This window comes from Athene noctua, chromosome 4 (assembly GCF_965140245.1).
Source record: "Athene noctua chromosome 4, bAthNoc1.hap1.1, whole genome shotgun sequence".
Taxonomy (NCBI): Eukaryota; Metazoa; Chordata; class Aves; order Strigiformes; family Strigidae; genus Athene; species Athene noctua.
The window spans coordinates 26661584-26800269 of NC_134040.1; the positions used below are offsets into that span (position 1 = coordinate 26661584).

Consider the following 138686-nt stretch of genomic DNA (forward strand, 5'->3'; position numbering starts at 1 on the left):
AGCCAGCCAGTGCCGGTATCAGTCGCCCTGATACAGAAAACCAAATATACCAGAAAGTCATTTCGCAAAGTGGGGGATGGGGATGGGGATGAGACAGGCCCAGCATGGGAACAGGAGGAAGGGCCAGAGGTGATCATCTGATCTCTATCCCTGACTGAGTTGCGAGATATGCGGAGAGATTTTGGCCGCCTGGGATGTGAGCAGATTTGCACCTGGCTGCTTCGATGCTGGGACAATGGAGCTAGTGTTTTTGAAATGGAGGGGAGAGAGGCCAAGGATGCTGGCATTGACAGGGCAATAGGGAAACAGACTCAAACCCTCAGCCTTTGGAAGCGACTCCTGTTCAGTGTAAGGGAGAGGCACCCCTACAAGGATGATATCCTATGTCAGCTAAGCAAATGGACCAGCATTGAGAAAGGCATCCAGAACCTCAGGGAACTGCCTGTGTTTGAGATGATCTATGGTGATCTGAATAACGAGCAGTCACCCATGGACCCAGATCAGGCCCCTTGCACACACCTGATGTGGAGAAATTTCCTGAAGAGCGCACCAGAAGCACACTCAAAAGCATTGGCAATAGTGTCCTGGTGGACAGACACCCACACTCTAACAGTGGATGGAGTGGTTGGCAAGCTCCGGCAATATGAGGGAAATCTCCCTTCATTTCAACATTCCTGGGTCTCAGCTGTGGAGGAACTGTCTCAGAGGCTCCAGAAAATGGAAGAGGACATGTCCTACGTTCCACCTGCATGGGCTGATGTCTCAGCCATTAGAAGTAAATGTTTCCCCACCCAAGAGAAAGGCAGCAGAAGGTACACACCACGAGGCACCCTGTGGTTTTTCCTCCGTGACCATGGAGAAAACATGAGGAGGTGGGATGGACAGTCCACTGCTGCCCTAGCTGCACGAGTAGAGCAACTGAAAGGGAAGACCATCATGAAAGGGGAGTCCTCCAGGAAAAGCGCAGCTCCATTGTCCCGTCAGAAATTCCCCAGACAGAATAGAATGGCCAACGTTATGTCTGACCCTCTTGAGGGGACCAGTGAATCATTCTTACAAGAAGTGATGATGAGCAGGATTAGAGGGGCCCTGCCTCCAGCCAGGTGGAGGAAAGGGATAATCGGATTTACTGGACAGTGTGGATCTGATGGCCTGGCACGTCAGACCCACAAGAGTATAAGGCTTTGGTGGACACTGGCGCTCAGTGCACCCTGATGCCATCGAGCTACAGTGGGGTTGAATCTATTTGCATCTCCGGAGTGACAGGGGGATCCCAACAGCTGACCCTATTGGAAGCTGAAGTGAGCCTGACTGGGAGGGACTGGCATAAGCACCCCATTGTGACTGGCCCAGATGCCCCGTGCATCCTGGGCATAGACTACCTCAGGAGAGGGAACTTCAAAGACCCAAAAGGGTACCGGTGGGCTTTTGGTGTAGCTGCCCTGGAGGAGGTTGAACAGTTGTCCACCTTACCCGGCCTCTCAGAGGATCCCTCAGTGGTGGGGCGGCTTAAGGTTGAGGAGCAGCGAGTGCCGATTGCTACCAGGATGGTGCACCCGCGGCAGTACCGCACCAACCGAGATTCCCTGGTCCCCATCCATCAGCTGATCCCTCAACTAGAAAGCCAGAAGGTGATCAGCAAAACTCACTCACCCTTCAACAGCCCTATATGGCCAGTGAGAAAGCCTAATGGTGAATGGAGGCTAACTGTGGACTACCATGGCCTGAATGAAGTTACGCCAGCAATGAGTGCTGCAGTGCCGGACATGCTAGAGCTCCAGTATGAACTGGAGTCAAAGGCAGCCAAGTGTACGCCATGACTGACATTGCTAACGTGTTCTTCTCCATTCCGATAGCGCCAGAGTGCAGGCTGCAGTTTGCGTTCACTTGGAGAGGCATCCAGTACACCTGGAATCGATTGCCCCAGGGGTGGAACCACAGCTCCACCATTTGCCATGGACTGGTCCATACTGCACTGGAGAAAGGTGGGGCTCCAGAACACCTGCAGTACATTGATGACATCATTGTATGGGGGGACACAGCCAAGGAAGTCTTTGAAAAAGGGAAGAAGACAATTGAAATCCTCCTGAAGGCCGGCTTTGCCATTAAGCAAAAGAAAGTTAAGGGGCCTGCAAGGGAAATTCAGTTCCTAGGAATAAAATGGCAAGATGGGCGTCGCCACATCCCAATGGAGGTGATAAACAAGATAACAGCCATGGCCCCACCAACCTCTAAAGAGGAGACTCAGTCTTTCCTGGGCGCCGTGGGCTTCTGGAGGATGCACATCCCGAACTACAGCCTGATTGTGAGCCCTCTCTACCACGTAACCCGTAAGAAGAACAGTTTTGAATGGGGCCCTGAGCAACAACAATCCTTTGAACAAATTAAACGGGAGATTGCCCAAGCAGTAGCCCTCGGGCCAGTCCGGGAAGGGCAGGAGGCTAAGAACATGCTCTACACCGCAGCCGGGGAGAATGGCCCTACCTGGAGCCTCTGGCAGAGAGCACCTGGGGAAACCCGAGGCCGACCTCTAGGCTTTTGGAGCCGGGGATACAAAGGCTCTGAAGCTAATTACACACCAACTGAGAAGGAGATACTGGCAGCGTACGAAGGAGTTCGGGCTGCCTCAGAAGTGGTCGGCACTGAAACACAGCTCCTCCTGGCACCCCGACTGCCGGTGCTGGGGTGGATGTTCAAAGGAAAGGCCTCTTCCACACATCGTGCAACAGATGCCACGTGGAGTAAATGGGTTGTGTTGATAACACAATGGGCTCGAATAGGGAACCCCAGCCGCCCAGGGATATTAGAGGTGATTACGAACTGGCCAGAGAGCAAAGATTCTGGGATGTCACCAGAACAGGAGGTGACATGTGCTAAGGAGGCCCCACTATATAACGAGCTGCTGGATGAGGAGAAGGGATATGCCCTGTTCACTGATGGGTCTTGTCGTATTGTGGGAAAACATCGACGGTGGAAGGCTGCTGTGTGGAGTCCCACACGATGGGTCACTGAAGCTGCTGAGGAACAGGGTGAATCCAGCCAATTTGCAGAGGTGAAAGCCGTCCAGCTTGCTTTGCTATTGCTGAGCGGGAAAAGTGGCCGAGGCTCTACCTCTACACCGATTCATGAGTGGTGGCAAATACCCTGTGGAAATGGTTGCAGCAATGGAAACAGAGCAACTGGCAACGTAAGGTTAAAACTGTCTGGGCCGCTGAAGTGTGGCAGGATATTGCAGCCCATGTGGAAAACCTCGTTGTGAAGGTGCGCCATGTGGATGCCCATGTACCCAAGAGTCGGGGCACTGATGAACATCGACACAACCAGCAGGCAGACCAAGCTGCTAAGATTAGAGTGGCTCAGGTGGACTTGGACTGGCAGTGCAAAGGTGAACTGTTCATAGCCCGGTGGGCCCATGAGACCTCAGGCCACCAAGGTAGAGATGCAACATACAGGTGGGCTCGAGATCGAGGGGTGGACCTTACTATTGACACCATTGCAGAGATCATCCATGGATGTGAGACGTGCTGCAATCAAATATGCCAAGCGGGTGAAGCCCCAGCGAAATGGAGAGCGATGGCTGAAATATAGATATGGAGAGGCCTGGCAGATCGACTGCATCACACTGCCACAGACCCGCCAAAGGAAGCACCACGTGCTCACAATGGTGGAAGTAACCACTGGATGGCTGGAAACTTACCTGGGCCTTGAAACCCAAGTCCTGTGGCGACACGGCACCCCAGAGAGAATTGAGTCAGACAATGGGACCCACTTCTGAAACAACCTCATAAATGCCTGGGCAGAAGAACACGGCATCGAGTGGGTCTACCATATCCCCTACCACGCACCAGCCTCTGGGAAGATCGAGCGCTACAATGGACTGTTAAAAACCATATTGAAAGCACTGGGAGGTGGGACCTTCAAACACTGGTACGTGCATCTAGCAAAGGCCACCTGGCTAGTCAACACAAGAGGATCTGCTAGTCAAGCTGGCCCAGCTCAGTCAAAACCTCCACGTGCTGTAGATGGGGTTAAAGTCCCTGTGATGAACATGAGGAATATGTTGGGAAAAATGGTCTGGTTTAGTCCTGCGCCAGGCAAAGGTAAAGGCAAACTCATCCACGGGATTGCTTTTGCCCAAGGACCTGGGTGTACCTGGTGAGTGATGCTGGACAATGGAGAGGTCTGATGCATAGCACAGGGGGACTTGATTCTGGGTGAGAACATGCTGTGAATTATGCTGTGCCTTTGTTAATTGTTGTTTTGTTATTGTTAACTGCTAAATGGCAGCTGGACATGACGCAGATGGTTTAGAATAAAGGGGTGGATTATGTCCTGGTTCAATTAGGATAGGGTTAAGTTTCCCCAGCAGAGAGGGGGAAGGGATCTCCAGCCGGGTTATTCATACCGTGCTGACGTCAGGTCCGACGCAGCAGTGTGGGAAGATTTTGTTTGTGGCTTTGGTCGTGGGGAGCACGTGCGGCGGGCTGGCTGTGTTCACTGCGGTATTTCTCTGTATATCTTTTGTTTTGTTTACTGTTATTACTGTTTAGTGTTGTTATCGCTATTGTTGTTCAGATTGTTTATTACACTGTTGTATTAAATCTTTCCTTATTTCAACCCTGGGGTTTGTGCCCTTCTTGTGTCTGAGGGTGAGGGAGGGACAATGGCAACGTGGTCTCTGGTCCTGGCAGGGCCTAAACCACCACAAATAGCTTTGCTTTTAACCCTTCCAGATACTGAGTGCTTCTCAAGGATAGACAAAATACCGGTCAGCTTGTGAGAATCCTGGTGAGAAAGGTTGATTATGCTGCATTTTAGATCACATTAAATAATAGAAGGGTTGTAGGGGCAAAATACTTCTCTACTTCAGGTGATGGGAGGTGGTCAGCAGAGCTGCCTGTGTAAGTGGACCCAAATAAAATTTATATTCAGAAAAGCTCACAACTGTAACAGGTACATTAGGATATCCTGTCTCTGGAAAATGTGGCTAATATTCCACATTATCTCACGACCTGACATTATGAATACTTCCTAATGTATTTCCTATCTTCCATGTGTACAACTGGGTGGAAGAAAATGTGAATGAGTATTCTGGTTTCAGGTGGTAAGGGGATTTTTAGAGAGAAGGAAGGAGGAGGCAGTGGGTGGGTGAGAAAAAATGAGGCGGAGAGAAGCACGCTGCATCTAAATGAAGTGCTGTATTCTTCTTCAGAGCAGCCACAGTGAGGCTATTCTACTGGCAAGAAGAGCTGCTGTTACTCGTGCTGTTAAGACTTCAATTAATCTAAGGAGAGAAGTCTGACTCTGAAGAGTTAGTGTGCTGCTTGACCCCATCACAAGATAATATTCTGTAGCAAATGCTGCAAAGAATGTGAACGCAACAGCTTCTGGGGAGAAAAATTGGCAGGAAGACAAGTAGAAGCAGACTGTGAGACACTTCTTACAAACTGTGCTTAGAAACCAATCTGTTCTTCTTTATTGTTCTCTGAAGGGATGGATTATAAATGGTACAGAAGGCCTTGAGGCCTGTGATAATACAGTATCTGTAGCTTTTCCAGTTGGAGGCTTAAAAACTCTTAATGCTTTTTATGCAAAAAAAGGGTAAGAATCCATTCAAAAAAAATTCTGAAAATGTACATGTCAAAGCCTCAGCCTCAGGAGGAAATTGTTATTTTAGGCAGGAGAGAAAAGATTTGTTTAATTGAAAGAACAATATTTTAAATATTTTTAAACTTCTTTCCTGCTTTGCTTATAGCTTGGCTGAGATAAATAATGTTGGAAGTTTTTAATATGAAAGAGGTCCCTCCAATGTCATCTCTACTTCAGTCTGTCCTTAAAAGTACGTGCAATGTCAAACTTCCCTCACAGAGCAGTACACTGAATTCAGAATTTTTGATGATGTCTTGATAACAACATGTGCGTTTCTCTAGAAACATAAAAAGTTACATGTCACGAGTGTACAAGCTCAGTGCACCAATGAATGGTCCACTCTTGTCCCACTGAATGTAAGCATGAGCACTATGTTTTGCTCTGTTGATAGCCTATATGCATTCTTACAAAGTCAAATGTTTGAACAAAATATGTGGAAGCAGGGCTGGATACTGTGTCATGGGTCTTAACCACTCTCTGCATCAGCAGAATTGGCCTGTGCTCTAAATATGGTTTCGTACTGTACAGTTGTTGACAATGATATATATTTGCTTGCCCTGAAACCCTCTTGTGACTGGTCTAATGTATGGTAGGCAGTTGGGAGAACTGGATTCGGCCACTAAGGGTTTTGTTCCTTCTGATTATCTTTTTTCTTTGAAAGAATATCTTGTCTCTGGTTGTCTTATATCAAATGGAAGGCAAATAATCAGAGAAATTAGGTGAAGTGGATTAAAATGTGATGTGATTTTTGTGTGATTAAACGAAAACCGTCTTGAATAGCTAGGTAGTAGGCTGGCTAACAGGGCCATCTGCTGGCAGATGCACTCTAACGAGGTAACTGAATTTTTCTGGGAACAGTCTAGTTGTGAGGGAGGTTAATGGCTTGATTCTAACTTCCACATATCAGTCACTCTTCTTAAATTACCTTTGTAAGCTGCTTCATACTTTATATTAATTCCTGAATTCGTTGTAGAACTTACTGTAAGGAGAACTGGTTAACTATAAATTTAAGCTCCATTCAAATGTTGAGTGAGGTGTTTGATTTGGGGGTAGTGTAGCCATAGATTACACCACAATTTATATTCTGAGGAAGCATGGGTTTGTAGATGAATCTTAGATCAGTGAACAACGATTAATGTTAATACACGCTCTTCACACAAAACGTCTACATTAGGTACATTTTGATTAAAACTACAGATCAGATTTCTTGTTAACAAATGTAAAAAGCCAAATGGTCTGGCGTACTAAGATTATTAAATTTCTTGTATCTTTAATATTGAAAAGGCTTCTGGATGTATTTTAGTTTTATTTTTACAAGCACTGTGTAATCTAGCATTTCAAAGGTAACAGTCATGTTCTTATATATGTGTGCTCATGTTTGCCTGTCTGTATGTCCAATTTGTGTCAACTGTTGGATACATTTGATGACTGGAAATATGTTAGGTCATAACTGAGAGGTTATGATCTATCCCTTTGCAAGTTTATAATGAATAATGTATGGAATATATGTGTGTATAAGAATAAATTGAGTAAACAGCATGTAAGAATGCTTCTTGGTTTTGCCTTTTGAGAACCGGCAGTTTCCTTTCAAGATTATGTCATTACAATAAAGGTGCAGGGTTCTTTAATGTAACTGATCTTATGCAAATTACAGTACATCAGTCTGCACTATTTGGCAGATGTGTATTGCTGGTGTAACAGGTCACAAGATTGTCTCAAGCCTGTAGGAAAGCAAGCTTATTCTTGCTTCCAGTAGTGTTTATAGTGGCACACTTAACGTCATACCACTGGTCACTCCTGTAATTACAGTAAGAGAAGCGAAGCAGTAGCTACTTGCTGACATAATGGCAATGGACGGTGGACTAAAGGTATCCCCTGAGAATGCACCGATCTGACTGTATCCAGAAATCTTTCATCTTTCGTCTCTGAATTTTGTTGTCTCTAACAGCATATACCTTCTTCCCACAGAAAAAGTAGGTAATTACATAATGCCTGTGGGCTGCTCTGACCTTTTTGACTTCTAAACTGTCTTCCATTTTTTTCCCACATTGACAATTCAGCAAATGAACTGATGGAGATGGATTTCATTATAGGTGCTTTGACTGAAATTATTTATTGCTTACCTATTAAACCTGGCCATAAATGTCATTGATTTATAGACACCACAAAAGCACAAACATCAGCCAGTGAGTGCCAGGAGTGCTACTATATAGAAATTATTTGTATGGAGGGATCAGCTGCCTTCTAGACAAAAAACGACACTAGTGAATAATCTGTATTTTATATTTTGTGTGGATCAGAACTATTCTGGACCAATTCTTTTTGGCAGTTAATTCTATAATTTCACCTTTCTATTTTAGTGACTGTTTTCTGTTACTTGTTCTAAAAGGATGGCAAAATGGGCTGCACGATGTAAGGAAGGATGGATGGACTATGGAAAGGAGGAAGTAATCTCTTGTCTGTGAGAAATTTATAAGAAAATGCCTGCAGTACTAGGAAACTAACTGGGCAGCATGAGTAATATATAGAGAGATAATCAAGTTCTGACCATCAGGGTAGATGAGGCCAGGTGTGATAGTTACATGTTCATACTTCTCTCCTGTAAGCCTTATGGCTAAATGCAAGAGCTGTCCAGTAACTGTGATTTGTAAAATCCTGTCAAGTTCACCTGGGAAAAATTGTACTGTGTTGGGAAATGATGTTTTATCTGCAGAGTCCAGTTTTGCTCCTGGTTGACTGTGCTGAGTACTGGTCTCAGAGTTGCCTACACCAGTGGAAGTTCTTGTTTGCAGAGCAATATTGGGCTACTGCAGATGTTGCCTGTGTTGTCTGACTTTGGTGTAGCTGCATCTCTTCCATGTGGTACTACTTTGGTAGGTGAAAACATTGTTTTGTCAGCATGGGAGTAGGTGGACTGTGGGGTTTTTTGCTGTGACATCTTGGATGTTGACGTACAGTGTGACTATACCAATTAAATTACTGAGGCAGATCAATTTTTTGTGAGGGTCCACAGCTTCCACAGAACTGGTTCTGAGCAAGATATTGCTGAACATAGAGGCAGTAAAGCGTGGCCCAGCAAAAAAAAAAAAAAAAAAGTGAAAGGGTTCTTTGTGAATTGGTCAAAATCTTACATTTGTAGTAAAAATTGCAATGCAATCTAGTTTTCCTACTGATACCCCGTCCGTTTGTCTTCTCCCTCAGCATTAGCTTAAAAGCAGGCAGCTCTCAGGTTACGGAGGGAGGGAGGGTTCGTTAGAGCCCCAGGCGGTGGCAGGGACAAAGACCATCGATCTGCTCTAGGACTGACAGCTGCTGAGGACTGAGCTGCTTCTAGCAGCTCATCGGTGCCTCAGCATCCTTATGTTGCTGTGCAACTTGGGGTTTAGGGGGTTTTTGTTAGTTTTGGGTGGTGATAAACGTTTTTGTGTCCTTGAGTGAACAGTTTTAATGTGCAGAAATGAAGAGAAATAGCCTGTCCTCCAGTTCCATCTCTCTCTGGTTGCTGTTCACAGCAGTGATGCTTCAAGGTGAGAATACTGCTTGATAGCTAGATGTTGCATTGAGGTTTATTTTACTCAGGAGGTGGTGTCCTGATATGTATTACATGGTCCTTCATCTGTTTAGTTTTACTTTGTCTCACTGATGCATAGACAAAATGAATGATCATGTACAGCCAGAACTTAAATGCTTTTTGTGAAGCTTTGATTTTTTTTTTTTTAGGATTTCTTTTTATTCAGGAAGGTTTGGTTTGAACTCTTATTAGTCCAGGAAGTCACTGTGAGTCACCAGAGAGTGATGTACACTAAAGCACTTACTTCCTACCGAGTGCCAGCTGGCACTTGTGCAAGTCTTGTGAGTGTTAACTGTCCTTGCCTCTTGCTTGCAGAAGTGTGTGACTATAAAGGTAATACAGAGACTGCCTATGGAAACTGTGATGCACAAAACAGTGTGGAACAGCAAAAGTGTCATTTAAAACAAAGCTTTAGTGAATTATCCTTAGTGATTAAATCTAGACAGCAAGAAGCATCTTCAGATACGTGGTTTGGGGAGGTGTTAGTGCAAGGATGTGTTCATACATCATGCAGTTGCCAATTTGTGAAGAAATCAGCTCAGACATCTTCCAGGTGGTAGTTAAAGTAAATTCTGAAAGTAGCATGAGTCTATCAGTGCTGCATTTAGGGAGGTACCACAAGTCATTAGTCTGGGAGCGGGTTTGATTTCAGACTTTGCTTTTAATTTTAGCTTGGCAGATGTGTGACTGTAAGTCAATAATCTCTATGCCTATGAAAGACATCAGTAAAATATTTGATATTTACTTTCAAAAAAGGCAGGAATCTCTGGATGCAGATGTGGGTTTTTTTGAGTGGGTGTGAAAAGCTAGAGTTAAGCTATTCATCTAGTACAGGTGAATGCTGTCCTTATTTGGTATTCAGGTATGCTTCTGTTTATGCACTAAGTGATATTCTACAGTATATGATAAATACACTTATAGCAAATACCTTTTTTCTATGGCTTCAAGTAGTATCTTCTGATACTGCTCCGTGCTTAATCTGATGTACTGAACAAATCTGTTATCTAGCTGTAGAATCAGCCAAAGGAAAATACGCTCATATGCTGTTTAATGAACTGTTTAAAGACTACTCAAATGCTCTAAGACCAGTGGAAGACACAGATAAAGTACTGAATGTCACCCTTCAGATCACATTGTCCCAAATTAAAGACATGGTGAGTAAGAGTACAGTTCTCTTTTTCTAAAGATGTGCAGAAATGTGCTGGCTGTAAACCTTTTACATGGAGTAGGAAAAGCCACTTGCATTTTGTTGTGACAACTTCAGTAGTGCTTTCTCACTAGGGTCATGTTCTCCTTCATAGATTCTTATCTAATTGCAAACTAAGACTTCCATTATAAGACTGCAAACTTACAGCTGCTGAATTGTTAAGACTTTTTTTGTAGTTTAGGTGTTGGTATTGCACCCTTCAGGCAATTTTTTTCTGAGTTTTAAATAGAAAGAGCAAATGCTTTTTCTAACATGCGATTAATTTGTACATGAATGCCCTATTTTGGCCTTCAGTAATCTTTTCATGCATTTGGTTCAGCCAGATATATTTTTAAGGCAAAAGAAAATGTGTCTGGAAGGGGAATGGAAAATCACTTTCATGACTTCTGAATTACAACTTCAAGGCCTCACCAAGCTTTCAGAGAATTTGTTAGACTGAACCTGTTTAGCTGTGTGGTATTCTGAAGCTTGCAAAAGGAAATTCTTAAGATACTGGGAGCCTTAGACAACTATGATTAAAGCTAGGGGGAGGGTGGAGGGGGGTAAGAAGGTTTAGACAATAGAAAGTCCAAATAAATAAGCTCCCTGTCAGTGTATGGGCATATGTACCTGTCTGAGAAGTACTCTGTGGCCTGTGAGCATTCTGGCCTATTTTGGGCTCTGCTTTAAAGCTATACAACAAACGCTGTCTGCATCTAAGATGTGATTTTGTCACCTTCAGCTAGAAATATTTCTACATTTTTATGCAGGATGAAAGGAACCAAATTTTGTCAACTTACTTATGGATTCGACAAAGCTGGTATGATGCATACCTCAAATGGGACAAAGATAAATATGATGGGTTGGATTCTATCAGGATTCCAAGCAATTTGGTTTGGAGACCAGATATTGTCCTGTATAACAAGTGAGTGTGGCTGGAGAAAATTGGCTTGAATATTTGTCTGAGGGAGGGAGGCTGTTGAAGAAGGAATTGACCCACAGAATCTGAACTTTTGCCACTTTACCTTAATTAGCAAGGGGTATGTTTGTTGTCTTAACATTTGTTGTTGATAATCTAAATATTTTGCAATAAAGCCATATACATGATCTGCTAATTGATTATGCTACACAGCAAAGCTGTTCTGAACTTCTCTGCACTGGGAATTGAATACGCTGGCAGATTAAGTGCTTTCTGCTGAGGCTGATGAAGAGCTCTGGAAGATTGTGCACAAAAAAGTGGTACACAAAGGCTGCAGTCCTTGTCTGCTCTCCCAGGCCAGTAGTGACTGGCAGATTATTTTCCTGCTGTATCCTGTTTGAGGTCAAGTTTGAAGAAGCTGTGGCCAGCAAATACAACAGTACTGACTTCTGGCATTAATGGGCACTGGTACCTGTAAATAATAGTTAATAGCAAGTTCCTACCAAAATTCAGTATAAATATAAATATGATTTCAGAAGCATGCCTTTAATGGTGTGAAGCGAGGGTCTTCCCCCTTGTCACACCTTCCCTGGCCCACGCTCTAGGTTGTTTCCTGTCAATCCTGACTGTTACTTTTCTGTTTTTTAGGGCTGATGATGACTTTTCAGAACCAGTGAATACTAATGTTGTGTTGAGATATGATGGAAAAATCACTTGGGATGCACCTGCTATCACAAAGAGTTCATGTGTAGTGGATGTATCTTATTTTCCTTTTGACAGCCAGCAGTGCAATCTTACGTTTGGGTCGTGGACCTATAATGGTAATCAGGTAGACATCATCAATTCTCTTGATAGTGGTGACCTCTCTGACTTCATAGAAGATGTGGAATGGGAGATTCATGGTATGCCAGCAGTCAAGAACGTTATCACTTATGGCTGTTGCTCTGAGCCTTATCCAGATGTGACCTTCACACTGATTTTGAAAAGGAAGTCTTCTTTCTACATATTTAATCTGTTGCTTCCTTGCATTTTGATCTCTTTCCTGGCCCCACTGGGATTCTATCTCCCTGCAGACTCTGGAGAAAAAGTGTCTCTGGGTGTTACGGTTCTTCTTGCTCTGACTGTGTTCCAGCTGATGGTTGCAGAGATCATGCCTCCCTCTGAAAATGTACCTCTGATAGGTGAGTTTTACATGATTTGTCTTTAAACGTGGCTAATTTATAGCAGGGCTGTATGTCAGGGAAATGTTATATAATTTGTGCAGTCTGGCAAGATAAAGGTGATGCATTTTTAAAACAGTGAAATATTTAAAATATGCCTGGAATTTGTACAGGTATGCTGCAGCTTTTTAAGGTCTTTTGCGTTTGTTTTAAATTATAAATTAGCTGCTATTTTGTATTTACTAAATACAGTTAGACATTTAGAATTATTTTATCACATCTTGTAAAGGATTTTAGAACCAGCATATGAAGTGTAAGCACAAGTTGTAAGCACAAGTTGTAAGCACAAGTTGTAAGCACAAGTTGTAAGCACAAGTTGTAAGCACAAGTTGTAAGCACAAGTTGTAAGCACAAGGTCAGACTGTTTCAAAATATGTTTCTGTTAAGATCCAGATGGTTGGGTGGCCTGGTTGGGACACTCAGGGTTGTCTTAATAACTGACACTTGTTACATTGAATTGCAATGCCTGGCAATGCGTTATGCTGAACTTTAATTTACACCTGAGAGTTCAGAAGAGCTGATGCGCAGTGGAAGAGTGGTGTCCTGTCTGCCATCTGCCAGGACTGTCCAGCCCCTTGGGGCAGGAGCCTGCCTGGTTGCCCTGGTGGGAGTCTGGAGAACCAGGAACACAGTTGCCTCCACTCTGGCTTCCAGCTTCATTAAGATAATTCAGATCTCATTATTTTTATTCCTGTTATTGCTGAATATATAAAAAACTGCATGGCTTAACTGAGACAAAACACGAGTCAATGAATAGGACTCTTGAATGCATTTCCCACACCAGCAGCAACTATTCCTACCTAGAATATGTGCTTGCTGGACTTTCCCTTCCCTTCTCTCCTATTGCACTGTCTAAATTAAGGAACCAGGACCTAGCTTCAGCCTGCTTTCTCTATTTCTGTGCTCTCCCTCACCATCCTTTGCAACCCCTATGAAAACTGGGGTCACATCATGTTTGTCTGTGGCACATTGTGTGTCATTGATGCCAGCCTGCATGAATGCAAAGGCATCCATCTGCTGGTGTGGAATGTGTCAATAGCTCCAACAAAGCGTTACTATCACTTTTGCTAATACATCAGGAAGTGGGATTTCTAATGTGCCACGTGAAGCCATCAACATTGTGATTTTGAAGAAACCAGGAAAAGAGCAAGGCTCCCAATAAACCTTTTTTAAGCTGCTTTCTGAATGGGTATATCTTGAGAAATCAGATTTTGGCTTGCAAATATTTACCATCCTAATACAATAGTCACTTACTGATCTGATAAAGGCATGCCAGTAATGAGTATGGGATTTTACTTTAATGGCTTTAATCTTTGTTTTTAAATGATAAATTAAGTGTGATCTTAGTACAGAGAATCAGGATGATTAAAAATTGGTTTCACTTGCATTTATGTTTAGCACAATGTTGTCACATTGTTATTTCTGCATTGAAGTTTTTTATTAGGGTAGCATCTTTAATATGATTTTATTTTGTGTTCCAGGGAAGTATTACATAGCAACTATGACCATGATCACAGCTTCCACTGCGTTGACGATCATTATAATGAATCTCCATCACTGTGGCTCAGAAGCAAAGCCTGTTCCACAATGGGCCAGGGTGGTTATTTTGGACTACATGTCAAAAATCTTTTGTGTTTATGATGTGGGTGAAAATTGCACAAGTCCGAAAAGAGAGAAGGCAGAACGTAAGTTAGAGGGGGATGATGGGTGTCAGAAGAGGCACAAAGAGGTAAGGAGTCACCTTTCCGGTAGGAATGATGACTGTGATCTTAAGGAGAAGCTCAATGGTAATTTGAATAAAAGCTACGGAGTTCATGGTGAAAATGTTAGGGAGACTGTTAATTGCTGTTCCTGTTACAAAACGCTGATTAAGAACATTGAGTATATTGCTAATTGTGTCCGAGACCATAAAGCAAACCGGGCCAAAGGAATTGAGTGGAAAAAAGTCGCAAAAGTAATGGACAGGTTTTTCATGTGGATTTTTTTTATCATGGTGTTTTTTATGAGTGTGTTGATCATTGGGAAAGCAGCTTAACTGAAGATGAACACATTGATTTTGTAAATCTGAATATACTGGGTTAGCTTATTTCAGCAGAGCTCCAGGACAGGAGTGCTTTTGAGATCTTTGTCTTGTGTTCTGTAACAATAAACATACTGATTCTGTAGGCTGGGACAGTATGTTGAGGCACTGCTCAGCTGAGGGCTTTGTTAGTGACTGTGCTTGCCTTTTAGTATGGGAGTGCAGCACTGATGGACGCTGCTGGGTAAGCAGTCTGTGCTCCATCTTTATGGATGTTGGCCATGACTTTCGGCTGAGTGTAACGAAGCATTGCAGTGGTGGAGCAGACAGCCTAGCAGGGAGTATGGTATTCACAGGGCTGCATCTCTGCACCTTGTAAGTTGACCAGCCTTTTCTATTTCCTGGAAAAAAAAAAAAGTATTTGTGCCATGGTGGCAGTTCCTGGAAGTCATCCCTTCATGGCATTGCCTTATTTTTTCCTTTTTTAGCTTGTCTTCCTAACTTATCCTTTTGTTATGGCTATTTCTGATCGCTGTTCCTATCATTTCATAGGCTCTGCCTGTCTATCTGCTGTGCTTTTCACTTCTAATACCATTGAGCTTCTTGAATATGATGGTTACTTTGATCTTCCTCTTACTAATTTATTACTCCTGCTGTTGAATATTACCCAGTTGTCACCATGGCTTCAGTAAGTCAGGTTCCCAGGATTTCTTCCTCATCCAGAGGGTCTCTCATTTGTTCTCTTGAGCCGAATAATAGGTAGGGCTTCTCCTGCCCTTCCTAGATGTCTCATTTCCCTGGGCGTTTGTGCAAGATGGGCCTTTAAATGCTGCTTGAGACTGCTAAGATAGGAGGCTGTGACATTTGTCTTTGCTCATTTTATTGACCTTAACCAATGTTCACCCCATGTGTCCTTGCCCACACTTACATAGTCTTTAATACATGAATTTTAAACTGTTTTCTGCTTGCATTATGTAGCACAAAAGTATCTTAGAGGCTTATTAAAGTAGTGTCATAATCAACACTACTTCTTCAACACCTTAATACTTACATGTATGTGAATGTGTTTGTCACTGACAACACCAAAAACCCCTCTTCTGTGTGTTACTTTCTATTAACCCTCTCAGACTAATAGAGCTCTGGAAGATGTCATTTGTAAAGTGAGAAGCTAGCACCCCAGGCATGCCCATGGCTGATAAATTGTTTTTACAAAGCACCCTGAACTTTGAAACCATGATATTCTAGATGCAGTAGGAGAGGCAGAATGACACTGTAATGGATCCCAGTCAAAAGGTCATGTGATAAAGCTCATGTTCATAATTGTTGCAGTTAATAGGAGCATACCTGGGAAGCTGTAACTTAAGGAGGAGAAGTAAAAATGACAAAGTGATGTCGTTATGATGTCCAAATTTATTGGAAGAAAGGGAATTTTAATTATTATTATGATGTAAATGATACATTGAATTGCTAATGGCAGGTTTTCTTTTGTGTGTACAGTATTAATGCTGTAAGCTTATCTGGATTCTCATACATAATGCAAGCTTTAAAGTCCAGGTTCTAATGTAAAGCTAAACTGGGTGGCTAGCCAAGAATAAACTCAGTATGTGGAAAAAGTCTCAAGTGTGTTCCCTGTATATTATCAGTTCCCAGTCAACCGGAGTAACTTTGAATAGCTCCTTTAGAAAACAAGCTGTTCGCTTTCACTGTGCAGAAAAATGGTTGCAACCTATTTGCCATGGAGTTCAGGGTTTGGCACTTACACTGTCTGTTTGAGGAAACTGATTTGTTCTTTGTTGTGGAAGAAAATACTGTTCCAAAAGTCCGGGGAGCGAAGTGTTTAAAGATAAGGGTAAAATATTCAGAACATGAGTCTTCAGCATGGAAAACTGATAACCAAGGGTTTGTCTAAGGCTTGTAGGTGGCATAAAGAAAGAGTTACTGTTCACTGTCTCTTCCAATATAGGAACTGGTTGCATCAAATATACACAGTGTGACAGTGGAGAAGTCTGTACAATATGTGAGAAGGCTGAGGAACACATTGCAACAGGATTTGGGAGTGCTGAAAGATTATATGGATTTAGAGAATTGGGGATAATGTGAAAGAAAAATCTATTGGCATACTGCTACTCTTTGGTTGTGCCCATGGTGTTCTGTTCAGAACAAATTGCAGAATGTGGGTATACAGTTGTGGGCTTGCCATGTGTAAGGGAAAGTTTGCAGTCAGATGGATCATGGGTCTTTTTATCATGCTGGTGCTTCTCAGTATGCTGCACGCTTGGATGATGATGCTGAAATCATACTTTGCGCTTCCTTAGAATGTTTTATGTGAAGATGTGATAGTACTAAGGAATTCTTTTCCTTACAAGAATATGATTTGAAAATTATTCCTAGCTATTTGTATTTATTAACTATTAGATTTGCTTTTTTATTATTTTCTGTTATCCTTTTCTTTGGATCACCAGGCATTCTTCCTTTATTTACGTATGGTGAATCTTCATTTTGCTCTTGTAACAAACTTTTGGTTTTAGTTCATAAGAGCCAGATCCAGTAAAGAATGTGAGCAGCAGATGATGTGAGCAGGTAGACGTTGGTACCTGAATTGTTATTGTCAAGCCTTATGCTAGGGCCCTCAGATTCACCTTTAGGGCCCTCATTCACCTTTGGACTCAATCATTTTCCAGGGTAAAAACACAATCTGATGCTGTGTGGCCATGCTTCTGGTGACAAGATTTATGCTACTGCAGCCATATGGGAGCTAGCTGATTTAAAGCTAGCTCAGGAGTTTTTAACTAAACTGTAGGGGCTGTAGTTTAAATGTCCCTCCAAAGTCTTCCGTTTGTGTATCTCTGTATTTAGTGATTTCAATAAGAAAAAAAATGGCTCTAAATCAGCCAAGCATGTTAGCAGTCAGAACTGTATGTGACAACTCTAGTGCTGAGTGGAATGTTTAATTTGATTCCGTCTGTCCTGGTCTCTTCTTCTTTCCTTTGTGTGTCTCGTGCTTAGATCCAGTAATCTTCTGAGGAAGATTAAATGATGATTTAATGATTAATTTGATGAATGACTATAATCATAGTAGCAGAAAAATAACTATTTAAGTACTTGTCTGAGTAACTCTGCAGGCTTAACATGAAGGCAGCAGTGTGACTTTATATTTACGGAGGAGGACAATGATGCTGTAAAAACACTGAGATCTGTGTGCTACAGAGGCCTCTGAGGAATGAGCTGACAGACTTTTTTGTTGTACCATCTCTTAGCAGAGAGATCACCTGTCCCTTCTTGTATTGAGTCATTGCAGTGTTAAAATGAGAAGAAATATAAACTATCTCCTTCACTGTGCTTTCTTCCATAAGGATTACGGAACTGAAGATGAAGTGTGATGGGATCTTGGGGTGTTGAGGTCCCAATGGTGCAGAAGGATGGGAGATGACCTTAGCTACCCCAGGAAATTTGTTTCTGTTTGTGGAAATTGCAGCCTGAGGATTCAGGCTAAACCCAAAAGGGTCATCCTGGAGGGTAAAGACGTTTTGAAAGAGAGAAGTGGGTTTTTGCATGTTTCAGGAATTCAGATGTTACATTGTAAGCTATCTGCATGTTTCATCCTCTGGCTAACAAAGCTTTGTTCTCTGACCCTGCCAGAACTATGGGAAGTGTCTGAGAGTTGTTTCTCAAGAAGTATAGGAGTGTAGCAAGAACTCCTGATTGTGTGTTTCTGTCCCAGTTTGAGAAGTGTAAGACCTGTGATGTTAGGAGATGGGAAAAGGAGAGCATGGGATGAGAGGGCATTCCTTTCATTCTGTTTATAAAACTGGGAAGAATACATCTTTTCTTATAAACTTCTGTTACTCATTGAAGAAAAGAATACATAGACTCCTGTTTTCATTCTTAAAATCTTTTCATCAGTGACAGAATATGGGACCAAAGGTGGCCTCTGGAGTTTGTGTGCAACCACCACTTTTGTACTTTGAGGCAAGGTGAGTAACCTAGAGCTCAATTAAAGGAGCAGAGCAAGCTGAACATTTCTTTTCTCACTGATTCTGAAGTTCACTAGAAAAATCTTTCTTCTTTGTTAGAGACAAGTCCAGCTGTGTGGAAAAGACAAGAGGTAGCAGAGTAGTTTATCTCCTTTGTGTTGTGCAAATTAGAGTTTCATTGTCTCCAGATAGCTTTTAAGAACTCCTTTCTGCAAGGTGGCAGTGAACAATACTGGTTTTACACTGCTTGCAGTAAGGAATAACTAGAGATTGAAAGTATCCAGCACGGGTTTGTTCTTACATGTTTCTTTCTAAATACTTTTTGGGCATTTGATTCCTAGTCTGTAGTCCACAGACCACTGAAGGTCTGCAAGGCCAGGAATACATAGCAATTGTTCCCTTGGGGTGCAGGGACTGACCTTGCAGCAGGCTGGTGGTGAACTAAATCATGCCATCCTTGGTCATGCAGGGTCCTGTGTTGCTCTGGCTGGCCGTGACAGTGCCACATCTCCAGGTGTAGTTCTAGCCATTGTGTTTGCAAAGACAATTAGGGGTATCTGCAGCAGGACAAAATCCACATAAAACTGTTCAGGGAGTGATATCAGTTGTCGAGGAGCATACCAGGGTGGAGTATGTGGTCTGTGCTTAATTCCAGATGCAGTTTTTGCAGAGAACTCTTATGCCTTGGTCTGTTCTTGGGCACTCCTGCTTCAGAGTACATATCAATCTAGTGAACATCCAGAAGACATAGATCTAGGTTAAAAGAATGGCAGCTACAGTTTTAAAGAGGATTTTTTGTTATAGTTCCTGAAAATATTTATTTAAAAAGTGATTTAGTACTATCTTCTAAGTAACACACCTAGAATTACAGATTTTTTTGAGGAGTCAGTATTGTTGTTTGCTTCCTCTGCCATTCTGAGCATTTATCTTTACCAGGTTCTGTGTCTTACGACATTAACACAGCTACTCACAACAAACTTTTACCTCTGTTGCAAAAGAACTTGAAACAGATTTTTATATGCCATTATTTTTATTCATATCTCTCTTCACTGAAGAAATTTTATCTGTGGTGTTAGGAGTTGCTGGGGATTGCTCTCCAAAGTCTGTTCTGCATTATCCTTTGGTTTGAAGAAGGCATTGGTTTTGGTTACTCTGAATGCAGTGACAGAGCTGGCAAAGGAAGAGTGTTCGAGCACAGAATAACATGGTTTTAAAGATTGCTTAAACCTAACCCAGATTATTGTAGGCAGAGTGTCTCAGTGAATAAAATGGGTAAACTGGGATTCACTAGGTGTTTGCTTGTTATGTGTCACCACGAACAGATAACTGATTAATAGTGGTCTTAAATACTGTATAATAACACTATATTTTCTTTTTGTTTGCTTGTGAATTCTCCATTAACATGCTTAAGAACATGTTAGCAGGAAATTATTGAGCCAATATTACATGAACAAATAAAGAGTGATACTGTGATTAATGCATGCATCTAGTTCTGTTGTTAGTGTGCCATAGGTAAGTAATAGATCTGGCTCTTTTATTAATTCTGTATTTTCAGTTCTAGCTGAACACTACCAAGCTGCTCACTGTATTTCAGTGGCAGGAGTGCCTTTTGTTAGTGTTTTGCTGTAACAAAAATGGATTCTAACTAGAAAGTTAGATAAATGTTAGTGTCATCTGGAGTAGCCTCCAGAGGTTAGAAAAACGCTTCACAGATAAAGCATTTTGCTAGAATATGTAGTCCATGTTCAGTGGTGATGAAAGTGATGATGTGACTTCTAGGGCAAAAGCTGGTTAGAGGAAGGCAGCAGACACATCTGTGTTGCAAAATAATGCTACATGGCTTTTGCAAAAGGAGGGTAAGGAAAGCGAGGGGAAAAACTAGCTAAAAATGAGGTAAAAGATGTAAAATTACCAAGAGTCTTATTCATCAGCACCCGTGAGTGAGTTCACTAGAGCATGTTCTTGCTGTTGCATAGCTACTTCCATTTCACATCCTATTCGCTGGCCAGCCTGTGTCCAGGGGTGGAGTGCCAGCATGTCAAATGCAGCTCCCACCCTGGGGCTGTATCGCAGCAGCAGGTCTGTTCTGGGGTAGGGGCTCAGTCAGGACAGGGGTGCTAGCTTATCCCAAGTCATGATGATGTGTCCAGGCTTGCACCAGCTTGTGAGTGAAAGGCGGGACCCTGAGAACCCACTGCCTACTGGTAAACTAGTCCCACCTCATCCCTCTGCTCATTTCCCAAAGGTGTCTGGTGGCCCTTAGTATGAAGATTATCACATATATGGTTTGGAATGTTGGCTTCCTCTGGGTTACTTTATAATTGTAAATTCCTTCTGGCACCCACGTATATTCAAATAATTTTCTGCCAGCTCACCTGCTTTCTTGCAGGAAGTTGATAGATGTGCTTCTCACATAGTTTAGAGCTGTTTAAATGTATTGTTGTGTCCTGCATGTTATGCCCACTTTTGTTCAGCATGTTGATGCACAGGGTGACTGCCAATAAGATATCTGCGGTGAGTAAAACTTGTGTTGCTTTTATTCTAGTGTTTTTAGCACAGCTGGAAACAGAATGGTGATCATGACACAATCTCTTTCCTTACATCTAAAGGATGGGAATTTTTCATAACGACTTAACACTAACGTCACAAACCCAAGGGTACGCTGGCCCCCCACACGCTTGCACTGAACCAGTAGTGTAGTGCAAGCGAGCCCAGGGGTCTGGTGTTCAGATATGGGCAAAACTTAATCACCTTCAGGTGTGCTGCCTTAGTTCTGCTTTTGAATGCTGTGTTCACTACCCTGCAGAGGTTGTTTGAACTGTAAGAAAGAGCATTTCTCAATGCCATGGTTCAAAGTGGAGTGAGCTGGACAAGTGCTTATTTGGCATAGCACCACCGAGCATGAATTCTCAGCAGTGCTTCAAGCCAGCAAGTTTTGAGTCATTAGGAGTATTACACTGGGACCCTCGGTTCCTGACGCCTCATCTGCAAACCAGCCTGGAGGTCCTGCCCCAGGGGAGAGGAGTAGAGGTGAAGGGTGGTGGTGTGAATGAGTCCAGGACCCAGATGTCTCTGCTGTAAAAGTCAGCACCTTGCAAAAAGCTCCTCCTGTGGAGACGGTTACTCACCTAAATTCTGAGACCTCTAGGGGTCATACAAGTGCTATTCAGTTGCTGGGGTGCTTGAAGGCAGTGCTTGTAGGCAATTTTTTAATGATAAAAAAATCCCAAACAACCAGAAAACTGCTCTTAACCCTAAATGTTGTGTTTTCTCCAAGGTGCCACAAGTGATATAGACTTGCTGTCTTGTTAGCATGGTTGTTGCTGCTAATCTTTTACTGAGGTCTAGGTAAATGAAGAATTGTGTCCCATGGGTCAGTGGAAAGACTGCTCTTCTTCCCCCAGAAGCCATGCTTTAATTTACACTGTGATCCAGGGGCTAATAGTCCTATGAACAGAGCTGATTTGATGTAGTCTGTTAGTCCTCAAAGTACTGCAGATCGAAGACTTCATGAGCAGTGGAGACTGCTGCTACACCTGGTCAGGACAGTCTGGTATTTTCTGAGACCAAGAGAAAATGCCTGCCTTCCTATGGCAGGAGGAACTTGATCATTCAGCCAGGTCAGCAGGGATCTCTGAACTTATGGTTTCTGACCAAGTAGCCTGGAAAAGCAAAGGCTCTGTGCAAATGGATTTCTTCCATTGATCTTGCTCTTGTCTGAGTTGCTTCTGAGTTCTTCAGCCCTTTTCCTCCTCTAGTCCTTGTATTCTGTTATGCCCTAGATTATGACCATACTCATTATATGAAACAACTTTAGCATCATGGTACTGTTGCCTTTGCCCCACAAATGTGTCTCCTTGAGTTCAGTAGCCACAGATGTTGACTTATTGGATAGGCCAACATCCCTGACATGAAAGAGAACATTTGCTTTTACTATTACTTTACAACTAATCTTGTACTCTGCTCACTGCAAACACATATTAATGTGAAAGGGGATCCTCTTTATGCATGAAACTGTCTCCACAGCCAGCTAAACTGAAGAAGGCGGTTCTATAGATGGCTTTCACTGCAAAAGTTAGACACACTGGTAAATGCAATTTGTAACACTTTTGAAGAGGGCAGAAGAGACAGTGTTCTGGGTGGTTTATTGTTGTAATCCAAGCCTGCACTTGTTCCCAGAGATGATGGTTGTTCTCAAAATGCCAACTTAAACTTCTACTGTTGCATCAGATTGCAATCCTCTAGATGATTCCTGGACTGTGGAGACTGTGCAACTCTTATGAGGTAACAGATGTAATAGGGCTGTGCTGGAGGTTATTTGGTCCAGTTCAGGTGACCCACAGCACTTCAACTGCAGCCTGGTCCTTGCCGATGCTCTAACCTTCTTCTAGGACACTGTTTCTATTGCACCTGCTTCTGCTCCTTGGAGGTGGTCCTCTGGAGCCCAGCTAGGCAAGTGACTCTCAGAATCACAGAATTGTCTAGGTTGAAAAAGACCTTGAAGATCACCCAGTCCAACCATTAACCTAACACTGACAGTCCCAAACTACACCATATCCCTCAGTGCTATGTCGACTTTACTCTTAAACACCTCCAGGGATGGGGACTCCACCACCTCCCTGGGCAGCCCATTCCAACACCTAACAACGCATTCTGTCAAGAAATGCTTCCTAATATCTAGTCTAAACCTTCCCTGGTGCAGTTTGAGACCACTCCCTCTTGTCCTATTGCTTGTTACTTTGTTAAAGAGGCTCATCCCTGGATCTCTGCAGCCTCCTTTCAGGTAGCTGTAGAGGGCGATGAGGTCTCCCCTCAGCCTCCTCTTCTCCAGACTAAACACCCCCAGTTCCCTCAGCCGCTCCTCGTAAGACCTGTGCTCCAGAGCCTGCACCAGCTCCGTTGCCCTTCTCTGGACACGCTCGAGTCATTCAATGTCCTTTTTGTAGTGAGGGGCCCAAAACTGAACACAGGAATTGAGGTGCGGCCTCACCAGTGCCGAGTACAGGGGTCAGATCCCTTCCCTGTCCCTGCTGGCCGCGCTATTGCTGACACAAGACAGAATGCCATTGGCCTTCTTGGCCACCTGGGCACACTGCTGGCTCCTGTCCAGCCAGCTGTCAATCAACACCCCCAGGTCCCTCTCTGACTGGCAGCTCTCCAGCCACTCCTCCCCAAGCCTGTAGCGCTGCTGGGGGTTGTTGTGGCCCAAGGGCAGGCCCTGGCATTTGGCCTCATTGAAACTCCTCCAGTTGGCCTCAGCCCATGGCTGCAGCCTGTCCAGGTCTCTCTGCAGAGCCTCCCTGCCCTCGAGCAGATCAACACTCCCACCCAACTGGGTGTCATCTGCAAACTGACTGAAGGTGCACTCGATCCCCTCGTCTAGATCATCAATAAAGATGTTAAACAGGAGTGGCCCCAAAACCGAGCCCTGGGGGACACCACTCGTGACCGGCCGCCAGCTGGATTTAACTCCGTTCACCACAACTCTTTGGGCCCGGTCATCCAGACAGTTTTTTACCCAGCAAAGTGTGTGCCTATCCAAGCCACGAGCAGCCAGTTTCACCAGGAGAATGCTGTGGGAAACGGTGTCAAAGGCCTTGCTAAAGTCAAGGTAAACTACATTCACAGCTTTTCCCTCATCCAATGATCAGGTCTCCCTGTCGTAGAAGGAGATCAGGTTTGTCAGTCAGGACCTGCCTTTCATAAACCCATGCTGACTGGGCCTGAGCATCTGGTTGTCCTGCCTGTATTGTGTGGTGGTACTCAGGATGAGCTGCTCCATCAGCTTCCCGGGCACCAAGGTCAAGCTGACAGGCCTGTAATTTCCTGGATCCTTCCAACCCTTCCTATAGATGGGTGTCACGTTGACCATTTTCCAATCTGTCAGGACCTCCCTGGTCAGCCAGGACTGCTGGTAGATGCTGAAAGCAGCTTGGCGAGCACCCCAGCCAGCTCCTTCAGCACCCTCGGGTGTATCACATATGGTCCCACAGACTTGTGTGTATCTATGTGATGCAAACTCCTTCCCCTTCTCTCTCCATCCTGGAGAGACTCACACCTGAAGCTCTCCTTGTGTGTGGTGGAGAGGAGGAGGCAATGTTGCTGAAAAGACACCATGGCTTCAGACCCTGCCAGACTCTGTCATTGATCTGAGTGTATTTGCTTGTATGATGATATGGTCAGCATGGGGAGCAGGACTTCATCTTTATGCAGCAGCAAAACATATGTCATGTTCACTTCCACTGCGCTGCAGCTGTGGCTGTTAAATTGCTATTTTATAGCATGTATTTTCTTATAAAACCCACAAAACCCAGCTAGAGCAAGAAGATAATTATTAACCAGATTTGTATGAGTATTGGCTTAAATCCATTAAATACATCAAGCCCTGCCTGTAGTGAAGGAGCATGGAACACTTACTGATTTCAGAAATTCCTGTCTGTGCAGGACATCTGAAAGGTTACAAGTGGTGAACTCAAAAGAAAGAAGTCTTACAGAGATGCAGTGGGACCTAAAATTGCAGGTTTTACACATGGATGATGTGGCTTTTTCACAGACTGGAGATAAACAATGGACAGACTTGCAGTGGTTTGGCATCTAGTATCAATGAGATGCTTTAGATTATTAAAAATGAGACACTGAAATATCATTATAGCTCTGGGCCATGGCCCTTCTGCTGATAGTCTTGCTGGGATCGAGGCCTACTGTTGTGGCTTGCCTAGCAGCAAGCAAGCACCCTGTGTTTTTCTTGCAGGATGTGTGAATAAATTGCTCTCGATGGGGATGAATACAAGACAGAACACAGTGATTCAGGGTTTTTTTATTGCCTGGTATGTTTAGTGGGGAAGCTTAGCTAGGACACTGTGTATTATTAGTGATTTCTCTATTACTTCTACTTAATGACTGTATTTTATTTTTTTCAAAATTGAGCATTGCTTAAAAAGTTTAGAGATGGAACTTATATAATAGAAATAGAGCACAGTGCTAGAATAGCTGCTTTGGCTAAGCTCTGGATCCTGCCTAGGCTTCTGGCACCTGTGGGTGCTTCATGCCCTGGGAACAGGATGACTGCTTTGGAGGTGTCCCCAAGGTGTGTTGGGTTTACCTACAGCTCTGCACTTCTTATGTGTTGACCCTTCAGGTGCACCCAGGTTTTATTGCTGGATAAACACACACAGGCAATTTGTATTACAGAGATAAAGATTTCTCTTAAAATTAATTAAATCTGCAGGGAAAAGAAACAGACAATGACTTTAATCCAGGAAGGGCTGGGGGGAGGAGTAGTGGGGGTGTGTGCTCAACAACAGAATTCATTACTCTTTGCCTGGTACATGAGCATCCCCGCTTTTTATCACTCCTATGCATTATGCTGTCTCACTACAAGTAATATCTTTCCAGAGAGTGACTTTATAACAAGTAATTCACCTAATTGCATGCTATTGAGAGAAAAGGGTTTCACTCTGGTACTGAGCTAGAAGTTCCAAGGTTCACTGCAAAACTGGGTGAAAAAGTATCTTATCAGGGATCTATACAGTCACTTGTAGTTTGCTCTTGTTCCCTTAAATATCATCCAACAAGTCTAGATCCCACATGAAATAAGTGGGTTCAGTTTTATGACCTCAGCCTATAACAGCTATGTGATGTTTTGCAAACCTCCTCCTGTGGGAAGAGCAATGCTACTTCCTTTTCCTGCAGTCAGTGGCTGTAGCACAGCCTAATTTCTCTCTTGGATTTTCTGCTTCAACCCTGCTGAATGAGATGCCAGAGGTTTATTATATGCTTTCTATCTGGGTTAAATTTTTTGGCCTCTGAATCTACTAATTGCCGTTTGTAAATTTTTCTGGTGGTAAAGGTCACAAAGATAGCTTGGCCCCTGTAGCTTAACCTCTTGGTGCACCTCAGGTTATGAAAGGCAATGTTGAAGTCTGCTGATTAAATTAATTGCTCTTCTGAGGTTTCATCATAAAGAAAGACTATTTTGCCTTTGTAGTTCACTTTCAGCCAATTTTTGTATGACATCTCAGACTTGGGTTAGGAACCTCTAATTTTATTCACTAGAGTGCAATCAGATGGTAGAAACAGCTTTGCCAGATGTAAACCTAAACCTGAACTATGGTTGCACAGGTGCCTTCCCCTGCTTCATGAGACTGGAAACCATGCTTTTGTGTTTTCCTCTACACTTTCTACCTTTGCTAGGAACATCTCCAGACTGATGACATTGGAGCAAAGCCAGAGAATAAAACAATGGTGTGGTGCCTAGAGCTACACCAGCCAGCACTGAGTGTTCACTCTACCCCTGCAGAAAACTTGCTCATGGAAGTGGGTGTTTGTGAGGGTCAGGTTTGCTTTTCAAAGCCCCACCTGTGTACAAATAGGGGATCCAGAGCAGCAAACCAACCTGTTCTTGTTTGAGGGAACCAGAAGTGGCTGGCACCAGGGTATCCTCATAGGAAACTGAGGTCAGTGTGCTCCTTCCATCTGGCACTCCTGGTTTAGCCTTTGCTCCCTTGCACTGAAATACATGGGGCTGTCTCTGCTGCTCTTCCTGGAAGTCACAGTGGCAGAGTCCAGCAGGGCAGGTAGAGCTGAGTTAATTCCAAATCCTGTAGAATGCCCTTTTGTGTGAGCTGTTGGGAGCACGTGTATGGTGAGGATGTACAGAGGCAGCTGTTTGCCCCTGTCCTTTCTTCATGCTGTTTGATTAAGCTCATCTTTGCTAAGGTGGTCCTACTGTGTTTTATCACTGGGGACAGCAGAGGAACTGTAGCAGAGACCACTACCTGCAGAGGCAGTCGGCCCAGGAATGTGTGCAAACCTCAGCTATCTCCTCTTTATGCTCCCGGATACCTACAGACTGGCATTGCAGCCTTGCCTTTCTTGTCAGGAGCATCTCCAAGATAGCTGCAGCAAAGCCACCATGCTACCTGTAAAATGTAGCTTATGAGTTAAAACTAGGCCATGAAGTACTTTTATGGCTATGCAAGTCATGAGGCAAGATGCAATCCATTACATTAAATAGGAGAGTCCTGAAATACTTATGAGGGTTCGTAAAAAATGAGTAACAATGTGATTTTTTTCACAGAATCATAGAATGGTTTGAGTTGGAAGGGACCTTAAAGATCATCTAGTTCCAACCCCCCTGCCATGGGCAGGGACACCTTCCACCAGACCAGGTTGCTCAAAGCCCCGTCCAACCTGGTCTTGAACACTGCCAGGGAGGGGGCAGCCACAGCTTCTCTGGGCAACCTGTGCCAGTGTCTCACCACCCTCACAGTAATGAATTTCTTCCTTACACCTAACCTAAATCTATACCCTTTCAGTTTAAAGCTATTATCCCTTGTCCTATCACAACAAGCCCTTGTAAAAAGTCTCTCCCCATCTTTCCTGTAGGGCCCCTTTAGGTACTGGCAGGCTGCTATAAGGTCTCCCCAGAGACTTCTCCAGGCTGAACAACCCCAACTCTCTCAGCCTGTCTTCATAGGGGAGATGGTCCATCCCCCTGATCATCTTCATGTCCTCCTCTGAACTTACTCCAACAGGTCCATGTCCTTATGTTGGGGGCCTCAGAGCTGGACGTAATACTGCAGATGGGCTCTCATGAGAGCAGAGCAGAGGGGGAGAATCACCTCCCTTGACCTGCTGGTCACACTTCTCTTGATGCAGCCCAGGATACACTTGGCTTTCTGGGCTGCAGACGCACGTTGCTGGGTCTTGTTGAGCTTCTTGTCAACCAACACTCCCAAATCCTCCTCCTCAGCGCTACTCTCAATCCATTCTCCACCCATCCTGTGTTTGTGCTTGGGATTGCCCCAACCTATGTGCAGGACTTTGCACTCGGCCTTGTTGAACTTCATGAGGTTCACACAGGCCCACCTCTCAAGGCTGTCCAGGTTCCTCTGGATGACATCCCTTCCCTCCAGCGTGTTGTCTGCACCGCACAGTTGGGTGTTGTCAGCAAACTTGCTGAGGGTGCACTCAGTCCCACCCCTGAGGAACGCCACTCATCACTACTCTTCACTTGGACATTGAGCTGTTGACTGCAACTGCAACCATCCAGCCAATTCCTTATCTAATGAGTGGTCCATCTGTCATATCCATGTTTCTCCAGTTTAGAGACAAGGATGTCATGTGGGACAGTGTCACATGCTTTGCACAAGTCCAGATAGATGATGTCAGTTGCGCTTCCCTTATCCACCAGTGCTGTGGAGGCTGCTTTCCTCTCTGCAAGTCCAGGCCTGTGGGGTTATGCAGAGCCTATGGAGGAAGAATGTAGGCTGTAACATCTGTGTCCTGTTGTACTGGGGAAAAGCTGATTTTAGCTGTCAGCCTCTTTGCTGGATTATGTTTTAGCCCAGAATATGAATGCAATGATCAAATGTACCTTAAAGTAACTTTTCAGGCAGTGGTGGCTTTAGGAAAAAAAAAGAATCTCCAATCAAGATCTAATGGCAACATTCAAAATTATTCTTAAAAAAATGCATTTGCCTACCTTCACTTTCCAGAACATCCAGCCCTCATGTAGTCTTTTTTACTCATTTCATATAATTTTTCCCAAAGCCCAGCTCTTCACAGCTCCTCTGCTCCTTCATTTCCCAACTTGGAAATCATTTGCAGCATGTCCTTTGTGCTTGATCTCAGATAGATGAGATGCCCAGCTGAAAGCAGGCTTCATTTCACCTTGTGCACAGGACATACTGGGTACATGAGCCATACTTTGCCCCGTATGTCCATTACATATGCTCCATTTCTGCTGGCTGTCAGGCTATATTCCTAACCACTATAGTGCTCAGGCATGATCTGAATAGCCTGAATGCCTATGGCAACCCCTGACACAGAAGATGCCATCTACCTGCCAATGCAAATTGCTTTCTGCAATAGTGTGTATGCTGTAAGCTTTAATTGTTCCTGTGGGCAGAATGTGGCTGCTATTTCTCCATATGCTAATCTTGAATTGCCTTGTGAAAAATAGCTATTTCATCCATAACTCCTTCTTTAAAATCAATGGCAACAAATACCACCATTTCAGAAGTGTTCTAGATGAGATTTTTAAGGGCACATCGCTCTAAACTGAGGTTAGTGTCTCAAAAAATGTTTTTGTTCAAGCACCAGAATGAGGGCTAAATCTTCAGAACTGTGGAGCAGCCACTGCTGGACAGACCAGCATGTCAGAATGAAACACTGATCACCTAACCACTTTGTCTCTAAAGGTGAATGCTTCTTCCCACCTTCCCCACAATGAGACATTGTTCTTCTATGTTTTAGGCCCAGCTAAGTGATATATAGTTTAAATGGAAGCAAATGTGTGACAAAATAAGGGGAACATACAAATTACCTATGCAAAATAAAAGGGATGGCTGATTGAGCTGCCTTCAGTTTGATTTGAGAGAGTACTTGGCAGAGATGTCTGTTGACAGTTACTAAATAAACAGAAAATATGCTCACCTGCAGAAATCCCCTGAACTGGAAGAGGCTGGAGGAGTGTTTGGGCACAGTAGATTAACTTGTCCTGTTCTTTTTCTTCCCTGGCTATTGACTTCTGCCGTTGCTGGAGAATAAATCTTGAGCTAAATGCATCTTGCATCAGGCTCAGCACAGCTGCCCGTAAGTTCTGACTGTGCACCTGCTAAAGAGATGGAAAGATCTTCCCGGGGAATTAATGAATTCTCTGTTAGGCTGTAAATGGTGTGGAAGCAAATAGATACCATCACTCTGCTTCTTCTACACCATTCATCTTGCACTACTTTGAAACACCATCTTCTCTCTTGGCATTCCTTGTAGTAGCAAGTTAAGTAAATTCAAGCTACTTTGCAGTTTGGGCTGAGCAAGTATAGAAACAGAAGAGTTTAAAGTAAGCCGAGTTGTCTCTCTTCTGGCAAAAACCCCACATACTATGTTGGACCAGAACAGCCATCGCATGAGGCTCCTTATAGCAGGAGTGTCCAACCAAAAATCAAAATTTCACGTGAGCAGTCACTTTGACAACAGACTGCTAGCAAGCTGTCATCCAGCAAGCTGCTAGGGTAAGTCTTCCTACCAAGTGGGGAGACGTTGGCAGCTCGAACTCGCAAGGCCCATCCCAGGAACAGAGGTGAGGGGCCGGGGCTGCAGTATGGGGGCTGACACTGCAGCTGCCCAAGGCTGCACTGCTCGTTCAACACGTGTGTGTTTGTCCTGCTTGGGGATGCAGCTCAAGTGGGTGCCTCTGAACATCTTTTTGACAGAATTCTTATAATGGCTTGCCCAGCTTTATTATTTGCTAGTTCCTGTATCAGTTCATCCTTGACACTGATCCTTATATGTCTGTTTAAACATCTATTTCTAGATTTCATCAGTCTGAGCCTCACGTTTTTGAGAAAAAATGTGCTTTCTTATACCAGTCACTAGTTATCCGAAAGTTGCTTTCTTACTAGAAAATTGTGATCTGCTTTATTTACCCTTCAATAGAGATGTTTGCTCATTTGGACCTGGCTCTCATTTTTGATCAATAGATCCTATAACAGCCATCAAAAGCTTTTGTTCTGTCTGATCAAAGCAGAAAAGTAAAATGTAGAGGATCATCTCTGTTTTCCTTAGCCATCTTTTACTTTCTGAGGAGAGCCCTGTTCCTTGTCTGTTCTCTCTTCTCTATTCTCCCAAGCCTCGTCTGCTATTAAATCTTATCTTTTGGGTTGCCATTATCTTCTTGGTACAAGCAAAGCCCTAATTACACTGAATTTCTGTATTAAAACCACCAGGCAGCAGTGTCTTAGCCAGTCGGCCATTTCTGGAGTGAAACAGCTGCTTGCATAAAGCTGCCCTTTGTTTCCCTTGTTGACCTCTTGCAGGTTTTTCCACTCTACCTTCACTTTTTTTTTTTTCTTCACCCTTCTTGTTTCATTAAAAGTGTAGCTTTCATCTTTTGTTTTGGGAGGCGTGTGTTCCCATGTGCACTCATGTGCTGGCCCTTATGTACTGCTTTCACGTCAAACTCAACAGAAGTGGAAAACTTGCAGGGAACAAGACCTGAGACTTCCATGCCCCGTCTGGCCCCATGACATTGTCCTGCCCGTAATGTCAGGCTCCAAGGAAAAACATTCTGGGAGTGCATGTAGATACAATTTTGTCATATAAGAAATAAACTCTCACCCCTTCTATTCACTATGGGATTTAAACATTTTGGGGCTTATGGATTGATCCTATTAATAAACAGACAGGTAACAATTAATAAAAAAAAAAAAAAGGAAAGACTGTTCTGGTGACTGGAATCAACAATAGGAAAATACAGAGAGGCTTGAGGAAAGCTTGCCAAGCATAATTGGTTTTAAGTTTGTAATGAACTATCAGAAGGCTATTCTAAAATATCTTTCTGACAGACACATTCTCTTTTTTTCCCAGCATAACGTGTGGTGCCAGGACATTTTAGTAGTCTCTTCTTAAGGACTTGTCTTTAAATATCCAAAATCATTGAGTTATGAGTATTTCAGATTCTTATATGTGATTGCTTATCTTGTACATGTCATTTCAGAGTGTTCCTAAGTTTTGTCAAAGCCAAATTTTAAAATGCATCTTGGTAGAAATTTTCCATGGTTGTGGTAAGGTGAGAAGAAAATACTGCTGTGCAGGTGCAATCTGAGCTACACCAGTCAAATCAGACACGCAGAGGAGTGATGTTACAGGAAACTTGTTAACCTTTTGATTTTCATTATTTTTTTTGTCTGTTCCTTATTCAAAGGCAATGTAACTTCTGTGGATCGCAACAGCCAGGTCACCTCTCCCCATAGCTTTTGCAGTTTGCAGACATGAAAATCCAATTCTCCAGTGAATTGGAGTCAAACCTCTTAAAGGTGAGGGGTGATGGTGCCTGTGGGAGCGCTGCCATCAGTTGGTAGGATCCTGAGAGGATGGCAGGAGAAAGCTGGGGGAAGAAGCAGTGGGGGCAGCACTGGCATGTGGAAGAGCTATGGGTGCTTGATACTCCTTTTGCTGATGGTGCTTGCTGCCAGCCCTACAGCCCTTCCAAAGCCTTGAGGAGATGTGTAACAGCATTACGCAAGCAGCAGGAGAGAGGCAGGAGAGCAGATGAGGAGAGGCTAGTGGAGCAGACCCCGGGGGAAACACAGCTGGGCTGCTGGCAGGGAGCGTGAGGCTGCACTGAGCCCAGGAATTATCTTTGGAAAAAAACCTACTCACAAGAATAAATGGGAGCAGATCTGCCAGTTCATAAAAATGGCTCATAGCAGGAAATATTTGGGCTGAGCATCAGCAGCCTCACGGGAAGGGTCACAGTGCAGTTATAACAAGATGTTTTCTGTGCTGCAGGTGGGGCTTTTGTGTTGCTCAGCCATGCTCACCTGCCCAGGGCATTGCTAGTTGTGTGTTTTTCACGTGCTCCTGCCACTGTGCCCTCGCCGTTGCCCCGTGGATGGAGGCAAGCTGAGACGGGAGCAGATGCTGGGCTGCTCCTGGGGAGATCCCTTGGGCTGCACAGGCTCTCCCCTCTGCCTCCTACCTGTGCCAGTGCAGTGGTTCATGTGGGGACGTGGCAAACCGCATCAGAAAGCTGAGCCTGGTTAAACACAAGCCCTCACTCCTCCCCTTCCGCTCGTCCCAGCTGGCGGGGGCTGGCAGTAGCTGTTCTCCGAGGATGGTTGCGGGTGCTTGGGGTGCATGGCTTCCCTGCTCTTGCTCAGGGCTGGTCAAAGCTGAGCCAGATCTGGTCTGGAAACCTGGATGTCATGCTCCTATAGCACCTGAGATGAAAAACCCTGCTTAGCCCATGCAGATGCACAGCTAGCATGTCCCAGGAGATAGCATCAGTACCTTTACGAAGGTATGTTTCAACTTTAGCTGTTACCTTGCTTAGGCCAATGCTTCTGTGGATTGAGCAGACTGTAGCAAAAAGCTGTTTAAAAAGTCAGACTAATGTTGCCCTAGTGAAAATACTCTGATATGTGTGTTAGCACGTGGGAGCGCAGCCAAAGAGAAAAAACAAAAGCAAAAAGCCACAGTTCTCAGAAATCAGCAGGCATGACACCCTCAGCGCTCGAGAAGACAATCTTCAGTGACTGGCACCCTGACAACAGCTATTGCATCCGTCAGTTGTTTGCAGGGCAGTTCTCTGTGCTAACAAGAAAATTGCAGTGTGTACCCTTGTGGGCAGGACAGACCATGCCAGGGATAATTCATGGGCATGGGCTGCAGAGTTCCTTGCACATCTTCTGCTTCCATTAACATTTTCCCAGCCTGTGTCCTCATCTCAGCTGACAGTGTTGACTAACCATTGCCTCACCAAGGATGCTCCTCCACTCATAACCTAGCCTGAAGTGTCTCAGAGGTGTGGGCTGGCCTTGTCGCTGTGGGGGCTGCACGCTGCTCCCTGGGGATGCTCTGGCAGGAGGGAGGCACTGGGTTCATCCCAGCCCCTCCATGCCAGGAACATGATTCAGGTTGCTCATGAAATATTGGGGACATGTTCCCAGTCCAGGGTGGTGGCAGCCCTACGCTACTGGCTGGGCTGAACTGGCTTCCGGGCACTCAGCTTTCTTTTCAGAAGTTCACGGTATGGCAGAGGTGAAGCAAAAGTTGTAAACCTTGCTGCTTTCCAGAGTGATATGGTGTTAACCTAGCGACTTACACGTGGATAATTGCTGCTGCTTTAGCTCAAAAAGCAGTTGACTTTTGGGAAGTTGTTATTCATACCTGGTTACAAAAGCAAATGGTGGGCAATCCTCACATGCATCGAGATGACATGTCCCTAAATGCCACAGCCAAGGAGAAACAGTGAGGCTCACTGAGAGTTTTCAAAGCTAGGGAAGGATATTTGGTCACAAACAGCTGTCCTGTCCCAGCCTTCCCTACATTAAACCACTCTTGTTTTTTTTTTTTTTCTCTTGTGGGCAAATAATTTACTGTAATTTAATGATCACAACCACATAAAATTCACTTCCTTGTGGTAAAAAAAAAGGATTAAATGTCTCAGTTTATCTTTCCACATAGGTCACATGGCCAGAGCTCATTGTAAAATGTTGTAAAACTAGTTTGAGCTGTACCCAGTGCCAAGTGCTGTACATTTCCGTATTCTCCCTCCCCTCCTATCGCTCACAAAGACGCACAGAAGACAAGGAAGTTTGCTTTTTCAGGGAGTGGATTTTTTTTTAAAATAAATTTAAAGCAGCATTTATTATTCTTAGATTTAATCCTTTAAGACCTTCGTGCTGTCCTAGTCCCAACCCCAAAAAGAACAGCCTGAGAACTTGTACAAAAGCCAAAATTTGGATCAAAGTCTCTTAAAACAATCACTGTCTCAAAAATGCTGCAAGGATGGAGTCCAGATCTCAGCCACCCCAGTGAAATTAATAAATTCTAGGTGAGCTCAGAAGAAGACCCTTGTTGAGCACCTAGCCTCTTGTGCAAATAGCAATGCAGTTCCCTGTGGTTTTGGGGTATCTACGCACCCCTTGGGGTTAGGCTGGGGGCTCAGGCAAAGGTGAACTGGATGAACCTGGTGAAAACCCACCTGCCAGGGACAGTGAGGAGATTTCTGGCTGGATTGGTGTTGTGTGAGAGAAGAGTGAAACCATGGGAAAACCACATTGCGAATTAGAGCATAATTACTTTATTTAAAGTGCAGTTGGCAACATCTTTGTCAGAGTATGGATGCTGTCTGGTTTTAGGGAAAGCAAGTGACAGGTTCTGAATGAGCTTCCAGTAGTGCCTATGGGGAAGAAAGAACCTTTTCCCTAAGCTGCGATGCACTTAATATTACACCTTTGATGCCTACTGTAACGATGTCTGTAATCTTATTGTGTTGATGATGGTGGTCACCTTGCTGGTACAGGACTGCTCAGCATCAGAGCTATTTATAAAGCATCCCTCTTATTTTAATATTGAATACAAAACCATAGTTTGATTTTCAGTCAGTTTGCATATATGTATTTGACTATTCCCATCTCTTGGAGAGGAACAGCTTTTCTTTGCTATATGTCGTATTCAGTATACTCCCTGGCAAAAGGTAAATAAGCTGTTGCACCCAAACAGACTGACAGAATTATTTATTCTATTTATTTCTGTTTTGTAGGACCTTGAGAAAAAAATCCTCATGGGGATGGAGTGGGAGGTCTCAGCCAGGTCAGCTTTGCTTAGCGTCCTCACCGTCTGTGTGAGAGCAGGCAGAGGGCTGGGGGATCAGTTCTGGTTGTTTCCAGCCCACTCTCTTCCCCAGTGTGTACTCTGGGGAGGGCTGGATTGAAGATGAATACAGTATCTGTTAGCAGAAGCAAGACCAACCTCTCTGTACCTCTCCCTTCAGAGGTTCTAGGAGAGAGGGGTGTGTATCCAATGCACTCATGTCAGTGCCCTTTGTCCACTGCAAAAGAGGAAAGCAGATATTTTTTCTGCCTTTTGTGGGTGTTGCCTGACTTACCCAACCAGTGTTCTCAGTTTGACAAGCTAATAATGGGGAAAACCCCTGAACATGGCCAGGTGCATCAGTGAAGGGGACCTGCTCTGCACACCTCCATGGGAGGAACTTCAGTGGGGAGAGATGTGTGTCTAAATTAAGGACACAAAACAACTTCTTCCCTGCCACAGGCTGACACCTGTCCTCTCTGACCAGCTTTCCCATAGGCCAGGGCCTCAGGATTCCACCCCATCATCGTAGTTTCCCAGTTGGTCTGGATGACGTATGTCTCCACCAGTACATCATCAAACATCTCATAACTCAGGCTGCAAGTCCAAGTTAGGCATAATGCTCTTCCCCATCTTTCATTTTGACATGTATGCCAAGCCTACATGTACTTCACCGCGTGCTTCTTGGGGCTCATCTGCAACATGAGAGCCTTTGGGTGTGCTCTAGGGCCTGCTGCAGCACTGCAGGGCCAGGGGATGGCCAACAGCATTGCCAGAGGAGGTATGTCTGCATGGGGCATGCCATAGCCCTCTCAGGCTGTAGCACTCCATCATGTGGATACAGTCTTTGGTTTGGAAGAATTCATTGCAATGCTTTGGGTGGTGGCAAGAAGCTACCCAGATGGTGGTAGTGGAGGGTTAGTGGAGGGCAAGCCTGGACTGCTTACATGATCCTAAAGGGCAAGGCTATTGGGTGTTTTCTTGCTTGGGTATGACCTTGGTGACCTGATCATTGATGAGGTGCTGGTGCTCCTCAACATTTTGTCTGTCAGAGCCCTCCTGAGTGCTCTGCCAAACTCTTGGCAGCTGCACTGTTGTTGCTTGGAGGATTGTAGGACAAGTGCCTCCACAGTGCTGCTTAAATACCAGTGTCACACGTGCTGACTAGGATTGTGTCCCTCTGCATCCTGCACAAAGGCTGGTGAGCCATGGGATCTGTCTGCCTGGAGTGAAGCCAAGCCTTGAGGGAATCCTTAGCTTATCCACGTGGCCAGGAAGCCTTTCTGCAAGGGACAGAAGCTGAAAAGTCAAAGACTAGAGAAACTAAGGATGCCTGTTATATAGCTACATGCAATGCATACATTACAAGTAATCCCATGCTCTGTTGAGTGACTGCAAGACAGCCAGGTACATATCCTACAGATTTGTTACATGAGTGAGAACTGCTCATTGTAGTTATTGCTTCAAAGCTTTGGAACATAGAACTGCTCTAAGTGTAGGCTGGTTTGCCTCTGACCGATTTAAAGGCATCTCTCTCTGTTGGTTAGCTTGAGGTCACTCCTGTGGCTTGTGTAGGCTGTTTGCAGGGTTTTTTTCATGCTTCAGGAAGATCTTCTGGCTCACCTGTGGCTTCCCGCTTCCTACCAGTTCACAGATCACAGGTGGTAGCTGAGCTAATGCCAAACTTTAGTGACATTGCAAAAACGTGCCAGGACAGGCTCAAAGTGCAGCCTGGCTTGCAAAAATTACATGTGTGTATTTGGAAAGAGGTAAAAAAAAAAGATCAAACCCATATGTTGCTTCAAAGTAAAACTACAACTGTGGGCAACCAGACTGTGAAAAGTGACACAGTTTCCTTTAGCATGACAACCACTCTACAAACCCCCTGCATGTAGAAGTGCAGAACAGTCAGGGTGGGCACAAATCCACAACCAGTTTGTGATCTGGCCTCTTCAAATGCCCTGGGAAAAGGCGTCTATGGAGAGCCCTGGGTGGTTGAAGGAGAAGCCCTGGGTCCTGCTATGAGGCAAAGCATCGACCAGCATAGCCTGTTTAGATAGAGACATCTGTCACTGTCTTGGGAGGACATAGCCATTTGGTACACGTGGGACAAACCTGAGCACATCTGAGCATTTTTCCCCATTAAGTTTTCTGGTGAAGACTTAGTCCTTGACTGCTCACCTCCCACATGCAGGATCTGCAGTTTTGCCAAGTGAGGACTGTGAGGGAAAGCTTCTGTCTTAATTGATTAGGAAACAAATGAACTCTAGTACTGGTCTTCTGGATGGAGGAAAAAAAAATCTGGTCTAATTTATCAGCTTGAGAGGAAATACTTCCTATGGAAGTACTTCTACAGTACCAAATTTCTAAAAATTTGCTCTTTGGGATCTTGAACAATTATAATTGCATGGCACAGCTTGCCTTTGTGCCAGGAGGGAAGGCCCTGGTGCCACAAAACTGCCTTTTTTAATTCCCTAACTTGCAGCTTCTCTCTGCAACACCCCTCCGACCATTTTGTTGCCAGGCAGGACTTGGCCCTGAAACTCAGTCAAGTGTGATTCAGCATTTAATTGACACACTGGAGCATAAAACCTGACCTTGCTGGCTTTTAGATGTACAGTAGAGGTAGTTTCTCTTGTTATGAGGTAGGTCTGGGGTTTATTTATTTTACAGGTCAGCATGATGGGCCAGTTTTGTGGCTGATAGGCATACAGGGAGCAGAGAGCTCCGGGCCCAGTCAGCCAAGAAATGTTAGGGGTGTAACACCAGCCACAGAAAAGGAGATGGGGTACCGCATATACCTTTTCAGACATATCAAAAATGCATTTTGCATATACTTTGAGCTCTAGTGCTTATATAAATGAGATATTGCAGTATCAGAGTGGTGTTAATACACTTGCATTTCTTGTTAATCTCTTTATATAGTAGCTGTATTATAGTTGTGTTAATAGATGATGTTTCCTGAAGAAAGTCAAAGCTGGTTTTCAGCAATTTAGGTTGATACCAGCCAGGGAAGTGCAGGTCTGCTCTTCAAGATCAGAAAGGCAATGGGGTCGACTTGGCAGCATGTTAAGTTGTCACAGTGCCCAAGGCCTCAGCAGAGCTTCTGACATTCCCAAGGCGGTAAGGTCATCTTGAAAGAACAGTTGCATTTCTGTGGCATTGTTTATGTTAATATCCTGAAAATGACTTGCATATTTCAACTTTATGGTGGATTAATCATTAATTACGGTCTTACAAAACTGAAGTCAGAAACCAGCAGTCTAAGAAAATAAATTATCTAGTAAAGTGTCTGTTCATAAAAAGCTGCATAGATTCCTTTTAATCTTGGGTAGCTTGAATAAAGGGAAAGGGGAAAAAGCCAGAAACACATTTCAGTGGAGCACAGTTCTTCACCTCATTTGGAAAATGTTGCTTTTTGTGAAGGGCATGCCCCATGTCTGAACACCTGTAAAGGGCTGTGTTTTGCTGGTGGTTACTTGCTTCTTTCTCATGAGAGAAGGAACTTGGTGGACCTCTAGTGAGTGGAAAGGTCAGCAAAGAATTGAGGAGAAGACATTAGTCTTGTGTGACTTGATGATTTGTCTGACAGGTGAAGTCCTAATGTTAGGCTATATATATCTCCTTGAAGGCTGTTTTTAACATCATGTTGATGACCCATTCTCTGAGCAAGATAGATTGACCTGAAATGATTTCTGGGACACACAGACTCCCAAACCAAACCTGCAATGTTTATACAGGGAAAACAGGCAAAATTAGGTGACTCTGTGCAGAAAAAAAGATTAAGGAAACCTCTCATTATTAGTATCGTTCAGGAAACCCAAGGCATGTTGATATAAAGTGCCTTGTCCAAATTGCATTGTGAAAAATGATCGAGGGAGGAAGTTGCAGACACTTTTTGCTTTCTTATGAGGGATGTAGAAGCTCATGCAGTATTTATTCTTGTCTGCTTCTCTTTTGGATTATTCACTAGTACTAGTTCCTGCCTTGGTGGCCAACACCTCTCCCACCTCTCTGCTGTGCCTCAGTTTACCTCTGCTCCCTCACATTGCTCTTCTCCCTAGACTTGGTATTTGCAGCAAATTTTCCCCAGGTGGACTTACACCAGGGAAACAGCCAGGCATTCTGGAGGACTGCAAATACTGCCAAGAGGTATAGCTTAGCTCCTGTGCGTTTGAAGGGTGGAGCATGCTGAGATGAAAATGACATGCAGCCATGACATGCAACAGAGCTACTGGAATTTTGTGTGTTGGGTGGATGGAAAGCATGGAGGGATGCCAGCTTCAGCTTCACTGGATGTGGAAAGAGATTTAGGCTAATCAGAGGCTGCTGGAAGAAGGGGGAGATGTCCAGTAGGCTTGGTGGGAAGGTCCCTGTCCTCTGCAGGTGGTGGGATGGGGGAGCCAGTGGGACAGTGCATCTCCCCTCCCCGCAGGAGCCTGTGGGGATGTCAGCTGCGGCGCCCCACTCCCCTCCTGCCCCAAACACCCTCTCTCCAACTCGGAGGGGAGCACAGATTTGGCAGAGTGGTTAAACCTGGCAGTGGGTTGTGGCAATGAAATAATAGTCTCCATATTTAAAGAATGCTTTATTCACTACATCCTAGAAATGTACCGTAAATGGAGCAAGAACTAAATAAACTCAGAGGCTTCTGACAGTACAGAGAACAGAGATACAATAAAACACCTAAAATATCAGCTCTTTTGAGAATAAGGCACACTAGGTTTGTTTTGTTGTTTTTTTTTTAAATATTTTTTTCTTTGAATAGTTTGTTCTTAACCTAAAGATGTTCACATTTCAAGTTATCAGACTTACCTCAGTAGTAGTGTACATGAAATGGTTTAGAAGCAAGTGTAAAAGACAGGCTATGGGTGGGAGGCTCAGCTGCCTGCATCGCCGGGTGCTGCCTGCGTTCCTGGGTGCTGCCAGCTCCTGCCTGCTCCTGCTGTAGCGCAGGCAGCACCCACCAGTGGCCTGGGGTGCCTCGGAGTTTGCCCTCGTTGGCTCCTCTCTCTCCCTGCCACCTCTATGAGTGGCAGGACCCTCGTCCTGCTGGTGGGAAAGGATGAGTGGGAAGGGAGCCATCACCCTTCATCCCTCTCCTGTGGGTCAGCCGTGGCTTGGTGCTGGAAGGGGGCCAGCAGAGACCCAAACAACTAGACTGCGTTTTCCCAATCCCAGGGGTGTTTGTGCAGAGCCCACGGACCCACAGTGGCATTTAGTGTTGAGCCGTGTAAGGCCTTAGCCAGAGGGCCGGAGGAGAGAGCACCGGCCTCCATGTTGGGGCTTTGCCCAAATCACCTCCTCTCGCCCTACAAAGGGGCAGGGCCTCGGGGCTAAGGTCTGGGTGCGCTTCCAGAGTGCAGGCACAGACAATAAGTCTCCCAGGATGGTGCGCGGGGGAGCAGAGTCCGACCTAATGTTTAACCTCACAGTGCTTTCGCTAACAGGTCGACAGGGTTAAGGAGAGCTCAGCTTGGCTGAGCAAGAGCACCTGAAAAACAACCGCTCAATTTTGAGGCAAGGAAAAAAAAGTGTATTAAAAGGTCACTTAATTGAGCTGGGCGTGGTCTGGAAGCGGTTCAGTTGTCAAAATATACTCAATACAGAACCGCGTTGGTTGGTACTTATACCACAAAAAGTAAAGGAACATTGTTTACTCACTCCCTGCTTCACACCTCATGTCACTGGAGCTGTGTTTGCAGGGCTGATGCACTTCATATAATGGGCAAGATATTTCTTTACCATTTTACTATATTTTACATTCACTGCACTACTAAATAAAAGCCTTTAAACAGGCCACAAAACACTGCAATAATATATTTACTTCTTAATAAAACAAACTTTTTTATAACATTGCAATAAAACGTTTTTGTTTTGTGACAAACCACATACCATGTAAATCTGCAACATAAAATGACTTTAAAAATGTATATTAAAAGATATTTACAAGCTCTATGTCTTAAAATCATCAGGTCTAACCGCTCCCGCCCCTGATGTGCATGTACAACTCCAGTTGTGGAGAAGGGGAATTAAGTGTGGAAGGGAGGCCAGGAGGACGGCTAGACCTGTTTCACTAATTCCAGTATCACTACCACTCCTAGTACCTCAGACATTTCTTATGGAACATGATGGAGCGATGGGTAAGTAATGCTGCACATCCTCTCAGTGAGAGCGCACCTCCTCTTGCTGACAGCAGCATACATTCTCAGTCTCTACAACATATACTTCAAAGAATAAAATAAAGAGCACTGAAAAAGAGCCTAGGCTTTATACTGGATGAAGATCTAACTCAAGACACCTCGCATGAAATAAGAGCTACTTGTTTCTGCATGTGCTCCAACTACAAGTAGCTTCAATAAATAGAAAATCCAGTTGTTAAGGAAAACTCAGAGCCTTTCCTTTACTTAACATAAGCCTGCAAATCACACTGTGAAGAGGTTTGTGTGAGGAGGCTTTTTTTTTCTCTTTCTCCCAAAAAGGCAATATTAGTTACTTCTGATTTCAAATAAAAACGAGCAGATTGTGTTAATGCCAGCACAAAAATTCAGAGGTCTTGCACATTTTTGAAATTGCACTTTCCAGTATAATTTTTTAAATAAGATACTTGTTGTTTTTTTCTTTAAAAAAAAATCTAAGGTATGTATTCTTTAAATATTGAATATATTCTTCAAAATATATTGTTAAAACTTTCCCTAGCTGCTCAGGTGTGCTTTTTAATATATAGCTGATATATTATTAAAGGCACTACAAAATAGACATCTCTGGAGTGCAGAAGTTACTAAAAAATAACCTTCATACCACAAATATACTGAAAATATAACTGCTAAAAAAAAAAAAAAAAAAAGACCCTATGCAACCCTACTAGGATGCGTATGAATGCATGTCAGCGGTGGGCTGGATGCATTGAGGTCCTTTAGAAATGTATGAATACAGGCATGTTAAATTTTAAAAATAGCCTAAAAAAGTTAGTGAAAACTTCAAGCGTAGAAAATATCTCAAACATGGTTCTCTATGACATTCTTCACTTTCTGCATCAGTTTACCAAGCCCAAACGTTTACTCTTTCGCAGACGGCTTTTTCTTCATAAATAGTAAAGTGTTCCTTCAGTGTGTGTTTCTCTGCCCCCCTCCTCTGCCGACAGTCTCAGTACGTCTGGTAGACATCATGGATGGGGACCTGGATGGTCGCGGCTGGGAACGCTGGGGGGATGTAGCCGGCGTATCCCCCGTAGGCAGCGGCGGCTGCAGCGGCAGCAGCTGCGGCGTTCTTCTGTAGCGTGGCTATTGTTGCTGTCGCCGCAGCGGGTGCTGCGAACGGCACGTAACTTGTCCCGTAAATCCCTGCGGCGGGGATCCGCTGCACATTGGGGGCCATGGTATACACCGGCGTGATGGGGCGGCCCTGGAAGCAAAGCATTGGGTTCAGACCTCTATAAAGGTGCTTAAATTACTGTAACACTTCGTTTCCACTCCATGAATTGCAAATCCTCTAGAAGGGGAGGTGATAATGGGAGGGCAGGCAGCGTGTGCCCTGTTGATTGTGAGTTATGCTGTCATGGGGGACTATTCCCTCTGTCCCAGATTTGGGTACCCCATAGGGGGAGAGAAGCTGTCTGAAGTGCAGAGGTCTAAGACAAGTCAGATATACTGCAGGGCTGTTGGGCACCATAATATCCTCTATAGCACCTCCTGAATGGGAGCAGGGCAAGAGGCCAGGCTTCCCCTGGCCCCGGGTATGCAGAGCAGAACATAGGGGAAGCGGGATGTGCGGTAAGTGGGATGTGTGGGAAGCAGGGCTTACATGCTGAACATACCTGGAAGGGGGGGGGTGTTGAGACAGCTGGTATTACAGCTGCGGCTGCAGCTGCTGCGGCAGCTGCCGCGCTGGCTGGGTCCTGCTGCACAGCTATAGGGTTGATGATGTGCTCGACAGTGTGGATTTTGCCATCTTCCATCATCTTGGCTGGCGGTGCAGCCTGAAACATGGAGTACTGGGCACCAATGGCAGGGATGGCCACTAGGAGAGACCAGACACATCAGGTGCATTAGGAGAGGTCTCCAAGACCTCATCTTAAAGAGCCCTCCCTCCCAGCGGTGCTGGCTCTCCCACAGCAGTCCTGCACTGCTCTCATCAGGGCAGGGGACCTGGGGCACCATGGCTGATGCACAGTGCTGGGCTTAGTGCTGCCTGCTCTGCCCAGCATTTCCCCCCATGCTCCTGGCATGGGTGTTCCAGGGCCAGAGTCCTGCTGAGGACTGGGAACTGAGGCCTGGATTTACACAGTCCCTTCTGACCACCACTGTCCTCACCCCTGGCAAAGAGTGTGGCCTGAGCACAGGGATGGGTGAGAGTGCATATTATCCCAGTGGGGTCCTTGTTCCAGCTGTTGAGATCAAGGGACATGTAGCTGCCATAGGCAGAGCTGCTCTGGGAAGGAGTGTGGTTTGTACTGCAGAAGTTGCAGGCAGCAACTGGTCCAGTCTATATGCCATCCTTGGGCCAACTCTGCAAAATATCAGCTCATTGACTATTATGCATTTCCCAGGATGGTCTCAGCTAACTATGTTTTATCCCATCTCTCTGCTACAGGATCAGTCTATTTAATGACACACACACAAAAAAAGAAATTGCTCTTTAGAGAATACTTCTGCATGCCAAAATTGGAAAATGCAAAATAATTAGAGCTATGGTCTTTCACACAAAGGGAAAATGCTCCGGTCAGAATGATGGTGTTCAGAGATGGTGAATTTGTACATGGTCCAAAATGGAGCTTCATGGCACTGCTTAAGGAAGAAATGTGCTTTGCTGAACACTCCCAATAAACACAATAATTGGACATGAGCCAGCAGTGTGTACCCACAGCCCAGAAAGCCAACTGCATCCTGGGCTGCATCAAAAAAAGTGTGGCCAGCAGGTCGAGGAAGGTGATTCTCCCCCTCTACTCTCGTGAGAGCCCATCTGCAGTGCTGTGTCCAGCTCTGGGGCCCCCAGCACAAAACAGACATGGACCTGCTCAAGTGGGTCCAGAGGAGGGCCACAAAAATGATCAGAGGGCTGGAACACTTCTCCTATGAGGAAAGGCTGAGAGAGTTGGGGTTGTTCAGCTTGGAGAAATCTATGGGAAGACCTTGTAGTGGCCTTTCAGTACTTAAAGGGGACCTGCAGAAAAGATGGGGAGGGACTCTTTATCAGAAAGTCTAGTGATAGGATGAGAGGTAATGGTTTTAAAGTGAAAAAGGGTAAATTTAAATGAGATGCAGGGAGGAAATTCTTTACTGTGAGGGTGGTGAGACACTGGAACAGGTTGCTCAGAGAAGTTGTGGCTGCCCCCTCCCTGGCAGTGTTCAAGGCCAGGTTGGACGGGGCTTTGAGCAACGTGGTCTAGTGGAAAGTGCCCCTGCCCATGACGGGGTTTGGACTAGATGATCTTTAAGGTCCCTTCCAACCCAAACCATTCTATGGTGCTATGATTTCCATCATTGCTTCATAGTGCACAGTTCAGCATTCAGCTGGTGAACCTTCCAGCAGGAAGAATATTCACAAGTTAAACAAAGTAATCAATAAATGATGGACTAAGAGGTGATGTTGGCATCTGTGGGAGGTGCAGCCAGTAAGTCAGAAATGAAGCCAAATATGCACATGTGTTTCTTTCACTGTGATGAAACTTTGTTATGTGGAAGTGTGCAATTCTGCCTGTGGGAAGGACAGGTGCCAAAAGCAGTAGTCTTGTTTTGATCTGAAAGACTGCAACAAGGGATCTGATATCTTTCAGGCAAAGGTGTTTCCAATGCCAGTGGACTACCACTATTTCCTCAAGCAGAGACCTCCATCTCTGCTTTTCTAGTTTTCCTTCTACACCAAGTCCACCTGGTCAGCTCAAACCAGCTTTATCACTGGTTTAAATAACCTGGATAATAATTTCTCACCAAAGCAAAGGCAGAGAGCTCATGTTCCATTCTGCAGTAATTTCTGGCAGAAAAGCAGTACCAAGCAACTGGGGTTTTGGGGTGACCTCTTAGGAGTTTTCTAACCATTTTCAAAGAAATGAGCTTCAAAGTTGTTCTGAACAGTAGGAAACTTTGCAGAGTTGGTGCATGTTTATTCCTCTGTTCTGGTAATGTGCTTTCAGAATCACATCCTTTTAATAACAGAGGAAAGTCTTGCCTGTGGTACCTCTTACTAGATCATCTGATCTGGTTGGGGAAAACAGGCTGGGTGCTTCTGTGCTCAGAGACTGTGCTGGAACCATATGAGAGGGGAAGACCCGACAAAGAAGTCTGAATCTCAGCATCCTTCAACCATAGAAACATTTAGACTTGAGCTTCAGGCTTTTGTTTGGCAGTTGAATGAATTACAGACACCACAAACAGGCATGCATTTCACAGCCCACTTTTCAAGCATAGTAATACCTGGAATTCCTAAAGTATCTTTACAAACACACATAGTGGTATTTTCTGATTGTGAGTGGGCAGTTTTTTCAGGAAGTCTGATCTTCCTTTGGAAATGGCTCTAATCTTAACAGCCTTCCTTTGTCTCTGGAATTCTTCTCATATTCTCATCCAGCTGTTATGAAGAATTCTTCACAGCCTTCATTAGATGCAAGCTGTGGTTTGGAACATGTTTTGGGAAACCACTGCAGATCCATTATTAAACACCACTTAGGTCCTGCAGTTATAATTTACTTGGAGAGAGGAATGGGGAGAACACCTGAGGACTTCTGCAAGAGGGCTTTCTCCCATCACCTGCAAGACCTTCTTCCTCAGACTGCTTTTCCAAATAAAAATCTTTCCAAACAGGATCTTGAGGAATTGCAGGGCTTCAGCCTTCATGCAGTTCACCTGAAGGGCAAGGGCTGGATATTAAGCTGAGGATGTGGCAGAGGGTGGTGATCCCTGCCCTGGCCCTTGGGTGGGCACCTTGCAGCCCAGCAGAGCTGAGAGCTCTCCTGTAGATGCTGCATCATGGCAAGCTAGATGCTGAGGGCTCCTTGCATTGCTCCATCTCCATGCTGCTGCTGAGGATGGAGGAGCTTGCCTCAGCCATGGACTTTCCTGCAGTGGGAAAGCCCCAGGTGCTTTTCTCAGCCTTGTAGCACTGGAGAAAACAAGCTAAGCAAGGGAGAGGTCTGGCCCGGCTGGAAATCTGGGGTGGGAATCTCCCAGGCTGAAATTAGCACTGAAGAAATCAAAAGAGAAGAAGATTACTCTTAGTGACAATGCTCTAGTGTGAATGACTAGGTGGAGAGGAGAGTCCGCTTCCTCCTGAGAAGGTGCAGAAGGGGACAAGAGGTTTGAACACAGCTTCAGCCCCTTTTTTCTTTGGCCTGAAGAGCTCCCAGATGTTCACGTTCCCCTGTCCCTTTGCATGCCTCTTGTTTGCAGAAAGCCTGGCTAGGGCCAGGAGGCATTCGGCACAGGGCAGTGCTGAGCTCTGGCCCCAGGGCTGTCCCCACTCCTGCAGCCATGGGCTGGCCCTGGAGGGGTCCCCACGTGCCTGACACGGGGCTTGGAGTGGGGGCCTTGCTCACAACCTCTGCTTTCCTCACCTCATTGCACATACTAACCTGCACCGGGCTTAATGGCCACCGGATTGACTGCAGGTAGCTCCAAGTTGGGTACCAGCTCATATCCTTTCTCTTGCTGTTTTCCTTTGCCTTCATGGTACCTGCTGTAGATGCCACGGCCAGCGGAGTATCCCCCCAGGTAGGAGCCCCTGGGGCCTGGAGCTCTGTTGCCAGCTGCACCTCGCCCTCTGCCTCGTATGCTGCCTGCTTATGAGAACAACATAGAAGAGGATGGTGAATAACAGAGAGCAACAGCCCGTGGGGAGCATGAACAGCCCCAGGCTAAGATCAAGAGGCATGTGCTTAGAAGTGAGGCTGCTGAAGTTAGTTTGATCTGAGTCTTAGTGACCTTGCTTAGGAAAAGAGTTTGGCCTTAGAAGCACCCAGTAAGCCTAGGCAAGTTTTTCTCTTGATGTTTCTGACCATACATTAATTGCTTATTTATACTGATGCAACTCTTGTGGCCAATGTTATGGGTATAATCTACTCAGCAGAGAGAGAGGCTCCTCCAGGGTGATTTCTATGCAGTAGGAACAGCTTCTGCTCTATCTGTCCTCCAGAGGAGACCCAGCCTCTCAGCTGGCCACGATGGGACCCTGCAGAGATGGCCTGAAGTTGTACCTGGCCTTTAACCAAATTTGTCCCACCATTGCATATGTTTTTACCAGCGTTGTTTGCTTTCTTGCTATTTTATTAGTAATGTGAATATATCCCATCTCCAAAAATACTGCCTTTATTTATTTTAGTGACTCCATGCATGTTACGATAGTACTTTGGATGCTGCAGTATTAATGGATGCTATGATGGCCTAATTGAATATTTAGACTGTCAGTTAACTCCTTTATAGTTAAAGTACAAATCTGGAAATTGAGAAGAAGCTGAAATTTTGATCAACTAGGGTTAAAATTATTTATTGGTTTATGTGGGTGCCTTAAGAATATATGCATGCTAAACTGCCTGTTATATGGAAATACTCATTGCATTTCAGGAAACTATAATTCCTGCAAGTACAGGATAATCGTAATTATAACACCAGTTATAGCTGCTAGGGTTTTTTATGAATAACTGATTTTTGGTTAATTTTTAATGACTGTAACCGATACATAATTAAAGTATACATAGTAAAAGAATTACTTTGCACTCATGTGATTCCTTCTGCTTACTAGTTCTCAAATGACTTTATAAAGGACACAGCACTACTGTCATTTTAACTCAGAGGGCAAATAACACCTGGAGAGCTCCCAAGGCTTTCCCTGACATCCCTCCCTTTGGATGACCAGGTCACTGTACCCACACCTCCAGGAGAAGGCAAAGGGAGCACTCTCATAATCTCTAATACTGAGACTCTGGCTCTTTGGAAGGAGGCATCAGAAGCTGGAGTCCTTGGACTTGCTCAGTACAGCACTCAAAAAACCCAGATCACTCTCTTCCCCATCCCATGCTTGGTCTGTTAGCTGATTCTTAACCATATTTTTGATGCCTCCCTCATACTAGCCTATACATTAGCAATTATTTATAGATAAACACACTCTGTATAGTCACAAATTAAAATGATACCAAACAGAAATATAGCAAAAAGACCTATAAAAGAATGTTTAAGAAAAAAGTGCATAGCACCAGGTGTCTTTTGGCTCAGGCAGACCTCGGGTGACACCAGCCTGAGCTCAAACCTGCCCATCACATGCCCTAATTGTGCTTACTAACCTTTCACAAAGTAATCTCTGTTGGGCCCGATCAAGGCATTGTATGGATATCCATAATAAGCTAGTGTGTATGGATCACAAGAGTAAACATAATTAGGTTGCTGAGTTACTTCAGGCGTTGCTGTGGCCCCTCCTTTTGCTGCTTTCTGGTAGCGAGTATATTGCTCCTTGTCTACTGGCTTGGCCAAGGTAACCTCCAGGCACGAGCCTTCCAGTTCAACACCATTAAGGTTGTTCATGGCATGAATGGCATCTTCCCTGGTTGTAAAGTGCACAAAGGCGTAATCACGTATTTTTTTCACCCGCTCTACACAGCCAGGGTTAAACTGCCCAAAGACCTTTTTAATGGTGTCCTCTGTGGTCTCAATCATTAAATTCCTCACATAGAGGATTTTAACAGTTTCCATGACGTCTTCATCCACATCTATCTCTGGTTCCGCCCAGTCAACAGCAATTTGGTGTCCCCACAGCTGGATCCTTCCCGGCATGAGTTTCCTCCTGGCCATTGCTGCTGCTCGATGGCTCTCATACTCCACGAAGGCGAAGCCTCTGTTCTTCATCTTGTCTGCAGCACTGGCATACACGATGACATCCAGCACGCCTTCCGTCACCTTGGCAATCTCTTCCAGGATCTCCTCTCTCTTCTTCATCTTGGGAATGCCTCCAATGAAGAGCCGGCAGTTATCCACACTGCAGCACACACCCAGCAGCCTACCGGGGCGGATTTCATAATTATTCAGCTCCCTGACAGCACGCTTCGCCTCGTGCTTCTGTGTGTACATCACAAAGGCGTAGCCACGGTTCTTCCCATCAAAGTCCATCATCAGGCGCATTTCATAGATGCGGCCGACGGATTCAAACACAGGGACAAGCTCATCTTCATAGACATCGCGGGGGATTTTGCCCACAAAGACTTCGCAGCCGCGAGGAGGGTGCAGGCCCTCCCATCCAGGCGGAGGGCCACCGTACTTGCGTTGCCCATTCTCCTGGATCATGCTATATCCAGTGCGCTCCATGAGGGCCAGCAGAGCTGCCTCATTGGGCGCACCAGCAACACCTTCAGGGACTTTTGTAGTAGACACATTGGAGGAATCGTTGCTCATCCTTGCAGTGGAGTCCTCAGCAGTCATGGTGTCAAACTCATTCACAGCCTGATAAAGCCTAGTCAAAGGAAGAAGGAGGACACTCATTAGAAGCTGTTAGCTAACACCAGAATCCCACCCCTCTTTTGTCGTCCTGTAGTTGTTCTGCAAGTTCATTTTTCAAACTGAGACTAATGTTGCAGAAAACCAGATGACAAGCCACACCAGCCTATACTATAGGGGGAGTGCATTCTGGATGTAGGCACAGCCTCTCTTTCAGGTAGGCGGCTGAGGATCACCTGCCTGTACCACCCCAGCACTGAGAGCTTCTGCCACAGGAGGCTGAAGTCTCATGAACAGATGCCACCAAGCACCTCAAAAACCTCAAGTCCCTGGAAGGCTTGTCTCCTCTTTGAAAGGGTAGGAAGGAGCTGTCACAGAATTAGGAAGGGGAAGATACTGCCATGAAGCCAGCAGTTCCCACCTCCAGAGACCTTTCCTCCCTCTCAGTCATTCCTCAGTTAATCCATCTGCTCCTGAACAGCACAAGTGCCAGGTGCCACACTCCATGTTGAAAGATAGCAAATGCATGAGAAGCACCAGGCACAGTTTCCAACAACCCCTTGCTTCTCTAGGCCTTCACAGTAACTGTCGAGTAGGAAATAATAGATATGCTTTAGCATTGGGGGGGGGGAACAATTCTTGTTCTCGTGTGCAAAGGGAAATCTGGCAAGCTTCTGAGTTGCCTGCTGCTTGTGGTACAATGTCTGATGTTTTTATTTCTTCTGTTATTACAACAGGACTTCACAAAAGCTGAAGGGAATCACTCCCTTATGACAGGAAACTTGCTTTAGAGCAAGAGGCCAGCATAGCCCTGCAAGCTGGCAAGAGGAAGGCAAATCTCAGAAACCTCATTCTGCATTTGAACACAGGCAGAGAGTGGGAAATGCAGACACACAGGAGGAGGTGACCATGCTAATGACCACAACTGCAAGACAGTGGGCTTCCTCTCTGAGCACAATTAAATAAGATACTTTGGGACTCTTGAGAGTAGTTAATTCATTGCATTTTAAAGCTGGAAAGATCCATCAGACCATTTAATACGAGTGGTTGTATATGACATGAGCCATTACATTTTCCTGATATTTGCATGAGTCCTGTAACATCTGAGTAAATTGTATCTTCCAGAAGGACCCTGGTTTTAAGGAATCAAAGAGCCTACACCCCACCACTTCCCTTAATGGCTTGTTCACTAATCACTCCCTCAGACAAGCAAGCTTGCTGTGTTTCTCATGAGAATTTGTCTGGCTTTTGCTTCCAGCTAAGATTACTTGTTAAACTGTTCTCTGATAGACTAAAGAGTTTTTCAAGGTGTCTGCTTTTGCCTTATGATAATATTTAAGTTGTGTAATCAAGTCTTTTTAATAAAAGTTGCAGGCTGAACTCTGGAATTCCTTCACAATCGGTATTTTTTTCACCTGAAATCGTTTTTGTGGCTCTTTTGACAGTTCTCTAGGCTTTCAGCCTTTTCCACCTTTGCTATATACAGGGATAAAGATCATCCCTTTTTCTTCTCCCCATGTCTCTGTAGCACCAAGGCCTATTTCTCCACACCTTCTCAGTAGCAAGCCATGTGGAAATTTTTTGTCAATTCTAACCCCAAATCCTTTCCAGGAGTTATGTCCCATGCGTCAGGCATGCCTTGTGTTTGTTACTCCTAAATGCCACAACCTTGTGTTCATCCCTACCCCAACTGCCTTTTGAGTAGATCCCACCTACTGAGTGCTACATGTTGGCTCCTTCTCATTGTTTTTTACAACTCTATCAGCCTTTGCATTATCCATCATTTTATTTGCCATGATTTGCATTCATGACCAGTTTGTTGATGGAACTGTCAAAAACTGGCCTTTGTAGGAAACTCTGCAAATCACTATAAGAAATGCTCCCAATCTGGGTTTGACAGGATTGTTTTCCAAAAGACGGATATACCCTTTGTTAGAATGATTTGGCCATTTTCAATGCATTGGTTGCCATGCAGGTAGGTCTTTCTCTAGTACTGTAGGCGCAAGTCCACGGGAATATGGGCACAAAATTTAGGCACCTAAGTCTGATTTGTGTGTTCCACAAAACCTATTTAAATCCTAGTAATCTTAGCACCTCAGATTTTTTTTCAGTAAACCTCTGCTGCCCAGAATTGTGCTGCTCTGTATCAAGAGATGCCTCTGCACCAGGCAGGACAAACACCACTGTGCCTGGTTCAGCTCCTAAATGTGTTTAGGACTGGGAAACAACCTCTGAGCTTTGATCTGTGGTAGGACCTGATCCTGCAGGTGTGTTTGGGCCATGGGTGTTACATGCTAATGCTTCTGAGTAATTTTAATCTAAAAGTATGGAGAGCAGAGTGGGAGGCAGAGAAGGAAGAAGACAGTAATAGTGATGCTGATGCCCAGGCATACTTTAGAAAACACCATTTTTTTGAAGCCAGGTCTTTCATGGAAGTGCATCAGTTTTGATAGCTTCTTGCTTTAAAATGTTGATGAACATGTTTCAGATTCAAATGTTCCTCCTTTTAAATGTGCCACGACACTTTGATTTTACACCTGGGAATTATTTGACATAATTAAAAAAATTAAGGCAGAGAAAAACTTTTTAATTTTTCACTTGACGATTTGTGCCTAAAAATATGACTTCACCTTTCCCTGAATGAAAGAAAAGCTTGTTAAACATTTTACTGGAGAATAATCATTACCTTTACATGGGCCACCTGTTGGCAAGTGAATTACTTATTGCCTCAGGTTTGGGTAAATTTAGAAATGAGTCATCAACCATTAGTTTTAGGTCAACTTACAAAAGAAAAGTCTGTATTCTGCCATCTGCAGGGCTCAGCTGCTGGGGCTACAATCTAGAAAGCTACAGATGGGTACCAGGAGAGAGGAGAAATGGAGCAAAGCTTCCCCTGGCCACCAGAAACCAGCTGGTAATTCAGTGGCTGTCCAGGAATGGGTGTGTTCTTCAGCACTTTGCATTGCACCAGCAGGATGATTTCTAGTATTGGAAGTTGTACTTGAAGCTGGTGCTAAGTGCTGATTGGCCACCTTTTCTGCAAACACTAACACAACTGTTTATGATACTGAATAATTAAAAATTCTTTGTGAATCTGAAATGCACTTATCCCTATGTAATTTATAGTGAATCAAGATTCACGATCAAATGTGTTTAATTTTTTTCTGTGCAGCTCCATAGAGATGGTTTCATAAGTACATACTACTTAAGGCAATTATAGAGCCCATGTAGTCCTACTTGAGGTAGCTAAACACATTCATTGCCACATGACACAATCAACACCTTCATAAAGTTCAGATATCATCTACCTCGATGAGGAAAAAACACAGGAATGTCTGGTCTAAGAGTTCTCTCCTCCTGTTGTTACTGACTTAGAAAATGGGCTGCCAACACAACCAAACCTTTTCATGTGAAAAACAATCACTCTCAAGAAAATAGTTTTCAAAAATACCTATTTTCAAAGTGTTCAAGCCTACTTGTGCATTTTTTCAGTCTGCAGTAAACTGGTCATGAAAACTCACTACCATGTGTTGTGGATGTACACAAGGCATGAGCTAATACTGTGAGTTCAGTGGCCTTAATAAAGCCAGACTGGTACATCCACCAAGTGTGATTAATGCTAGAAGAGGCAAAAAGTTAAGTTACATTAAAATGCAGTGTCTTGTGAAACGTAAGGGCTTGATTTCTAGTCTGTGAGGAGGAAGGTACACCTGTTCTTGATGGCAAAGATTCATAAAAGAGAGACAGACAAAAAATATTAATTGCTAATGAGAAAGGTTGTGCTCTGGAGATAACTAAGTTTTAAATTATTAATTATCAGGACTGAAACAAGACTGGCTTCTTTTTTCCTTAGAAAAAGATAAAGCCTGCTTGATTGTTCAACATCACATTAGATGGATGCTAACTGCTGACAGCCCACCAGGAGCCAGGCTTGTGACTCTTTTGGTTTAGTGTCTCTGCTCTAAGAACTTTCCCTCACACAGATGAACTCTCAGACATACACCTTTCGCTGAAACCATTCAAATTTCACTTCCCTTTGCTTATGAAACTCCTTCCCTGCTGCCAACTGGGAGGTGTAAATAGTTCTTGCCCTAAACATTAATTACCTTCTTTTTAACCTATCTTTCTTCACATCACATCTCAATATTAAATGGGAAGGTTACTGTGTTGGCAGTGACTGACCTAAAGCATACTGTGAGCAGGCTGATATTAACTGAGGCAGATCTTTTATCAAATAGAAATACCACAGCTTGATTAACAAGGGGCCAGAGGCAGCTCAGGGCCTCAGCGAGAAAGTGATGCCCACAGTCTGTATAGCATCTTATCCCTGGGCTTGTCCAGCACTAGGCAGTGCCTTGTGAAGTTATGCAGCCACCTGCACCACTGTTGGTCCCTCTGCTGTACAACAGGCTTTTACAAACACAGGGACACAGCCTGTGTCCTTGTGACGGCAACCATGTGTCCACTTCACTCACGTGCTCCTATAAAATGAGATTGTTTATGTTTGCACTTAATTCATCTCCAGTTTTGTGTTACATAAATTTAGTGGCATCATGTGCCCTTCTGCAGGTGACACTGCTGCCAGAGAGCCCAGGGAGACCCGCTGGCCGTGTGATAAATGGAGGGAGGAGGGGATGGGGACACCCGTGCCCCACCTGCAGACCCTGGACCGTACAAACTCCTGCTGAGCTGACATGGCATGCCCTCACAGGCACCTCACAGCCACATGCTTGCTTCAAGAAACCACCACAGTTTTGCATTTTAAGCCACAGCTGCTGCAGAAGGAAGGTTGGTTGCCTAAATTTTAACTAAATAAACCCTGTTGACAGATGGAAATAACAGCTACTGGCTTAAATGTGACCTTCCTAGTCTTTCAGTTGAAATAAGGGCAAACAGTAATCCTGCTGCTGATGTTGAGCAGCAGCTCTGGAGGCATGGCTGGCATTAAAGCTCTTTATTTTTAAAAGCTGACTCTTCTTGCATGGCAACTTTAGATACATAAAATATATATAATAACAACAACAGCTTACTAGGAACAACTGTGCAACTCTATCACAAACATAAGGTAACCACAGAAATGCTTTTGCTGAAAACACAGTTTGCCTGTTTACAGATTTATCAGCGGAACAGAAAAACACAACAATTCAAAATAATGTAGTGGCTCGAGCGTTACTTCAAATGTAATGTGCGAGTTACCTTCCCTTTTAAAGATAACTATAGTATCATTATACATCAGTTTTCTTTCTCTTGGCAAGGCTGTCACTCCTTTTCTATGATTTACTTGCATAAATGATTTGAACAAAGCCAGTGTCTTTGGGGCTGTTCACTGTCTGAGCCATGGCATGCCGGCTGCAGGACCTGCAGCTGCAGCCACGGCAGGGAGCTGGCATGCAAGGTGTTCCTTCCCAAACTAATGGCAAAATAGAAAGTCCCACCTCTTTTACAAACCTGCCTAACACAGCCACTGACCCCACAAGTGCTCGTTGCCATCCCATGTGCTTCCTGGCAAAAGGCTTCATCCTCTGTTTGCAATCAGCTTAGGAGACATCCTGCTGGAAGCAGCATCCTTGGCTCTTCTCCATGTACAGCGCAGACAGAGGCCAGGCAGGCAGCAGGTGCAGTGAAAAAAGGGTCTGATGTTTGGTGAAAAATATGTGCAGAGACTTGGCCTGACTCTAAATTAATGTATATTTCAAGTGTCAAAGGCTAGTCCTCAGTGTGGTTTTCAACAGGAGCTGGACCATAGCTCTTTTCCTTACCTGCTGTCGCTAATGAAATGCAAACATCTGACATTGAATATTGTGGTGGGTCAGTGCAAGAGACAGTGCAGCATTTCAGCACAGCTTTTTGACTAAGGACCTTTTCTGAAAGTCTTTCATACAGGAAAGGGAAGGTTACTAAGGATGCTTGATATCTTCAGAATTTTAACAAAAAAGGCAATTTTGAGGCCAACAGGCTGTGACAATGTCTGCAGTGTGTCAGACACATTGCTTTCCCTGAAGCTGAACTGGGTGAAGAAGTTGCCCCAGGCTACATTAAATGCTTTGAAAGGTGGATTTTCTTAATCTAGACCATTTTGGCAAAACTCCGTGGAGAAAGTGGTGAACTGTCAGCAGACCTGAAGGGGCAGGAACATTGGCTGGCAAGACACTTGATGAGTTCCTTGTGATGGAACCGTTTGGGAGAGTAATCTCATAGATCAGATCAGACGACATGTCTGTCTGCTCTGAAAGTTATCCTGCTGCCAGCACCGCTAAAGCACTGCATGTTCTCACCATCATGCACATGCCTGAATTAAGGCAATCAAACTTGTCCATCTCCAGATAAGGTCACCTGACAGAAACCTTTTGGCTCAGGTGCTTCATGGGACCCAAGGAGATGCACATGCAGCAGCATTTGCTGCACCACATAATTTCCCATGTATGTTCAGGCATGAACATGTACAGCAGTGGCTCTCTGCCCTCTAAAAGTACTATACTTAAATGTAGAGAGAAACAGTGTAAAGTATCTAAGGGGTAGGATAAGACTGGTCTTCTAAATCCCCAGGATAGATGCTGAAATTTCCACTTCTGCTAACGGTGACACTCAGCATCCTAACCTAGGGCCTATCATCAGGGGTCTGTCCACTGATTTCAGTGGAAGAGTTCATATTTCAAGCTTAAACTTCAATTTTATTCTGGTCAGTTAGTCATGTTCCCCTTGTATGGGGCAAATTAATATTCTGGGCCCGAAAAGTAGTTTTCAGGGTGGAGCTACTGCAGAGGGGGTCTGTGCACAATTCTCAGTTGCTTAAATTCATCCTAAGTGACCTAAGCACGTTAAAAATGGTCGGTTCCATTTAAAACACACCAAAACCTGTTAGCTTCATCTTTTGATTGTGTTCTTTTCAAAGAAGGAACATAAAGAAACAGAACATTAAGGGTGATATTTCCAGCAGTACTCAGCATCTAGCACTACTCCCCCTGACATCAGCTATAAAACTCTAATGGCTTCTATAGGGATATATTTAAGACAGCCATGTGCATTACTGAAAATCCTGCCTTAAAAGTCTTGCAGGGACTGGTTATGTCCTCCAGGAACCAATCAAAATCAATGTATTCGGCTAAAAATACTAACAAAATTACTATAAATCTGTTCTTTTACTTCTTGCTCCTCTTTAGGAGGAAAGCACCTGAAATTATTCTGTAAATTAAAATCCTGGAATTTCCCAGGTTAAAATTTGAATGTTAATCAGATAATTGAACACCAAATTTGTACAGTCAACAATTGGTTATAACTTCAGACTAGTATTTGAAGGTTAAACTTCTTATTTTCATCACTAAGAACAATAACAATCACAGGTCTAATTCTCTTAGCCATATTATACCAGTTCCCTTAGCCATATTAACCTTACCTCACAGCAATTTTATATACAATTTAAAAAATGGAGCTGAAATTATGATTGCCCTACAAAATAAGGTCACCTTGTATTGTGCAAACTTCCAGCCTATTTTGCTATCAACCCCTTTCTGTATCCTTCTAAGGCGTATTTAAATTGGAGTGTGATCCTGCAAAGGCTGTCAAAGGTTCTGCTTTTATTATCTATAAGCACTATCAGTGCACAGCAGTGAACATTCCCAGGATTGAGGTTCCTCAATGACCTGACCTCTTGGCCTAGAAACTGCAAAAATATTATTCAATGAGATATCAATGATGATATCTCAAATAATAAAGTGAGAAAACCTTCCTGAGCCTGGCAATTTACCTCTTGCCACTGCTTTTTGAGGATCACAAGTGAAAATTCTGCTCATGCATATATGGTTTTCCCATGGCAAGGATGAAGCAATGCTGATGATAAAGTTACTGATATGCCAAAGCACCACCAACACCTAGAATATCCTACCAACACAGTTGTTATTTTCCCTGCTTCTGCAATGTGAATTCTGTCAATGCAATGCAATGAGTGTTTCTTGAGTGTTTTTACACTACTGCAGTTCCAAACCAACCATCTCAGCTTAACCACTTCTGAACGAAGTTTGGGTAAGTGTAAACCAGTCTCCTCCCTTATTTTATAATGTACTTTGCTGCAAGTCATTCAGAACTTTGTCCCAACAACTTGCGTAACCCATGTGTTGTACTGTTTGCCCCAGCTACGTCTTTTTAACCCAGTCCAACTCAAAATAATTCTGTAACTCTCAGATGTTCTGATAGGACCAGTAGCTGGCTGAGGCTGAAGTTATTATCCTGCAAGATACTGAAGCCACATGTTGAAGAAAGCTGAGAAGATGAGAAATGGGTTGTGTAATTGTTCTTATCAGCTTTCCAAATCAGGAAACAACACAACCCTTCCCTTCTTCCCAAATTCCCATATTTCAATCTAGTCAACAAAGTCTATTATTACCATGGTCAGACAGGAAAATGTGTGACATATAAAGTGCAATGTAGTCACTGCGTATGTAACAAGTCTTTCCTATTCTGCATGAGCTGTACTCGATGGGAAACTTTTTGTAGTGTTAGTTTACTGTGTTTAGCACAGTTAAACATTGTTGTCTGTATAGATGCTGGTATAGATAAGTGTGTCCTCCTCATTAACTGTCTGCTTTAAAAAGCATTCTTTCGAGGAAAGGAAGAAGAGTTTCATTCAGTGTGGACTAGGAGCTTGCAACCTTTTGCCATAAGAAAGACAGGAAAAACAATTTTCTGCAACTGAAAAACAAACCCACAACTAGAGTCATCTGTTAATTATTACACAAGAAAGATAAGACATTCACCTATTTCACTCCTTGCCTCTTCGAAGAAAAATCTTATAGATGAACACGGTGATTTAATTTGATCTTTGAAAATGTCTGTGAAAAGCTTTGCTGAACTCTGGGAAATGGGGACATGTGTGCACGTGCCTGTGATTTCTCTGTTATTGTAATGCAGAACACTCTTATCTATCTGTCTGTCTGTCAATCTGTCTACGTCAACATTACAATAACGTGTTCCTATGCACCCTATGGTGCAACCAAGAGTATCTTAAAAAGTTCATAACTACAGTTCCCTTTTCAGCCTTTCTAATCTAACTTTTTCAGTTAGCTTGTCTGGAGATTCCAGAGTGAAACATCCTGCCTGTTCATACCAGGCCTACTCACTTAGTCAATTTTTTAACAATAAAAATAGCTTAAGACTTTTCAGTTCACCCTAATCTTATGCACTGTTTTTACTGCAACACACTCAGTTTTGTGTTCACTGTGTGAACACTGCAACAATGGGGGGCCCAACCTGCAACTCCACTTTCAGCAGGAGGCAGGGTTTTCAGGGAAAGCTGAAAGTGGCCCAATGTGTTCCCTCCCCCTCAGGTCACAGAAATTAAAATCAACGTAAAGCAAACCGCAGTTGGGATGTGAATGTTAACTGCTGAAGGTACATTAAACTCAAAGCATTTGGCTTAGTCAGTGGCTGGGTGTTGGTTTGGATTTTTTTTTTTTCCTTTGTGCACTGACATTTGACCCCTTTTATAATATGCACCTTGCACCACTGAAACCTAGTTAGTTATTTATTAAACTCAGGTACCAATGGCTGACTTGCACATATCATGCTTTTAACTGCCTGGCGTTGCCCCTGTGCAGAGGAGAGGGGGATGAAAGGCAATCATCTTTGCTGTGAAATTCTGTCATATCGGCAGAAAGGAGCTGCAAAGTGCAGCAATTTGTACCTAACCTCTGATCTAAGAAGTTTGTACAAACCTTTGAACCTTGGATTCAAATTGAGAAACAAGGTTTACAAGTACAAGGAAGAGATTTCCAGCGCTCGTTACCGGTGCCCAGGGTTAATATTATAAATTAAGAAAAAAATGTTTAACCAAGGCTGGGACTCTCTCAGGAGGCACCATTCCTGTGCTGGGTTAATTCAAGACAATTTAAGTCTACTGAAATTACAGCTCAGTTGGAAATACCTAGGATTGTTCACTTCAAAAAAGGAGTGGGATTTGAGACAGATGTCATTTGAAATTAATGTTTTGATGACCTTAACTGCGACTTTTTTTTAAAATTAAAAGCTGAAGAAAGAAGACAAGTAATTCAGTAACATTTCTTCAGCAAAGGATGAAGCTGAAATGCAGAATTGAATAGAAATTATTAAAGAGTAGCGCAAAATGGCTCCTCCTTTGTTAACTTTATTTTTAATATTTATTTTTATCCAACACATTATCTAATCTCAGTTATACAGAGCAGAACCATATGAGAAACCCATGGAAAAATAATCAAACCAACAACATTACAACAATCTCTTGATAGATGGTCATATGGCCTTGTCTTCACGAATAAAAGACATGTTTTGCAGTTCTGTTAAATTAACCATGTTAATTTAAATAAAAATCTCTCTCAACTCTTTCAGACACTGGCAAGGTCTTTGGTGCAACATCATCAACTAACACCAAGATGTGCCACTGTGGACTGTGTTAGGTGTGAAGGCCTTCAGAGATCAGCTGTGATAATACAGTTGAAAAAGACACCCTTTCTGCAACCCAGCCTGTCAGGCCATGGAGCATTGCAAGGGATGGCAGTAAAGTTGTGCCATGACATCCCTCACATGCTGTCAGCACTGGATGTCATCCATGGCAAGTTTGAGTGTGCAAAGGGTGAAGGAGCACCTAACACACACATTTTGAAGCATGGCTTCAATCCCATCTAGCTCAGGATGGGCCACCATTATACACAACAGCTGCATCTGGTACATATGCGAATAAATGATTTTGCCATTTGTTTTAATTAACCTTTACTTGCAACAACTACATTACCATTTAAAAAAAAATTAAAGTGTTTTTTTCAAGATTAAGTTCAAACTTCACTACTGTTAACAGCACTGACACCAGTAAAGCAATAAATGAGTAAAATAAATAAGGGCGAACAGATTAATGTCATGTGTCCTATGTCATATACAAGCCTTAAATGTTTCACATGCTACTTGAGAATGTGAATAGAATAATATCAGGACTTGATTCTCTTAAAATGCTATTAAATATTCAGTATGCAGAACAAAGTATATAGACCTATTTGTATTAATAATAATTGCATATATACCTTGCTTGCTCCAACCTCCTAGCCCCCTTCAATCTACAAGCCTCGAATTTTGTACCAGAAGTTGATAATCCACTTTTTAAAGCTTGATTTTTATGTCAATCTCTTGAAAAAGCAGAACAATATGTCAGGTAGTACAGACAACGGCAGAAACAGCCCAATCGAAAACACAGCATAAAGCGATTGTAAATTGCTACCTTTCACTTCATTACTTTAAGATAGTAGAAAAAAAACATCTCTCAGACCAGATTTTATTTGCTTTTCTCTGTCTGAAATACCAGTGGTTTAGTTTTCACTATTCTGACATTCACTTTGCTATTTGCTATGCAAATTGTTCTAGATATTCGCAAGTTTTGCTTAGAAGTAGTTGCTTTCTTCTCAAACAACTCTTCAGGACTCCCTAAATGAAGGCAAAACCCAAAGCCGATACCTTGACAATGACATACTTTTGGTCTCAACTCCCTGATAAATGAAAACCAGATAGAAAACCCTACAGAGCAAACAAGATTTCCCTTACCTCTCTGGTCCCGCGATCGAAGTGTGACAGGTTAAGAGGACTTGTGCCTTTGCCCGAGCAACCTTTCTTCCTAATGGCAAGAGCCGTGTAACCTGGTTATACAGTTTATGCATCTCTTTATTGGCCAGCGAGCGTTAGCCATTTAAATTCCTTGGGAGTCATTTGTTAAGGGCTCTTAGGCTGAGGCTAAGTGGGTGGGACAGGAGGGAGAAGGGATGTTAGTGCTGCCAGATGCAGAGAGCTCTCCAAAGCGGTTTGAAGATTAATAGAAAACCATCTGCAACGAAAGGATCTTTGGAGGAAGGGCTGGGTCCAACCTTCAGGGAAGCACAGGAAAGAGAAACCATGACATTTTTGCAGGGAAGAGGAATTTGAAGAGAAAGATTTCATTCAAAATTCAAAACTTGGAAAAAAGGGAGTGAAACATGTACAAACAACTCCTTCCTAGCACAAGGCGTTGTGCAAATAGCTTGAGTTACTCACAACAGATAAGATAAGGGCATATTTTGCTTAACAGCGTGAGGGTTTTTTTTCAGTGATTTTTTTTTTTTTCTTTGTATGTGTCTGACAAAATTATTTCAGGCTGCACTGAATCAATCTTTGGTTGTATGAAGAAAATGGTCTGCAGCTCCTGGAGCAACAGGTAGGTTTACTGATCTCAGCAGTGGCGGGATAGTAGGAATAACAGCCCGTGCCACATACCCAGCGTGCACTCTTTCAGCGGCAAACACGGAAACTCAAACGTGTTTGCTCGTAAGAAAAAAAAGAGCCTGGTGCAGAAGTAAAAGCACAGGGGTGGTAAAACATGATTCATGACAGCAAAAATGGTCTGTACATAACAACGGAGCATTAGGCCCCGGGAGCACTTAGGCAAAGCAAACAACACACCTTCTCAGGCAGCCAAGAGGAGGAACTGCACCAAAACACTCTTTGGATGACGGATTTGCCCAGTCCGCCAGCAGTGTGCACAACCAGCCAGTGGGAGAAGAGGGATCAGGGCATGCCCTGGGAGACGACTAATTTCTGGGAAAGGACACTACCTGGAGAAGGTGAAAAGCAAACAGCATATTGCAGAAGCAAAACAACTACAGCTTTCAGTCCTTTCCCAGGTTTTTTTACCAGCATAGCCAACCTCAGGGCATCCTAGTGTGAAAGAAGTATCTTAACCTCTCAGTGACAAACTATGCACAGGAGTGGATTCTGCAAAGGAAGCACTGCCGGTTTGTATCAGATGGTCCTACGTAATACTTAGTTCTTGCCCTCTGAGTAGTTTAACTTGGGCATGTAAAACTTAAGAGACATCCTTACACTTCAGAGTCAGAGGCTGGTCAATAGAGAAGAGGGGTAGGGGAGTCAGTGGGTGTAGAGATAAGAGCTCTAAAATTAGAAGGTGCCAAGTTAGAGAAATGTGGAGGGTGGCAAAGGCTGGCAAAAGAAGCATCTCTGTGGCAATTTCTGAGAGTGAACAGGAAGGATAGCTGTTCTACTTATACCACAAACCCAAAGGGTGATTGCAGTCATTCCGTTCTGGCTTTTTTACTTATTTATCCACACTACTGAGGCTGTGGTGTGTTAGGCACTGTACAAACACACCTGCAGCCCAGATCCTGGTCCCAAAATGCCTGCAGCCCCTCTACTGTACAAGTCTTTCATCTTCAGAATTCCTCTCTGCAAATGTTAACTCATTAGCTATGAGAGCTGCAGAGAAGCAGGTATTGCTTTACAGGCAGGGAAGCTGCAGCATGGAAATTAAGTGCTTTGCCCAAGACTATGGACGGAATCAGTCTCAAATCCACGGATAAAATCTAGGAGATTCTGCCAAAATCAGATCCATGCCACAATCCCACTGATCTACATAGGGAAGTGAGTGTAAAATCAGCTGATATAAACTTGCAAAACTCCCATCCACCAGATTACTTGATTTTTAGAAGTCCGTATCCTTCTCTTTACTTTCCATTTTTCTGTTGGAAAACAAACTAAACTTTTAACTATATGCATTGTAAAGTGAATCCTATCAGCTGCAATCATGCATGTACTGGAACACACAGGGAAGACTATTCTGGTGGAAGTGGAATGAAAAAGCACTGGTGCTAGTGAGCCGATGGGCTCATTTTTTAGAAGGCTCTTCAACATACTGTGACAATTAGACTCATGTAGGGTGGCTGCTCAAACACTTGACTTTCATTTTATACTTTCACTTTTAGCTCCAGCTTGTTAGTTTCCAAGTTGTGCCCCCATTACTGTTTAAAGCAGTGAACATCAGCAGATCAGGCTGCTGTAGGGTATTCTGAGGTGTTCGCATCCCCAAAGGCAGACTTTGAAAATACATTAATTTGTCCTGCAGGGTGTGCTTTTATAGGGAATGTAAGAAGGTTGGGTAGAATACTGCAAGTGTGTCCCCCAGCTTTCCCTAGCATTAGGGACCTAATTCCCATCAGCTTCAAGCACACTGTGTCCTTAACAATTACATGACTTTTTATATGCCTCTTTATGATGAGCCTGGAATCATGAGGGATATACACCTAAGGCAGAGTGGAGAAGTGTTAAGGGCGGAGCCATCCAAGCAGCAGGGAGGATGGGTTCTGTACATGCACACACCCTCCTCTCCTCATACAGCAACCACTGCGCTGGTGTAAGGTTAATACCACATCTTCTCTTCTAATGTACAGCTTGACTGCAACAATGAAGTGTCACCATCCATCACAATAATACCATAAATATCTAGTTGCTTCCTCTTTTTGATAAGCAGGGGCCAAATCCTAAGAGATGTAAAAGAGAACAGTGCAGAGAAGAGTCCATCCAAACCAGTCCATGCCTATGTTTCCCATAGATCTTCCATTTCCTTTTATTCTTTCCTGTAGTGGGATTACACATGAAAAGTTTTTCCTAAGTAATTGTTCTCCTGAATGCAGTGATAGAAAAGTCTGGACATTTGAAGAAAAAAAGTGAGATTCACTGCAATGTGTTAGTGCCTATCAGATGGGGACCTGCTCCCTGACACAGAAAAGGCTTTCAAGGAGATGGTGTGCTTTGCCTCAGCTGGCTTTCTTCTGCAAGCAAGGCACATGATCGGGCCTCTGCTGATCGGGTGCACTGGGCTCCTCCACATGACGACAAGCACTAACAAAGCATTGGTTCTGCTCTCTGAGATTTTTACAAAGACCCAAATGCTTTGGGAGATCCACAGGCTGATCATAGACTCAGCATTTTATTGAGGTGGGGTTATTCTCTTGATGAGAGTGCATATTTTTGATGATCGTGGTAGGAAATTGGTTTTCAGGAGATATTTCAGGTGGCAGCTTGGCACTGTGTGACAGTACAGACACATGAGCAAGTGAAAGGAGAAGGAAGAGTAAGGAATGAGCGGTAGGTTGGCTTTTATGGTTATATTTGGTCTTCAAAAACTACTGAGAGACTGTAGTAGAATGAGAAGGGAATGTGCCAAGTAAAATATTTCCTCAAAAGAATACATGAATTTTAGAGTGACCTGCAAGGTCTCTGATCTCAATCTCAGAAAGTCTTTACAGTTTATCAATGTATTCACACATAAGCCCATCCTCAGCTACAATACAGCCACAAAAATTAGGATCTTATAATGTAACAGACAGCCTTTTTTTCCTTTTCTTTCACAACAAAACCACTTTGTGTTTGGTGGAACAGGTTCCCACATGTTTGTAGAACCATTTTATTGCCTATTGAATGTTTAAAGAGACAACACCACTTTATTTAAATTAATAACATGTTATTTTACACCTCTTCTTACACAATGTGAGTTAATACAGCACAATTTATCATTTTCTGGTTTTCATAAGTTATTGCAGACCAAAACCTGGGAGATTCTTTAGAGAGCACACAGTTTGTACCACAACACTCTTGTTTTTTTACAGGAGGATAGTATACAACAAACACACATATAATTATATATCTCAAAACAGCTTTACTATATAGTCTCAAGAATTTTTCAGAGGTATTCAGGCACCCAGGTAGACACTTGGAGAAAACATCTTTCCAAATTATTTTGCACTGAAGCCCTTCCCATGGTAACCTATGTAAGCGCTTTGACCTTTATCTTGCCACATCATGGAGGATTCCCAGTAAATGCCCTTATGAAGGTGGACTGCTCTACCAGCTACATCCCCCATCTCAGCATGAAGAGGAGAAGGTCACAGCCCTGAAGGGGAGTCCCACCACTGGGAAATTTGGCCAAGGACACCTTGGACTTTCCCCTTTTGTTTTTGAATCTTAGGCTTCTCTTGTTCATGGGCAGTTAGAGTTGCCTTGATAACCTTAACGGTCACTGGACAGAGTTTTTGTTGCATTTTTAGCAAACACTTTAATTGCCATTCTGCAATGAAAGCACAAAGGATCACCCTGGAGAGTAGGCTCAGTTTCCGCATGTGCAATTTTGTGCTTTTATTTAAACCTGAAAGCTGGTTTTAGGTTCCAAAATGCAAGAATACAAACACTGTATAAATCCATGGAGTGCAACAGGTTTAAATTAGCACATTAAAAAAGAAGGAAACCAGCAAAACCCCTAAGATTTTTATATAGGCACAGCCATTACATTTCTGTGGCGTGTTTGCCTTCCATTAAAATAAATACAAGGTGGGTTCTGGATAGACATATCTGCAAGGGAGGTTAATACGATGATAGCTTCAGTCCCCGGGTAAATAAAACACTCTATGGGAAAATGGTTTAGCCCTCACTAGCCTGATGTGGCTTTCAAGACCAGTGTTTCACACCACAGTCTCACAAACATGTGAAACTGGTGCTGCCAACGTAAGGTCCTGCTCTGTCCTTCCCACAGCTACCCTGTGCAGCCTTCGTTTGTGCTGCCACGAACATCTCTGCGGCTGCACCCTGCACACACACTATGCACACACACTACCTGAACACCTGTGCTGGCAGTGGGGAAGAAGAAGGTGGGACCAGCCCTTCTGCCAGCATTGCTGGCTTAAAGCATTTGTCAAACCACCAACACTGAGCAAATTTGTGGGAAAAAAAGGGAAAGGTTTCTTTTTAAGCCTGCTGAATCTAGTTTCACAGCAGAGCTCCCACTCTGGTGAAGCCGATAGATTTCACAGCGGGGTAGATAAGAGCCTTTCTGTAACACCAAGGAGCTCACTGAACCATCCAGAGAGGATAGAATAGCAAACTCTTTAAAAGTTACTCTTTGAAAGTTTGATGCAGCCAGTGAATTTTAGTGCTCTAGGTATCTGGAGGTATCAAGGAGGGAGGTGCAGCATGGTGGTGTGAACTCCAACAGGTCACTGAAAAGCACCTGGTGGCCACCTGTGGCTAGCAGGGATATCCAGCCAGCACAAGCCAACCATGTGCCAGCCAGTTTTGATAATTAAAAGGTTCCCAGCAAATAACATTCTTGCTGGTTCCCCCTGGGACCTTCTTGCAAACAAGAGCACCACAGGGCTTTCTGATACGTGGTCACAAGAGGGGGGATAAAGACCTCCAAAGTTATATTCACAGGAGAGTGAATAGGCTTCCAAAACAGGGTTATGAAAATAAGTGTGGTTAGCACACATAACCCTTGTTTCCTTTCTTCCAGCAATTGCTCTGCCCTTTTACAGGTTGCATAGAATGTAAGTATATTAAGGCAAAGAGCTTTTCCTCCAGCCAACAGGCATCATCTCTGGTTAGGGCATAAGCTTTTCTGTTTTAGTTCTTCATGTCTTACTGAAAATAAGACAATGAGCATCACTCAGAAATTGTTTGTAAAAAGAGGTTATCAGATAAGGAAATGGACACAGTTTCCTTCAGGAAAACAAATTTATTTTTCTGCCTCCCAGTAACATGAAGGAAAAATTTAGACTTGAGGAGACTGAACGAGCTGCAGGGACATTTACCATATCCATTAACTCTTGTGTCTCTTACATTACATTTTGCTACACGTTCACAACTTCCATGTCTCAGAACATTGATTTCTTGTCAGAATTAGAAAATGCAGATTTTCATGGTGTTGGCAGAGTCTGAATTGCCATCCACAGAAAAGACATTATTACTAAACAAGTCTGTGTTGAGCAGACTAAGCTTTATACCAGTCCTATGCTGTCAGACTACCTGGGATGGGAATTTACATAGTAAAAAGCTGCTGTGACTGAGTCACCCGTTGGTGGTGTGTGCTGCCGGGAGTCGGGAGCAGTGTCACATCTCTTGGCCCATTGCCCTGCCTCAGCACAGTGCACTTTGTCCCCACGACCCAGCATGGATTTGCCCGTGCCGTCACATGCTCTCGCCTTACCTAACCTCACCTCAGTGCCGCGGCTCCTCCTCCGCCATTGTTTGAATCCTGTCTGCTCCACTCCACTGCTGACCTTTGCTATGGGCAGGCAGGATCTGGGCTGCAAACCTGCCTTTAGCTGAGCTTTCTTCTCTGCAGCCAGCATTATACCAGAAACCAGCTGCCAACACGCTGCTACTGAGCCACGGTGGCTTGCTCTGGTTTTGTGTTTGTTTAAGCTATGCAGTCAAAAGGACTCTGCTGCCAGTCTAAGATGTGCTTCCACAGCAGGGGAAACAGGATGGGTTTGCCTGTCATTCCATCAAACGTTATCTACAGCACAGGCAAGCCCTAGAGCTATGTCTATACCGAGCCACTTGCATGGTGCAGAAACACAAGCATAACATAAACAGCTCTTGATACGAACTTTGCAACCTTGTGGTAAAATCACCCACTGTAACCAAAAACGCTTAAGTAGTAAAAGGGCACTTTAACCTCCACGGCTGTACCTAGGCTGGGGCCCACCACTGGTGCAGGGCTCTTGGGCATCATCCCCCCTCCTTGACTGCCAGGGCTGCCTTGTACTGTGGGATAGAGCCGGCCTAATTAAATTTGGAAGTGCTCAAGAGCTGTGTTAACGGGCAGCTCTCAGTAATCACAGGAAGGTGATTTTTTTTACAGGACTACACTTCTGCTACAAAACACTTCTCCCTCAAGGAAAGACCTCAGAGCACTGTTGACATAAACTTACCTCTATAGATATTTGACAAGATAAAACAGGCCAAGTGTCTGTGACTTCAAGGACCATAATAGCTGGAATGTTTAGGAATGAGAAGAATGGTCTGAATGGCTGTAATTATTAAATCCATTAGTTAAATTGCTCTTTCCCTTTCTCAGCAAAGAAAATATTTTTACAGTGACCTAGGATCTGCTGCTCTTGAGCCACTGACAACACCTAAGTGGGAAGTATATCTCATTCAGGATGCGCCTAAGCCACACACTTCCTATCTCTAGGGGAAGGCTTGTATTTTCAAGAGGACATTTCCAAACTGGCAATAACTAACCCCTTAAGTTCAGACTCAGAAGCTGCATGAAAAAGTCCTGAGACAGGAAGATCCTTTTACTTTGGCTAAAGGAGTTGGAGACACAGAATGAGCTCTTCTGAGCAGTATTCCCACTCTCAGCTCTGCTCTATTTGTCTCTCCTGTCTTCTCTCTGCGGAGTGGATGCATGTGGATCCTGAGACTGCCCAGTTCCGAGGTGAAGGAGAAGAATTCAGCTAAAAGATTGTCTGTTGTGCTGCCTTTGGGTCCAGGGAAGAGACCTCAGCATATTTCATTTGTTAGCAGAGACGTAACCGATGGGAACTACTGTCCTCAACTGTTGGGCATAAATAATGCTCACCATGCACCTGAGATGTTTGCTGTTTGCAAGGAGGCATCTGCAGTTAAACAGGAAATACCCAAATCCTGCAGATATTCCCTTATATTTTTTTTGAAAAAACAGTTAAAAACTTCCCAGGAACTGTAAAAGGTCAGTGACTTTACAAAAACATGCACGGTAAACTCCTGAAGGAAGCACATTTAATTGGTGGGAATACGTAGAGTTTGCATTTTAAAGGTAAGCATGTTACCAAATACCAGAGAAAGAACTGCTACAGTCTCTGTGAAGCAAAAATGGTTGAAATGTCACCTTCCTAGGGTTGCGTCCTGTCTTCAGGACACCACTGGAGGTAAGCAGAGACCTACATTTGAGGACACTGCCCTTCTACATTGCTGGAGATTATTCCAAAAGAAAAAGACATTTTTGTACAGTCTGTCCCAATCTTACCCTGTTTGATTCACCAGTACATGATTTATCACAGAAGCACAGAATCTCTGAACGTGAAAATGTAATATACTGCTGTCTAGTACACAGATTAATGTGGCAACAACCAGGTTGTCACCTGTCCTTCACCTGTCCCAAATACTTAAAGACTTCCACATCACCCTTGAGGGCTGAATTTTCTATCTGTAGAAGGAATTATTTGCTCTGTTTATATTTAGGGGTGTATGTGAAGAGATGGTTGAAATTCTGTTGGTGTATAAATTTATCTGAATGAAGCCAAATCACTCTTGGTGCCACATCATCATGTCTGACCAATGTTACATCAGGGATTTAATTTGACTTCTCATATGTTTCAGGGTATGAAACTAGTGGCATCTACAAGATAGCACATCCCAGAAAATACAAATAAAGCCATCAGGTGGTGAGATTTTCCTTGTTTTGCACTTTGGCCTTTGTAAAATGAAGCAAAATATTTTTCTGAAGATGTATGACAAGACTGATGAAGAGTGGTGAGGTTATACTGAGGCTTTAGACTGCTTTTCTCTGGAAACTCTCAATTCTTTTTGGAACAATTATTGTTAAAAAATGAAACTCAAGTAGATTAAAACTGCCTTACATGTAATTTCCTTAGTATATTGATGATGTCAACAAAAGTAATTTCCTTATGCAGTGAGCTATGTCATTTCAGAGAGGAAAAAATGTAGTATTTTGAGTTTGTACACTCCTGAAAAGACCATTTCATACATGTGGCAAGATTACTTTTGCTCAGTTATTAATCGCCTTAGAAGATTAAACATAATGTTATAAGAACAATTACAGAGTACAGTGTGACGGTTGCTGTGCATGCCGTGTACATGTCCACGGGGCAGGAGGACACCCGTCTCTCCTGAGAGAACAGGAGCCTCCACAAAGACTGCCTGTTTCTAACAGACATACTCAGTTGTACTCAGAGCACAGTCAGCTTCACAAAAGAAACAACCTTCCCGTCTAAAGCATAAGACAGTCTCTTGCATTTAGTGACTGGGAAAACAGATTCCTCTGGAACAAGGCTTTTCCATAACCACCTACTCTATGAACGCTTTACATTGTGTTTTAGGGCATCCACTACTGCCCAGGAAGCTGAAACAGGCACCGCACTGACCAGGCTCCCTCTGACACAGACTGCATCCCTTCTAAATACCATAGTAAATATAACCACAACCATAATACTGCTGCAGGGTACGTTTACTAACCTACAGATCGCTCTTCAGCCAGCCAGCAGCAGCAGCCTTGTGCCCCGCTAAACCGTCATGTGCCTGGTGCCACCGTCGCCGTCGTGTCTCCAGCACCCAGCCGCTTTGAGACCTTAGCTGGCAACTTCGCAGGTCACGGAGCAACAGCAGATCAGACCTCGTGCTTTCAGATGTTCTTTTACTGAAACTATCAAGGGAGCCTAAATCATTACAACCCCCAATGACGACCAGAGGTGATTAAAGGGCACTTTACAAAAGGTTCCTCCCTGGGTACACTATGATCATGTTTTGCCAAGAGCAACCAGCTTCTCTCCTACCTCTGCTGGCCGAAGGTCAGCAACTTGGAGTGAACAAAGTCCAGCAGTAACTCATGCTTAAATGGCTGAAGACACTTCAGCTTACCGCAGGTATTCCAGAAGTAAAGCTGCTGTGACACTCAAAGCTCACAGATATAAACTACCGTAAAATTTGGAGGGGGAGGGAGCACATTTCAGCACAGAAGACAAACAGCATTTGCCTCTGTAACTGAGCAAACAGGCAATAAAGAGACTCGTTGTCTTTGCCTGGGAGTTAATTTCCCTGTTTGCACATCCTAGCACTTGCACGCTCTTCCTGGTTTTGCTGAATGCGTGATGTTCCCAGCCTGGTTCCCTAAAAATGGCCCCACGCCCCACCCCAGGCGTACTGACCGCCAGCCCCCTTCTCCCCACGCACCGCTGGTGGGCCCGCTGGCCGGCTGCAGCCAGGCGGCACGCGGACAGAAAGGTCGCAGAACTCACGCAGCTTTAGGGCAGCCAGGGCTAACTCAGAGAGATTACATCTGTATGTGACAGAGCAGGAGGCAGTTAGAGCCAAGCTCTTCCCCCACCCCAAGAAGAAGTGGCCAGCAGGGCTGTACAACCTGCAGGTGAGGGCATCCGCGGCCCCCAGCAGCCACCCAACCTGCGGGAAGGGGGTGCAGAGAGGAGCAAGGGAGGAATGCACAGGGTGGGAGGATGGGAGGAGCTGGGGACATGGGATGGAGCTGGAATTGCTCTGCATTCCTACAGTGATACTGTAGAAAACCAGACTTAATAAGTTCTGCTATTCATAGATCAGCCAGTTATAATGATGTTAAATCCTCCAGTCCTTGTCTGTCAAATTCACACTGAGATAAGTAGGAACAAGGCATACCCAAGAGCCTTTGAAGACTGTGTAAGTGCCTAGGTATTGGCTTGGGGAGGTCTGATTTTAAATACCAATGTCTTAAAACAATAACATATAAAAAAAACCCAGTTCTGTCTTTCAAACACAAATTTTAATCATTGTATTGCCCAACTCACAGAAACCTTATTAAAATTACAAAAAAAATACACGGTTACATTCTAACCCTGAGTAAAAATCAAATTTCTGAAACTATGCTACACTTTCATTTCATTAAGCATATTACGAATGTTAATTAACCTAGATGCTAAAATGGTGCTTCTGTCTTCAAAAACACTACATTTAGGCTTCCTTAATATACTACAGATATAAATGAAAAGTTACTGGAATGCCAGAGAAGAAGTAATGAAAACATCTAAAAGCATGGCCTACACTAGAGAGAAAAAAATGGATTTTTGCACTTGTGGAATGGGAGGACATGTATGGACAATCCTGCTACTGGTTTTGCTATTTTCAGTTCATTAGTTGAACCGTTGTCTCTGGAGAGAGCTGCTTTCCTTCCTTCTCTCCTCTAGAAAGAGGACAATCCACAGAAAGAATTGTTTGAAGGAGAAATTATTTTTCTTTTATCTTTTTCCATCTTTCAGTTGCTCTTTATAACAGTGCTTAATTTTAAGGCAATGGTACCACAGGAGACATACTCAGGAAGAGCTGACCTTCTAATAAAACAAGCAAGAAACACCCAGGACAGATAGAAATCTAAAGAGTTGACGATGCCCTTTGACAAGGATGTATAAGGGAACAATCTCACTAGCTGTCTGCTTGGTGGTTTGGAAACCCCTGATACCTAATGTACTGCTCACTACTGTGCATTTATTTCAGTGAAGGGAAAACCTGGTTTATTTATTATCCCATTATAGGGCTTTGTTTCTTATGTCCTTTACTCTCAAAAGCAGTAGAAGCACCAAAACAATGTATTGTTTAATATCAAACAATGCTCTTGTTTCTCACCAGAACAGGGAAGCCAATGCTTGCTCAACTGCATAGGCAGAATGAATATAACTATACATTTACACTGGGCTTTATCAAAGAAAATAAGGAACAGTGTGAAAGCAGGGAAAATTTATAATAGGAGCAAAGGGAACCAATCACTACTTGTCAAGAGTTTCAAGTGCCTGTCAAGCTGGGAGCACAATGCTTTACAAACCCTAGTGTCAGTTCTTAGCTCAGAAAGAGGAACCAACAGCTGGAGATGTGGTTTGGGGAAAACGAATACGTTGCAGTTAGATGGCAGAGTGGCATGCAAGAGCCCAACCTGGCGTAGCTGGGGCACAGGTTGCTGCTGAGGGTCTACATCGCAGGTGGGTTCTCTGCCCTCCTGGCCGCTTCAGAGCAGTTCTTTTGGTTTCGCTGAGAAATTACATCCTGGACATGAAAGTGTAATTGAAACTGTGAGTTGTTCTGAATACTTTTGGTTCTAATTATGTACGCTCTCCACCAAAACTGTGTTTTGTTTAAAAAAAACACCTCAACAAGCCATAACATAAGCACATAACCCCCTCTTGTCTCTCAAGGAGTGAGGAGCTGCAGATACTCCCTTTGAAGGAGGATCACATTTATTCCCACAAGGGGAAGGAGGAGGAGATCCCTGGTGGAGGAAGGGCTGGACCACTGCCTGTGATGTGCCCCAATTTGGCCTGTGAGAGAGCAAAGGAAGGTACATGTGTCCTTCCCATTGCCCCAGCTGGTGAAACCCTCTGCCTGCTTTGATCCCTGGAGCAGCTCAGGGCAGTCCCATGCACTCTGTATGTCTGTGCCATGTCATAGCTCAGTTCTACAGGTCATCCTCTGTCCTGGTCTGCCAAGCATCCACACTGCATCAGTGCTTGCTTTTGGGTCCTCTTTTAGACAGAACCAACCTGTTCTTCCTGAACACAGCCCAGATGTGGCTCCAGGGACAGACAAAATGGATTAGCCTGTGCCAGGTGTGGTTGTCTGGGCTGATGCAGCACAGCCTTCCAAGAGGATCCCGGCACCCACAGGTGTCCCTGTGTGACTCGGTCTTGCAGCCAAACACACCACCTCAGTTTCATGACACTCCTCTGCTACACTTCAGGAACTGATAGCTAACAAAAAGCATGAGAAATTATAATTATTCCTTAGGACTAGGAGAGTCATCACAGGTGCTAGAGAAGACCCAGGACACGTGTGGATGAGCCAGCCTGCTCTGGAGGCGTCAGCAGACCACCACAGCTTCTGATATAAAGAATAAATTTATATTAATTCAAATTAATAAAATGTCTGCTACCTACTTTTTGTTTTCCCCTAAGCAACACAGCATAGTTAGTAAATGTAAGTGAAAACTGCTGGTCGTAAGTGTTACTCTAAACAAAAATAATGCCCAGTAGGCTAAATAAATTTGGAAATCAGAGGCACAAGCTGCAACTATTTTGCATCATACCTCCAAAAGACTTTGTGTGATTCTACTGAAACCTGCCAGAAAATCCCTACCCTGGGCTCAGGTGAGGCAAAACTTGTTTTCCTTCTGGTTCCCTGGAAGTGGAGTAGTTATATGAAATGTAGGCCTACAGCTAAAAGGTTATTTAATTTATAAATGTGAAGAAACTCGCATCTAGCATTGGAGTATTTTGTGGGAGGTGTAAATATTAATATACACAACCACGCACCTGCCCCCACTCTCAGGGGCATTTGCAGTGCAAAGTGGTTAAAAAAAACCTTACAGAAATGAAAATGGAGCCTTCCCCTGGGAAGAGACAGGGAAGCAGATCAGACAGAGACATCTCATGGCACAGCCCACCGCTGAGAGCATCAAATCACCAAACAACACGAATGAAATACTGTGCTGTTACACCCAGATTGTACAGAAGGCATCCTGCCGCTAGTAAGTGAATGGGAAAGCTGTATTTCACAATCAGATTTCAACAAGGGGGTCATGCTCTGGAGATGAGAGGCTGTGTAAAAGAAACAGGCTATTTTAAAAAGTCAAGCCAAATACTTGAAGAAAACCTAAAAAGTAGCCGCCAGCACAGCTGTGTTTATGGGTCTATTCAACCAGCGAGTAGCTGGCTCATAGGTTTTGAGTGCAAGTAATGATTTAACATCATGACCCAGGCAAGAAACTGGAACAGCCCGAGAAACGGTTTTGTCAAGAGTATATTTAATGAGTCAGAGTGTCCTGTTATCTGATGGGGCATTTTTACATGGTGGGAGCTATTTTAGTTGCCGTGTAATAGTCTGAGAAGCTGCAAAGGTCTGAATGCTTCCCTCTTCAGTACCAGCCCAGTCCACACTGGTGTTTTCGCATTGTGTCCTCCTCAGCAAGGCAAAATTGCTATCTGTCCACCAGACCTACCTGGTGATGGACCTGGGGATGGAGCCACCATGCAATGCCCTTCGGACAAACTGGGACTGTAAGCTGGTCTGCAGCTCTCCTGCCCTTTGCTGTGCATTTTCCTCGCTTTTAGGCCCAGGAAAGGGGTCTCATCTCCTTGGTATCTGTGTCTCTTTTTTTCATATGAGCAGAGAGGAACAAATGAGAAATAGAGCATGCTCACAAATCGGAAATAAACCCTGTTTGAAAGCCGGCTTGAACAGATGATCCGGACGGGTACATTTATTCTGGTGATGGTTTTCTTAAAAAAACCCCACTTTCTAGCCTCTTTAGTCAACCCCATATTAATTTTTTAAAACAAACATCAAAATATTTGACCCTATCCATCTCTAACTGACAGAGCTGACAGGAAACTTAAACACACTATAAATTAGCTATATGACTAAAAACCGCTACTCCCAAATATTTTTATAAGCAAACAGGAAAATCTATTGTACATAATAATACCACCAATGTAATATGCTTATCTGAGGTCTCAAAAAGCTGCCCTCACAGGTAAAAATATATAACATTTATAAAGTTAATTTAAAAAGTAGTGGGGTTTTGTGGGTTTTCTTTGTTTTGTTTTGTTTCTTTAATTGGATGAAAGTTGGATCTGGAATGGCCAAATGCCAGTTGCTGAGCTATGTGCAGTGGCTCTGTTGGGAACTGCCATCATCTCTAATATCAAAATTCCACCTGCAGGAACTGGCGTATTGAGCGTTAACTGTCTTGTAGAGTCAAGGTGGTCACCCGGATTAAAGAGGAGGAGCAGAGGGAGGTTGAACTCACTGACTTGCTTGCAAATCTGTTTGTCAGATCCTTGCAGATACCCGCCTTACACAAACTGACAGATCTTGCACACTAACAGTCTTAAGGACACAACAGAGATATTTTTAGTTTTCCACTTCCTTTATAAAAGCCATGCCTGCTGTCTTAACCCAGAAACTAGTCTACAAGCTAGAATAACACATTTTAAAATTACTTGGACTTCACTCACAAAACATAAAATTAACTGTAAGTAATTTACATAATTACAACTCTGGAAAACCTGAGTTTAGACAAAACGGCAAGCTCCCTAGAACTGGATTGGACAAGCAGAAAAACAAAAGAGAAGACACAGATCCTATCTCCCATAGCCTGGCATGTTAGCACAACTCTACTCACAAAACACTGTCAAAATTTGACTTCTTCAAAACAATGTTTTTTTCTCCCCCCCCCCTTTTTTTTTTTTTTTTTAAAAAATACATCTCTAGTATATTTAAGAATGAAACCATCAGGCCTCAAAGTTCAGCACCATGATAAACTTAAATGCTGGTTAATAACTTGCCAAGCAGAGCAGTCATGGACTCTGGACACAAAGTCTAGTGTGGTTGCTGGGGAGCACGACATACCCAAGGGTCATGGAGATCTGCACCATGAGGTGCTGTTACAGGGTGCTAACACAAAGCCCTTCCCTTCGTCGGGGGGAGTTTAAGAAGGCTGTCTGCCTCCTTAAGGGAAGAAACGGAAAAACTCATGAAAGCATGTTTGCCAGTTTTGCTAGAATTCATCAGAAATTCTGAGATTTGACTAAGAATGATTATTATGCATGTTTTGGAGGTAATTCCTTCTTGACTTCTTTTAACGTAGTTCTTCAGTTCTCCATAAAACAAATCTCTAATTAGACTCCCAGTGCAGCAAAGTATCTAAGCAAGTGAAAACAGTTTATAACTCATCTACATTAACACAATTACAACGTGTTTAAAATGACACGTGCTGGCTGGGGTGGATCCTACCTGCCTCTCCCAGAATGTAGCCAGAGGTCTCAGTAACTTCCCTGCCACTGCAGTAAATGCACAGAAGAGTTTTCACTGTGTTTTCATACTGCCTTGAAGACACTCCCAAGTAATTCAACAGTTTCTTTATTGAGACTTCCTTGTTTAAATGCAAATGAAGAGCAGAGCTGACCCTTCAGTGTTGAATGAACTTAAATTGAAATGCCTCAACCAGATTTCATTTCCATGCCTTTCCTCTTCTGTAGGGAAGATGTGTCATCATAAAGTTTAAAAGGAAGCTCTCTATGTATCCTGCTTCTGTTTACAAAAGGCTGATCACCTTTCTATTTGCCATTTTAAAAACTAATTAAAAAGAAACACATTCCTCATCGAAAAAAGTCCTTTATGTTTGTGCAGAAAGGAGTCACTTTGAAAAATGCTCAATTGCGGACATGTACATTACTCTGGTTAGTAAGAGTCACAGTATTTATATCCAACATCAGCATTAACTCACCAGCCATTTACATCAAAATACTCTGCAGCAGATTACTACCTAGAGTGAAAAAACTTAGTATATGGAACAGCACTGTATTAACCAGCTGTGCATGACTCTAGTTTTAATGTTGACTATCTGTAGTTACGGTGGTAGTATAGAATCACAGTGATGGCTTTCATCCTGGCTGATCAGAAATAAATTACTCTCTTCAACCTCACTGGAGCAACTGCACATCACAAAATGGACCAGAAGTGTCTTTGTAGACTTTAGTCCAGGGTGAAACCCCACTAAGGCTTTGCAGAAGAGGACTGTAGCCTGTTGAGCCTGTCAAAATATGTTTCTGTTGACCATTCCCCTTATCTCCAGATTGTGAAAAGGAAGGAGCATATTGCCTGTAAACCTCTGGAAATCTTTCCCCTCAGGTGTGGTACATCTGCTATTTTGATGTACAGAGGATATCACAGGACACAGAAGCACATGGTCTTTCAGAAGTAGAAAGGTGAAGAAGAGGGAGAAATCAAGAAGACAGGTTTGTTTAGGCTTTTTTTATTGCTCCTCAGCACTGCTGTCTCAGATTTCCATTTGGATGTCTCCACTCTGCTATAGGGTGTGACAAGCACCTGAGAGGCAGCTCCTCCGACATCCAGACAGCTGGACATTGGCCATTCTTGCAGCTTCCCCACCTCTCCACTCCCCGCTCTCCATTTGTTTCTGCGGTATTGCTCCTCTCCATGGGATTTTTTCACGGGGTTTGTCTTGAGACACCAGATTCCCAGAGCTCCTTTCTTGCCTTCCAGCCCTCCCCTTGGCAGAGGGCAGCAGGGGTCCCCCATGCCCATCCCCATTTCATGCCCTCTCCACAGAGAGCTCTGGGATCAGTGGTGCTCATCTGGGTAGACGTGCTTGAACGTCTCATGCTCCTACCTATGATACTGATTTCGCAACCACTGTGATTATGCCTGTACTTACAGAATTGCAGTTTCAAACTATGTCCTCCTTGCTAAGAGATTCCCACCTGACTGCTGATGCAGAGCTAAGCTTTGTGCTTCAATACAGATTGGCAAGAAGTTTTAAATAAAAATGAAGTTGTGGTAATATCTTTGGTAACCTCCACTGTACCCACTCCCCACCATCTGTACTGATGCTACCCACCACCAAACCAAACAGGCTTTCCATTCAGTAATCCCAGGCACTCTTCTGACATTTGCATGCAGATGTGGTGCCTGAAGAGACTTGTAGTAGTCCATAGGCACATCCTGTATTTTTTTAGCATTACACCCTGAGTTTTCTCCTGGAGCTCCATTCAGAGCCATCCTTGCCATTATGGCCATTATTTAATGGCCCAGGCAGGCATAGCCCCATCAGATATAGCATTTACTCATAAGCATAGCCTGATGAAGCCCCTTCAGTATGCAGTATATAATGGCAATGTAGTTCCCAAGGATAATGTTAGCAGGAATAAACATGATACAAGGTAGAGAAGGATTTGTGGAATCAAGATTTTAGCTATCAGTCCCACCGATTAACACCAATGGACTGAGTAATCCCATTAAATTCAACCTGAAGCTGCCTATCCATGAATTTTTTATTGTCAAGTCCTTAGTTTCAGCTTTTCAGCTTCATTTGTAAATTTGTCTGCCCACACAGAGCTAACTACAGGTGTGGTTTGATCACCTCTGGGACCCGTTCAAGTAGAAGAGCTTCATGATAGAGTGGCTGCCCTGAGTATTGCCTGGAGAAGCATTAACAGAAGTGCCATAAACCATGTTAGGAAAAGCTGTTTCTGTGCATTAACAGAATGTTTACTTAGCAATTTTCCCTTTAAAGCATCCCCAATTTTTCAGGTGAAAGTATTCAGTTCAGTAAAGCTTAGCATGATCCCAGCTGACAGTTTGCCTAGGGGCTGCTGCTGGGGCTGCTTTCAGTTGCAATTTCAGAAACTACCCAGAGGAAAGAAGATCCAAGAAAGACGTGCATTTTTTCTGAAGATCATTAAAAATACATTACTGCTGTAGTGTCCCAGCATTTGTCTGACAGTATCTTTGCAGATAGGGGGGAGGAAGGACTGGAATAATGACTGTTTTCTGCAGCTCTTCAGAATGCATGAAAAGTCGGTAGAGGCTTCACGTCTGCAAAACATGACTTCCTTCACTCAACACCCAACAAGATTTTGGTTTTGTTTTTAAACTAAATACGCAATAGATACGAGAGAGGCAATCTGATGACCTCTCAAACAAACTTGATTTCTTCAAGATCCAAAGGTTAAACAGCACTGCAGCTTTTGCTCAAAGTCTTTTGTTTTTCACTCTTATAGCTTCGGAGATGCAGGGAAGAAGACTAGTAAATCCATCTAAATCAGGGTACTGTAGTATGAGAAGTAAGCCTTTGTTTAGTCAGCCATTAAAAAAATTACTTCTGCTAAAATTATTGATTATTATTTCTACTTTTGCCTTCCAGCACGTAAGCAAATACTGTCTGATATTAAGAGCTGTTGTTAAATATTGGAAGAGAAACATTGTGACCCAGCACCAGGGAGGGGAGGTCAGGGCTGCCATTCATTTGGATAGCTATGTTTAATCATCAACTATATACTGCACTCTGATCTGTGCAACATCTGACTCCTGATGAGATAAAAAATCTGGAAGTTATTACTGAAAGTAACAAATTGCATAAAGAAATATTGATAGTACACATTGCAAAGAAGAAAAAACTAAATCAAGATCTAAGCATTCATTTCTCATTGACATCATTTGAAACTACATACATATGCATCCAACACAAAATAATTTTGGTAATTAAAATAATTAAAGTTACTTCATTTTGCAGAAATTATATTTCATGTTCAGCTGTAATTCATGAGTTAACACTTTGTGTAGAGCTAGTGCTTAGCCTCAGCTGGAAATGTGCAAGTGTAAGTTTGCTTGTCTCTAATCACTGTCCTTTAAGGCTGGCATTTTACCTGATCATTTCATTCACTGCAACAGAAAGAGGAAAACCAGCTTATTGTCACAAACATATGCTTCTGCAACTGGCTCTGAAATGGTAAATAGTTTCCCTCAGAAAACTCTTACTCCTATAAAAGGCAAAGTCCCCAGTAAAATTAACACATCTGCCTTAAGAAAATAAACTACTTAAATGCTAATGTTTTAAATTGCTCCCAAAACAGCACAAAGGACCTACTCCAGTCATGTGGGCATGGTACAAGCGGACAGCGATAGAAAAGATTTTCCAGTATTCAGAGAGAAAAGCAGGGAGCTGCATCTTCACAGAAGGAATGAGATCCCTGCCAGAGAGCACTCTGTCTCAAGCACAAAGCATCTGCAACGGCATTATCCAGCTGCCATGTGGCTGCTGTGTCACGGGAAAAAAATAATGCCTATAAAGGTCTCCACTCCAAGCCTGTTCTTAAACAAAGAGCTCTAGCACAGCAAACCCCAAGTAACCCGCCTAATCCAGGTGATTTGTTGTCAACGTCTTTGTAATGGGGAATCAAGGAAAGCGATTGCAACATCTCACCCGTGGTGTGATGGCTGCTACACAAACAAGTACAACAAACAAATGAAAGCCGCTGGAACGAGCACTCGAGTACAGGAGGTTGCTGAGCACACAGCCCAGATGCTCCTCGTGGCACCCTCCTGGTGACAGCCCTGTCACCTGCCCATGGAGAGCGGGGTCCAAGGCTACTCCTGCCCCTACAAGGGCACTGCTTGGCGTGCGAGGCCCTGGCACACATGGACAAGCCAGGAAGCCTGGCACTTTCCTGGGAGGAGAAAGGAAGAGTTTTGCCATGACCGTGTTGCTCTTCTGTAATCCTGGTTGCATGGGGTTTTTTGACTGACAGAGTTTCACTCCCCTCCAAAGTATCTGACCAGATTGTGCCCATTTTAATATACCCCTTTAGTATGGTCATTACTGGTTCAAATATAAATTGTAAATTTGGAAAAGTATCACTGTGAGATTTTTGTGGGATCCATGATATTTTATTTTGTGTAGGTCTGGCAATAATGCTTGTGTGACAGGGATGGCCTTTATGGGTGAAGAGAGACTTCTTTTTAACTAGCAACTCTGTAACCAGTCCAGGCTAAGCATTATTCTTGGTCTTTTCCACCTTGTATATCCAGAAAGTATTTTGAAGACCAGGCTGTCCTCGTGATCCCTGTGCAGCCCTGCTCCTTTCAGCATATGTACACATGTTTAACCAACTGAAACTTGGTCAACAGCTGTGCTGAAAACCAAGCACATGGAATGAAACCTGCTTGCTTCATTTTAGTGTGTAGTAATATTTACTGAAACACTTTAACTTGCTCATAATTTACAGATAGTTATGACCCCCTTGCCCTGAAACCTGTCTATCTAATGATGTTTTTCCTTGACTCTTTGATTCAGAGACAGAAAGGGGTTGGTGTTGCTCTCAAAGAAGTCCTTCGTAGTGCAAACAGGACTCAGACTGAACAGATTTGTCAACAGTCCTATTCCTTCCATTTAAGACATAATCTTCCTTATAGTCACCAGCTACAACCCTATCTTTGTATTAGAACAGACAAGATAACATTGTCATTGCTGTCTTTTGTTTTAGATATTTATTTTTTAAAATTCAGTCTCTGTGAGCTCTGAGATTTGACCTCTTTCTTTAGTTACTGCAAAAGAAACTTCTACATCAGTCCAATTTACTGTCAAATACTGAAACCACGGTTCCTGGGAGGAGAGGTCAAGAAATCAGCTATGACACATATGAAAATCACAGGCTTTAATCATAGTCATGCCTTACATCTACGCATTCACCAACAGACTGAAACTGCAGTACAGCCTTTACTAAAATTTTTCTTGAACCATATTTCAATCCTTTAAAGCAGATACTTATGGGAATCCAGTTGCTTTGTTCTCTGGTAATTCTTTTCCTGCACTTTAGGAATTTTAGTACTGCTAAGAACTGAACCCACACTTACACTACTTTTAATAAATGTGTTACCACACTTCAGTACTACCTAACACCACTGAGCATTTAGTAAGCATAAATAACATGCCATGTGCAAGACCAGTTAGCAAACATCAAGAAAATCTCTGTCACATCAGGAAGGATTGAAGCAAGCAACAAGCACAGCTAGGGCCCAACAAACTAGAACCAACAAATTGAAAAGAAAAATCTCATCCTTGCATTTTGTTTTGCGCATAAAACATATTGTAAATATGTTGTGAATACTGACTACATGTCAGTTACTTTACACTGAGCCCTCTCCAGGATTACTTGACAGCTACCTGGGTTGTAATAGGTCATTTTTGTAGAGTCACCATATGTACTTATATAAAGACACATCCAGACCAGCAAAGCACACACATAGGATGGCTCCTGCATGAACAAGTCAGCTTCCACTGTGTGGTAGAAATTTTCAGTCACTGAGCAAACATAAAACAATTATTTGAATCTCTTCAGCTTCACCTCTCTTAGGGGCATGTGCATACTAGGAACTGAAATCCTGGTATTTTTCCTGTGTCCACTGTCTTGGAACATGAACCAAATCTTGAAAAAATTAGTCACTTTGCCTATTTTTGCAAAGCTCGTTCAAAAATCAGCAAGTATTTTTCAGCATGAGTCATGATCCACATCCCTGTTGCAATAATTGGATTACACATTTTCATTAGAAACTGACTCTTGTTCCTACTCTTCAGTTAGAAGATGAGCAGAAGCCAGATGTTACAGTTTTCTTAGAAAACCACAAAGTTTTCAAATGCAACTGTGCATTAATTTTAGTTTTTTTATTTGAAGATACAACAAATTCAAAACAACTAGCTAATCAAGCATGGGTTAATCAACCTGTGCTTTAGATGACACCATGCAGTCAACTACAGTTGACACAAGCAAACTGCAAAATAACAATGATAACTCCTGACTTCTAGGGAGCGATCCTTTGGAAAACCTTATAACTGAGCACCGTTGCTCTTCAGTCTTTCAAAGCTAGGGAAATCAAAGCGGAAAACAGTACCTGGGGAGAAGTTGGTGTGCTCCCGTGGGTGCTGGCTGCCACCGAGCTCCCGCTGCCTGCCTCCCTGGGCAGCCCAGCACCTCTGCGCCACGGCTGCCTGCGCAGGTCAATGTTTTACCAGGCTGCGAGCAGCCTGCTGTCCCACCCTCGCTGCAAACACCATGTGGGGAAGGCAGTGCTGGGGCCATGGGGGCAGAGCCAGTGTGCCAAAAAGGTTGCCCCTCTTCCACCCGCCCTGTCTTCCATAGTGAAAACAAAACACACAAAAAAGGGAAACCTGCTAAGAGGGGAACATAAAGAAAGCATGTCATGAAGGGAAAAGAAGGTACATAAATGGTGCTATTAATAGATAATTTGTGGCAGGTAAGTCATGATAACCTTTCTCCGTATTGTTCTAAGGCTGTGTGCAAGCCTAGGCGTGCCTGGCTGAAAGCTGAGAGAGAATGCTTAATTAATGAGTGTACATAAATTTCCAAAGAAATCTTCGGCATAAGAGTAGTCATTCAAATGACAGCTAAAACTTCAAAATTACAACAAAAAGACCTGAAATCACATGATGAAATAACACAAAGGGAGCCTAAACATGAAGATGGGAGAAAGAAATGGCTGAGGCAGTCTGCAACATTTTACCTTGCAGGTAGAGGTTCAGCTCCTGCATCTCAGCTTCCTGGGAGTGCCTCAGAATTAAAGCTCTACCTGCACTAACCAGAGCTTTCCCATTCCCAGTAAGTTAACAATTACAAGCAGAGGGCAGCCAAAATGGGCTGGCAACTGTGTGGCGCTGACAAGGTGCCGCTGCTGCTCTCCAAGGAGAAGAGGACAGCCACTGAACTTGGGAAGGGCTCAAAGGCTGGGACTCAGTGGCTGCTCCCAACCTGGAAGACCCTTTCCAGACCTGGTACATGGATATATGTTCATGGAGGAACAACAGGAAAATCTAGTCTACATTTTGTGTTTTGGTTTTATGATACTGCCTCATCTGTCATGGTCCTTCAATCCTGGTTTGGGGAAGAGTGATTAATTTTGTCTAATCTAGGATCCCTGACTTGAACAGGACATATTTTAATGATCGTGTTTAAGGAGGAAATCTGTATCAGTGGCTGCTCTAGCTCGTCAGATTAGCTACTGAAACCTGCCATGTAGTGCAACTAGGAGCATGTCCACGTGCTGGGTTTGCTGTTGATCTGGATCTTGTATGGCCTTGCACAAGGATGGTGATGCTGGGCTGAGGGACACCAGCCAAGTCTGGTCAGGTTGGAGGGGCTTTCTCTGCCCACTGGGCACACTGCAGTGTACTTACGGGTGGCCAGGGGTACAGCGGCATCCAGCTCACCAGCTGGCACGCACGTGTGACACTGTTTATTGGTACAGCAACAGGCTGTGGCTGGACTTGAGCAGATGTGTCACCAAAAGCATGAGTGCCATCCTTGAGCCAGGACTCCTGAGAGAGCTTCCTCATAGCCCAGTGTCCAGAGCAAGCCTGCAGGGGCCAATGTGTAGCCAGCCACTGCAGCAATGCAAGCCCTGTGGCTGCAGCCTGTGCTGCACGCCCAGTGCACCCAATGCACACGGGCCTGCTCAGCTCTCCAAGGTGCCACCATTTGCTGTGAGTACTTTCAGGTGTGGTGTTCCCTCATGCCGGGCTGCACTTCCCTCCACTTTTGCCTGGAAAAGGAGAAGGAGAAAGGGAATTTCTCACAGATTTTGTATTTAAGGCCAAAATGGTGGCAGCCTGTGACTCCCTGGTAGGACAGGCTGTTGGCATGGGCAGAGAAGGCACATGGACTTCCCTACAGCTGCTAGACACAATTCTGCTGCTGTAGGACAACCTGGAAGACCTGGCAATGTCTTTTGCATAAGTGTTATTAATTCCCAACCATCAACTTGTATTCCCTCTAGATAAAAATCCCTCGCACAGCTGCTTTATAGCATCTGCTCCCTACCTGTGAGGAAGAGCACTGTGATGAACACACAGGGGAGGGAGATACCCATCTTCTTCTGCCAGCTTCTCAGCCTTGCGGCAGGACACTTGCTACACACATTAGCCTCTTGGGACCTGGCTGATCCCCCAGCTGTAAGTGGAAATAACCTGCTATTCCACAAAGCTCTTTGGAGTCTCATCTGTAGCTATCACCTCTGAGACCCCCAGGCAGAAAGGGGTCTTATCTGAAAGGGTTTATCTGCACTTAAGACCCTGCCTAACCAGCTCCAGGGAGCAGGAACTGCTCCTAGCAGCTTTGCTCCACCTCGTATTGAGAGCTGCTTCCAGAGACGTGCTCTAAGTGTGTAAGGAGGGAGGTCCAGCCATGCTGTTTCTCTCTCCTTCTTGGATAAAGACTCCATTCAAGATCTCTCAGATCTTCCCAACAAAACCTGGTTGGAAGATACCATGTTTCTGTGGAAAAGTCTGCTTTTGGCAACTGCGTATTTCCTGGTTGCAGAATTGTTTCGGCAGAAGACTCTGAAGGAGCGCTGCCTACTCATCTGAATCAGATCTAGATTTTATCACTGTCATGTTTCATATCATGACACTGCCGATCTGATCTTTGGCAAGGTTGAAAACTTTGGAAGTGGAAAAATAGCATGCTGGTACTTAGGTTATGGAGCCAGCTCAAATTTAGTTTGCCTGGCAGCATAGACAAGGTCACTGGCAGTTATGGGAAGGTTGTACAAATACTCAGTTTTCCACAGTGCTAATATTTCTGGGAAGCATGTTAGCCCAGTACAGGCCTAAGAGAGTCAAATTGTGTGTAATATTGATCCACTGAGACCAAAGGACTTCAGAGAAACCCAATTATCAGTCATAGCCACCAGGGGTAGCTACCACAGAAAAATGATTGTTCTACTACAGTACACCTGAAGTTGTATCTGTCATCCTGGACAAACAGAATAGTGGACAATTCCTCCCACCAAATCTGTCCTTGTAGACCAGCTGATATAATGCAACACAAATCAAACTTTTTTTTCATTGTTGCACAAGCAATAAGAAAAAAAAAATTATCTTCCCTACTTACAGCTGGGGGATCAGCAGGGCACTGAGAGGCTAATGTGATGTGGTAAGTGTCCGGCTGCAAGCCTGAGAAGCTGACAGAAGATACAGAGGCATAGCTACCACCTTGTGAAAACTCAGTCTTTCATTCACATAAGCTTGTACAACCTTCTCTCTGGCTTTCAGAGATTAACCTCTAAATGAAAATAATCCAAAACCAATGAGTTTTATCTTTCTTTGTAAGAAAGTGATAGCAGCAGTAATTTTTATAGGGTGTTACATATGAAAGCAAGTTGCGAATGTGAATGATTGGATTAAGTACCATTGTGAGGCATTTCTCTGAAGTGTTGATGCCTTTGGCTCTTCAGCGGGCTGGGGTAGGCTGAGATAACATGATTTCCCAAAGGTCATGCAGCAAGACAGTACTAACCTGCAGTCAGCTCTGCAGGTGTCATTGCCCATGTTCCTGAAACAAGTGTGGTTGGCTTCTGTCCAACACGAATTTAACATGCTTCTCCTTATTTTCTGCTCTCAGAGATGAGGTTTTCACAGCTGAGGGCTCAGAGAGAGACGGATGCTTCTCAGGAGGCCAAGTCTGCCCCTGTGTCATTTGGTTCCCTGCACCACACTTTCACAGATAATGGGGGGTGGGTTTCTGACTAACACACGGCTGACATGAAGGACTGTGACCCAGACAAACTTGATGTTTCAGACTCTTAGTTCACAACCTCTGTCACAGAGCCCAGGTTTCAAGGGCATTGTAACACTTGTGTAATTACTTACTGCAAATGGAGGAGGTGCAAGGTTGTACAGCACACAGACTGTAAAGTCAAACATTCATTTAGTACAGACACCCTATAACGTCAGACTGGCTTGAAAGCAAGTAAAGTAGAAGATACAGATATTAAAGTGAAAAAGCACCTAAAATTCTCAGGCTTTTGGACAAAGCACTTTCAATGTAACACCAATTTACTTACAAAGTGTTAGAAGCCTTAACAACACATACATCAAACAGCAAAACTAAAACGTGGGGATCAGGTAACAGAAGGGAAAATTTCTGTGACTTTTAAGCGGAGTTTAATTCTGTTTGAGTTCTCTTTCAACAGATGCATCCTGCATGGCAACACTAGCTTTGGAAAAGAGTACAGGAAGATCTAGAGTGGATACTTTCGAGTCTTAAAAAACTTTACATTCCCAGTAAAGAATCTCCTGTATCTGAGCACATGGTACTGTCAGGAATATGTTCAGACCCATCCCTAAGCAGTGTGTTGAAACCATCTCCTCAGGAAATACTGGAACAGCACTGATCTCCTCCGATGGGAGCTACGTCCCCTCCTCTGGAGCAGAAGGACTAGAAACTGCCTGCTGCAAAAGAAACAGGTGGGAGGGGAAAAATAATCACTGTGAGCTGTGGAAGATCATTATCGTACAGGAAAATAGCAGAGACGTGAAGCATGAATTGAGAGGGCTCTTCAGCAGTGGCCTCCAAGTAGCACACATGAGGACACCTCTTCAGCTGTGGGTTTGGCTGGGTGTCTGGGCTCTTGGAAATTGTACCTGGCCATGCCAGCAGTACAAGAGCTACAGCCTTGCCATATCTGTTCTTCCATTTGGTCCATAATTTAGTGCTTTGTGCTGAGGTTTCAGAGCAAAATGCCCTGTAGATCCCATTTACTGCAGAATGAGTCCTCAGCACTGGACAGACAACATGCTGATAAGAAGAAAGAGATAGCAAGGAAATTATTTACAAACTGTCTCTACTAGCTGATCCCAGATCTGTTTTGCTAGTGGTTTCACTGGGTTTAGTTTTAGTCATCACTATTCCCTTGGAGGTAACAGACCTTGCAAAATATATGAGATATGTAAGAAAACTGCTCACAGTTCACAGAGAAACTGAATGTTGATGGGAAAGGATATCTGCATGTAGTTTCTGTAGAGCTGCTTTGTTAAACACCTGGATAGCAAAGAATGGGCAACGCTGGTAGAAAATCATATGATGCCAGACTATAAAATCCCTAAAAGAGGTTTTATTCAAAACCCAAAAAAACCTGTCCCACTTTTCTTGTTCACTCCCCTATTTGCAGCTTTTTGGGTTTTTTTTACAAAAACAGTATTTCAAAACTTTATCATCCAAAGCTTTCTTGAGAACTGACTATTTTGACTTTATCTGTGTTTTATATGATCACACTATGCTGGTGATTTAGCAACTTCACACTGCAGACAAACATTTCAAAATATTCCCTTCTTTGTAGCTGTTGAACCGCTTTTACATGTCTTGCCGCATTACATGATGCCACCCACAGTCGTGCTTAGGAAAGGATCGTGTTGGAAACGCGGTAGTTTAAAATCACAGATGTGCATTCCCCATGGGTTTGATTTTAGTACAAAAGTCCCTCAGCTAAGCTGCTTCTGGGATTTTCCTGATGTGACAATTACTGAACAGTGAGAATCTCAGGCGCAGGCTTCAATGGTTCTGGTTTAGTCAGGATCCTTATTGGGCAATTGAGGGGTCTGTGTGGTTTGGGTGCTTGAGCAATGGCCCTGTCGCATCCCTGGTCACTTGTGTCTGCCTGTGCAGGCTGGGCGTGGAGGAGCAAAGGGGTGGGTTGGCAGTGCTCCAGGGGAGTTGTCCCCAGGAGCACCCATGGCACCAGGAGTACCTAGCAGGCACATTTGCTCTGACCTGCCATTGGGATGGTGCTGGGTGCACATAACAGTGTCCATAGCTCATTGGGGAGCGCAAAGGTAAACCAGTGAAGCTGGAGAGCTTTTCAGCTGCAGCAGAAGATTCCTACTACTTCAGGGGGAAAAACAGAGCGTGTTGAATCATATTTTTATAATAAACCGCCTCTCAGGCACCAAAATAGGCTTGAGCCAAAAATAGAGCCCCATAGATTACCTGGGCACAGGTATCACAAGAGGAGTTGCAAAGAGCAGAGTAATTTTGTAAATCAGACCCTTGCCTAGGGAGGTTGGTGGGGCAGGTGCCACCTCTCAGACCGTGCTCAAGCACTACAAACACCAATCCAGGGCACTGGGCTTCCCAAGAGCCTGCAGCAGCTGGGCAGGGTCCTCAAGGAGTTCCTCATAGCAGGTGCCATTTGCCACACAAACGTGATGCCAGACATGAAAGGTAGGTAGAAAATATACTAGAATAAAGTGTTTACAGGTTTCTGGGGCCGTTGCTTAGAAAATATAAGTTTGAAAAATGAAACAACCCTAATATCAGTGTAGTGTTTTTACTAATTTCCTCCTTTAAAGGGGCATTACAAGGAAGAGAGATTTCTTCTACCTACATTTCAGTTAAGACATTTTTAATTACTTGCTTTAAATACATATATTATCTATACAAATTAAATAATTATAAGCCACAGCTTGGTACGTGACATTTTTTTCCCCTGTAGTTCCTTTAAATAAGAATAAAATTTTTTTATTTTATACAGGAGAATATTTGAATCAACATCTATGGGCTGTCTGCCTATATCTATCTATTTATCTATCCAGTATCTATCTTTCTATCAAGACACATTAGGTTTTGCAATGCTTTGGGACACCTGTCTGGGTATGTGGAGCTGTAAAAATTAAGAATATATAATAAAAGTATATACGTGTGTTGCTAACAATGCCTTGATTCTACTTTCTTGGACTTTAACATTGGAACTGAAACTAATCTGTAGCCATTTTAGCAATGAGCAGTCTTCTTGGCACTGTCCTTAGTGCCTTATGTTAAATTTGGGCAAACATCTGCCATCTAATTCAGTGCCTAACATTTGATGACATATCTTCATCAGACTCTGCAAGTGCAACCAGTTGCTTTGAATGAACCCCAGGAGATAAGCAACATTTCTATTTAAAAATAATGCTTAAGAAGATAATATATACAGGGATTTTATAGCTGAATGGAAAAGCTGGGACTGAATCAGCCTTTCCAGCAGATACTGCCAAGCAGATGAATGAAATATTTTTTGTTCTTATTTGCTTTGCTGAGAAACTCAGAGGAGATATTGATACAGATCTCTGTGAGGCCAGTTCCTGAGGACTGTACTTAAATATCTGGAAGCTATTATTTACTGCTTAATTATCTCCATGCAACCAAAACCATCCCTCAGCTTCAGAACATAGTTGCCTTTTATAGCACATCCACCTCATCACCAAATTCAATGCACAAGAAATGACATTTGTAGATGAGTGGGATGAAGGTCTGAAAGGCTGATCCACACAGTGGACCTCTTTGCTTTGTGGTTTTCCTGTCATCTGCCCATGAGAGGTGTCTAGCTGCCTCTTACTTCTCTCTTATGGGGAGGTCCTAAGGTGGAAGGAGGCTTCCTGAAACAGAAACAGCCTGAAGGAAAGATGGTGCCTAGAAGCAGCAGCATGGCTAAGACACAGCTGGAGCTCGGTGGGCAACCACAGAAATTTGAGGAAGATTGAGGATGCTTAGTATGGAGTCAGGAACTTGGTAGTTGTCTGGAAGGAAGTCAACAGAGAATCACAGAGATTAACAGGCATGGTTCAGGAGGAAGAGGAGTTCTGAACTGCTTACAGGGTGGGTGATAGCTGGAAAGGAAGATGGGGTAGAGCTGGAAGGCATCTTGCATGTAGAAGAGAGGAGAGCAAATCCATAATTTCTGAAAGAAAAACAAAAATAGGATGGGAGAACCCAGCTGCTGGCGTGAGGTAAGGTCTTTTGGAGGGACAAGTGATGAGACATAATAATGCTTGTGAGAAGGGAGAAAATGAGGGTTGGACTGGAAAGAGGAAGCAATAAATACAGAATTTGCAGATGATGGCTCTAAAGAAATGCATATGAGTCAGGTAAAATAATAGTGTACTGGTGAAGGAAGAATTGGTAGGCCATCTGCTTTCAACCCAGACACTTAGCACCACTGTACTGGGTGCTGGCAGCCATACTGTCACAGTGGTGGAAGAGGTGGAGTCCACCTAGAGAGAGAGGAGGAAAAGAGCTGAAGGTGACAGCACAGCAGTCTGACCACAGAAAACCAGTGAAGTTAGGGCCAAAATTACTTGTGTGGTGGAGCTGGCCCTGGGGCAGTTGGTGGGATGCAAACCATCCAAGAGGAACTGATGGGAAAACCAAAGGGATGAGAGCTCAGAGGTTTAAAGATCAGAAAAGAAACTGCCTATGGGGTTCTGATCAGCTGGGGGCCATTTTTATGACCATGATGACACATGAAGTGAAGCAGAGCAATAGGTTGGGAAGGCAGAAAGCTAACGGGTATGTTGGACATCAAATGGCAGTCACTATGCTGAGAAACAAGAGATCCCCAGGACAGCTGGAGGGAGACTGAAGTGCAAAATTTGGGGAGGAAGACAACAGGGAGCGGTGTGTCTGCAGGTGGTTGGCCAAGGGGAGGAAAAAGAGGCAATGCTGGGTGCTAGCTGAAGGGACCTGATGACACAGCAGTCCCTTGCTGACAAACGGTGGTGCAGTGACAGAGATGGGAGATGCTGCCACTGATGGGGACAGGCAGCTGAGGTAGCTGGGAGGGCTTGGGGGGACAGGGCCAGCTACTGCCAAGGTGAAAGCAGGAGTGGGAACTGGAGGGGTAACGGTTCAGAAAGAAAAATGAAACAATGAACCTCTTTCCTGTTTATGATAAAAATAGCCCGAAGCAGATTTTCGTACTTACTAAAAAACACAAAAGGAGCCTAGGAGAACCAGCAATACCCTCTCTACATCACATGTGCAAATAAAATATGTTGCTGAACTTGTTTTTTTCCTATGTAAGGACTAAAACCAGATATCATTTACTTCTATGCACACACAACCAGTAATAGCTTATGCTTGTAGAGTTCCCATCTATTGTATGAAAGCTGGAGAACTGAGTAACAAAATGTTCTGTACCAGAAAACTGCAGCGTTTAGCCAGTGTATCAGTTTCCCAGAGTAGTTTTATGGTACTTCTATTTTTTATATCTTCTATTAACACTCAAAGTGGATCTATTTTTCCATGCAAAGGAATGACTTAAGAGTAAATCTGTAATGCCTACTCTGGCAAGCACATCAATGCATTTTTCGAGATCAGTGGCAAACTGATCTGCAATCTGGCTGTCCTGAGACTTGCAGCATGACTAGAGGGAAAATACTGATTCAGACTCAAGTTATAAAATACATCTTGCTCCTACACATTTTTAGAATTCAAAAACCTTTCACCAGATTCTGCAAAGTTCACATTGTAACCTTTCAGCTTAGGCAGACACTGTATTTTAAGAGCTGACATACACAACCCTGCTCTACTCACTACTGTGAAATCAGGAGCTGTTGGATACATGTATTTCAGTGGAAAAAATTGCTATTTATAAGCACAGGCGCAGCTATTTGTGGTTGGCTGGGTCTCAGTCCAGCTTAGCTGCAGGCTACAATTCAGATTTGAGGCTTGGACTTGATTTATGTTAAAACTGGAATTACACAGTCTGCTCTCACTAACCTTTGCACAAGATGGAGGGACTCTCAGGACCAGCTTGTTCTTGCAAGACTTCTGCTTAGAACAAAACCTCTCTGAGGACAACAGATTGAATTTGAGTTGAGCTGCATCTGTACTAGAGCCAGATCATAGAGTCATATAATCACAGAATCAAAGAATAGTTTGGATTGGAAAGGACCTTTAAAGGTCATCTAGTCCAAACTCTGTTCAATGACCAGGGACATCTCCAACTAAATCAGGTTGCTCAGAGCCCTGTCCAACCTGACCTTCAACATTTCCAAGAATGGGCATCTACAACCACTCTGGGAAACCTGTTCCAGCGTTTCACCACCCTCATCATAAAAAATGTCGTTCTTCTATCTATTCTGAATCTACCTTCTTTTAGTTTTAAACCATTACCCCTCATCCTATTCCTACAGGCCCTGCTAAATTGTCTGTCCCCATCTTTCTTATAAGTTGCCTTTAAGTACTGGAAGGCCACAATAAAGTCTCCCCAGAGCCTTCTCTTCTCCAGGCTGAACAAACCCAACTCTCTCAGCCTTTCCTCATAGGAGAGGTGTTCCAACCCTCAGACCATTTTCGTGGCCCTCCTCTGGACCTGCTCCAACAGGTCCATGTCTTTCTTGTGCTAAAGACTCCAGAGCTCGACACAGTACTCCAGGTGGGCTCTCACAAAAGCAGAGTAGAGGGAGAGAATCACCTCCCTCAACCTGCTGGTCACACTTCTCTTAATGCAGCCCAGGATACGGTTGGCTTTCTGGGCTTCAAGAGCACATTGTTGGCTCATGTCCAGCTTTTCATCCATCAGCACCTCCAAGTCCTTCTCCACAGGGCTGCTCTTAATCCACTCATCCCCCAGCCTGTATCAATACTGGGGGTTGCCCTGACACGAGTGCAGGACCTTGTGCTTGGCCTTGTTGAACCTCATGAGGTTCACATGGACCCACTTTTTGAGCTTGTCCAGGTCCCTCTGAATGGCATCCCATCCCTCAGGCATGTGAACTGCACCACTTGGCTTGGTGTCATCTGCATATTTGCTGAGGATGCATTCTTTGGTTTTGTGGATTCAGAATGGTCCCCTAACCAGAGAGGACTTAAACACCTGAAATTTAATTTGACTCAATACAGCTCCATTTATTCCATGTGGATATTGAAAAGCACTGAAATTTTGCCTGTGTTGCGCACCCCTAGTTGGGTAATTTTTATGGTACTGCATGTCAGTCATGGACAACTACATTTTATTTGTTTCTTAAACATGAGGAAATAGATGTATGGAAACCATTGTTCTGAAATGACATACCTTCAGAGTCCTAAATAGATGTTGCAGACCACTGTGAAGAGAGATGACAAATGATATTTTAATGATTACCGAGACTCCAAGCATCACCAGATTATGAGAAAGGTCTTAAAAGATGCCTTAGGAAAGATTACTAGGTGGCAGTCTAAGAGTTACACAGTCACCAATTTATCACCATGAAAATAACAAATTCCAAAGCCAAACAAACCTTTGTCATCCTGGCAATGACTCTTAAGTGTGAGAATGGTATAGCAAACTTGGAAACATGATTGATTGTACTTTCTTTTCTCTTTTGCAACTTATCGCCTGAATCTAAACCCAAACTTGATTGGCATTTCGGAATAACCCTGAAGTATTGTGCAGTGATAGTCAGTATTTCATATTACAGTTACGTACTTGTGGGCTTTTAAATGCTCTTAATGGCTTACACTTGCTTAGCCTTTCTCTTGAAGGAATCCCAGCTCACTTGTATTTTCACATGGTGTTTTCACCTCCTTTGACATATGGTCAACTTTGAAGGAGAACACTGAAATTATTAAAGTTAGAAATTAAAAATATACTTGGTTTCACTAAGGTTACTGTGAGTGATAGAATGCATTTATCTGATCTCACGCATTGGTCAGCTACTCGTTAAAATGTAGGGATGGCTAGTCTTGAGAAACTCGAGCATCTTGGTCACTTCTAAAGATTTTCTTCTCACTAAAGTACAGCACTGTCTCCAAGAGTAACAGCAGCAAGCACCATTTATCCTAGGAAAAGTCAGAAAGTTCTCATCTATTTAATTATTAAAATAAAAGGACCTAGATCATGAAGAGTATTTCCAAATTCTCACCCAGTGCTCAGGTAGGCAGTAGGGACACACGACTGCTCAAAAATAAAGAACCTCAAAGGACAAGAACAGGTACAATACAACAAAGAGCAACGTCTCTGCTTTGTTTTTTTTGGAGCCAGCCAAGGCTGCAAATTTGTTACTTACATTTGCTTCACCAAAAATAATAAATTATCTCCTGCTAGATACTGGGTCTGTATGACCCAAGGTGAGAAGTGCTATTGCAGTGTCTTTTGCAGAGCTATGGCATGCAGCTGGTGAGAGCCTGACCTACCAGCCAGCACTACTTCCAACCAGCCTCATTCCTCTCTGCAAGCTCATTTCTGGGTTGGGGCACCGGTTCAGGAGCTGGGATTGAGAGTCTGTCACTGGGGCAGATCTCCTGCTGTCCTCCCCTTGCCCCAGTGTTTGCTTCCAGCATGGCCAGGAGGATGCCAGGAGAGAGGGAGGCAGCTGGGAGCGCCTCACCGCCCTGGCCACGCTCAGCCATAACCACAGTGCATTTAGGGGAAAGGTAAGGTGTTTCTTCACACCTTGCTTCTCTCAGGACCGAAGGCAATGGCATGTTGGAACAATGTCACTCCTAGATACAAACAAGTGAGGGCAATGCAGCCAGTATAAATAAACAAATAGAAGCACAGAGGGGAAGAAAAATTGCACCTTTTGGATTTGCTGTTATCCTTCATATGCACTTTTGACAGATGCTATTACAAAGGATGCTACTGTTCAGTTATTGATTGAATCCCAGTTACTGAGCTCATTTCTAGTTCTTGGCTGATGGCACTTTATTGATAGGTTGAATACAATTCATTTGGTTGTGGTTAATTAAATCTTCAGTGTCAACATTTTCTTACAGTGCTAAGCCCACAAAAAACCGTGCACCGGGCAGAGTGGTGATGAATATAAGCCTCTGGGATCACATCGTGTGTGAGCCTGAAATTCCAGGCTATGAGTCAGTCTGCAGATTGTGTGGCAGAGCCTGCAGTGATCTTTTGCAAAAAATGGCACATGGATTAACACTTGCTGAAATTTCATTTTCATCAGTGTGTTGGTCAACGTTTTGGGTGTCAGCATCTTGCTGATTGCATTCTATCTTAAGGAACAGAAAAAAAAGTGGTAGCTCACAGCTCCTTTGGCATGCAGATCTCCCACCCATGATACTGTATCTCTGAGGGGGAGAAATGAAGGAGAGATGGATTTATATGGAGGAGTTGCCCCTGTTTAAACAAAGCAGCCTCGATTCCTGTGCTTCTACAACCAGCAAAGCTGCTGGTGAGTATTCTAAGGGAATTTATTTTCAGTGAGCAAATAGTATAACGTGGCCCATGCCCTAGGTTAGTGCCATATGGGGATAAGCCAACACATGTCTGTTTAGTCCCGGAGGCTCTGTTCCTTCCACACTGTAACTGGAAATGGAGGCAAGGGGCTTACATTGCCTTAATTCTGCTAAAATCCCTCCCTTGCCATCTGGGCCCATATGAAGTGCTATATGCAAGGAAGAAGAAGATAAATGATGTTCCAGAGAAGGTAAAAGGAATTCTGCATGGCCTCTTTAAAAACCCTTATCACTGGGAAACAGATTTCTAGAAATGAAAATTTCTACTGATTTTCTTCCAGTTGAGTGAAGAAGGAGATGGTGGGACTACAGCAGTCACTCAAAAAGAGGTTTCATCCCTTCACATTATTGGTGACATTCTGTTAGAAACTTGTGTCTCCGAGGTCTTTTGTGCTTTGTGACTAAAATGCAAAAGCAATATCCAAGTTAAATGCCTGCATTTCTAACCTAAAGAAAAACAATACAGTGCTCAGTCATGCAAATTAACTTATCAGTCAGAAACCACTGAGTTGTCCAGGATATCAGATTATGATTTCAGACAACTTCTTTTAACTTAATGAGTCTGCATTCTTCATTAATGCAAATTAGCATAATTCCACTACAGTCAAGGTAGCTGTACTATTTGAGACATGTTCTTATACCATGCTTATCATCTGAGGACTTTACAGCAGAGCTTTAAGCAATGTGACTAATATTAGGAATAAGTTGCTTTTATCCCCTCTGAGACAAAACCTAAAAATGCTACAGCAGTTAATACAACTTTAAAAATGCAGATAGAATTTATAAAACTTTTTATGGAAGTCTGTATCACAGACAGTACAGGAATTACAGATCTCAAAAAAAAGTTCATATGAAAACATACCCTAATTCCCTGCAGCCACAGAAAGAAAACTCACAGCTTCCAACTATACACATTTGAGCACACATTTGACAAAATTGTTATGCTTTTGTGCATGTAAGTGTGCACAAAACCTGCAGTATCACATTTGGGTTTTTTTAAAAATTATTTTAAAAAATGCTTTAAATTTTTAAAGTAATTTTTTTAAAATTTCCTAAGCTATAGGAATATCAGAGTGTTTTTTTTCTGATTTATAAGATATATTCCTTGTACTGTGCCACATCAGTGCTCCAATTATAAACCTATAAAACACAGAGGACCAGAATCAGCTGGTCAGTCTCTCCTCCTCAGGGCTTCAGACTTTAAGGCAATGGAATTGCACTGATGTAATATGGTTTAACAAAGTGCTCATCATTACTGCAGTATAAAAGAGGGGGATAATTTTTTTTTTTTTTTCTGGTGGTCTGAAGATAAGCCAGTTAATTTAAACTACTGAGTATAATGTTTCCTGCTATATGTTCTTAAGCACAAGGGCAATAAAAGCTTCACTGTATTGCTGTGAAGGGTGTTTTAATTATTTAGAGGATAAAGGAAGAACTTGGGGTCATTTGTTAATCCAGAAACTTTGCAAAAATTATTTTAGTTTCATAAAACAAAGCACAGAGCTCAATTCTGAGTCTTCCTATGCACAGAAAGAGGGACAAAAAGGGGGTAGAGGACACAGAGAAGAAGGTGCTCTTGACTAAGTCAGTCTTGTCAGGCTAGTTTAACAGGGTTAAGAAACCTTCCTAGTGTAAATAACTGGGAGCACTACATGTGGGTATTATGGCTTCAGAGGGCTTAACCTGCATCCAGCTGGACCCCCAGCCACCATACACCATCATGCAATGCTCCTGCCACGAGCCCTACTGTATTCCTCTGCATCTGGTACCTACAGCCATGGATAGCTGAGGGAAAGGCCTCTTCCCCACAGGTACTGTGGTACCACCGCTCCCTGCAGTGCTCTCCCCTCCAGCTCAGGCACAGATGGGAAGACAGAGCACGTTGTATTCATCCACACATCAGAAAATTAGCACAAAATTTGTTCACCACCTGAATAAAAATATAAACCCAGTGTTATTATTTCAGATTTTGGGGGCTCATGTAGCCCCGTACCCTGTCTGCAACAGTGACCACAAACTGACCCCTACAGAACAGCAAGAGCAGGATGAACATATGTGATCTTTCCTGCAAGTCCTCTTCCAGCCTCCAACCACTTTCAGCTCAGAGGACTCCTTGAGTTTGATGTTTGCCCCGTGTTGGACCTCTCTTCAAAGTACTCGCCCAGTCTTCCCTTGAATGCCTGAAAAAAGTGCTGCAATCATCACACCCTCTGGCAACAAGTTTCACAGATCTAGTATTGGCTGCATGAAGAAATAGCTCTTTTTATCCTGAAAATGACTCCTACAGCCTTGTCTAATAGTTACCGTCTCTGACATTGGAAAAAACAGTGAACAGCTCACCCTCAACCACCCTCTCCACACCACCCTGGGGTTTTATAGACCTGAATCAGTTCACCCCCAGGGTGGTCTCTTTGCCTGAACCTGAGCCTACTCAGACAAAAGCTGAGTATCACACGTATGTTTTGGCTGCTCTTTCCAAGGGATTAGGGAATTTACTAAAATGTTCTTGTTGCCCAGGCTCCCAGTACATCTTCACCACAAAACTTCACCTCACGCTCACTGGCTGGACATTGAATGTACTGAGTGTAACAGTCCCACAAAGCCAGTGATCCCAAATATAACCACCAGTGTGTGAGCGCTGAATTCCCACAATTGCTCTCATCTTGGTACTTGGTGAAGTAACAAAGATCCTACTTTACTTGGTGTACTAAACTTGGGCTATTAAAGCTAAGATCCCCTCATTATTATTATAAGCACTCACTAGGTTTTAATTATACTACCTGACATCATGTCTCCCTTCCATCGCATCATTCTGCCACATTTTCATTTGGCTTATGGCTTTCTTTCAGTTAGCTGTAAGTCAGCCAGGAAGTGGACTGTTTAATGATATGAACATCATCAGCACAGTGAGCACTCATATACTTATTGTTATCTGCACATGTCTGAATGTGATGCTACTGAGAAATAACCCAACTGACTGGACTCTCCGAGTGTTTCAGTTGCCCTCTGAAAACTGAAAGTTCAGGATAAGGTCAGTAGATCTTTTTAAATGCTGGCTTACGAAGGAACAACTTATAATACTTTGTGCTTTTGCTATTTAAACTTCCCTCTGTAATGGGAATTCTGCCTGATCTTGCAAGTCTTGTTCAGGCAACATATTTTCAACTAATTTTACATCTATTCATCAGAATGATCAGCTTAAAAAACTTATTTTATGTCTAGCTAGAACATGACCAAATAGGTTTAAATCAGGTACCCTGCATTTGCATGTGCACCATACGGCTACCTGGTTTTCCTCCTGTACTGAGACGGGAGGGCACTTTTTTATGGTTTACAGCAGAGGCAGCTCATCATAACCACATCTGTAAAAAACATCTTGGCCAGCTGTATTCCTTGCAGGTCTATGTGTGCTAAGGCATCCCAAGAGTACATTGTGCCTTGCCAACTAGACAGACATTCCAGGCATCTGCTCCTCTGCTGTGGCAGGGCCACCTTGCTCTGAGCACTGGCATTCTAAAAAAGAGCAGCTGGAGCCAGGAACGAATATATAGAGAATATGAGGACAAATGTATCAAAAACCTCAGGTCAAATGGCAATCATTTAAAGCTGATGTCTAGGCAAGCTCTGAGTATGTTGCAAATTCAGGTCTGGAAGTTGTAGATGCTGAGGGCTTACCTCTCTGCAACTTAAAGAAAAGATGCTGATATTATTTCTCAATTATTTACTTATTTGTTTCTACTGTGTTAAAGATGAGACAGAAGCCAAAAATAATTCCATGGCAGCACCCTCGCTGGGGGTGACTTGGTCAAGCATCACCCTCGATGGAGATGACTTGGTTGGTGTCACTCCTACCGGTACAGTAGTGTGAAAAAGAAAAAGAAAACTCTACAGACACAGCAGAGGAAGATTTTACAGCTGGAAAAGTGCAACAAAGCTATACCCCTGCTAGCCACCACTCACAGTCTTCCCATCCAGTCTCAGCCATGACAATGTTGCTCCTTCCCCCAGAGACCTGCCTGAGGGACAGTGCTAAATATTCCATGTAACACCACACGGGATCCCTGCTGAGAGAGGCTGCTGGAGAATCAACCTGGACGGGAAAATCATTTATGCTCACAGGTGGGCCTTGCATGGCTGTGGCCCTGGTCCCACGGCAGAGTTAATAATTACACGTTTAGCTTATTACACAAACATTCACTCCTGCTTTTTCACTGGTGTCCATTCTTCCGTTTTGTGTTAGCCTGTCCTTTGCTCATTTGGTTTCATGGATGACAGGAGCACAGATCCCATAGGCATCAGCATTCCCTCCCCAGCCTTGCCTACCCTGCAGCAGTGACCCCGTGCTTCCTGGGTTAGGACCTGTATGCTCCTTGAGCAGCCTTTCTTCTGGATTCAAATTACTAAGATCAAAAGTTCAGCAGGTTCAGTCCTCACTTGGTTTGCTAGCATATTTATTTGTTCCAGTGACCTGCCAGGTTTTCAGCAGTCCTACCAGACCCATGAGAAGATCCTCGGTTCTCTTCAGAGCTAGACTGACAAACCGAGGTGCTGCTTTGGAGGGAGAGCAGAGACTGGGGGCTAGTGAAGGATCATGAAACAACGTTTTGAGCCAGCAAGTTACCATTAAAGAATGCAGCCCACTTATGTAGAAAAACTGGGTGCCAACTGCTCACCAGCCCTGTTATTCAAGTTCTGAAGCCTGCAGCAAAGGGCTCCTAGAATTAGGTCTCCCAATCTGGTGGTGAGACACCTCGGATGTCTGCAACAGGTTTGCCTTGGGGTTGTTAAATACCCGCTCCATGTGATTGGGCTAATTAAAAGTTTTTAAAACAAATCCCTGTTTGTGAAGGTATAAAAGCTAAGAGGATTAGTTGTTAGTTAAACTAGACATAACTGAGAAACAAAGTTGTTGCTGTTAATTCTTAGAAATGCTACCCTAGTGCGTGCAGGTGAAAGGAGTGGATAACAAAATTAATTGGTGAAACAAAAGTCTCAGATGACAGTTAAATTAGGTATATTTCATAGAAAAAAGTATCTAACTTGAATATTGCCACATAAGAGGGGAAGATTTTGTTCTATATACATAAGGCAAAACCATCTTTAATTAAAATTGTGTCATCTACTGTATTCTTCTTGTAAAAGAAATGTAGGTATTTTCTATTATTCTACAGATTTATTACCATAGCCCATTAAGCATATAGGTATATACAAATAGCGCCAAAAGTTGGCTAAGAACAATGTAACTCCAAACGTTCATCAGAAGGATTGTCTACTGTTAAACTGAGAAAGTGTTCGAGTCTTATTCATGTTGTACTGACCAACTGGGAAGTCAATGACTCTCAATGACTTTCCACCCTGTCCTTCCAGGGGGTCTCCATTATAAAGAATTGGCTTCTTTCGTGTTTCCATGGGAATCAGAAGTCAACTGTTTTCTTCCACCAATAGGGAACTGCTCACTGCTTCCAGTAAGGATAGATTAGGGAAAATGGAATTTAGATCTACAGCATATTTGTGCTGAACAAATGTTCCCTCCCTACCAAAAACCCAACAAAAATAGGCCATTAGAGCCTCAAGACTCTCCCTCTGAAAACACACTTGTATGTCCACTCAGAAATTCCTGACATTATTCCCAGCGAGACTTCAACAGCAGCCAGCAGACCTCACCCTCAGCATCTGCTGTTACCTGTCATTTTGCCTTGTTTAACTGCTGCTTCCCGGGCAGACATCCCATGGATCCCAGGGTTTTATCTTGATGGTTCCATTCTCCCCTACCAGCCTCATTCTATAACACTTGCTAATACTGGTAGCACTAATTATATTTTTATTTGAATGTAAATACTTTGCTTGGGGACATAATAAGCATACACCTGATTTTGGAGCCTCTGAAAGAAGGATGTTGTGCTGATCAGTGCCAATAAGGAAGGGGGAGATGTAAGAACTACCCCTACAGAAGGAAGTTAAATCACGTTAGCGAGCGTTCCTGGGTCCTGGAAACCAATTGCACCCTTTAAAGACCAGAACAGCCCCCGACCCACTTTGGACCCATGTCATTTGAATACCAGTTACCCAAACCAGAGGGCAGATACTGCTCTCCCCAGGGACAGGCTGGGGGTAAGAATGAACTCTGGATCATTCCTAACACACAGTTTGGGTGCAGCCATACGGTTTTGGCGGGCAAGACAGCATCCTTCTCTCGAGGCAATCAGCCTCCGTGCCAGGGAGCAATTCTGGGCATGTTTAATTTACTAGCAATGATGTATCTAATGGAGAAGAGAGATAGAAAACCAAATCCCTTCTTTAACAACCAAAATAAAGAAATCTGTTACATCTGGAAATATTGAGGCAGATGATCAAATAATTATCACTGCAACAAGTTTGTACTGCCTGCAGCTAGAAGAACTGCTCTTTATGGAAGCAGGAATGTGGTTGAGCCTGCAAAAATGCAGTAAGGGATCTATACCTAATATTTTTGGATGATCTGTGCATGTCACAGGTAAGTTTCCATGGAGCTGAAAAAGCATTCAGAATTGAAATTCCATGTAAAAACTCCCTACTCAGACCAGCTGAGGATGGCTTTGTCAAGTGCCGGTGCCACATCTTTACTCCTTCTTGGAAGGTGAAAGTATCAAAAGTAAAGGTGTGTAAACAACCTTTTGTCTTTCTATCACAAGTTGACCCTTGAAACAACAATAACAAAGATTCTTTTTCTTCAATTTTCTCAACAAAACAACAAAAAATCAATTTCAGTTTGATTTTTTTTCTGTAGTGCTTCTTTAAAATTTCTTACAATTCCACATAAGGTGCTCCAAATTGAAAAGCAGAAATATTTTCATTCAAATTTTTATTTTTACAAAGAACAGATTGTTTTGCAAACTTGACCCAAATGTACAAATAGTTTTATTTTTACAAAATGTTCACTGTTTGGTAAGTGTGCTGTTTACAACTTTTTTTCCCCAGCTGGAATCCTGAAGAGCTTGCATATTGTAAGGAAAAAAAAGTACAGGTATGGATTTCTATGTTGATGTTTCATCATATGTGTGGGCTGATGCTGGCTGTAGGTATGAAATACAAATTTACTATATACAGAACTTGCTGATCTAGTAGGATTAAATAACACATCTCCTGGCCCTTTTACAGAAGGATGATTCAAGCAATCCGTAGGTTCCTAGGCTGCTGCACAAGATCACAGCCTGATCACACGTGTATGATGGCATAAATAGATGAATAATAGCAACTGCATTTTCAGTCCCACCCACATTTCATCTTATTTTTTAAAATCATGTAACACCTACACACAATGCTTGGCTAAGGCTGACAAACACAGAGTAAAGAAAATCAATATATTTTTTTCTCTGTGTGTGTATGTCAGGAGGAAATAATAGCTGGTGTTTCTTTTTCCTTTTTTTTTTTTTTTCTTTTAAGGAAATAAATCTGAGAAAACAGCAGGCAGGTGGTGAAAGTCATTAGTTTCCATGAGATTTCAAAAGGTAAATCCTTGCACAAGTGCATGTGGGATTGTACTAGAGTGGGAGACAGCTGACCTGCTCTAAAATACTGCTGCCTGGCTTCCTAGTTGGGCTGCGGTTGGCTCCAGCAACCACCATGACCTTGCCTCTTTTGAGAGCTGGAAGAATATTGCCCTTGACTTGAAAGGAGGCAGAATCAAGCCCTACCCAGAAAGTTTCATACGCTACGTGTCCTATGTGCGTGCCAGCATTATGCAACGGGGTGAAAAATGAAAACCTGTCAGGCACAGAACTGGTGCACTCAAGGACATACTGTTATTTGTTTCACAGCTTTGCCACTCTTAACAGGGATTAACAATGCGCCATTGATAGCTGCCATGATAAAGTCAACCAAAACGCCTCATTTTTTAACTCTCAGAACATGATCTAAACTTTTGAGGGAAAATTGTTGGCTTGGCCTCAAGGTTTTATTTAAAAAAAAAACAAAAAAAAACACAACAAAAAAAACCCTGAGAAAACATTTACTTTTTCCAGCCTTTCTCCAATTTTCCCCTCCTTTGTCCCCCAGTTAACACAGCAGCAGATTGAATTCACCTCCCAATTCCTTTATTTATTTTTTTTTTTCAACCAAGTTGGTAGGCATTGTAAGTCGCCAACCTTTGCTTTCTGGAAATTCTTTGGTGTATTACTGCATAGCAGAGTGGTGTGACAAGGATAAAGAGATTAGAAGTAATTTCATATAACTCCTTCTTCTGTCAAAATCTGCAGAGGGCTTTTGCTGGTAACTCAGTGTTGCTGAAATTCTTCATTAAAAGCTTTCAATATATGAGCAGGAAATCTCTAAGCAGTAAGACAGGGAGTAACCAAAACAGAGGGAGAGGAGGAATATTAAATCAAAGTCTGAACAGAGAGAAAATACAAATGGAAAAAAACCTGCTCAAGTACACCAGTAATAATGCATGTTATCTCCAAGGGGGTTGACGCCAATTCAGCTTTGAAAGCCAGAAAATCACGTGCTGAATTTCACCAGTTTCAAGTAATGAGGCATAACCAGTGCAGACACAGGCTCTCCTTGCCACGATTAGACAGCCAAGGTGGCTGTGAGCTGCTGCTAGATGGTCACAACTGCAAGCTGCCTAGGCTTACACAAAATTCAGCCAGTATGTTGTACCAGCACACTGTATATACAGCCCACACAGACAAAATCTGGTGAGCAGATGAGGAGCTTTTCCCAGTAAGGTGGTCAGGTATGACCCCCAGTTTGTCAGTGTGGGAAGGCAGGAGGGAAGCACAAGGAGAAGAGGAATTAAATATGATCTGGCCTACACAGCTGGGCCAGTTGATGCTTGCACTGCAGACCTGACCAAAGCTTTGAAGATGTAAGGAGGGCGGCTTGCATTCTCTGCCATCTTCCCATTAAATGAACAGATGAATGGACAGACATGAAATGATAATGACAGTCCTGCACTTTTTGAAAAGTTACCATCATGTGTTATAAAGCTGTCGTCATGCATTGCGGGTCCTCCTCAAAGCTGGTGACCTTGCAGAAGAACAAAGTGCCGACCAGCATGGACGCAGGTGCGTGAAAGGGAACATATCACTACCATACAGGTTAGAAGAAGTTTAAACGCTGTGTCCCCTATTAGAGGGGTGCAAAGCTCTTCTTCTGCTTTTTGTTTGGGGTCCTTTTCTCTGTTCAAGAATCATCCACCCACTAGTTTTCATAAGCATGTTCACAACTCAGGCTTGCTCAGTGAAGACTGCAGCATGATCCACTGCATTTCAGCCCACTCAGGACAGCAGATTTCATCCTTATCTTCTGCTGTTTGCTATGTGTAAGGCAGGTTGCTCTGAGTGCTTTGTTTCTGACTCTGGATTTCAAGCTGGTTGACCCACAGCTGCCTTTCCCTCAAGTGTCTGTGGTACCCAGTACAATGGGCATCTTTCATTTGTTCGCTTCTGCTTTAGAACAATATATTAAAAGAACAGAATCTTTTCCAGTTCACACTAGGTGGGACATTTAATGCATTCAGGCTCTGATCCTGTACCTTTCAAGTCACAGAGGCTTTTGGGATGGCTCTAGTGGGGTGAAGCAGTCCCTTGCACAGCTGTGCCTCAACCCTAGCATGTCTGAAGACAAAGTGCAAAGCAGAGACACAGCACTGTGTGGTGTGCACAGTCCCATCATCTCAGTCTCATATCAATCTCCTGTTCCTCACCTTAAACCAGCTTAACTGCAGGTAACTATCACTTGCAATTATGATCCCCTAGGAAAAGGAGAGCCTAATACCCTAAAGCACAGGGTGGATTGCTACCTTTGACTCCTGCTTTTACAAGACAGTTTTATTAAAGAGGTCTCTAAAAGAGGTGGAATGTGGTAGTCAGAGCCATGCTGGACATATTCCCTAAGGGAGGAAATGTTTAACACTAGGAGACCTAGCAAGGGTAATATCCTGGTCCTCAGCACTCTCTGCACTATTTGTCTTCCATAATGTCTTCCTTCTTTATCCCTCTATCTTTTCTTATCATGCTAAGGACACCAGCCTCATTTATCATTTTCACAAGATGTTTTTTTCAGCTGCAACAGTGTCAGTGAAAGAAGGTAGCCCTGCAAGATACTGGTCACCAGGCCTGCTGAGCCAGGCTCACCAGCTCTCCAGCCTACCAGCAGGGATGCATGTGGGACCGTTGCATCCAGAACCATCCTGAAACCAGCCCCTAAGCCAGGGCAATTCAAACCGTGGGTGGCTCCCGCCCATGAGAAGCCAGTGTTCGCTCCTACCTCTTTTACCCCATGGACAAACAGGGGTGTGGATAAAACACAGAAACAGACCATGGCACAGAAGAGACATACTGGGATTCCCCCTTCCCAGACCAAAACCTAATCAGCCATTAGTCACGAGGATGCCTCTTCTTGTGGGTTCTCCTCCTGGCCCCACACAGCTTCCCAGCTATGCAGTGGCAGGGGGCTGGCATCTCTCCACGCCAGCTGCTTGCCTCTGAACATGTACCCCGACACAGGCTCTCTGGTCCAGAAGGGACTGAAGCACTGCGGTGCTTTTCCCGGGTACCCTCCAACCTGACAGGCAGTACCACCACCCTCACTCCCATGTTTCACTAGGTGAAGATGCCAGCCCAGGACTGGATGGATGCTGCAGACCCGTGCATGAGACAGTGAGCCCTGTAATGTGCCCATCCCCCCTGAGAAGTGCCTGAGGTTCCCTGGAGCACCTGATACTGGGGAGGTAGATGCTGCAAATTGGATCCCATACTGCACTGGATCCTCCTGGGAGGGTTCTCCCACCTGGGAGATGGTGGCCTCCTTCACTCACCATGCAGTGCAAAGGGTGGCCCTGCTCCAGCAGAGAAGCTGGGCTTGAGCACCAATGGTGGCTGCTGTCCCCACCACTCTCCCATAGACATTGGAGGGGATGTGGTGCCTGATGCACTGCGAGAAAGGGGAACTCATAGCTAAGGCAGATAAACAGACTCTTGATTACTGCTTTCTGTCTTCACTCTGCACATGGATCCTGTGTATCATTGGCCAAGTCATTTAAACCAAGACTTGTACAGATGGTCACTGACTGCATGTTCCTTATTTTTGGGTGGGAACATTTTCTGGTCTGCAACTTGTTTGCAGAAGCAAAGAGCACTTAGAGCTGGAAGTGAACTCACTGGGAAATGCACTTTGAAAATGTGGATCTTAAGCAAAACTAAGTTTTCTGAAAAATAGAGTCATAAGGCAAGAAGTGTGACTGACTCATACTGGTAGCTGAAGTGCAAATTAAAAAAAAAAAAAAGAGGCAATTTATTTTGCCCCAAGGCAAACATTGCACTTCTGGATTCTCTATCCCATTTTAATTGTTAAATTTAGTCAAATTTTTAAATGAAATGTCATTCTAAAGCAAAAAAATGTGGTTGCATTATTTCAAAAATGTGGCAATAATACTTCAACTTATTTGCATATGTTTATTTCTGATCATCCAAAATAACCTCTTAGCTTGACATAAATCTATAGCTTGTTAACCCTAAAGCACATTTTTCAACGAAAATGACCTTTAACTAAAAAAGCTCACCTGTGCTTGGCCCTGGCTAAACTGTACAGTCAAAACCATGGTAAACTTCTTAATTTATATTGTGTCCCTACAGTTTTTAGTAAACAAATATCAAATGGTTGTTGTGCAGATTATCTCACTACTGTTTGTAAGTATTTAAATACTATAGAGATGAACACCATTAAAAAGCCAAAGAGTAATAAATCTCTCTTCAGAGCAAAACAATGCAAGAGCATGAACCATTTACGTCCTGAACAGCAGAAGAAAAAAAAAAAAAAAAAAATTGTTCACTGACCACCCTCCTTTTCACACATGATATATGGCAAGGATCCTACAAAAAACCTCAACAGCACTGAACGTGTCAAAAAGACAGGATCATACTATAATAATACATAACAGAATACAAATTAGGATTGTTTGGACTATAAATCTGGCACTATCTGAATTACACACTTCATATTTTTTTTTTAATAGGATATATCTGAGTCCTGTTTCCTAGGATATATCTGAGTCCTGTTTCCTAATCTTGTATGGTTTTCTTTTTTGGATGAAAACTGAAACCCAATCCCAAATTCCATCATGTGTCATCTTACTGACGCATGTGTCACCCGGAGGGGTAGCACATGAGATTTACCGCGTGGACTTCTGCTCCACGAAATAACTGAGTAAATCACAGAGGCAGGGCAGCAGCCCGGCCGGGCATTTGCTGGCAGCAGCAGTTAAAGAAGGATAAGGCAGGAGGGGGGGGCTCCTTCCAGCTTTCCAAGGGAAAGGTAGTGCTGAGAAAAGTCACAGGTTCACATTCCCAAGCACTCTGGCTCAGATGATCTGCCCCATCATCCCCTCTTGCCCTTGTCTCATACCAGTGCCCCAGGCTCACACCATTACCTCCCTCCCGTCATTACCTCTCACCCCGAGTGCCCCTGCCTGGCGGGCTCCACTCAGATCCCCCCATATCAGACCTTGCTCCCAAATGTGCTGTCTCCCTGCAGCAGCCACCAGTTCTCAGTCCCTTCCATTTGAGTTACCCCCTCAAATCCTTCTTTTCCATCAGCCTTCTGACTCTCCATCAGCTTTTCCAGGCAGGTTGTCCTCTCTCTCCTTCTTCCTTCTCTCTCTTTTCTCCTCTTGCTCCTAATCTAACCTGCTCCTTACAGCCTCAAGCTCCAGTACCTGTTTCTTTCTATCCTTTACCTTTAGATGCTCTGTACACTGCTCTTGAACTCAGGGGCACAGAGCCTAACAGCCTTGTACCAGACCTGCAACTAAAGTCCTCCTCAGACTGGAGCATACACAGTGTGGGCAGTGGTTTCTGGGACTAGGATGTTAAAAGTTGAAATTTCCATAAATACGTGGGAACTGATATTCAAAGGTTTATATCCTGCTTAAATCTGGGTACCTCTGCAGAAGAGTCTCTTCCCTGCTAATGGTCAGGTCACTGCCCTAGGAAGAGGTTGCGCAAGTTTGAAAAAAAAAAGCAAATTCTCTAACTTTGATTTTCAGAAACGGTCAAATTTTAGGTTAAGCAGCTCTTGGGCCTCTATCCAGGCAAATGCAGAACAATTCATATGGCTCAGGTGGACATTTTGTCATGCAATGTTTCAATCCAAGGATTTAAAGCTTCACAAAATTATAAGCAAATGAAAATAGTCTCCTACTAAAAAATGCAGGGTATCCTTATTAATCAGAGCTTCTCTATCTTCTTCCTTTTACATCTGCTCGTACAACGGGAACTTCTGGATGCAAAGTTTCATGCACCAGGAGCGGTTACGGTCCCAGATCTCTGTGAGTTATATTGCATGCAGAGGTTTTTTTTCCGGAGAGGGCTACAACAGTTGTATCTATTTACTAATATTAAAGCCACAGGCCCTTTAGCAGTGCATTTCAAACTGCTTTTCCAAAAGCAGTGATCTGAAGCAGAAAGCTGGGAACTGTCACAACCAGCGCTCTGGGGACTCCTGAATCTCCCCTGGCCCCGGGTTTCACAACAAGCGCTGTGCACCCTCTCCAGCAGCAGGACTTTGCTTTTGCTTCACAGGGGCACAACTGGAGCACAAAATGCAACCTGCTGGGCAGCTCGCTACTTCCCTTGATGGCTTGTACCATTGGTGATTAGAGATGTATGTAGCACCAGCAGCACTCCCCAAAGGCCCCCTACACCTAGGGCTGGGGGGCAGCTGAGGGCAGTGTAGGAAGATGAGCTGTGGTAGGGAGCCCAAGGGCTGCCAGAGGTTGGGTTAGGTGTCCAGATGATCAGCACCTTCTCTCATCCCTTCCCAGGGCTCTCGCAGCACAACTGTCCAACCCTATAAAAATGGAGGTATAAACCAAACACAGGAAAACCCCCTGAAATTTGCTATATCTCCCCAGAGATTTGCCATAGCAGAACCTGCTGCAAGACCTCATAACCTAATAGGATGTTCATCTATACCAGCAGAGACCAGTAACCACAAAATAGATATCCACAGCAACCAGAAACAACCCACTGGATCGTACTGTTGTTAACTCGTTCGTGCCATTTTCTGTGGCAAGGCAGGGACGTGAACCCAGGTTTCCTAAGCTTTATACTGGTGCCTTTCCTGCAAAACCAGCCATTCATATACTTTTTGCTTCTTGCCTGGCTTGTTCTACACCTTATTGCACATATATATACGCAATAGTATGTGTGAACTCAGAAGAAACCTTTATTTAATAGTGATTGACATTTGCAAGCGCTTTAAGAATGCAATGATTTTGGCATCAGTTACTTTCCAGGTAAGGATTAACAAACCAATGAGTTAACAATCAACTGTTCTTTGTTTAAAACAGGCTGCATTTCAAAATGGAGGCAGCTTTCAGATTTTTTGCAGAAAGATTGTGCTTTGATTTGGAAATAGGGAAGCACAGCAAGGATTGCAACACAAAACAGATAAGATTAGACTAACAGGAAATGTGATAGAAATGGTTTGAATCTATAGAAGGAGCAGTAAAATGCTGTTCATCTCACATCATTCATGTTACAGTGCTTGTTTTAGGAGACACATAGGCAGTGCCCCCTAGTCAGAGGTAAGGCAGAAGCTAAGCCCTTCCTGCGTTTTAGCATCATGGCTGGAACCCAGATATGAACAATGTAGAAATGCAGTGAAAATGGAAGCCTGGTTCCTTCGCCTTGCATGTCATTCAGAGCTCCTATTGTTGGTGGGAAGGAGGTTCATCCCTTCTGCTTTTCCATGGCACCAGCATCTCTGCATCCAGCTAGGCAGCCCTCTGAACTACTTCTGGCATGTGTATGCCCTGGCACTCTGCAGACCCCTTGCTCAGCAACCCCTCACTTTGCATCTCCCCAAACAGGCATCCTGCTCCAGGATCCCCAGCCATGGATCCAAACTCCCTGATGGACACAGGGAGAGCAAGCGGAGCGCATGAAGGCCCCAGAAACTGGCACCCATGCCAGAAGGTGAAGGCAGACATCATAGGATGAGGAAACAATGAGTCAGTGATAGGTGCTGCATGCTGACTGTTGTATTGCACTGTATGGATCAGTCTGGCCACCAAGGAGTTCAGTCCTGTGGTTTTGGCCGAGTTTTGCTTTGAATCCAAAACTCAGAAAGGAACTTGCACAACAACGAATATCAAGCTTATCTAATCCTTTTTGCACCGGCCTTCGCTCTGGAAAGGGTTTGTCCAACCCATTTGTGGGTATTCCAAGGGCACGACTACACACATGGAGTGAGATAACCTCCTATCTGTCCTGTGGTAGCATGATTACAACTCCCAAACTGCAGCAGGATCCTTTCTGATTACTTTAGAGTACAAGAAAAAAAGAACATACAGTTGCCTACATATTAAAAACACAACGGTGCATCCAAAGATAGTATAAACTTGCATCCCAGCTTACAGCTCCCATTGCAGTCTGTGCCTCGGGTGCCCATAGCACTGACAGAGAGCTGTGATCTTTAACTGATTTGCACTATTACCAGTATGAAGCTTTATTGCAAATCTAACCTGCTAGCCTTACGGATACATGGTATTTTTCCTAAAACTAAGTTTATTACTCTGCCCATAGGTAGATCACACCATCAGCAGTTTTGCTTTCATTTTGTTTGGAGACCCTGTGTTTTTACACAGTTTATTTATTTAGAAAAGACTGTTGTGTCTATTGGAAAATATAGAGATGCTTCATGCTAGAAGCAGCTTGCATGCCTATCACCTCTTGTATGTATGTGGTATGTTCTTTAACAGCATGTCTCCTATGGCATTCCTCAAGAGTACATTTCTAGTGTTTCAAAAGAGGAGAGGAAAAAAAAGACATATTTCCTATTTATTGTTGGGGGAACTATGGCACAGTGAGGAAAAATGATCCTGTCAAGTTCATCCACCTAAACCAGAAGCAAAGGTGGTAACTAAACACTGACAGCTGACTGATGGTTCTTTGAGAATTATAAATCCACCACTGAGACTGATTTTTGTTGATACCTGCTGTGCATATACAGAGAAGCCTACATCTGTTTAGAAGAAGCAAGGTATTCCCCAAACAGCTGCAAAGTCAAACTTACCAAAGCCTTGTTCTCTGCACCTATAAGTGCACAGAGCACTTTTACTGACTTCACTGAAGTCAGTGACCACTGATACCAGTGTAGGAGAAAGGCTACTATTTGCACAAGGAGTGCAATAACATATAAATATATTTTTATATATTTATAGAGTTTATATATTTATATAAATATGTAATATAATTTCCTTTTCCTTTCTCCTTTTTTTAAAAAAAAAAACCAAACCCAAACCTCAGCAATCTAAAGATGAAAATGCCAGGATCTGGCTCAGATTTCAGCATGTTTAGTAAAGCCACAAGCTGAGACTGGTCTAACAGGCTCAGCTCTCTGCTGTGTTGCTTTACAGGTGAGATGGACACCACAACAGTGCCAACAGCCTCCTCACAGGAACCCCACAGCCCAGGGGCTAGCAGGATCATGGGTAACACACCTCTCGAATCCCCACTGTGTTTTAATGGTGTTTCTTGTCCTGCCCGCATACCACCACAAAACCATCTTTGGGAGATGACAGAAATCAAAAAAAGCCACAGTTAAAACTCCAGATAAAGTTGTAATTAGAGGGGGGAAAAAAGCCCTGGAACTGCTCCATAAGCAAAAGAGCCATTTGCCCTGGACTTTTCTCATTCTGATGAGAAAGCCAACAGCTAAGGCCACCAGTGCCTCCAGTTCAGCAGTACTTAACTGCATTTACTCAGGGCTTCTGGCAGTTCATTCCACATCCTTCAGAGCTGTAGGTTTTATACAGTGCCCCATATATCAACCACACAGTGAGCTGATAAACTTTCCTGAGGCAGGTGGCCATGGGAATGGCCTGGAATTTGCACAGGAATTTCAACAGGAATTTTCTTACTGAGACTCATAAGGTCAGCAGACAGTAAAAACTACAATTGTTTGTCGGTCTGTCTTGCTGCTTACCAGGAATGTAAGCTGGCAGATGAATACCTGCAGAAAATCAAAATTTTCAAGAGAAACAAAAATTGAACATGGGAAGACATGGTCTCCGATCTTCTCAGCACCTCAAGTAAGAACCTGCAAACACCTGTGGTAAAACACAGGTCAGAGAAAAGACCTTCCAATATCAGGAAGGGCTCCAGGGGCTGCAGGCTGGCATGTTACAAGGCAGCGAGGAGCAGAGCAGCCACAGACGTGTTCAGGAGCCGCTGCTTGCCTTGGACCGCATTCCCACCGACCACACGCCACAGGAGACAAAGCACCCTCCTGGCATACCAGACACCCCTTGCTACCCCCGTGGCGCTTCGGAGGATTTATTCAGCACATGTACAGTCTGACCTGTGACTCACACAGGTAAGACAAGACTTGGAACTTCAGTATGTGGAAGAAGCACGTAGAAGCCTTTTTGATTATTATTGCTCAGTACAATTAACTTCTATGAAAATCACTATTTTTTTCTTCCTTGCAGGACAACCATGGCCTATTTGGACCATGGCCAGGTCAAAGCTTGCTCCCGGGCCCTGGGGCTGTGCAGCACCACTGGGTACATCTGCAGACGCCCTGGGCCTGGGTGCTCAGGGTGAGGAGACAACCTTGTCAGCAGCATCTCCTCTCACTGTTTACTTCATAAACACTTAGTAAGACACCACACATGGCAGCAACAATAGGCACGTTCAGATCTTCTCAATCCAACCTGAGGTGCCTCCAGCTTCCCATCCACCAAACGCATGCACTCAGCAAGTCAGATAAGGTGGGTCTTGCCCTCTACATGAGCCCAAGAAGCCAAGGAGAGAGTCAGTCTTCAAGAGCCACAGACTGTACTGCAATCTCAAAAGTCTGAAATATACCCACCCATAATATCTATGTCTGCTTGCAGCTTTACCTACGACTATGCTGTGAGCTTCAGACACCTTATTAATGCTATCTTTAATGAGAATACTAGTGACAGTGAAACACTCCCTGTAAGGAGTAGCACTCACATTAGGATGTGGGTACCAGTGTGTGAACTCTGGTGAAATTGCAGTATCCACAGCCAACAGAAATTTTACTGCCAGAAGCATGCACATGACATGGACATGACCTAAAGTCATGTTAATAATGTGAATATTTTATTAAGGCAAGTTGATTGTGCTCTTTTGTTGTAAAACCATCTTGAGGACATGTCCCTGTGTACACATGCGTGTTTGACTATCTTCCCTCCTTGCCTTTGGTGTCTTTTTTCCCAGCTCTGGCTCTTCCTCCCTCCCCAACCAGTCCTCACGCCCTCTTTCTCACTCCAGCAGAGCCCAGCTTTAAAGACCTCAGTTAGCCACACACTCTTCATACTTCCTCCCTCCAGGTCCTGAAATCTTGTTGCTTCACATCAAGGCTTTCAAATTGTAATGAAGCATCTCTGTCTCAAATTTTCCCTAATTGGGATCAGACTATACTCAGTGAGTTGATTTTCCCCTCCCTTTCTCCCTTCTCTTCCCCCTTACATCCACCCCTCCTTTCCCATTTACTCCCTTCCCAGCCCTGCAGACACCTCCCCTTCAGTCAAGTCCACCACATTCCTCTTCCGGTTTTGATTCTCCATTTTTCTCTTCTCCCTGTTGCTGATTTATGCTGATGACCCATATCACCCCCTCATCATGCTGTGTCCATTTCACCTATTCCCTTCCTCTGCTGCCCTGATCCTTTTCTTTTACTGATAAAAAAAAGACCGTTTATTTGGCATGCACTGCTCAGACTCCAGGCTCTCCACTTCTGAATTTTTCCTGCCCTGACCTTCAAGTGGTCCCATTCAGCACCATCCATTAGCCTCCCCATTATGTCCCACCATTCAGCCTTTCTGTGATTTCCACTCCATCAACCCTGATGACTTCTCTTTTGCTTTTAACCCTCGTCTTTCTACCAATTGCAAATTCTCCCTATACTTCAACTTCCTTCGATTTGCTTTCCCATAATATGTAGCCCAGATGATACCCCTCACCCACTTTTTCTGCTGTCTTCTGAAAGACTGTCTGCTGAAAGCCTAGCCACTGCTTCCAGCTCATCATGGATAAAACAGAGTCCCTAATACCCCACTCTCAAGGAATACCCAAAATCTCTTTTCACTCCTTTCCACAGCAACAATTACTGCTTTGTTTGCAGGCACGGCACAGTTTTAATTGGGCAGCCTTGCTTTCAAGGTACAGCTAAGATCTGTTGATGTTTTCCACTTACTCATCAAAGGCATTGCCTGTTCTATCTGCCAAAACCCTTTCCCAGGATCTCACCCTTGCATTAGCTCAGTAATGGCGACATCCTTTTCTCTGCTTTCATAATTGCAATCTCGAGCCACTGTTTCATCTTCCAAATACTACTACAAGGGTCATTTTTGTAGCCTGATGCTTCCAGTGTGCCACTCATTTTTGTGCTTCTGTTGACCAGCTCTCCATTCTCTAATAAATAAAATTAAAAGTGTCCTTACACACAACACTTGCACAGGCAGGCAGAGCTGAATGGCAAATGGGCATTTTGCTGCCTTTTGCAGCTTTTGAACATCCCTTTATACTTCCCATCAAACACCTTTCTGTTTTCCCACATAATTCCTCCCTGGGACTACCTCCCTGGTCACAACTGCAGAGAAACTTTGCTCATCTCTCCTAAATTCCTACCAAAATCTCTCCTTTGCTGCTAAAATAGTACAACAGTGGCCAGGCTTCCAGAGTGCTGTGCCTGCTCTGTACGCAGCTGACCCATCTCACCATTTCCTTGTGCTCCACCCCATGTCTAGCCCAGTTCTTGCCTCTTGCTGGGTATTTCATGCATAAAACCTGCATGTCAGTGAGAGTCCTTCCACTCCGCCTGTGAAGCAGATACACACACAGCAGCAACACCCGAGTCAGGAATCCCAGGCCTATGACAGTGCAATAATTAATAACGTCTTTCATGTTACCGAGAACTCAACTTGCCAAGGCTGAACCTACACCCTGACTTGTGGTGGAGCCTATTAAGTTTCCCCGATAACAGACAGAAATGCAGAGGCAGAATTTCAGTTTTTTTCAAAGACAGAACTCAAGCACATCCATTGTGTATTCAAAAGGCCAAAACATGAATGCAGACTCTGAGCTGCATCACTTGTGGTGGTGCTTCTCCAAGAATAAATCTCCCAGTGGCTCTCACTGGCAAATAGGACAGAGCATTTCAGTTGTCAGTGACAGATTAAGCCATGCCCACTTCGGAAACAGTTAAAAGTTACTGTCGTGTCATGATTCTTGGTCAAGGATTCTTGTGTGTTTGTAGTTTCTTTCCATCTTGTGACAAATAAGCCCCATCTGTGCTGATTTAGTCTCAGCTTTATGACCTAACTAGGTAAAAGATAACATTCAGACTCTAAGTATATTTTGTAGAATGTACTCTTAAAATATATCAAAAACCTCTCTCTTCAAATGAAATTTTGCTTGTGATCATAGCAAAGGAAAGACTGGAAAGGACAAAAATGCCTCAAATATCAGGTAGTCAGCTTTGCAGTTACTAAGAAGTTGCTTTGCTCTGTTGAGTTTATTGTGTCACCAAAACCCTACCAGCCATTGCTGTACAAAGCCTGCATTGTCTCAGCAAGGCCACTGAGATGTTCCTGATCTTGGCAAGAGCTAGGTGTACCCAGAAGCATTTTATTGAAGAAAAGAAATTACAACAGCAGAAAGAAATATTATTTTAGGCCTCTTACTGGAAAGACAAAGGTCAAAGTCCTTCCTTCTGATAAAGAGCACAGAAAAATATCTTGTCCGTTATCCAACAGGATCCATTTTACAACCTTGAAAATTGCACCTAAAAATCCCCACATGAAACAAATTTCAAAGTGGCTTAACATCAATATAAGGAGGATTTGTGGGTTTAAGTCATCAGTAATTTGGAGATCACAACCTCCTGATGAAAGAGACAACTACATATACCCATACACAGGCATGGAGGTAGTACCTACATAGTTAGTCAGATCTGCTTCCTTGCTACAAAGCAAACCTGATCTTTACATTTATCTAAGTAACTGATTTCTTATCTTCAACAGGAACAGGATCTGGCAACATTTCTTCACAAAGAGCACATATTTTCCCCTATTAAATTTCTCAATAAATCAGAGCAATTCTGATCTGGGAAACCATGCACAGATGATCAGAGCCAGCGGTTTGAATGAAAAAGCCAAGATTATATTATTGCTTCACCTGTAAGTGTAGTATAACATCTGCTGGAGCGTCATTCTAATAGTGCTGTGGGCTCCTACAGTAAACCAACTTACATACCCACTCCAGAGTAACCCCTGGATCTTCTTCTCTAGCTGTAGGATATGAATGCATTTTGAATATGTCATTGCCAAGCCAGTGAGTAGGACTTCAGTATACAACTAAAACCATAAAAAACAATTTCACTAGTTGTCAGAGCCAGTAATAAGCCTACAACGGTAGAAGTAAGAATTGCCATTTATGTTGCTGGGATTAAATAGTTTTAATCAGCCACCAAAAAAGCATTTCCAACTTTTTACCCAAGCAATCTTAATTTTCACAGGGGGAAACAGCTGACAGTGGAAAAAATATATCCACAAGCAAAAGCAAACCCCTCTGCCTTCTGTCAGATGTTCTCACAGCTTTTTCAGAAGAGCATGTAGCATTTCACAGAGTGGTAGCAAAGGAGCAAGGGGGCTCTGCCACGTGGAGGAAGCCAAGACCCCAAAACATGGGCAACCCCAAAAGCAGACCTCCATGCTGAGGAGAGCCCTGCTGAAGCCAGCCAGGCATGGTCTGCATAACGTCAAGGTTTCAGACCAAACCACCATCAAGACAGTATTCTCTGAAGGATCTGCCATCTCTGGTGCTTATATTAAATACTTTTATTCAAAGTTTTTCAGCATTTTTTTTTTATCTGGTGTATTGAAGGCAGCACATTCCTTTACTTTCTAAAACTTCAAACAAAGATTTCTCATCCCAGACCACCACAAGGACACACAGAAATAATTATCAACTGTATTTACATGCCAGCCAACTCTAAATATTTCCCTAATGACACTTGGGGCCTGGAGCCTGTGTCTCAGAAGAAGTCGGTACCCAAAAGGAGGAAAGGGAGCCAGGGTCTCCCCAGGCAGGAAGACAAGGTGGGAGCACCTGACCTCAGCTCCTGGTGGGATGCACGGCTTTATAACAAGGCAGGAGAAAAAACTCTCCCAGGACAGGAATATGCAGGGAAGTGGGAGAGAGAGAACAAATGGGCAAGAAGAGTGTTTGTCTTTTCATTTATCTCACAGACAGCCGTTTGTTAGCCTTTAGCACGCATGCTACGAGTCTGCCGAACACCAAACAGCGGTGTATTCCCAGCATTAACTCTGTTTCCTCTCCAAGACAGAGTGTTGCCTTCCAGTTTTCCAGCTTTATACCAGGCTCTGCTTAACACCAGGGCAACCTCTCACCCCCCACGGCCTGGCACCTGCGGCGCGGGCGCGCAGCCTGCCGGCAATCCCGCTGGCAGCCGGCCTGCGCCCAGCCGCTCGCCACCTCCTCCATTGCGAAAGACACCTAGTTCCCCCTCTCACTTCATGTGATCTCAGCTCGACTGGTAAAGAATAATTGCAGGCTTGTCCAAATTATCATTTGCAAAGTCTAGGAGGCACGTAAAGGTACCAATATTCAATTTGTGTTAGCCTCAGGCAGCTCTTTTCAGGCTGGTCTTACACTCCTGCCCTCTGCCAGGTCAACCCAGTTGAGCTGCTAAAATTTAGGAAGGATTTTGTGACCTGTTAGATTCCAGCCCGTCTTTAACTATTATAATACTTTGGCTTTAGCTCAAAGTTTTGTTTTAAATTCCTAAGAAGAAGTGAGCTGTACAGCTTTCCTTCTTAAAAAAAAAAAAAAAAAAAAAAATCACCTATTTCTTTTAACATGAATAAGGATTCCCTGGTATTTCTCATCTAATCACATATACCTCAGAGTGAAGGAGATGCTTCACCTCCTGATCAATACGTGTATTTTAAACAGTCATCAGAAACTTTTCCCAGATAAGGTCCAATTCTTATGCTAATGTCTGTAACAGAGTGGCAGACAGCAGCCTATCTCGGGGCCTTCTCATCACCTCTCTGTCACTTGTGCCGCTGCTCAGCATTCTGCACCAACTACACTATTTCAAATGTTGAAAAAGAAACAGCCATACAAACAAAATACTCCTTCCAAAATTTACTTCAAAGACATTAGACATATCACGCTGTGGTTTTTATTTGTCAGGGAGAAACATACATCTTCTAATTTAAAACTCTCAGATCTGCAGATCACTTCCTTATTTAATACCTGCTTCTGCCCCTCATCTGTCATCTTTCCTCAGAATCACCAGAAATCTGTCACTTGGAGTCACCAAAACTTCACCAAGAATCTTTGCAACGCGCTCCGTTTGCCTTTTCGCCCTAAAAATATTTTTAGATGTATTTTCTAAACGCAATTCTGTCCTCTTGCGTTGTCACCCCAGTCACAGAAGAGTAAACCCTCAGGTAAGGGCAGAGGGAGAACAGACCAAACCGAAAAGCGACGGTACCTACCTGGAGCCCGCCTCAGCGCCCAGCACCATTCGCAGCAATGGCAACGTTTCGGGGCAGCAGCCTAATGCATTTTCCTTTCTACCGCGCTGCTCAGCGAGAGTTGAGCAACTCCTCACCCTGCTGCTTGGAGCAACAGCTCTCCCAGCCTTAACCCTCGCTCCTGGCTCTTTTTTTTTTTTTTTTTTTCTTTCTCTAAACAGAGTTTTTGAGCACTGAAACTTGCAATTAGTACCAGCTAAGCTAAAGCCCCTGCCCTAAGCCCCACATTCCAGGGCGCGGAGCGGGACGCTGAGCTCCGCCGGCACCGCGCAGCTCTTCCCCTCCCAGACCCGACTTTCTGCCGACAAACTCGATAAGGCTGCAGGAGCTCAGGAACACGCACTGAAACTCGGGTAGGGGAAAAATTGGTCTCTCACCCCCAGCCTGGGTGGTTTTTTTTTTTTATCCTCCCGCCCCCCACCCCCTCCTCCCTTTCTCTCCGCACTCACAGTAGCAAGGTTGTCTTTTGACTACTCCCTGCCTTAAACTCACCAAACCAGATTTTTACTCCCAACACCTTCCCGTAAATCTGAACTGAAATTTTACCCTGCTCGCTGAGCCTTGCCTGGCTGAGGGCCAGTACAGCATTCCTGTTGTTTTAAGAGGGCAGATAAAAAGGAAAAAAAAAAATAAAAAAAGAGAGACGGGAAGGAAGGAAGGAAGAAAAGAAAGAGGGAAACCTGAAGAGAGGCAAAGGCTAGAAGGAAGCAAACTTTTAGAGCAGCTTTAATAAAAATGTTGTGGGAGGGAGTGATTCCCTTTTATCTTTAAAGGGCTAAACCGGTGATTGTTTTTTGGCAGTGTCAGTCATGAGAAAATACTCTCCCCAGCTGTCTGCATCCTTCAGGTGGATGGAGATTTGAAAAGAAAATAAACCGCTGGTACTCACCTGAATGATGGCATCGCCGGCGTCAGCATGGCAGGGAGAGGAGCCTACACCTTTGCCTGATCCGGTTTACCCCAAGGCAGCGGTAAAGTTGGTTAAACAAGTGCCACATTTTAACCTTTTCTGACCTAAAGTTACATGTGGTTTCTAGAAAAGGAACAAAAGAGAAACCAGTTTATAAAAAAAGAAAAACAAGCAAAACAAAACAAAAAAACCCAAACCCACCAAAAACACCAAAAAACCCAAAACAAAAACCCAAAAAAACCAACACCCAGCCAAGCCTTCTTTTAACCTCCGGGTGATCCCTCTGACCGTTGTCTGGAAGGTTTAAAGAAACAATGAAGCAAGACTGTAAACTTTCTCACCCCCTTTTACATTACCTGTCTGTGCCTGGCTATGGGCTTTGATGTATTGAAACAAAGCACAAGACCTGTTTATAGTACATGAAACCAACCAACAGAGAGATCTAATTCAGACTTGTGACTAAACAAACTGGAACAGGAAGCACACACCAACAGATTTTTTTTTTTTTAATTTTTTTTTTGGTAAGCAGTAACTCCTGCTTGCATTGTCATGCAACAGTAAAAAAAAAAAAAAAAAAAAAGGAAAACATTTCCAGCTTCATTGTCACTTTTGTTCAAATGCAGGGTTGTGGTTTTTTGTTTGTTTGTTTTTTTTGTTTTTGTTTTTGTTTTTTTTTCTGTAAAGTTTAATACAGGCAATGTTTCATCACGTATATGCAAATATTTAACAGAACAACATTTACCACCAGTAGTGATCTAAAGATCTTATTCATCTATTTGTTTCCCTGTGCAGGACGTTTCTGCAACTGATCAGTATCCCCCTCCCACCAATTAACATCTGTAACTGATGACTAGATGGAGGATCTTCATCTAGGATAGCTGCACAAACAGTATATTAGTAGTACTGAAAATTAAATCTTTAAAGAATAAATAATATTGGAGGTTAAAGCTAGTGACGGAAATTAATTCGTCATAATTCTTCCTAATTTAAAAATATTTTAAAATTCTTAATTATTAGGAATTCTTCTTAATTCTTAATTTCTAAAAGAAATATTCAGAGTTGAGTACACACTACGCTGCTTTGTTACTGTTACATTACCTATGCTTTTTGAAAGCTTTTTGTCCTTCTAAGCATGTATTTCTCTAATTGTATTCATTTTCCAGTAGAGAAAAATCCCACAGGTTTTACCTAAACAAATCCACCTTGACTCCCTAAGAGAGTTTTGCTTTGGGCAGAAACTGATGAATCAAACTACTATTGGGATAACATATAAAGCTACATAGCCAGTTGTTGCAAAGTTCAAGTTAGCAGTGTGTCCCCTCCAAACTATCACAATTCAAAAGTTGATAAAGGGATGTGATTCCAGTTTCAGCAAATGCATCAAGCATAAAAAAAGTTTCAGAATTTAGCGGTATTAATGAGCAAATAATCATGGGGAAAATTGTTGTCAAATACTTGAATTAAAATGAGAATTCAGCATTATCTGCAAACACTTTATGCAGTTAAATTATTTAAGGAAAAATAGTCCAGAAAAGCAAATAATTAGGGTCTCAGTGGTACAAAAATCTCTTATGTATTCTAGCATCATCTTCCTTAAAATCATGGCCTGTTTGTCCAAAGTGAGGCTTTTCCACAGTGTCTTCATCCAGTAAGTTTGCCAGTAAAGTTCTGAGGAAATCCATCTCACACAGAGAGAGCTTATGCTCCGTTTGCTCTGTTTAGAGGAGCAAAATTAGCATTACTGTCAGAAGTACTTCTTTGACAACATGTACTGATTACTTCTAAATTAGAGTCTCTGTAATACAATGAATAGTATAGAAAATGGAAAGACTTATGAATGTACCATGCTGCATGTCCAGGACACAGCTATACTACCACGAGCTGTGGTTGAACCAGTGCGGTAAGACAACTATGTAAGGGTATGCTGCTAAAAGGGTAACTCTGCCTGTTTACTGACTCTTCACATGTGCTTGTGGGTCTCACCTCTGACTGACATACCTCTGAAAACCAAAAAATTCCTCTTATTTTAACAGCTGTACTAGTTACCCTACCACGAGACTTCCCTGTCAGTGCTGGTCAGACTGGATTCAACATCCTCTCTGTAAGGCAGTTCATGTCTTTCTGGTGGAGGATTCAAATAGGTTTGCTTGTAAGATACCAAAGATAGGAAAGAGTTTGACATTTTTCTTAGGGCAGTTCAGCTGCAGGTAAAGAGTGTTACAGCACGTGGGGATTTTAGTCAGGCCACAGCTCTTCCAACAATTAAAATACCCGTTACTGCTGGCTCTGTCTCTGTGTGACAGACACTTTCCATGGACTCAGGTGAGACTGCAAGGTACCACATCTGTCTGCAGATCCCTGCACGTACAGGGATGACCACGACACATCTGCTCACAGCTTTTTAATGGATTTCCAAACTTTGGTGAGGACAGTGCTTTCTACACTGCACAGTTGCCAACAAAACAGCAGTGCAAAACCTCCACTATTAATCGTTTGTAGCAATAAATAGAGAATTTCATACTGTACTCCGATTCACAGATTCCAGTTCAAAGGTAAATGTTGTCAGGTTGTTCCTGACGTGCACTTTCTTTTCTCAGCACACAGCAGCCATTCAGAAGACAGTAGCAATTCAGAAAGGTCTCTTCTTGATCACCAAATACTGGATCTATCACAAGCTGAGATGGGATGAAAGCATCCTTGAAAATTTATGATCAGTTGTAGGGACTGTTGCCACTGGGGGTTCAGGTCATCTAAAATTAAACATTGGATCTAATTGATCTAATGGCAGTCTGAGAATTTTTAACATCAGAATAATTTTTCTCCCTCTGTAAATCCCAATTGTTCAGCTGACAAAATGTTTTAGGGGGTTGTGGGCTCTACATAGGAAGAAAAGAGTGACCCACCCGTAATTTGCTGCAGCACCCTTCAGTCTACGGGTTAAAATGAAAGAGCAATCACAACCCTGCAGCATGGAGCAGAGATTTCCTGTTCCTCTGCCAAGCCATGGTAGGGTTTCTGACCAAAAGAAAAGAATTTAATGAGTCCATAGCAAAGCAAATTAAGCTAAGTGCAGCATGATTAGGCTGTGAACACTAATCTTTAAAGGCAACAGTATTTGATTAAGGAAGGCATCCTCCAAAACTGATCTTAAAATTGCAGTAAAAACTGTCTGGCTATGAACATTCAAAGTTGGGGAGCTGGGGTTTTTTTTGGGGGGGTGTGTCTACCAGTTTATAACGTTTCTTTCTGAATATGGCTTATTGTGGTATCAATTGTGTAATACCTATTGTACAGTTTATCACTACTGCCAAGGGCTGTCTTTCCTGCAGCAAGAAACTGAATGTTGAAAGTTTGGCGACTGCATTTCATTCAGGAGATTATGAAAACTTTTTTTTTTTCCCTAATTGGGAGACTATGAAAAACATGAGTGAGAAAGTGTGTTACTCAGTATTTAAATGTTTCTAAATACCAGAAAACTAATTGGACAAGTAGAATATTCATTACTTCTGTAACAACAACAACAACAACAACAAAGTTTAAAGGCCTATATTTCAAGTCTAAATTTTTGTTTAGTTTTGTTTCTAACACAGAATGTTTCCTAGTACAGGTTAAATATTTTGGTATAATTCAGTAAGCAAAGACAGTCTGCAATTAAGTCAGTCATCTTACAGTGTTTGATATTTTCCCCAGTTAAAGTGGAAGCTTCGAGAGTGAACATTTCTGATAGTGGTCTGTGGAATGCTATAATTTCCTACATAAGAGGATTAGTGTGTGACACAACACAGACCTCTCCTTCAGAGAGGTCTTGCAGGGAGCAGATCTGGGACCCCATTTTTCAGGAAGAGGGGATGAGACAGACAGGGGCAACTAATGAGCAGAAGGAAAGAGAGAGCCTAACAAAGCCCTTGCGGATCTTCAGTCTCCCAGGACCATCCTGTCTTCTGTGCCATCCACTCTCCTGGCAGCTGGCTGAGGCCAGTGTAGCATCAGAGCAGAAAAATCATCCCTTTGTCAGCACAGCCGAAAGAATCAGAGCTGGCTCTTTCTATAGGTTTAAATGCTTCTTACCAACAAAGCTCCTCATATTGTAAACATTACACTTCCGCACAGAATGCATTTACAGGCATTTTTCTACTGGTACCAGTAGAATTTAATTATTTAACTCTTATCATTTGGGATGCACAGAGAGATCCTGTGGCTTGGATACAATGCCTTTTACTAACAAAACTTGTCTTGGTTTGAGATCATTTTCCACCAAGTCCAAAAGAGTGTAATATAAGAGAATGAATTTCCTTTCAAAGACCAAATCCAGACACATAACTTCATGAAAGGCATTACAGACTTGTACAGAAGAATTTGTTTAGAAATGTTTTATGAATAGGGGGAAAATCATGTCTCTTCATGTGGTCATGAAAACACCTCATTACATTGAATGCAGAAGTTTAATGGAATAGCTCAAATTATTCTTGATAATCCAAATTACAAGGATTACAGTCTGAATTATTAAGAAATTCTAGCATCTGAGATTATTTCCTCCATCCTCTTGTCCTCTCATGTTTTGCCACCTGTGCTGTTTTCTCTCTGATACTTCCATACAGGCTGATTGCAATCTCTGTCTCTGTGGCTTCCCTCCCTCCCTCCCTCCCTCCCCATCATCTCCCAGTCTGTATGTCTTGCTTTCCTACTTGGTGGTTTGACCATCCTATCCCTCTCAACAGCCTCATCTTCTATCTACACACTTTTCAGATTCAGGCTTTTGTTAAAACCCTTCATATCTCAGCCCTTCTCATTCTTGTCTCCATCTCAGCACTTCACCTCTACCTTGCAGTGTCAGCCCAGGTCTCACTAATATTTGCTTTTCTACAAATAACCTCATGTGTTCTTCTATATTGCCCTCACACCAAATACAATCTCCAAACTAAAAGAAGCAGGTAAAGCCACCAGTGCCTTTTCCTTGAGTCCCTCATTAAGACTGCCTGTTGTGACAGCAGTGAGATTCCCAGTGTTATGTTTTGGGATGGAGATGACATGCTGGGAAATATGCCCTCACCTGGCACTGGCAGCAGCTATGCAGCCTGCCTGGCTGTGCTGCAGCTTGCTGTCCTCTTTTTGCCCTTCCTCTCACTGCAATAACTCTCCTCCACCTCTAGGTCCCAGCTGTCGGTCACTATTCACCCTGTGTAGCCAGGTACACCTGTGGAAGCCATGTACAAAGCAGTCTTTTGATTTTGAGGTTTGCATTCGCTGTGCGCAGGAACCCCTGGCCACAGAAGTGCAGCCACAGCAGCTCCACGGGCTGCTCCCCTCTGCCCAGGGCCTGGGAGCTGCAGGGGCTCTGCCCCCCAGCAAGCCCCTGTACGGGGATGTCACAGCAACGCCTGTCTTTGATAGCAACGGCTCTATTTTATGTTTGATGTATGCCATGTGCTCCTGCTGCGTTTGGGATACTCCTTGAGAATCCTGGAGCAGAAGAGGTACATTGGGGCACTTTAGTTTAGGTGTGTCTGCATGATGCACCTTGGCTGCATATAAACATGCCCTTAGATAACCCTCACTGCACTTCCAACCAAATCCACAACTTGCAGGGTGCTGCAACAAGCTGCTGCTCTTCTTCCCTCTCGATTTTATTAAAGCTCTGCATGTTCACATAGCCATGAGCAGCACCTTCTTCAGCACAGAAATAATAATAGTAATGTAATATCTGTTATTATTATGCTGAGCTCTCTCACATATACAAAGTGGTTTTTCAGTCCTTGTAATAAAATGAGGACCTGAAAATGCTCGGGTAAACCCTTCTGAATGTGGTATTGCTCTTCTCTCTTAATTTCTCAGCTCAGAAGAGTGGATAGTTTGCACAGGGGATCTCAGAGACATCTTCTGCCTTGTGGATGGTTGAGAATTCACAGGTGAAAACTTGGGCACTCTCTTCATAGTAAACATACATTTCTTTAGCTTAAAACTGGAAGCCATCGCTGGTGAAATTAGAAGCTGACTAAAATCACAAAGCTATGTGGTCAGATTTAACTCTGACTAGGAGACACACTGAGTGCTGGTCTGGTATTTACTCTTAAGTCACTTCTCTTGGAAGGGAAGTGAAACAGGCAAAGTGCAGCAGAAGCAGTTCAGCAGGAAATTATCACTATGTACTGAAGCAAGCTCTAAGAACAGAACAAAAATCATGCCAAGTAGAATTCAGCTATTTATTAATCCTTGTAAAAGGGGAAAAGAGAACAAAAGAAGTTGCCTAAGTTCACAATTTCTGTCTCTCAGCATACAGAAGAAGCAAGGTTGAGAGGCCCCAAGACAACATCAGATATTGTTGCAGCGCATGTAGACACTTGTGTGCTCGGCTGGGTGTGAGCTTGTGTGGGGGTCAGGGGAACAACTAGGAAGGTTCGTGCCTGTGGGAGGGACGGGGTGTTCACACACGTCCCATAACAGTCATGGGTGGTTAGCAGGAAAAAAAAAAGTACTCAAATGACTCAGTGACTCAAAAATAATGGTGAGAGCTGAACACTGTCCGCTCTCCAAAGGACAAAAGTACTCCAGCAGGACACAGGCTGTGGGACTGTAATGCAGAAAAAGGAACCCATCAAACAGGAAGGTCACCCAGATATGCAAGATCTTTGTCCCACATAAGCCATATGCAAATAAACACTGATACTCTTTATGACCTAAATAGCTAGGTAAAATTAAAAGGCACTTTTTTAAAAAAAAAAAAAAATTAGCAATTTGCAAGAAACCCAGGATCATTAATTGCAATTCAGACTACAGAAATATTTAAGTGCATGATTTCTTGGACACAGGAGAAGTCAAATAATCATGAAATAATTTATTTGCAGCAACAGATGACACTAAACCAGAAGGCCCCTCTGTGGACTTTTGGTAGGACTGTCCACCTGCACTGCTGTTCACTGTCCAGCATCTTCTCTGGTCTGTGCACTAGCTTGCAGCTTCTGAGCCTGCAGTTGTCTCCAGTCTACCCACCCACCCAAGAGTAATGCTCTTGACCTTCTAACCCTAGAAGGACATACGTCCAAAGACAAATTTCAGCAGGAAATTATGGTTACTTTTGCATTTGCCTTGGCTTTCAGCAAAGCTCTGTGTTGACACTCAAATTTTGAAACTGTTCTTGTTTCTAACATCCACTCTGGTACAGGAGCTTGAAAGCCTCTGACAGCTACCTTCAGTAACATGTGGCAGGTGTCACAAATCAGCTTCCACGAGAATTAACTCATTTTGCAGTGATTCCTTAAAATATTCCCATGGGGCCATGATATGGCAAAGAGAAAAGTAAGATTGGGACCTTGACCATCTTTGGTCAAACATTACCGATGTTTCCTCATTCCAGGCTTTGGCAGCTGCTGCCTGCCCCATTGGTGAGGAAATTCCAAACGCCAAGGCCAGGCCAGTGCCAGCATCTGACCATGTGCCTCTTGCCCTCCAAAGAGGACACAGAAGTCAATAACTGGTGATGCACAAGGGAAAAAGAGGGTGCAGACTACTAGGAGAGTCAAGCATCAGCAATGGCAATGGAAGGAGTAATTAAACATTACAAAATATCCACACACCTTGCTAGTAAATAGGGACAGAAAGCTATGTGACAGGGAACTTTTCAAGGTCACAATATTTTTCTCTCTTTTTTTTTTTTTAAAAAAAAAATTTAAAAAGCCAAGAACCACAAAAAGAATACATATCACATTGAACAACAAATTGCACCACAAGCCATTATGAGATTTGGATTTGCACAGAGTAAGTGTGCCATCTCAAACCAGGTATAGGAAAGTTAAAAACACTCTGCTTGCCTGTAAAGCCAGCTTGAAACCTAAAGAGAGTGACCAGCTCAGGTAGGAATACTCTGAGAAGCACTGGAGTCCAGTTTTTATAATTTCTGTGATAATTATTTTACAGCTAAGCAGGTGAGACAATGCTGGTGGTAATTATACAACAGCAGCACAGTGTGTCTTGTTCCAATATTTGAAGAGGAACCCTACCCTTACCAGTCTCTGTGTATTCATGGCAGGAAGATGAACAGTACAAGACAGATTTGTGATGTTATACAAACCCCATATTTATCAGTTCAATCCACTCATATTGTCCTGCAGTTAGCTAATGATGAATATCCGTATCTTTCCGGTTTTTCCTTTTTTTCAATAATTCCCAGAATCTTTTCAGCTTAATCTGATGGTTCAAACAAGGCAGTTCTAATGAGGAATTAAATCCTCCCCAGCTGAAAATTTATTCAAAATGTATAGTATAAAAGTGAAATTCACCCAGCCTATATGAAAATTGCAGAATGTATATACATGAATAAAAGACATGACATTAATATTCATGTATTATTTTATACTTAGTTGCAATATTCTAAGCAATTCACTGTTCTTTAAGAAATTAACCTAGAAGCAATGTTTAGCATTGCATATATCAAGTCACACAGAATAAGAACAAGATCAAAATAAAACTATGACTTTTTATTATACATACATGGTAAGTGGAAGAATTTGTGACACAGTCACAAACAGGGTCATGGATAAAGTTGGTTTGACTTTAAATAACTATAAATAATAACAAAAAAGGTACTTCTTGTTGGGTAGTATTTCCAGTCCAGGTGTACTCTACCCCAGGGAAGTCCTGCTGACAAAGTCTATCCAGATTATAAATTCTGTGGGGAAAAACATGGGATGTGATTCGCATTTGACAGCACTTAGCATAACAAGGTCCTGATCCATGACCAAGTCCCTCCAGCTTTGCTGTAAGATAAGCTATAATAGTGATCATAATAACCATTAGCTCCTCTGTAGGTTTTCTCATCAAGAACCCTGATGAAATATTTAGCAGGTTGATTAATGGGATTCACTAGAAGAAAAATTAATGGCTTACTCTGGTCTCAGTAAGAGAATGCCAAATAAATCTGTGTGCCCTAAAATAGTCTCTCACCAGCAAATGCAGTGCCTCTGACAGAAGTGTTATTTCATACATCACACTCCAGTTCCTGGCTGTACTAGAGGGGTGTCGTGGGCAGTGGTGGTTGGAAGCCATGGGGGTGATACTAACAGTGTCTCAGTGCTGCCTCCACTGAGGATAGGTCTTTGCTAAAATGAAAGCTTTAAACAGGAAGGTAAGAAAGAAGGAAGCAAGGAACACTTGCTGCAAATGGATGGCAAAGACATATCCTGCCCAGCTGGGAAGGCAAAGGGTATAGTTAACCTGGAGTGGAGTGAAGGGAGGTGGCAGGAAGCAAACATGGAGAAGATGATGAGGCCAAGGGGTTTACATTTAACCTAAAAGTTCAAAGAGTACTAACTTACCTGTTCATTCACTAGTTTAGTATTTATCTTTGTTAATTAACCAGAAAGAAACTTAGAACAGAAGGAATTGCTACAGCTTAATTATTGCAGAGCTATAACTAATGAAAGTAATCAATAGTTGAACATTCCTTCACCTAGGAAATTAACTACAAATTCAAAACTAGCTTTTATTATCTTGCAATAAGTAGTTTTCCAGATCCGCTCCCACCTCTGCTGAGAAGTATGAGTTGCCACAGACCTGATGAATTACACTGCCTGGAAGCCAGCCAGGACTTACCTTCAGCGCCATGTAATGGACTCTGCCATCACTGCCAGACTGCTCCTACAAAAGCAGAGCATTTATATGAAATTTATAGGCCTTAATTGTTTTTTTGTTAAATACTATTAACTTAGTAATTAGTGGTTTGTTAATAATAACCTTGACAAAGCCAGAATATCTACTGGCATTATAGACAGAATGGTTTTAAGCAGGAGAGATGGAGAGGAACACTGAGGTGCACTGAGTCAGAAGCACCTCCCCTCTAACCAATGCTGACACAACCATGTTAGCAGGACTTTCTACTGTGATAGCCAAGGTGATTTTTGGGTTTTGTTTTTGTGCTTCATGAGTAATATTCTGATTTTTTCTAATCCTTTTTTTCTTCTACTTTCATAATCCTTACTACATTTCACTTCTTTCTTTTTTCTCCTTTTCTGAGACATACCCATCCAGCCCCAGTTTATCTCAAAATTCACCAGTTTAACTTGAAAAAACCTAGAAGTGTCTGAAAGTACCTATTCCCTCCCATCTGCTACCACCAGTACAAGCTGAAGTTGAGCCAACAGAAAAAAAATCCTGTAAGCACTCCCAAATGTAATTCCAGTCATCTAACTCAGGATAAATAGCCCCTGAGCTACCAGCAAGGTGCTACTAGGGGCAGCAGGGAAGGTAATGCTTAGCTATCAAGAAACAGCCACCACCTGGGGATGTCTGATCATGCACTACTGCAGTGGCACCAGCTTCATGCCATCACAATTCTCTTCACATCATCATCAAGAAAAGTTTCACCAGGTGAAATATTTTTCCCCTTTTGAAGCGGGACTCTTTATTAAAAAGTGAAATTTTCATTAAAGTGTGCTCTTATTCTTAATTTTCTTGTGGAAGATAGGAAGAAGAGCAGTGCTGACAATGGCTTTACAAAAAGCTGAATCTCTGCGATACGGTGTTTTCATTCTTCTCCAACATAAATCTGTTTCCATTGAAGCAGATAAGAAAATAATAGTTTCACTATGCATTACTGGTTTGAATTCTAAGAAAGATCATTGAGTTGAATTCTCTAAACTAACAGGCAGCAGGACACCTACTGCAATCCAGGCTCCATTTCCAGGCCCATACATTACAGACACCACAAAAGCATCATTCTGAACAGGGACCCTGCCATTAGCAGGTAGAATCACAGTACAAGTAAAGCGTGATAGTACTTGGAAGAAAATAGTAAAATATTCCAGAAAATTTTGCATGGCAGGAGAATTTTGCACACTCATCAACAAGCTCTTCTTGCAGGTGGAAGGATGCTTTTTTTCCTAGATGATAGCTGCAGACCTGCAAACAGCTGACTACCTGAAAATCAAGCTGGAGTCCTTTTCTCCTCATGTTATCACGATGCTGGAAGAGACTTCAACAGGTCATCCTGAGCATCCCCCTGCCTAAAGGGATGATCAGTTATTCCCACGCTGTTTCTGACAGACACTTGTCCATTAATCATCACTGCTAATAATGATCCTGGAGACCATGTTGTGCTCACAGTGCTTGCAGTGGGGGCTGTACAGGTGAACAATTTATTAAGCTCCTCCTGATGTACAGTGTTGTAGGCAAAGGATCCAATTCTCTGTTCCTTACCTGTGTTGGCTTAGAGGGACAAAGAAATCCAGAGGAGAGGGGAAAGAAATAATCATTTACGCTAGCAAAGAGTCAGGATTCTGAACACAAAGGTTCTTTTTGTGTTTTGGTTTGTTTGTTTGTTTGTTTTAAATTAGGATCATAGTTCGTAATAGTGATCATGGGAGCAATGCATGACACTTCCTAGCAGAAATCACTCAAATTCCTGCAAGAATGTGTGCAGTATGCAGCACTTTAAAGCAGAATGGGCTTAGATCCACAGATTTACTGCCTGTAAACTATCAAGGCTATTGCGAAGAGATTCAGAATCCCAGAAAGAAAATTCACTTGCCATCATCTAAGCTCTGTTTCTGTGGCACTGCAAAAACCTGTAACTGCCATGTGCATGTAATGGATCCAAGCAGAAGGCTTTGCCATGCCCATCAGTGCAAGGTAGAAGCAGAACCAAGAGGTGTCCCCCATTTTGAGCAGTCCCAGGAACTGACCATGCAAGAGAATAAATCACAAATAAATATGCCAGATGGGATGTCAAACGGCTGAAGAAATGTCCTTTGTAGAGGCAGAAGGCCTAGAGAGGGAGAAGAGGAGAGGAAAGGAAGGAAGGTGAAGTGGCTTATTCAGCTGCTTCTACTGTTTTGGATAAGAAAAATATTTTCTTCGCACCAAGTCAGCAAAAGCATTTCCTGATGTTTTGGTCTCTTTGCTGCTTTTTTTTTTTTTTTTTTTTTTTTTTTCCCTCTCTCAACAAAAGCAGTTTTTTATAAGGCATTGAAAAATGTGGATGCTGGTCAAGGGAATGTATTTAACTGTCTGTCTCCAGGTTTCACGATGATTCTGTTACGAGAGCACCCAGGCACTTTCCATCAGGGATGGTCCTATGCCGAGGGTGAGCTTCACTTACACAAAGCACCATTGCACAGAGCAGGCAGAGAGCGCAGGGAATGAAGCAGCATGAACCAGCAGCCAAACAGAGCCCGGGAGGGCCGGCAGCAGGAGCGCAGATGTGCAGAAAGCCAGTTGTGGGTGTCTGATTTAAACCAAACCCTGAGACAGCTTTCCTTCAAGCATTCAAGTCTGCAAGGTGCTTTTGGGTTTCCCTCCTCTCCTCCAGGCGAGTCTGCCGCCGGGTACAGCTCAGGGTTGTGCTCTCGCCACCGCTCAGCTGCTGTGAACCGACTGGGTTTTAAACTCGTTAGCGCTGCGTGAAACAGCAGCAAAACTATTTCTAGCAGTAAATCAAGCAGCAAGAAGGACCTGGGGCAAGGTTTGCCTCTGCTCTTTTCTGAAATGTAAGAGGTAAACTGGGACTTCTTTCTGCATAGAAAATCTTACCCAGGTAGAACTGATTTTACTTTTATGGGACTAGTTGTTAATACTTTCAAATCCTTCCTGTCTTTTATTATTGTTTTAGTGAGAACAGGTGAAGCTTTGCAGTGCAGTTGCCTAAATGGCAAAAATCTGTTTGCATGATTTGTAGAACTCTGGGAAAACAAGCTTAAGAAAAAACTGTAAATATTTTTAATTAATGTAAACTACTCCACTCACAAATAAGATTCAGGTCCGTGTTTCACCCTTCCTCCCAGGCCTGAAGTGAGGATTGAGGACAGCGTGGGGAGGGGAAAGAGTAGTGGGTGCCTGGGGAGGTGACTGCTGCAGGGCAGGGGGGCTGCTCTACCAGAGAGCGGGACACAGGGTGGCTGTGCCAGGGGCAGCTGCTGCATGGCCACCTTGTGCCACCCTCCTCAGCATGTTGTTTAGAAATGGCTAGTGTTGGTCAGAAACACAGGCTGCACCTTTCTGAACCTGTGGTGAAGCCACTGTCCCTGCATGCCCTGAGACAGAGCAGTATTTCTTGTCCAGATTGTTTAGTGGTGAATGTCCTCTTTACCTCCCCCACACAGCAATTTATGCAATTATGTCCTATTAGGACACTCCAAACAGACAAATTATTACGAGCACATGAAGTGCCCTGGATGACCTGAGTGAAATCATCACAGCAGACTTGCATTTTGTTTTTCAGGGGTGTGGAGCAGTCTTTCCAAGACTGGGCAGCAAATGGCAGCTGCAGGAGTTTTTACACTGCTGCTGAATTATGGAATTGTTAACGCATGTCTTGCCTGACAAACTTTACAAGGCTGATTCTGAACTTGAAGTGAACCTGGGTCAACTGCACCTTCGTGCTTTGTGTTGTAAACAAATGCTAGGCAGCAGCACCCCATGACCTGGTGTTTTAGGGAGATGGCCATCTAATGAAGAAAACACCTTCCACCAAATCTCTCCATTATGTACTGATTCTTTTTTATATTCTCAATATTCTCAAACCAAGTTTTCTTTCCTTCTCTTTCCTTCTTTCCCGCCTTCCCCCCCCCCCCCCCCCTCCCCTTCCCCCGTTGCTAATGAGCACTTGAGAATTTGATTTAGCTCCTTGGAATGACTGCCACTTACTGTTAGAATGTTAATCTGTCTAAACCCATTCAGCTCCTCTTACTTGGAAGTCAGTCTCCTGGAGCCTGCATTTCAAAGAGATGCTGGCTAAGGCAGTCACAACAGCAGAGATGTTTTGGGACAACTCCCACAGTTGGGAGTCATCTTGGGAAACTCAAAGCTACTAGACGACAAACAGATTTGTGTTGATTCCCTGAGATAAACAGAACTGGAGTCATCCCCGACAGAGACCAAGAGCCCAAATGGCATGGAGACAGGAGGCTGCTGAGCTACAGATCACACAAGGGATGCTGCACTGACATGTTGCATCAGCTCCTCAAGGGGACAGTCTTTAGTTCATGGTGAAAATTTACAGCTAGCTGAACAGGAGCCAGCAGTGTGCCCAGGTGGCCAAGAAGGCCAATGGCATCCTGGCTTGTGTCAGCAATGGCGTGGCCAGCAGGGACAGGGAAGGGATCTGACCCCTGTACTCGGCACTGGTGAGGCCGCACCTCAATTCCTGTGTTCAGTTTTGGGCCCCTCACTACAAAAAGGACATTGAATGACTCGAGCGTGTCCAGAGAAGGGCAACGGAGCTGGTGCAGGCTCTGGAGCACATGTCATATGGGGAGCAGCTGAGGGAACTGGGGGTGTTTAGTCTGGAGAAGAGGAGGCTGAGGGGAGACCTTATCGCCCTCTACAGCTCCCTGAAAGGAGGTTGCAGAGAGCTGGGGATGAGTCTCTTTAACCAAGTAACAAGCGATAGGACAAGATGTAATGGCCTCAAATTGCGCCAGGGAAGGTTTAGACTGGATATTAGGAAGCATTTCTTTACAGAACGGGTTGTTAGGTGTTGGAATGGGCTGCTCAGGGAGGTGGTGGAGTCCCCATCCCTGGAGGTGTTTAAGAGTTGCATTGACATAGCGCTGAGGGATATGGTGTAGTTGGGAACTGTCAATGTTAGGTAAATGGTTGGACTGGATGATCTTCAAGGTCTTTTCCAATCTAGACAATTCTGTGAAAATATATCCAGGGAGGATGTAGGCAAACAAGCACAGAGGAGGTATGCCAGGACAAAGTCACAGCTAAAGCTTTAAAGTGTCAGAGGAGGAATCTGGCTTTCCAGAAGTAATTAGAGAGATGGTTTATTTTGTCTTGTACTGGCCATTTTTTTAACCCATTTGGAGCGGGAGAAAATCCCATACTAAATGTGGGAGACATAGGCATCACCTAAGATGATGAACTGGAACTGTGCATTTGTGGATCATCCCACCACACTTCTCTCGAAATGTTTCTCTTTTAGCTTTCTTAGCACGACCCCCGGCTGTGAAATCATGCTGCCCAAGCCAAAGGGGCAGCCACAGCTGGGGATGAGTGGGAGAGCCAGGATCTAGGGATTGCACTGGGCCCTGCCTGGGAGTGGAGGGGACCATGAAATCCCTAATTACCAGAATTGCTCCTGGGCATTGTGTCACGTCTGTTACATTGGCAGAGTGGTGTTTCACCTATGGGACACCCCATCTCTGTCACTGTCCTTTCACTCCCTGTTCAGTTCTCTGATGACAAGCTTTGTACAAACTACACTCTTGCAGAGGGGAGATGCAACTCTTTAATAGGAAAATGGTTGCTTTGCTGCTGCTATAGAGGAGCGCGCTGGTCCTGTGATCCCATATGAAAAAGCACTTTTTGGGAATAAGCAAATATTCAGAGTGGTTAATTGCTCTTTGAATAAAACTTGTAGTTCTTTTGAAATAAGAAATGTATCTTTAGAATGCATCCCTAGAAACCTCATAAATGAGAAATGCACAAGGAAGGTCATAGCATATATTTTGTCAGCATATACAATCCTCTATGAACAAAGACAGCCTGAGATGGAGCTGGGCTCCATTCAGGTACTCATACATTTGTCTGTTGTCATAGTTCTAAAATGGGAGAACATAGAAAATTGAAAGTAAAAAACACCATTATTATTATTATTATTACTATTATTATTATTGATTTACAAGCAAAATAGAAGATTATGTGCATAAAGCTTAGGAGTAGCACCTATGCTGACACTTTATGTTAGAATTTCTTAAGAAGGAACTTGGAAAAGAAACTTGACCAGCCTTGTACACTCACTACAGAGTATGATCAAAACTAATTTTGGCTGTAGCATATAAGCCTGGAGTATGCACACACTGTAATAACCTAGTACCTAAGTTTTGAAGTAAACTTTCTTAAAATTACTTATTAGTTAGCAAAAGTGGTTTGAAGGATTAAATAAAGCAATTAAAACAGGGTTTCAAATTCTATTCAGAAAGGTTTTTTGTTGTTCACTATGGAAGAGCTGCATTTGTGAACTTCCTTCCAATTTTCCATAGACTTCAAGAGGAAAAACACAATATTTTTCCCTTCTGAAAATTTTAGAAGAAAGTGATGGATTCAAATCTCTTCAGTTACCAACAATGCACCCACTGCCAAGTCCCTTGGGGGAAGGCCTGGTACACAGTAGCACTAGCAACCTTCTAAGCCTAAGATTATTGGAGAAAAGAAGTCAAAAAATGGCCATTTTTGTCTCTTTGACTGCCAGAATTATTCCAAGAAAGGGATGTTTCCAGGAATGAACCTTTGCTGGAAAACAGAAGGAGCATAAAGTACAGCAAGGATGCTGAGCTAATGGGAATGACTGGCTTTGTTTTGTGAAGCCAGAAAAATCTGTCCCTGCTCATGTTCTGACCATACAGAAAAGAAAGTGGTCTTCATGTGTGAAGAAATCAATGTCTTCTCCATTTATTTACATCAATGTTTGGTGAAGAGAAAGAGAGATTGTAGGTACTTGTATAAGCACACAAGCTTTCTAAACTCCTGTCAACTGGAGAAGCCATTTTTTAAAATGAATAAGTCCTCAGCTTATCTTCAGCTCACAGGTTTTAAGCTTTTTTTAAAAAAGTTGTAGCAATTTCTGTTTGATTTTAAATATCTGAGGTCTAAAGCAAACCTGGTTTTTGACACATGAGGGTATTCAGAACTTTTGGCAGTGATGGGAACATGATAAAGCAAAGCTTTTTAATGTCTGGATGAAATAACCAGACCTGACAACAGATTCCTTTGGGAGGTGGAGATGGTGGAGGAAGAGCAATCTTAAGGCTTTCTCTCTCTGTCATTGCAGCTGAGTGACAGATGAGCACCTTGCACCAGTGAACTGACACCTGTGTGACAGCCACCTCACATCCCTCTGCATGGGAGCAACCACCCTGGGCTCTGAAGTGTAGAGGGGACACAGGTCTTCCCTGCCCAGCCAAGCCATGGTCCTGATGGTGGTGCAGCCCTGTCATTGCAGAAGGATTAAAAGACCTTTTATATTTGGATTACCCAAAACACAGCCATTCTACAGCCTGCTTCAGCCAAGCCATTTACTTTCATGAGAAAATGAGGTCCATGTACCTACATTTTGCTTGCAAATGCTTGGTACAAAGACTGACTTTGAAGGAAGGTACATTGGTGAAAGGCATGAGAAGTGCTATTAGATATTTTGAATCATACCTGCATTGCTTTGTTTTGTGCTTTTTTTCAGATTCTCATAAATTTGTGATACTTCTACTTAACAGGTAAAGTAAGCACAGGCACAGACCGTGCTTAAAGCTATTGCCAGCTTAGCTACGTTGTAAGAAGTGCCAATTTAATGACTTAGCCTGTGCAAGAAAAAGCCAGTGGCTTGGCAACTAGACCGGTGAAATAATTCTTTTCTCTCTGTCAGACCATATACTCTCAACAGACTATTATTTTCCTTAGGTACTAATGTTATAAACTATGCTGGTAAAGAAATACCTCAACTGCTACAAACTACCTTGGTACGAGGCTCTGCCACTCAACAAATGACACCTTTCTAATGCAAGCAAGGGGCTATTTAAACTGTCAAACTGCAAGGATATTTGAGGTACCTAAAGATCTTTAAAAAGTATGTCAACCACGAGCTTGATCTTTCAATATTTTGCACAAGTCTCATTCCCTGAAAAGTAGAGATTTGTTGTT

General features: G+C 43.4%; 2 protein-coding genes across 5 annotated transcripts; one reads left to right on the forward strand and one right to left on the reverse strand.

Moving 5' to 3' along the window:
- Positions 1–8977: 8977 nt before the first annotated feature.
- Positions 8978–16149, forward strand: CHRNA9 (cholinergic receptor nicotinic alpha 9 subunit). Its single transcript, XM_074903810.1, has 5 exons — positions 8978–9176; positions 10229–10374; positions 11177–11331; positions 11974–12506; positions 14027–16149. Exons 1-5 carry the CDS (start codon positions 9107–9109, stop codon positions 14578–14580), a joined length of 1458 nt encoding a protein of 485 aa, XP_074759911.1. The 5' UTR covers positions 8978–9106; the 3' UTR covers positions 14581–16149.
- A 24074-nt stretch (positions 16150–40223) lies between these two features.
- On the reverse strand, positions 40224–121572 carry RBM47 (RNA binding motif protein 47). 4 transcript variants are annotated; one of them, XM_074904696.1, is made up of 6 exons: positions 121418–121572; positions 121041–121184; positions 48913–50072; positions 47209–47415; positions 43459–43661; positions 40224–43046 (listed from the first exon to the last, which is right to left on the reverse strand). In XM_074904696.1, exons 2-6 carry the CDS (start codon positions 121067–121069, stop codon positions 42789–42791), a joined length of 1857 nt encoding a protein of 618 aa, XP_074760797.1. In that variant the 5' UTR covers positions 121070–121184; positions 121418–121572; the 3' UTR covers positions 40224–42788. The 4 variants fall into 4 exon arrangements, with proteins under 4 accessions (XP_074760797.1, XP_074760796.1, XP_074760798.1 ...); XM_074904695.1 differs by lacking the exon at positions 121418–121572 and having other exon boundaries at positions 121041–121339; XM_074904697.1 differs by lacking the exons at positions 121041–121184; positions 121418–121572 and adding an exon at positions 120113–120532 and having other exon boundaries at positions 47209–47412.
- Between the last annotated feature and the right edge of the window lie 17114 nt (positions 121573–138686).

Coding starts and splice junctions, on each gene's coding strand:
- CHRNA9 (XM_074903810.1), top strand. CDS start 9,107: ATGAAGAGAAATAGCCTGTCCTCCAGTTCCATCTCTCTCTGGTTGCTG. Junction 9,177..10,228: donor CACAGCAGTGATGCTTCAAG/GTGAGAATACTG, acceptor TCTGTTATCTAG/CTGTAGAATCAGCCAAAGGA. Junction 11,332..11,973: donor GATATTGTCCTGTATAACAA/GTGAGTGTGGCT, acceptor TCTGTTTTTTAG/GGCTGATGATGACTTTTCAG.
- RBM47 (XM_074904696.1), bottom strand. CDS start 121,069: ATGCTGACGCCGGCGATGCCATCATTCAG. Junction 47,416..48,912: donor CAGAGATTACTTTGTGAAAG/GTTAGTAAGCAC, acceptor TGTTCTCATAAG/CAGGCAGCATACGAGGCAGA. Junction 43,047..43,458: donor CAACACCCCCCCCCTTCCAG/GTATGTTCAGCA, acceptor CTTTGCTTCCAG/GGCCGCCCCATCACGCCGGT.